Source organism: Vanellus vanellus, assembly GCF_965231255.1.
Source record: "Vanellus vanellus genome assembly, chromosome: 26".
Lineage (NCBI taxonomy): Eukaryota > Metazoa > Chordata > Aves > Charadriiformes > Charadriidae > Vanellus > Vanellus vanellus.
The window spans coordinates 239,913-376,027 of NC_138931.1; the positions used below are offsets into that span (position 1 = coordinate 239,913).

The 136,115-nt window shown below is 56.7% G+C and overlaps 8 protein-coding genes across 9 annotated transcripts; 4 read left to right on the forward strand and 4 right to left on the reverse strand.

The window, feature by feature from the left end:
* Nucleotides 1-288: 288 nt before the first annotated feature.
* ANK1 (ankyrin 1) lies at nucleotides 289-40,024 on the forward strand. The gene is made up of 43 exons (XM_082495629.1): nucleotides 289-551; nucleotides 9,703-9,804; nucleotides 14,862-14,960; nucleotides 16,045-16,143; nucleotides 16,855-16,953; nucleotides 17,057-17,242; nucleotides 17,381-17,479; nucleotides 17,995-18,093; nucleotides 18,455-18,553; nucleotides 18,978-19,175; nucleotides 19,259-19,357; nucleotides 19,732-19,830; nucleotides 20,085-20,183; nucleotides 20,374-20,571; nucleotides 20,761-20,859; nucleotides 20,949-21,047; nucleotides 22,154-22,351; nucleotides 22,580-22,678; nucleotides 23,073-23,171; nucleotides 23,490-23,588; nucleotides 23,691-23,783; nucleotides 23,978-24,050; nucleotides 24,445-24,468; nucleotides 25,371-25,458; nucleotides 25,747-25,894; nucleotides 26,113-26,210; nucleotides 26,299-26,523; nucleotides 26,933-27,087; nucleotides 27,266-27,477; nucleotides 27,634-27,838; nucleotides 28,025-28,121; nucleotides 28,299-28,527; nucleotides 28,697-28,822; nucleotides 28,914-29,033; nucleotides 29,256-29,340; nucleotides 29,479-29,553; nucleotides 30,154-30,285; nucleotides 30,461-30,607; nucleotides 32,249-32,801; nucleotides 33,467-33,725; nucleotides 35,033-35,116; nucleotides 35,380-35,547; nucleotides 37,771-40,024. Exons 1-43 carry the CDS (start codon nucleotides 528-530, stop codon nucleotides 37,795-37,797), a joined length of 5,715 nt encoding a protein of 1,904 aa, XP_082351755.1. The 5' UTR covers nucleotides 289-527; the 3' UTR covers nucleotides 37,798-40,024.
* LOC309681703 (uncharacterized protein) lies at nucleotides 33,938-35,016 on the forward strand. Its single transcript, XM_082495630.1, has one exon. The coding sequence runs from the start codon at nucleotides 34,649-34,651 to the stop codon at nucleotides 34,922-34,924; it is 276 nt and encodes a 91-aa protein (XP_082351756.1). The 5' UTR covers nucleotides 33,938-34,648; the 3' UTR covers nucleotides 34,925-35,016.
* Nucleotides 40,025-40,848: 824 nt separating the features above from the next.
* Nucleotides 40,849-42,758, forward strand: NKX6-3 (NK6 homeobox 3; the record flags this gene model as incomplete). The annotated part of the gene is made up of 3 exons (XM_082495786.1): nucleotides 40,849-41,230; nucleotides 42,282-42,451; nucleotides 42,528-42,758. The coding sequence occupies 3 exons, from the start codon at nucleotides 40,849-40,851 to the stop codon at nucleotides 42,756-42,758; spliced, it is 783 nt and encodes a 260-aa protein (XP_082351912.1).
* Nucleotides 42,759-47,985: 5,227 nt separating this feature from the next.
* Nucleotides 47,986-57,954, reverse strand: GPAT4 (glycerol-3-phosphate acyltransferase 4). Of its 2 annotated transcripts, XM_082495700.1 has the most exons (13): nucleotides 57,930-57,954; nucleotides 55,287-56,184; nucleotides 52,404-52,473; nucleotides 51,780-52,077; nucleotides 51,523-51,597; nucleotides 51,002-51,091; nucleotides 50,794-50,887; nucleotides 50,206-50,321; nucleotides 49,925-49,980; nucleotides 49,500-49,585; nucleotides 49,134-49,262; nucleotides 48,973-49,052; nucleotides 47,986-48,363 (listed from the first exon to the last, which is right to left on the reverse strand). In XM_082495700.1, the coding sequence occupies exons 2-13, from the start codon at nucleotides 55,449-55,451 to the stop codon at nucleotides 48,255-48,257; spliced, it is 1,368 nt and encodes a 455-aa protein (XP_082351826.1). In that variant the 5' UTR covers nucleotides 55,452-56,184; nucleotides 57,930-57,954; the 3' UTR covers nucleotides 47,986-48,254. The 2 variants fall into 2 exon arrangements, with proteins under 2 accessions (XP_082351826.1, XP_082351825.1); XM_082495699.1 differs by having other exon boundaries at nucleotides 48,973-49,262.
* Nucleotides 57,955-58,153: 199 nt separating this feature from the next.
* Nucleotides 58,154-65,368, reverse strand: LOC309681778 (protein phosphatase 1 regulatory subunit 3C-B-like). The gene is made up of 2 exons (XM_082495729.1): nucleotides 65,303-65,368; nucleotides 58,154-59,491 (listed from the first exon to the last, which is right to left on the reverse strand). Exon 2 carries the CDS (start codon nucleotides 59,456-59,458, stop codon nucleotides 58,592-58,594), a length of 867 nt encoding a protein of 288 aa, XP_082351855.1. The 5' UTR covers nucleotides 59,459-59,491; nucleotides 65,303-65,368; the 3' UTR covers nucleotides 58,154-58,591.
* On the reverse strand, nucleotides 65,313-67,810 carry GINS4 (GINS complex subunit 4; the record flags this gene model as incomplete). Its single annotated transcript, XM_082495730.1, has 7 exons — nucleotides 67,697-67,810; nucleotides 67,386-67,472; nucleotides 66,974-67,087; nucleotides 66,401-66,498; nucleotides 65,931-66,019; nucleotides 65,520-65,610; nucleotides 65,313-65,409 (listed from the first exon to the last, which is right to left on the reverse strand). The coding sequence occupies exons 1-7, from the start codon at nucleotides 67,793-67,795 to the stop codon at nucleotides 65,313-65,315; spliced, it is 675 nt and encodes a 224-aa protein (XP_082351856.1). The 5' UTR covers nucleotides 67,796-67,810.
* Nucleotides 67,811-68,428: 618 nt separating this feature from the next.
* GOLGA7 (golgin A7) lies at nucleotides 68,429-75,168 on the reverse strand. Its single transcript, XM_082495668.1, has 5 exons — nucleotides 75,008-75,168; nucleotides 73,546-73,698; nucleotides 73,093-73,194; nucleotides 71,190-71,251; nucleotides 68,429-69,634 (listed from the first exon to the last, which is right to left on the reverse strand). Exons 1-4 carry the CDS (start codon nucleotides 75,116-75,118, stop codon nucleotides 71,204-71,206), a joined length of 414 nt encoding a protein of 137 aa, XP_082351794.1. The 5' UTR covers nucleotides 75,119-75,168; the 3' UTR covers nucleotides 68,429-69,634; nucleotides 71,190-71,203.
* A 24,982-nt stretch (nucleotides 75,169-100,150) lies between these two features.
* SFRP1 (secreted frizzled related protein 1) lies at nucleotides 100,151-116,864 on the forward strand (the record flags this gene model as incomplete). The annotated part of the gene is made up of 3 exons (XM_082495862.1): nucleotides 100,151-100,685; nucleotides 106,705-106,782; nucleotides 116,542-116,864. 3 exons carry the CDS (start codon nucleotides 100,151-100,153, stop codon nucleotides 116,862-116,864), a joined length of 936 nt encoding a protein of 311 aa, XP_082351988.1.
* Between the last annotated feature and the right edge of the window lie 19,251 nt (nucleotides 116,865-136,115).

Consider the following 136,115-nt stretch of genomic DNA (forward strand, 5'->3'; position numbering starts at 1 on the left):
GGGACTGTGCCCAGCCAAGGTCTGTGGAGACCGATGAGCAATCTGGGGTCTTCTGCTGCCTGCCTCTGGCCCACCCTGCTTTGCGCAGCACAAGCCCGGAGACGGTGTGGTTCTGGCCACAGAGCTGTTTCATTTTGCTGTGTATTTCTGAAGTTCCATCTTCCCTTGTGCTGTCTGAAGAGCAGCGTTCACGCACGTGGGCTCCTCCCTGTTTACAGCTCACAGATATGTTTATGCAGTGTCCCTCAGGCGCGACACTCGCTAAACTCTTGGTGTCCAGCCTGGCAGCTCTCCCCGAGCCCCTGATGTGGGACAACCTGTAATCTCCGGACTCCAGGCAGGAGCCTCCCTGCTGCGCTGGCGTGCAGGCAGGCGAGTGTGCGTGGCGATAGGTGCGGTCCTGCTGCTGATAAACCTCTTCCAGAGGGGCTGCTCACACTTGGTTGGGCTGCGGCGTTCCGTGTGTGTGGGCCGATCAGCGCTGCAGACCCTGGCTGCCCAGGGTGAGCTGACGTTCTCCTGCAGCGATGCCATGCCTGCAGTACTTGAGGGTGAGTACTTGGCTGTGGTAAGGGGCTCGCTGGGCAGCACCAGGAGGAGAGGAATCAGGTCGGTTCTCAGGGTGTTGGCTTGCACGCGGAAGTTTAGGTATATCCTGGCCAGTAACACGGACTTAAGTCTGGTCCAGAGAAAACAGCCCTTGTCCCCAGAAGATTGCAGCTAAATGGACCATAGAATGGCAGGAAAGGTTTTCTGCCCTTCTTAGTTGGCTGGGAATTTGCCTGAGGTCACGCTGGGTGCCAGTGGCAGAGCCTGGCGTGGAATCGGGGATGGCTACGGGCCCATGGTGCTGCACTCACCTCGTCCTGCTCACTGCTTTGTTGGCAGAAGGGAGGTGCCCCCGTGTGTTGGTTTTTTGCGCTATTGTAATGGTAAATGTTGATTTCTGTGTTACCATCTTTCTTATTTTACCCACCGGAGCTCTGGGACAGGTGCGCAGGATGACGTTTCTCCCTGGGCACAGTGCGGCACTGGCTCTGCTGAGGAGCAGGTGGCTCTGCTGCGGCGGCTTTGCTCGCGTGTCCTCACCAGGGATCAGCTGGCAGAGACACAGGGCCAGGCCTGTGCTTCAGGTGCTTTCCTGTCAACGCTTTCCTCCCTGCATGGCTTCCGGAGGCTGCTCCCTGAGCGCAGGCCAGACCAGCCTGGCTGAACGCTGCTGGCAGTAAATGCGGCGCAGCCATGGCGCGGGGACTGTTCTGCCGTTCCTTGGGGCATGCGGATCCTAGCTGAAAGCCCCCTTCGCAGCGCTTCTGCTCGCGCAGGCAGGCAACGCAGGTGCGGAGGAGCCCCGCTGAAGCAGAGGCAGAGAGTGAGTCAGAACAGACTGCAGAGAGTCAGAGCAGTTCATAAGCGACACTAGAAAAGAGAAGGGAGTTCCTCCGCGGGGCACCGGGGCAGACCCTGATGGCCGTCTGGGCTCTGGTGCACCTCCTGCGCACAGGGGCACTGCCCATGCCCAGGACAGGCTGGCGGCTGCTCTGCAGTGGTTTGCATCAGGCGGGCTCAGACACGTCCCTGCTCTCCCCCTTGCACTGGCAGCCCGCTGGAGCCCTCTCAGCTCCCCCGTGTGCATCGCACACACCCACCTGAGCCGTGCCACAGTCCAGTGAAGGAAGCGCATTAGGAGAGCAGGAGATAAAACGCAGTTACAGTGCTGCTGCATCTCTCTCAGCAGCTGTAAACCCTGTTCTGTTGTTAGAAGAGGTGTAGTGCCTGAGCAAAAAGCTCTCATGTATTGTCTTCAGTCACAGTCTATATATTTTCTGGTGAGGTAAAAATAGCTTTTCTTTTTCAGGGTATGCAGAGAGCAGAGGCTCCTGCTAACATCAAAGGAGAGTGACAGCTTTCCCCTGGGTGTGTGTGGCCTCATCTGGCAGGAGCAGTGGATGTGTTAATTCCTGCCTTGCTTTGGCTCTGTGCGAAAGGAACAATGTCCTGGTCTCCAGCTCCCCGCTCAAACCTCTGGACCAGCCCCTGCTCCCCTCTCCACTCATTGCTGCTGGACCCAGCTCCATACTTCATTAGGGAGGTGGTGGTTTGCAAATGGGTGAACAAGATCTTGATGCTACTACTCAGAAAACCCATTAGCAGCAGTTGGGGACTGACAGAGGCAAGCTTTCATAGAGCTGTGGGCTGTAGCACCAAGGGATCCTTATCGGAAGGATCAGTCTGCTGCGTCGGGGCAGCTCCCAAGGCCTTGCTCAATGCAGATTAAGCTGTTTCTGATATCCACCCTCCTCACAGTCCTGAACCTGTTCCAGCTTGAGCAGCTAGCCAAGGGGACCTGTGAGGGGGGAAGGAAAGAGCCAAATGGCAACGCAGATGCTGTCTGTATCTGAATATGCTCAGCACGGGCCGAGTTAACCTTGGCTCTGAACTGCACCACCAGTGACAGTTCTGAGTGCACAAAAACGGGCTTTCGGAAAGCTAGTGACTCATGACTACGTAATGATGGAGGATTGTGCGTGACGGAGAGGCCAGTCTGCTGCCTGTGCCTGAAAGCTTGCCCCCTCCTCAGCACTTTCAAACCCCTAATTGGCAAGTTGCTTTTCCCACAAACCTGCTGGGGCCCTCCTTCTTTTGCTTTGGGATTTCTCTTCTGCCAGTTGTGCTGAGTTCTCTTCCAGCTCCAACAGCCCCTTGCTGCAGGAACACCAGCAGATCCTTCTTTTCCTGCATGCTCCGATTCACCTGCCTCAAGGTGGCTGGAATCCCCCTTCCATTCAGCTCTGGGTGTCTCTGCCGGCCATATAAACCATTGGACTCTGTGCCACGTGCCTTGGGGAGGCCTGGGGCTATTGGGAAATCTCCGCTCAGCAGAAAGGAGCACGGGCAAAGGGTTTGCTCAGGCTGGTGCCTGAAATGAGAACAAACTCATTTGGCAGATGCCTTCCAGAGATGACCTCTTGTGCCTTAACTCTCATCAGTCCTATTAAGATCCGCGGACCTGTCCTAAATCATGCGGCCAGAGGTGAGGATGATTAGAGAATAGAACTTGAGCATATGGATTTATCTGTGTTAAATCATGTGGGCAGGATGAGGATGATGAGAGAACAGAATTTGGGCACATGATTTTATCCTTTTATCTGATGAATTTTCCCAATGCTTTTGCTTTTCTCTTTCATCTGGGTTTGCAGGATGTGCCTGGTAGCCTGTCCCCGTGCTCCGCTGGCTGCCTGCCTGCCTGAGGCTTTGCTACTGTGGCCTCTCTGGAGATGCTGTGCTCTGCTGAGTGCTCTCTTCTAGTCAGAAGGCAGAGACTTGCCAGTGGGTTTTGTTTCCACTGCAGGGACCACTGAGAGTGTCAAGTTTCTGTGAATGCAGATAGGAGAGAAAGTTCCTGTAAGGCAGACAGGGTGATTTCTTTTTCTGGGAATTTTGAGTTAAATCTCCGATTCAAGTTTTCTGATCTTCCCTCATCATCTTAGAGAGACCCTAGGTGCCATGTTTGACTGCTCTTAATCTAGCAGCTGTTTTAGTGTGTTTCCAGGACTGAGATATTCTTCTTGTCTGATGAGAAAGGATCCAGGTTATCACCTGCAGACCTGGACACTTGATGTCTGCACGGCAGGGAGGTCCAAATGAGCTCTGGGTCCAGAGGAATCCCTAGGTTAGGCTTAAAAGTAAACCACTACACTGATGTTTTGCTGTCTCTGCTGGAAATAATGCCTCAAAGGTGAGGATCATGCCCACTACTGGACACAAGCTCATATGAGCAAAGGAATGTCAAAGCAAATGTCAAGGGCTGTTGCAAGGTTTATTACACTGCCTCCCCAGCTGGCACGCTGACTTTAGGTTCCAGTGCCCTGGAAATAGCAACTGGAAGCAACTGGATGACCTCCTAGATGTCAGTTGGACCTTTCCACACCATCTAAGTAGGATATCCGTAGCAATACACAGCTTTGGTGCCAGGATTCGGGTTTGCATCTCACTGCTGGTCCTGGGGCTCTTTGGTTGTTGGGGTGGCAGCGTGCTGCCCAGCTTCTTGTGCGGCAAAGCCTGCTGCTCCTCACTGTCAATGCTTTCCAGTAGCGAGGCCTGGAAGAAACAAACCAGAACAAGTGCCAGGGCTGGCAGGAGGGTGCTGCCCCAAGGTCGGGTCTGCAAGGTGTATGGGCCTGGTCTGCATCCCCCTGCCTCTGGCATGCAGGGACTGAGGCAAAACAGCTGCTCAGCTTCCCTCTCTTCCCGCGCAGGCGGCCACATGGCTTAGCAGCAGAGCAGACCCAAACTTCATGGCCACTGGGTCTGCCGTTTGGCAGAAAGTGTTTTACTCCCCGAGGCATGGGAAGTAATTTGTTATTTGAAGTCTGCATTGCAACTCCTCTTTTCTGGTGTAAGAGCAGCACTGTTCTTCAGTGAGAGCGGAGACTCTGATGATGTGCGGCAGAGACCAGGGAAGGGGACAGGCAGGGGCTGAACGGTCTGACGGAGAACCGAGACTCTGGGAATTCCCTGCAGCACTGCATGTTTCAGTTCCAGAGCCGCTCTGGCTGCGCGATACCTCTGGGTAGACAGTGAAGAAAATACAGCCCATTTCAAAGAAACTTGCAGTGCCCGCAAGCTCCCCAACTCTTCCCCCTCTGTAACTGGTCCTTGCAGCTCTTCCCATGGAGCAGGGAGTCAGCTGGTTTCAGGCATCAAAGTGCTTTGTCTGTGCAGGCAGTGAGAAGGTCCAGCAGATGCCGGCAGCCTCTGAGTGGGTGTGCTGCCCTCACTGCGGGCACTGCAGTCCGTGGCTGCGTGGCGCGGGCAGGGCTGCTCTCCAGGGACTGCTGGAGTTGGACACTTGTTGGAAAGGGCACCCAGCCCCTTTCTTTTGGCATCTTTGGCCCTGTCTGTAGCAGGACGTGTTCCCAGGGAGTCCCACAGACCCGTGTGCACATCCTTGCAGCGAAGGGGTCCCACCTCTGCAGTCTCTCAGCGAGGGGCCAGCTCAGCCCTTCCTCATGCCGGGCTGCCCGGTGGCTCCAGCAGAAGACCTGCAGATAGAAGAGACAAGTGGGCAGACAGGGTAAGGAGGGCAGCGTAGCAGGATGCACATGTGCCTTTTGCCAGTCTGGAACAGTGTGGCGACTTGCTTCTTGCCTGTCTTTGTGTCCCAGAAAACATTGTGAGATCAGCACAAGTCCCTGAGCTCATTTGCACTTGGGAATCGTCTACTTGCAGCATTTAGCAGCTTGTACAGAGTGGGCTCCTGACAAACGGGCCACCTTTCACAGCAGGAGGCGATGGTAAGACCCTCCCTGCCTTTATCAGCACCGAGCAGAAGGAGCTGGTGGGAGCTCCTCCCTGGGTGGGAGTGGGAGCAAGGCGCTGCCAGAAGAGATTAGAGCAGGACTCCAGCCACAGCCAAAGACAGAGCAGGATTACTGAACCTCTGACTTCTGTCACCCTCACTGTAAAGAGCACTGGCACAGGCTGCCCAGGGAGGGTGTGGAGTCCCCTTCCCTGGAGATTTTCAAGACCCGCCTGGATGCAGTCCTGAGTAATGTGCTCTAGGCAATCCTGCTTTAGCAGGGGAGTGGGACTAGATGATCTCTAGAGGTCCCTTCCAACTCTGAAAACTCTGTGATTCCGTGACTGCAGCCCTTGAAATCCAGCCTGAGCCTCTGGTTTGGCAGAACTTCCCCTTTGCTTATTGCCTTAGCCCACGACCGCAATGCAACGGGCTCAGTCAGGTCCAGGCTTCTCTGCTGGGGTGAAGGGGCTAGGACGCTCATCCAGGGGCAGTAATGCTTTGTGGGGCGATGCTGTGGGAGCAGGAACACACCTGTGAACAGGAACAGAGGAAGCCACTAACCAGGGCCAGGAGAGGGAAAGGGAAATATTTAGATTGTCAGCAGACAAGGGGAGCTTTTTCCTGAAAGAAAAGAAATGGAGGGAGAATAGAAGCACAGTCCGATGTGCTGTTCTATGTTTTTTACTTTAGAAGGTCTTGGAGCACTTTGCAAAGTCCAGATCTGAGGCTTCTCCCTTGGGGAACTGCTGGCAGCATCCTCCTGACAGTTCACAGCTTGGATGTCTGCAAGTCTGTGGAGCACAACACCTGTGTGTAGGATTTAGCAGCTGCGTAGGAGTACAAGAGGTACACAATGGCAAGTAAGGCAGTTTATTTTCTCCCCTGGAATAGCTCCTTCCTGGAAGGCAAAGGAGAATGGAAGGAAACACTGCAAACTCCAAAGAAAGGGAAACCTGTAGAGGCAGTCTCTGCATCTGGAAGCAGTTGCTGTGTATGTTGGGGCACATGGATGGCGAGTGACTGTGGGGTGTACAAACACCGGGGGGTGCATGTAGCATGCCTGTGCTACGCTTTGTGCTTGTTACTGGATGGTCACTGTGCGGTGTGTGTGCGCCTGTGTTTAGGTACACCGCTGTTGTGCTGAAGGGGGTGTGTGTGTCTTTTTGATATGCACATCTACTTGTGTCCATAGGGTCTCTGCGTTTCTTGATGTCACTGCTCCCTTTTGCTGAAACTCAGGAGATGGCAGTGACCCAAGCTGTACTTCAGTTCCCTGGGTTATCCAGTGTTGTCTCGATCCCTGTGACACCCCAAAGTAAAGCAAGCTGTCATGACTGAGTGCCCCCCGAGCTGTAGGTAGGCAGTCCCGACATGCATGCTGACATCAGGAGGGCACTATGACTGCAGATCTGTTTCCTCTGCTTTTACCATTTGGGCTGAGCTATCCCTTCTTCTGTGGCTGCACATGTTGTCTGATGTGCTGCATCTCTCTCTCTGCATCTCTGGACAGTGTGTGCTGAGCGTGGGGAGCAGAAGGGCAGTGCCTCTGAAGCACTGAAGCCTCAGCACGTCCTCCAAGGCCCTGTCCCCCATCACCCAGAGCACCGGGAGGGCACTGCGACCCCTCTGCTCGGTGGCAGATGTTACCTGTGAAATGCGCGGCTGCTGGGAATGTCTGCGGGGCTGCTCTTTCTCTGCTGTTCCCGAGGTGGTACCTGCAGCTCTGACCCGCTCCCTGCACTTGGCAGCAGTCATCTGCTTTCCGGAGGCGGCTTGGTATTAAATATCCTGTCTGACACAATAATGGAGAGAAAATGAACAAATTCCATTAGCGGCTGGCGATCCCTGCAGGGTCTGCGCTGGAGCGAGGAGGGAGCCTGTATTTTTAGATAGAATGCAATGTAACTTACTGGCTCTCTCAAAGCTGGGGAGTAGATAACCAAGGAGGGAGAGAGGGGACACCAGGCTCAGGTTTCAGCTGAAGTGCCGGACTATGGCAGCACGAAAGGGCAGGTCCGGTCCAGACGTGGCTGTGAGTATACAACGCGCTTCTCCTTCGTGCCCTCAGAGATCTCCGCTTTGCTTTTCTGCTTGCTTTCTGCCTGTGGTCTCTGCTGCTGGGCGTGCTGGGGCTTTGGGAGCCCCTTTGCTGCTGGAGCCTGTAGAGTTTTACCATTTTAATCTTCGCAGCTCCATGTGTGTCCCATGGGCGGGAGAGCCTGGCTGAGCTGTGCTGTGATTTTCCGAGGGGTTTGCTGTCGAAGGTCCGTGCTGTGGCTGGCATGCTGGCGGCGTAGCTAAAGTGCTGCCCTGACACTGATCCTGACCGAGATGCAGAGGCTTCTAGCAGGGTCTGGAGCTGGAAAAGCCCTTTGCATTCAATCCTGTTGCTTGAAGCTCTCCGTGTTTCCTCACCAGACCCCAGACAGCACGCAGGGCTCGGAGCACAAACGGGCACTGCTAAGCATGGCGCTGGTGCTGCCTTCTGCCTCTTGCAGTGGATCATCCTGTACAAGCAGAGCACCGAGGTGCCACGTCATGTCTCTGCTGTGCCCACAGCCCTCTGCAAAGCCGTCAGCTCTGCTGTGAGCCTAGGGGCTCTTCCCAGATGGACAGGGCTCTCCTCTGAGGTGGCAGCAAGTGGAGCCAGCTGGCAGAGGGGGTCATGCGATCGGCACGTGTTCCCCCCGCACGCGGAGGATGCACACCGGGACAGAGCATGGTGGTGCTGCCCTCCACCACCTGTCCCTCTGCCCCCGTGGGCTGCCCCAGGAGGGCCATGGCACCCAGCCACTACCGTGGGAGCCCGGGCTGAGCTCTGCAGGGTGTGCCCAGCACAGCGCATGCCAGGACAGCCTGCCCGTGGCACTGCCTTCCGCAGGGGGTAGCCGAGCGGTGGGCCCAGGACAGGGCTGTGCTTCTCTACAGTAGGAGGGTTGGGCAGAAAGGACGGGCTGGGGGAGGCAGATGGAGGAGAGCAGAAGGGAGCCGAGTTGTGCTGCTCCAAAGTCTAAATTCAAATAGCTGAGGCTGCAAAGAGAATGGAAGAGTGGAGCCCTGAACCCACGTGGTGCATCATCCTGCCTAGGTCTGCCTCCAGTGCTGTCCTCTGTGGCTGTGCTGCTTCCAGCTCCTGTCCAGGAGCTTCTTCATCCTGGGTGCTCCTTCGCAGCCAGGCTGTGGGCTCTGCAGGATGCCCTGGGATGGTAGGATATAGGCTCTCGCAGCACAGGAGGTCCCTTGGTCAGTCCAGGTAGATGAGAATAGTCTTTTTTCAGTGATGCTCAGTGATAGAACAAGAGGTAACAGGCACAAACTTGAACATAGGAAGTTCCATCTAAACATGAGGAGGGACTTCTTTCCTGTGAGGGTGGCAGAGCAGTGGCACAGGCTGCCCAGAGAGGTGTCCCCTCTGGGGACATTCCAAACCTGCCTGGATGCCGTCCTGTGCCACTGCTGTAGGTGCCTCTGCTCTGGCAGGGGGTGGGACTGGGGGAGCTCCAGAGGCCCCTTCCAACCCTGACCATTCTGGGATTCTGTCCCAATGCGAGTGGTACAAGAGGGGTTCTGATTTTCTGTTGGAGCTCAAGGCAGAGGATTGTGTCCTGCTCCCTTGCCATGCATGTCTCACGGCTCTTTGCTGCAGAGAGCCCTGTGGGCTGGTCCTAGCAGACAGGCACCATCTCGTAGTCACTGGTCCAAGGTCCCAGCCTCACCGAGCCACATCACTGCATTTCCACTTTTTGTTGTTCTCCAGCTTCTGGTGAGCCATCCCATAGTCTTCATTTGCTGCCTTACACTGCTAAATAGTGTTGCTTGAAGTATCGCTGTGCCATGCCTGTGGTGGCTATGTTCTAGTGGTGCGGGGAGGCACTGCCTTGTTTCTGTTGGAAACGAGAGTTGTGACTTTCCCGGCCGCAGTGTGCTCAGCTGAGGTCATTGTCGCTGGTGCTGGTACTCGAGCTCACCGCTGCGGCTACCCAGCGGTTTCTGGAGGACCACAATGGTGGGCTCACCGCAGCTGCAGTCTAAGCCTTGTCCATGGCTGCAGTCTCTCACCCAGGACATGGAGCTGTTTCCTGGGCCAAGGGGAGCTGCCATGGTTGGAGTCCCCTTAGAGCTTCCTCCCTACCCTGCCCGTAGTGCTGGGACAAGCTGCAGACCCGGCGTGGCTCTCCTGCCCCGTCATCTGGATGCTTGTCACTCTAAGTCCAGGTCCCAGCCTGCTTCCTCCCGTCTGATTTGGAACACCTCAGTCTGTCCCAGCAGTTCCCACCTTGACCTGCCTGGTCTCTGTAGTCATGTCCTCTGTAACTGAGTGAAGAACTGGCCCTGTGCTGGTGATGGGGGAGAACAGGGGGACTCTGAGTCTCATACTTTTTCTTTTTTCCCCCAAGGCCGATGCTGCAACCAGTTTTTTGAGAGCTGCAAGATCTGGGAATCTGGACAAAGCCTTGGATCACCTCAGGAATGGGGTAGATATTAACACCTGTAACCAGGTAGGTGAAACCCACGAGGCTTCTGGTAACACCTCTAGTTCACGTGAAGATGTGCCGTGCGGTGGCTGGGTGCCTGGCTGAGGGCTGGGTGGGCACCACGCTGGCAGAGCATGGAGCCGTGACTGCCAGCGCAATGGGGGATCCCCCGGGGTGTGGAGTTGAGTGTCCTGGCAGACCCCGTCCTGCTCTGACCTGCACCACCCCCTGCCAGACCCCAGGCAAGCCCTCGTCCGCGCTGTCCCAGGCAGCGACACAGGAGCTCCCGACCAGAGCTAAGCTGAGGGGAGAGGCTGCGCAGGGCAGACAGCAGCGTGAGAGCCATCCCTTGCTGGGGAGGCTTCCACAGCTGGGCTGGGTGGGAACAGGTTCTACGCTGGGGAGGAAAACGGCTGACCAGGAGGCAGATCTGGACCAGTTGTCTTTGGGGCAGGGAGGGCAGCAATGGCTATAACGTTCCGGGGAGCCTGGCAGTACTGGCTGGAGCATAGCAAAGGGCAGTGACCGGTAAGCAGAGAGGGAGGTCTGAGGCTCCTCAGGAGTGACAAGCAACTGGGACAGCTGGAAGGGGCTCAGCTGCTTATCAGAGGGCAAAGCAGATATGAAGCTGTGAGGAGTGTAGCGCAGTGGCTGGGCTGTCGCGGGAATCACTCTTGGGGATATTCCCCTTGCCTGCAATGCTCAGGCTTTGAGGTTCCCAGAAGCTGCGATTTTACACAATCAGGGGATGTTTGCAAAATTCCAGTCTTGGTGGCTTGGGAGGTGTTGGGCCGGTGGAGCCCCTCCTAGCCGGCAGCAGAGACGGGTCTGCCCCAGGAAAGGAGAGCTGTGGGCACAGAGGAATTGTTTGCACATAATCGACAGAACATTTTGTATCTGTGTAGCTGCCAAATGCAAGTGCGGAGCCTGAGTCAGTGTGGGTGCTGTCGGGAGGGACCCGGGGGCTTGGGCTGAGCAGGGGGGACGGGGACTGCACTGTCGGCTGCGTTCCAGAGCAGCAGTGGTGCTGGGGAGGCTGGCTCGGTGGGTAGCACAAATGCATGTTCACCTGGTTCAGTATCAAGTCCCCAAACCAAACGTAGCCCAGACCTACTGATTCATGCACTGCAGTGGCCAGTGCTGTTACTGCAGACAGGAAATGTCACCCCAGGAAATGTCACCATTTCCACTTTTCTGACTGATGGTACGGTGCAGGCATGTTGGGCATCTGCAGACCCCTGGGGCACACTGCAGCTTGCATTCTCCTCTCTGGGACACTAGATGGGGTTTGAGGAGAGCTCAGGAGATGCTCATTTTGTTCATGACTGTATTATCTGGATTATTAATTCATAATAAGCATCCAGATGCTCTTGAACGCTTCCATCCTGGGGCTGTGTGGAGACATATGGGACTTAGATCAGAGGGGTCTTGTAGGGAGAAGAGGTAGAAAATTTTCAGTTTCAGAATCCTTTGAAGATGAGCTTTTCCATGGGGTCCGAGTCCTTTGAAGATGAGCTTTTCCATGGGGTCCTGTTGGTGGGTTAGAGGCTCTGACCCCATAACTATTTTGTACGTGGTTTGAAACAAGGAGAGGCCATGCAACATGCTCTTAGCACTGGGCTGCAGGACTTGGCTTGCACTTAGCACTGGGCAGATCGCGTATTTGCCCCTGGCAGGATCTTCCAAGTTGCTGTGCTTCATTTCAGAATTTGGCCCAGTTGTTAAGCCCAACTGCTGCTTCCATAGTCTCTCCTGGGCGAGCAGAAGCCCCTGTAATTGAGCCACAGCAGCGGGCCAGTGGCTGGAAGGCCGTCACGCTGCTCTTGCTTCCAAATGCTTACCTACAAATGAGACAAATAGGTGTTTAATGCACCCACTGCTCCGTTACAGGCCTCTGGGAAAGCAAGTCAGAAGGAGCAGGGAGATCCTGCTGCTGGCCTCTGTGCCACTGTTCTCTGCAGGAAGGACCGGGGATGCTGCCATGTGTGGCACATTCGTGTGTGCCCTGTGTGTGCAGAGGCCGGAGCAGAGCCTGGTAGGGAAAATCATCTTTCTATGCCTGTCCACAAGCGGCTCAGAGAATTCCCTGCTGGCAGTTTCTGAGGGTGTCTGGATGAGAGGGGCAAGAGTCGGTGGAGGCTGTGTTTGGCCCCGCTGGCCCATGCCTTCTGACATGGAGACTCCACAAGCGGAGCGCGCCACAGATGTTCATTCATTTCCGATGCCAAGCCTAAAAGCAGAGGGAGGATTTCTATGTCCACCGCTCCTCTACCCACCTAGTGCAGAGGAATATGTGGTTCTGGAGAGGGCCCTGCAAAGAATTAAAACAGGGAGACCCAGTCACCAGCTAAAGACGATGGCTTTGAACTTCTTCCTCGCCCAGAGACATGGTCAGTCATCGGCTGTCTCCACTGATTGGCTGTGAGTCCTGTTCCCAGCCAGATTTCTGGTGCTGGTGAGGGGATTCAACACCTTGATTGGGAGCATGTGGCTACGACAGTATGAGGCACTTCTTTCAGTGACATCTTTGTGCTGGTTCCTGCCATCTCCCTGAGGTTAGATGGCACTTTGGGGTTTCCTTCTGAGGAATATCAGACCTGTGGGAAAGGTCCAACCTCACATGTCCTGTATAGAATAAAGAGGGATATATGTGGTCAGACCTATCCCACAGGCCCTGTATTCTTACTCGAGTGCAGAGACCTTGACATGCCATCTGATCTTCATCCCGCCAATTTCATCCCCTCCATTGCTGCCATCCGCATCAGCGTCTTCGTCATCCACCTCTCCCGTGTTTTGAATTCCTGCATGTTCCCATCTCATCCATGAGGAGTGGGAGGCCTGAGGATGAGTGCACCTTGCTGCCAGGACCCTTGCCAGCAGGGACCAGCGCTGCGCTAGCACACAGGCGCCAGGAGATGGACTTACTCTGCTTCGGTACAGGCTAAGCACAAAGTGCTGCCCTTTGTGGTTTTCCGTAGGGCCGCGTTTGTCGCATCAACAGCCAGTGACTGGGATTTCTGGGAAGCGTTTGTGGCACATAGTGAGGGGAATACAGCACCTTTCAAATTAAGCACATCCTGTGGCAGTTTGGGGTCAGAGGAGCTGTCAAGCCAAAGCAAATGCACAAAACAGCCTGTATTGTTCCTGGAGCAGAAATATCGATGGGCCGCTGGGAAGCGATCTTCTGCAAACATTTTGCTTATTGCTGCAAGGCCAGAGAATAATGATTCCTCACAGATTTTCAGCATTCCAAAGGTTATTTATGAAGCCTCTGTGTAAGAGGGCATATGTGCTGAGGAGAGCGACTGAGCATCTGTGGTCTTGCATTCCAGGAGTTTGTTGTGTGAGTGTAACCAAGAAAAAGCGTGTGTATCTGTGGCTATATGTCCAGCTTGGGAGCTCACGAAGGTAAGGTGTCAGTGACCATCTGTATGGAGCTGTGTAGGTGTGTCTTAGACAAAGAAGCCAGGCTTGACCGAGGCAATGGTCTCAGCGTAGCCAGGCCTGGTTGGGAGCGTCTCCTTTCGGTGGCTCTGTTCTGTGGGTGTTGCAGCATTCCCATTTCGTTTCCCTTGGAAGCAGGTCTTCTGTGCTTGAGGCTCTAGGGGACATTGCAGTTGGTGTCCTGAGGAAGCCTGTGGATTTTTAGGTTTTTGCTCTTTGTGCTGTAATCAGAGTTGAGCAAAAGAATCTGTGACTCTTCGACTATGATCCTGGATAGCTGGTGCTTTGAGTGAGAGAGGAGTGGAAACTTTTGTCCAGTATGATAACACTCTTGAAGCCATTCTAAGTTTAACCAGAGTGTTGAGGGCTGGAACTGGAGCCTTCCTGGGCATTTTCTGCTCCCTTACCTATATTCAGGTGGGGATGAAGCAATTCTGTGAAGTGGCCTTCCAGTACTCTACAGGAGCCGAAACAGATGGTTGGGAGGTGGAGTACTTGGGCAGGACTGTGTGCTCCCAGGGAGCTGGTGGCTCTGCCACGTGACATCATTGCGTAGGGGTGAGTAAACATAGTGCATCCACCTGGGAGAAGTGAGGGACAAGGGAATTTTGCCTTATGGGGGAAAAAGTGACATCTGAAATTGCCTGCAAGTATTTAACCTCTTTGCCAGCAAATATCCCAGCCCTTTTGTTCACATCTGGGAAGTGCAAGAGGGTGTCAGAAATAATGGAGCAGAAGCTGTCTTAGCAGCGCCTCTGGGGCGCTGACTGGCCTGATACCTCCTTCTGACAGCCCAGGGATGATAAAAGGGCTCCGGGCAGACCTTTGCTCCTGGTGCGCAGGTTCCATCTGTAGGAAGAAGATGAGCTAAACTGGGGCACACGCAGAGATGTTCCTGAGAAGTCACTTCAGTTGTTTGGGAGCTTCCTGGAGCTGGTACAGCTCAGCAGTGCTGCAGCCAACACTTTGTGCCCTTTGCTGCAGCTGAACTCTGAGGGAGCAAAGCAGACCTTCTGCTGAGCACGGGCTGTGGGATGGGGTTGTTGATGGCCACTTCTGTCTGTGTAAATGTTCAGGTTTAGTGTTTGTATGCTCACTTACACAGCAGCTCTGGTGCATCCTCGCTCTGGGCCATCCACAAAGCTCAGCTCTGTGTTTTAGGTTTGAAAAGCCCGACTGCGGGCAGGCGACCGCAGAGAGGGTCACCCCAAGGAAAGTCACCTGGGCAAAGGAAGGAGTTAACGTCGGGGATGTGCTATGAGCAGGGAGGACTAAAACAGTGCCTGTGGTGCCAAACACACACATCCTGAGCTGTAATGCCACCCATCCGTAGGAAACCGTCTACAGAGGCTGTGTGTTTTGCTCATGGAGAAACCTCCAGCATTAGTCAGCAGCTCAGCATCCAGCAGCTCACAGTCGCCCTGGCAGCATGGAGCTAACCATGGCTGTCGTTGCTGATGCCAGCACAGGGCTCGAGGGCAAGGCAAGGGCTCCTGCTCCCACCAACCAGCACTTTCTCTAGCTTGGGCTGAGTGCCCACCCTTGTGTCTGCTCAGGAGCCCAGAGCAGGGGGTTCCCCGGAGAGCCCCAGCCCCGGCAGGTCACTAATGCCCCTCTCCCATCTTTTCTCCCTCCAGAATGGGCTGAACGCCTTGCACCTGGCCTCCAAGGAGGGCCACGTGAAAATGGTGGTGGAGCTGCTGCACAAGGAGATCGTTTTGGAGACAACGACCAAGGTGAGGACAAGGGAGCCTGGTCACGTTAGTCACAGCTTCGCCCCTGCCGTTGCTGGCAGGCACACCAGTGTTGCTGAGCAGTGAATCGCACTGTTTGCTCTCAGCCCCTGGAGAGGCTGTGCTGGCGGCAGTGGTGCTGGGATGGGGCCTGGGGACCGGGCTCTGATTTCAGCCCAGTCCAAGCTGTGCTGGGCTCCTCTAGGTAGGTGGGAGGTTCCTTTGCACCCGTGCCTCCGCCCCGTGGGGACCACGGTGGCCACTGTGAGCTCAGGAGGGGAGTAACAGAAGCCACAACATGTGCTAGTGCTGTCTTCACTCACATCCCCTCCCGGCACCGGCTGCCAGTTCGGGTCAGCCCTTGCAGCCCCGGAGCAGCCCCTGCGTGCTGCAACCCTGAGATGGCCTCGGTACCATTGTCACCAGCCCAGAGAGCTCTGCTGCTCTGTAAATAACATACCATTCTCTCCTTGCATCGCCGCGCCGGGGTGCGGTTCTTGCTCGGTGAAAAGAGAGGCAACGTGCGTGCAAGCAGGGCTGACAAAGAAGCAGCCTCCAGCGCTGTCTGAAGGGCTGTGAGAGCGGGAGGGGGTCTGGCTCCCCACCTCCCAGCGCTCCGGCAGCGCTTGGGGCACGGAGTGGAGTCTGGCGTTCTGCCACACCGCCCAAAGGCACCAGTCGGAAGAGCCTGCGTCTGCATTTTCCAGCCTGCTTATCATCCCTCAGCTCTGCTGGGATGCCTTGGCTACCGGGGCACACACTGCAGTTTTGCCTGAAGACTGCCAGCTCAGCTCCCCCGTCCTTCCCCCCCTCGTCTCTCTGGAGATACACAGAGCCTGACAACGCGTACAGCTCTTGCTGCCAGTAACTTCAAGGGAAAGATGAAATCACTCTCTTCCCTGGCCAGCAAACGTGAGGGGTAGCTGCCTGCCCTGTAGCAGGGATGGGGCACGGAGCGAGGGCTGCACAGCCCCACAGGTTTCCCCGGCCAGCTGCTCTCTTCGCACGTGTGTTAGCATGTCAGGCCCATCTTTCCTCCATTCTGGGCTGCTCCAGCTCCCGAGCGCTGCCCTGTGGTGTCTTTCAGAAGGGAAACACAGCCCTGCACATCGCTGCCCTGGCTGGACAACAGGACGTGGTCCGGGAACTAGTGAACTACGGGGCCAACGTCAATGCGCAGTCACAGGTAGAGTGGCCTGGTCTGGGGTGGGAAAAGCACCCAGCATGCACGATGGTGGTGTCCTCATGGTGGGAGCTGTGCCCAGCATGGGCACTTCAGCAGCCATTTACAGTTTCTCTCTAGTGCTGTTCAGGGGCGAGGACTGCTCTGCCAGGCTCCTGAAAGAAGACACGTGTGTGAGTGGTGGGGAGGGAGTCTTGAGGGATATTGGGAGACCAGCATGGTCCCTCTGCTGAGGGAGTCCATGGCAGCACACACAAACATGCTGAACTCTTCCTGGGAGAACTCGTGGATGATGCCTCCCTGGCGCAGCCATGAGGTCTCCAGCAACCCCTGCAGCGCTGCGCACTCTGCATCCTTTCTTCTGTCTTTCTTGGGCCTGGTGGGGCTGCAACCTCTTCAGCTTTTGCCTGATGGGAGAAACGTCCCTGAAGCAAGGGGAGAGTAGTGGCAGTGAGTGGAAGGCAGTGTCTCCTGGGTAGACTGTTTTTGGGAAGCATTCTCCTGGTTCTTTCTGGATGTGGGGAGCCTGGGGCTCCAGCTCTCTATGATTGCTCCGCCACTGCCATTTTTTTTCCTTTTTCCCACCCACACTGTGTATGCTTTTGCCCCAGTTCAGTGAACTGGGGGTGTGGCTGTTGATGGGGTGCAGGTCTGCAAGGAGCCTGAGAAACTCGAAGAAGAGTTGTCTTGATGTGCATGGCCTTGTGTTTGCAGAAAGGCTTCACACCCCTCTACATGGCAGCGCAGGAAAACCACCTGGAAGTTGTCAAGTTCTTGCTGGAAAATGGAGCCAACCAGAATGTAGCCACAGAGGTGAGATCCCTGGGGAGGACCCCAGGGACCTGCTTGTTGGGGCTGCTGTTGGATGTGCCATGGCTCCTTGGCTCTCCCCATCTCACCTGCCTCTCCTTGGCAGGATGGCTTCACGCCACTAGCTGTGGCTCTGCAACAAGGGCATGAGAACGTGGTTGCTCACCTTATCAACTATGGGACAAAGGGTAAGGTCCGCCTGCCTGCCCTGCACATTGCAGCCCGCAATGATGACACTCGCACAGCTGCCGTGCTGCTGCAGAATGACCCCAATGCTGATGTCCTCTCCAAGGTGTGTGGCTTTCCCATCCTGTCTCTGGGAGCTTTCCCACATCCCCAGGGAGAACAGCAGCTTGGTATGCTGTATTTATCCATCCTTTCAGCACGGAGCATGTGTCTGGCTGGCCTGATCCCTCCTTCTTTCTCCTAGACTGGATTTACCCCCTTGCACATTGCAGCCCACTACGAGAATCTCAGTGTGGCCCAATTACTGCTGAACCGTGGAGCCAGTGTCAACTTCACACCCCAGGTAAGCGCCAAGTGGGAAGGCTGCTGCGACTGCAGCACCAGAGGAGGATGCTGTGCCTCCTTTCCATGTAGGAGCCATGCAGAAGATAGCACACCGATGCATGTCTGGGGAGTTGCCATTAATAACCAGCGTGGGCCTTTTCTACTATGTCTCCCTTCTGCTGGATGCAGCCATGCATCCCTGGAAGCTCTTGAGACCTTGTGTTCAGGCTGAGGAAAAGCCAGTGCTGTTGCTGCAGGGCTATAAAGCCCCTGCAGTTGGCATGCCTCTTCCAGTCCCGTGGGTGCAGCCAAGTCCGTGAGCTGGTGCTTTCCTGCGAGCTCTGTGCAGCTTCTGTCCACAGCCTTTAGCTGCACCCTCTCTCCCAGCCCTGTGAAACAAGCTGCTCCTGTGTGCCGTCCCTGGGCAGGGATTTAGCTTTCCTCTGCCCTTTGTTCACCCCATGGCTCCTTGCAGCCCCGCAGGTGAAAGAGAAGGGGTTGCTCCCTCTAACAGACTGCCATTCCTTCTCTCAGAATGGGATCACTCCCCTGCACATAGCCTCCCGCCGCGGCAACATCATCATGGTACGGCTGCTGCTGGACCGCGGGGCCCAGATAGAGACAAGGACCAAGGTGAGACCTCTTCTGAATCACCCACAAGTAAGCGTGTCAGCTCCCTCCCCAAGCTCCTTGTGTCCAGGGAGCACTGCCGTGCTGCTCTGCCCAGTGCTGTGAACACCATGCTGAGTGCGTGAGGGAAGGTCCCTGGTGCACTAAGGGGGTGGACTGGGTTTTTTGTTGGTGAGTGTACAGGTGAGGGGAGGCTGCATGGCTGCGGTGGGTGTACCCTGGGGGCTGAGGGCAGGTTCAGTTTTGCCTTATTTTGCAAAAAAAAAAAAAAAAAAAAGTCCAGAGTCCCTGTTACTCTCCTGCCTGAGGGGACCCCTGCCCTTTCTTGCCCATGATGAGCCCTTGAACCCTTCTGTCTCCCCAGGATGAGCTGACCCCTCTCCACTGTGCAGCTCGCAATGGACATGTGCGAATTGCAGAGATCCTGCTGGACCACGGGGCTCCCATTCAAGCCAAAACCAAGGTACCCATGTCCTTCTGTGGGGTTGTGCTTGGTGCCAGGTCCCAGGGCTGTGCACAGTTGCTGGATGCCACCCATGGCTGGGCTGGGGCTGAGTTTTTGCCCTGCCAAGGGGCAAGGAGCTTCCTGACCTCCTCCTTGGCCCCAGCTGGAGCCCTTTGCCTGAAGGCTGCACGCTTCAAGGGGACCAGCCCTGAGAGGGGATGGCCTGGGGACAGCCTGCCCCATGGCAGCAGCTCTTCAGGCCCTGCCCTCTGCTCAGCTGTAAGCCTCGGCGAGGGATTTCAGGGCTCCTCTCTGGTAGCACCCTAGGGAGCATGCTGTCTCTTCTGCCCTGGAGCTGTGGCCTGAGGAGTGAGGCAGGGGCTGGGTGGGATGCCTGGTCCCTCTCCTGGCTCAGCCCTGAGGCCCCCCTCTGCTGTTGCAGAATGGCTTGTCGCCAATCCACATGGCAGCGCAGGGCGACCACCTGGACTGCGTGCGCCTGCTTCTGCAGTACAGTGCTGAGATCGATGACATCACCCTGGACCACCTAACACCACTGCACGTGGCCGCACACTGCGGGCACCACCGGGTGGCCAAGCTGCTGGTGGAGAAGGGGGCCAAGCCCAACTCCCGAGCCCTGGTGGGTGAGGAAGGGGAGGCAGGGCTGTGGTGGGGGAGAGGGAGAGTGTTCTCGCAAATGACCGCTCATCTGTCTGTCTGCAGAATGGCTTCACACCCCTCCATATCGCCTGCAAGAAGAACCACATCCGGGTGATGGAGCTGCTGCTGAAGACAGGTGCCTCCATCGACGCTGTCACAGAGGTAGGTAGGCTGCAGCCCAGCCCCGGCTCTCCTGCTGCTGCCTGTGCGGAGCCAGCAGTGCTGCAGGAGATGATGGCCCCGGTGCCTCTGCTGGTCCCCAGGCACCTTCTTCATCGTGGCATAGAGCTTTGTGCAGCTCAGGAGCCTGGCAGCATCTCCCCACAGCCTGCTCCTTGAAGGGCAGAGGGACTGCAGGGGAGGCAGCAGCTCTCCACGTTCCCCTCAGCTCTCCTGCCAGGGTGCTGGGGACAAGCTGGGGACCCAGAGTTTGCCTCTGTTGGAGCGTGCCCCGGGGAGGGGGAGGAGGGAGCAGGAAGAGATGTAGCTGAGGCCATCAGCCCCCATCCTGGTTCCTGACCCTTTTCTCTCCACAGTCCGGCCTGACCCCCCTGCATGTGGCCGCCTTCATGGGGCATCTGCCCATCGTCAAGACCCTGCTGCAGCGTGGAGCCTCTCCGAATGTGTCCAATGTGGTGAGTCCCACCCTGGCCGGGGCTGTGGGAACTCAGCATGGCGGGGTCCAGCAGGAGGTGGGGATTGCCCATGTCCTGCGCTCTCTGCTCTCCTGAGCAATCCCTGGTGCCCCCTGCTTTGTGCTGGCAGGAGGAACTGGTAGGGGCCAGGAAAGATTGTGGGCACTGCTCTCCTGTGCTCAGACCAGAGGAACGGCTGCAGGAAGGCATATCCCCTCCTACGGTCTCACTGCTTTATCCTGTCCTTGGTGCAGAAAGTGGAGACGCCCCTACACATGGCAGCCAGAGCTGGGCACACGGATGTGGCAAAGTACCTGCTGCAGAACAAAGCCAAAGCCAACGCCAAGGCCAAGGTAAGTACAGAGAACCTGTGCGATAGTCCAGCTCTGGGAACAGCTGGTGCTGGTTTCTTCACTCTCGCCTGCCCAGAGGCTGTCCTGCCAGAGGTTGTGCAACAGCAGGAGCATGGCTGCGATCCCTTTGGCGTGGCAAACAAGGGACTGGTCCAGGTCTGCCAAAACAGCTTCTCTGCCTCCCTCGCAGGATGACCAGACTCCTCTGCACTGTGCTTCACGCATCGGCCACACTGGCATGGTCAAACTCCTGCTGGAGAGCAACGCCAACCCCAACCTGGCCACAACAGCAGGACACACGCCCCTGCACATCACTGCCAGAGAGGGGCATGTGGACACAGCCCTGGCGCTGCTGGAGAAGGGGGCCTCACAGACCTGCATGACCAAGGTAGGCTGCCGGGGCCACTGCCACTGAAGGCACGACCCGTCTGGGCCAAGGCCCGGCAGGCTGGCGGCTCAGTGTTCCTGTCACAGGAGGGGCAGCCTCCTCCTGTGCCGCAGCATGCCCTCCTGCACGTGCACCAGTGCTCTGCTCCTCATCCCTGTGCACCCTGTGATGGGCTGCCTTTCTCCTCAGAAAGGATTTACCCCTCTCCACGTTGCAGCCAAGTACGGGAAGGTGGATGTGGCAGAGCTGCTGCTGGCGCGTGACGCTCACCCCAATGCAGCAGGGAAGGTGAGTGCTGCTCCTGTGGCAGTGGGAAGAGTGGTGTGGTATGGGGAGAGGCTCTGTCTCACCTGTCTGTGCCCTCTCCCCCTCCCCAGAATGGCCTGACCCCGCTGCACGTGGCGGTGCACCACAACAACCTGGAGATCGTCAAGCTGCTGCTTCCCAAGGGGAGCTCCCCCCACAGCTCAGCCTGGGTAAGGCTAGACTGGGTGTCCCTGGGGGTGTGGGGACGTGTCCAGTGCATGCCAGCCTGGGGCCAGCATTGGCCCTCAACCCTGACACTTGGGGAGTGTACAAGGGATGGATCACCACCGGCCACTCTCCATGCTGGCTGCTCACACCTGTCTGTCCTTTGCGCCAGCACGTGGGGCAGGCAGGGATGCCGGGCGGTCATCCTGTCCCAGCAGACAGGCTGTGCCAGGGATGGCCCATGCTGGCAGCATTGTGGCTGTTGCTTGGGGATGTGTTTCCATGGCAAGCCCTGCTGAGCAGCGCTGCGGTCTGGCAGTTTGGGAAACCACACAGGAATGTTTGCATGCCGCTGGGAAACAGTGAGTCAGAAAACCCACGAGCTCGTGAGAGTCGCCTCACTCTGCCTGAGCGTGGGGAACATCCCCCCAGAGCGTGGACCAGCAGCCTTGGTTCCCCCGTTGTTTGCAAAAGCTGCACCCTCCGCACAGACAGGTGGCTGCTGGCGGGCACTGGTGGCCCTCCCCATCTGGCCGTCCCCTGCACGGGCTGCCGGCACACTCGCTGCGCAGGCATTGGGAGCAGCTGGTGCCGGCGCCAATCCCCGGTGTGTCTGCGTCACTGACAGCCCACGCGTCACACCGGGCAGAGGGTGTCTGCCAGCTGCTTTGCTCCTGCAGCAAAGCGACAAAGGCAGTGCTCAGGGCCCTGCAGTCTCTGCATGAATACTAATCCTGCTTATTGCGAGTTTTGCTCCACACCTCAGCCAGACACGTTCTCGGAGGTGTCTGTCTCCCCCGGGCTCTCACAGCTCCAGGTGGCTGAGTACTGCTGTAGAAATTAATGCATGGAAAACTCCAGGACAGTCGATACCAGTCGAACCTGAAGCGGGTGGTCTTTGAAACCCCCGTCTCGGCTAGAAGGTTGGGATTTGGCCTCAGCCTTGGGGCTAGTTGCTGTCAGGGAGAGGGTTCAGGTGTGAGCCTGCATCCCTGAGCTCTGGAGGCGACTGTGAAGGGCAGGACTGGCCTGGAGAGGCAAAGGGGCACCTTCTGTACCTGCTGGTGTGCTCGGCGGGGCTGAGCACTCCAATGAGCCTCTCTCCCTGCAGAACGGGTACACCCCCCTGCACATTGCTGCCAAGCAGAACCAGATGGAGGTGGCCAGCAGCTTGCTACAGTATGGGGCTTCTGCGAATGCAGAGTCTGTGCAGGGAGTCACCCCCCTACACCTGGCGTCCCAGGAGGGGCACGCAGACATGGTGGCACTGCTTTTCTCCAAACAAGCCAACGGCGACCTGGGCAATAAGGTAAGTTGTCCCGGTGCATTCTGCCAGGCTGTAAGCGAGTGCTACAGCAGGGAGTAGCAGACGGGGTGGCAGTCCAGGCCCCAACGCCTCCCTGCGTTCTGGCAGCAGTGCGCCAGCAAACAGCGCAGTGCCGGTCAGTCTGCCAGGTTGGAGACCTGACTTAGGGTCTCTGCCGGTAGAGCTGCAGTGGTGGCATTGCTGCTGTGCTGAGACCTCCTCTGTTTGCAGAGTGGCCTGACTCCTCTCCATCTCGTGGCCCAAGAGGGGCATGTGCTGGTTGCTGATGTTCTGGTGAAACATGGAGTCACAGTGGACGCAACAACCAGGGTAAAGTAGTGCATTGATCATGGCTGTGGTGAAAAACACGTGAGGGAGCTACCTCTAGACCTACGCCAGGAAGAGCATTGCTTTTCTTTTTCTTTGTGCAAGAGTCTCCCCTCTTACAAACCATCTTGTCTGTGTCTTGGGGACTCTTCCTCCTCTTCCCCTCATCTCCCTGGAGGGATGATTCTTGCCTGCTCCCACAGGTCACCCCTGTACCCCTGGGCACAACATGGTGTGGTCTGCAATGTGCCCTCTGCACTGGTCCTGGGCTCTCAGGCAGCACCCACATGTGCCCCATTGTTCATCTATGCGGGCTTGCCCATGGCATGAACACACCGACGCCAGAAGGGGAGGAAGCACTGCTGAGGGCAGGCTGAGACTTGATCTCCTCTTTCAGATGGGTTACACCCCGCTGCATGTGGCCAGCCACTATGGGAACATCAAGCTGGTGAAGTTTTTGCTGCAGCACCAGGCTGATGTCAATGCCAAGACTAAGGTATGGAGACGTCCTGTGCTCCAGGGACCCTTCTGCCCCGGGCAACAGCATGCAGGTTCTGTGGAAGGCTTAGCCTCCCTCCCCGCTTCCCCTTTCCTCCCCCCACGTTGCTCCGAGCCCTTCTGTCTCCATGGCTGGAAGCCCATGTCTAGCTACAGCCCTGGGCAAGTGCTGGGTCCTGCAGAGCCTTTTGCTTACCCCGGAAAGGAGGGAGCTGCCCTCGTGCTCCAGGCACGAAGCACGATGTGAGGCCCGGGGACATTTCTGGGGCAGCAGACTCCCAGAACCGATGGCAGCACCATCTGTCCTCCCCCGCAGCTGGGTTACACTCCTCTGCACCAAGCGGCGCAGCAGGGACACACGGATGTGGTGACACTGCTGCTGAAGCATGGTGCCTCTCCCAACGAGATCAGCACAGTGAGTATGGCGCTCGCCCACACCTCCTCGCCCCATGGCAAGCTCGGGCACCTGCCCTGGCTTCCCCATGGCTGCTGCTGACCCAGTCCTTCCCCTGCACAGAACGGCACCACTCCCCTGGCCATCGCAAAGCGGCTTGGCTACATTTCTGTCACAGATGTGCTCAAGATCGTCACAGAGGAAACTGACATCCCGGTGAGCCCCTGGGGACGGGGACCAGGACCCTATGTAGGAGGGCTGGGGCTGGGAGCAGCCGGATGAAGGTCCGCTGAGCACAGCAGCTGCGGCCTCGCTTGCGGCAGAGGCTGCCCGGGTGCAGCCGAGCCCCAGCATGAGGGGGGGCTGCCCAGCGAAGGGCTGGCTCCTCTGACTTTGCTCTGCTCCCGCAGTCAGTGGGTGACAAGCACCGCATGAGCTTCCCGGAGACTGTAGACGAGATTCTGGATGTGTCGGAGGATGAAGGTGAGGCACAAGAGCTGGGTCGCACCATCCCAGAGCTGCCGGCTGGGCCAGACCGGCAGGCAGCAGCCCCAGGGGTGGGCACTGGCGCGCCTGCCGGCTGGGTGGGGGGCTCTGTAGCCCCGCATGGTCTTGCAGAGAGGTCGAGGGGAGCCCACCAGACTCCTGGGGTGGCACCTCCTGGCTCGGGTGCTTCCCTGCGCTGTGCAGGAGGGATATACCTGAACCTCTGCATGGTCCCGTGCCCCAGGGACAGTGTTCAGAGAGCCCTCAGGCACGCAGAGCCCCTCACCGTGCCCTGCCCCACGGGGTGGTTCCAGCTCCCAGCCCGGCTGCAGCTGGTCTGCTCCTGCTCACTCCCACCAAGACCTCACCTTTGCCTCTTCTTACTTTGCAGGCACTGCTCATGTCACAGTAATGGGTATGAAATGTGTCCCCCTGCCCCAGCTCAATGGCCCATTTCACCCCATGGCCACTAACCATCCGCACGCCACATCCATCTGCTGACCCTTGCTGCTGGGCTGCTGCCGTGCAGCGCAGGCCCTGCCATCCCGCCCTGCCATCTGTGTCCGTGCTGCTTGCTGTGGTGTGACTGCATGAACGGGGCCGTCCCCGTATTGCGGGGGAGCTCTGGCTCCCTGTCCCTGGTAGGCGGAAGAGCCCAGTTCTGTGACAAACTGGTGCCCTGCCACAACCACCCCATGCCATCCTGGCCAGGGCAGGGATGAACCTGAGTTCTTGAGGGTCTCCGTGCTGCTGCAGTCCCCTCCCCATCACTGGGGCTCTCTCCCTGCAGTGGGAGGTGGTGGACTTCCACCCTTAGGGCATTGGCAAGAGCCAAACCCTGGTGAACCCCTTAGCAGGTGTTAATTGGGCCAGCGGGCAGCGCTGGATGGGCTTGTGCCTCCAAGGAGGGGTGCACAGACACACTTGGCAGTGTTAGGGCATTCTTCCCCTGTCTGCAGCCCTGTCCCCAGCATCCGATGGCAGGGTGTCTGTCCCTGGCAGGGTGTCCCCAGCAGGCTCTGCTCTGTGCTTGGTGCTGTGGGAAAGGGGTCGGCTAGCAGCCGAAGCTCCTGACAGCTACCACAGCTCCCATCCCACTGACCAGCAGCACCGGCTTTGCCCTGCCAGCAGACCCCATGTGGCAGAGGGCACAGCCGCCCCATGGCTGGCTGAGACAGGGATAAGTGTGTACGGCCAGCAGTGGGGGCAGAGGTGGGCCCTGGCTCCAGCCCTGAGGAGGGGAGGGGGCAAGGGCTGGCCGTCTGTGCTCCCTTGTCCTTCTGCCTCTCTGCGTGCTGAGCCGGATCTCGGTTTCAGAGGAGGAGCTGATCGCACCAAAGCCCAGGGACCAGGAGGGCAAGAGGGAGACGCTGGAGTTTGTGACCACAACGACACTGGAGCAAATGTAAGAGGTGCTGGATGGCGGGGAGGGAGCAGGTATGGGGCATGGGGCCAGCCTGGTGCTGGGCTGGGGTGCCAGCGGGGCAGGGACAACTCCAGGCAAGGAGTGGATTGCTGAGCCCCTGCCAGCTAGTGTGGCAGGCAAAGATAGTTGGTGGTGTTCCTGTACTGGGACATGGGTCTGCTGCCGAGTTTGCCTTCATCCAGTGGTCCCAGGACTCCCTGGGGGTGGCTGGGGACTGAGGGAGCCAGACCTGCCACTTCAGTGGCTGTCACTGTCCTCTCCTGCCAGGGTGGAGTCTCCAGCTGTCCTGCAGGTCCCCTGCGTCCCACCTGAGACTGTCGTGACCCGAGCGGAGGAGACTGAGCAGGTAGGACCTGTGGAGACAGAAGCTGAGCAAGTCAGCCTGCTGCATGCGCCCTCGGTGTCCCCACAGGAGGTGAGCATGAGACACAGCCTGACATGGCCCCCTGAGGCATCACCTGCCGGGGGAGTGCCCCCCATCACCACAGAGCCAAAACGTGGGGTGGATGGTGGGGATGGACCTGGTGGTATGGGGCTGCCCCAGGATGGTTGTGGGACTGTGGAGGAGTGGGCAGGCTCAGCACCCCCAAATAGCACCCTGGGTCCACGGCAGCTCTTCCCTGCCTTACACAGCCCTCCAAGGAGTTTGACGAGGACTCCCTGATCCCCAGCAGCCCCGCCACCGAGACATCGGATAACATCAGCCCAGTAGCCAGCCCCGTGCACACAGGGTGAGTGCCCAGCCCATGCGGCACATGCGCACTCTATGCGTGAGCCAGCTGCAAGGTGCCCACCTGCCCATGCCTCTGCCTGCTCCAGGTTCTTGGTCAGCTTCATGGTGGATGCCCGTGGTGGATCCATGCGGGGCAGTCGGCACCATGGACTGCGTGTGGTCATCCCACCCCGCGCCTGCGCAGCGCCAACCCGCATCACCTGCCGCCTGGTGAAGCCCCAAAAGCTGCCTGCACCCCCACCGCTGGCTGAGGAGGAGGGTCTGGCCAGCCGGATCATTGCCCTGGGGCCTGCTGGCGCCCAGTTCCTCAGGTGAGCATAGCTGGGAACAGAGCGGATGGGGCTGCCAGAACCATGGGTGTCCCTCAGGTCTGGGCTCCTTTGGAGCCTCTGCCAGCTGTGTCAAGACCTCTGCCCATCCCTGCTTCTGGGGGCTCTGGTGCAGGAGACATCCTTCCTCCGGCCAGGCGCAGCATGTTTCTGGGGTGGGTCATTCCAGCGTAATGGAGCACTGGCTGTGCTGTGATAGCAAAAGCCCTGACCAACATGGTCCTGCTGGGCACAGAGGCCCCTGTCCCGGAGAGAGAGGTGTGAGCAGTCCTGCCTTCCTCCTCTGGCAGCTGTACAGCATGGGCAGGCGTTCTACACAGGGCCACCATGCTGCCTGCGTGTCCCCGCAGCAGCACGTGGGTGGCAAGCACCCTTCCTCTGCTGTCTGCAGCCCCGTCATTGTGGAGATCCCACACTTTGCCTCATATGGGCGTGGAGACCGCGAGCTGGTGGTGTTGCGCAGCGAGAATGGCTCTGTCTGGAAGGAGCACCGCAACCGCTATGAGGAGAGCTACATGGATCAGCTGCTCAATGGCATGGATGAGGGTGAGCGTCCCAGGCAGGTCGGGGCTCGGTACCGTCTGGGTCCCTACGGGTAGGGCTGCGGCTGCCCTGGGTAGTGGGACGGGGCTGAGCGTGGTGTGGTCGGTGCTGCTTGGAGGGAGTGGTGGGTGACAGCCGTGGGCTTGGTGTGTGAGCGCTGATGGCCATACTGCCCTTGCAGAGCTGGAGAGCCTGGAGGAGCTGGAGAAGAAGAGGGTCTGCCGCATCATCACCACCGACTTCCCTCTCTACTTCGTGGTCATGTCCCGGATTTGCCAGGACTGTGATCTGATCGGCCCCGAGGGAGGGTGTTTGAAAAGCACACTGGTGCCCATGGTACAGGCCACCTTCCCGGATGCCGCCGTCACCAAGCGAGTGAGGCTGGCCCTGCAGGTGAGCCCTAGAGAGCCTGGCCCAGGCCCGGCTGGGCTCCTGCTGGCAGCGGTGGGCAGCAGGTTCTACAGGGCAGGCAGGGGTGGGCAGCAGGTCCAGGCTGTACCTGAGCCTGGGGGAAACTGGCCCTGATGCCCATGGTTGTGCTGCCCACAGGCACAACCTGTGCCCGACGAGTTGGTGACTAAGCTGCTGGGGAACCAGGCGACCTTCAGCCCCATCGTCACGGTGGAGCCACGCCGGAGGAAGTTCCACCGCCCCATTGGCCTCCGCATCCCACTGCCACCATCCTGGAAGGACAATCCCCGAGACAGCGGCGAGGGTGACACCACCAGCCTGCGCCTGCTCTGCAGTGTAATCGGTGAGGCTGCCGACCCTGCCACGCTAGAGAGTATGGTCTCCACTGGGGACGGGCTGGGCCACCTCAGTGGGATGCAGCTCCTGGGAGCTAAGGACAGGTCATGGCGGTGGAGAGAGCAAATGCCTGGGGGACGCAGACTCCAGGTGTGTGGAAAGGCAGCGTGCTCACCCTTGCTTTCTGCTGCAGGAGGGACAGACCAAGCCCAGTGGGAAGACATAACGGGCACCACGAAGCTGGTCTATGAAAACGAGTGTGCTAACTTTACCACCAACGTGTCTGCCAGGTGAGACCCGGGCGAGCATGTGCTCAGCTGGGGACGTCTGCTGCTCCTAGGGCCCTCTTGGGGTGCAGCCTGTGCCAAGAGGACCCTCCTGCCCCTGTGCGCGTTGCGGTGGGGGGCAGCTCTCCCAGTGCTGCCAGGGAACCTGCCCAGCAGAGCCCTGACACAGCCCTCCCGCAGATTCTGGCTGGCCGACTGCCCGCGCACCGCCGAGGCCGTGCACTTTGCCACCATGCTGTACAAGGAGCTGACGGCCGTGCCCTACATGGCCAAATTCGTGGTGTTTGCCAAGATGAATGATTCACGGGAAGGCCGGCTACGCTGCTACTGCATGACCGACGACAAGATTGACAAGACTTTAGAGCAGCATGAAAACTTCACTGAGGTGGCCCGCAGCAGGGACATTGAGGTTTGTCCCCAGCAGCTTGTGGGGGGGGGCAGCAGGGAGAGGGCTGCTCAAGCAGGGGAGACTGATACCAGTAGGGGGCCCTGGCCCGGGGAGGGAAGTTGGGGTGTCCCTGTCCATGGGCAGGGGCAGCTCTGCGTGGGGTCTGATCCTGCCTTCTGCTCCCTGCCAGGTGGCGGAGGGGATGCCTTTGCACGTTGAGCTCTCAGGGAATCTGGTGCCTGTCAAGAAGGCCACTCAGCCCCGCACCTTCCTCTTCCAGTCCTTCCGGGAGAATCGTCTCGCCATCCCCATCAAGGTACTGGCAGGGTAGGGTACAGGGCTGGGCTGCGGCTGGGCCCCCTGTCCACCCTGTGCCAGGCCACCCTAACTGGCCTCTCGCTGCTCAGGTTCGGGACAGCAGCCGGGAAGCCAGCGGCTCCCTGTCTTTCTTGCGCAAAGCCATGAAGTACGAGGACCTCCAGCATGTGCTCTGCCACCTGAACATCAGCATACCACCCTGCACTAAGGTCAGTGCTGTATCTCTGGCACCTCTGGAAGGGGGTAGCGGGGTCCTGTCCCATCCCTCCACCGGGTGCAGGAGGCAGCCCTCACTGCTGGCTTTTCTTCCTCAGCTGCTCTGCATGGCCATGCCATGCCACTCCAGGGCTGCAGGAGAAGCAGTGGTCCCAGGGCAGAGCTGCTGCACTCTTTTCAAGCAGTGACACTTTGGTTTGTCCCCACTCTCACAGGGAAGCGGCAGTGAGGAGCGGAGGAGGACACTGACACCATTGTCTCTGCGGGAGCGATACAGCATCCTAAGCGAGACCAGTTTCGGTATGCAGCCTGCCAGGACCGTTCAAGCCCAGTGCTGTGCCTATGGGGCCGCGAGACCTCCACAGCCAGTACCCCTTTCCCCGCACCACCCTGGTGCAGGGCCCCGCACAGCTGAAACTGTGACTCCCTCTTCTCCAGGCTCTCTGAGCAGCACGGACAAGGCAGACCAGAAGATGGTCGACATAGCAGAACAGCTGGGCCTCAGCTGGGCTGGTGAGTCCACAGCAGACAGCTCTGAGGATGCACAGCACTCCTCGGAAAGCTGACGCTAAGGAAGGCTGGAAACGTGCTGTGGGGTGGAGTGACGATGCTTCACACCGTGCAGGGAGCCGGGTGCTGGTGCAGTTGGTGTGCGCGCAGCCTGCACTATCTCCTCCGGCAGGCTGGCCCTGCCTCCTAGCCCCTCTGCTAAACTGTGAGCGTACTGTGGCACTGAAGTGAACCTTCTTACAGCTGTGCATGCATTCGCATGCACACGCACACATGCCAGGCTCGGGTTCTGTTCCCAGTTGTACATATTGCTGCTGTTTGTGGAAGCCCAGCCCTGTTGTGGCAGCCACACACCCAACGGCAGTACTCGTGCTTCTCCTGAGCACGAGACACTGCTACGCTGGTTACAGCCAGCCTGGGCAGAGGTGCTTCAACCTCTGCCCCGTCCCAGCTCCTGCTTGTCCTGCATGTTCAGTTGTATGTGGTGTGGGGGACTCTGTGCCCGGTCTGGCTGAACCCTCCGTGACATCCCGAGCCTTTTTGGCGTGGGAGCTGGTGGTGGGCACCAGGGGATGTGATGCTGAGATGTGGTGTCTCCCTCAGAGCTGGCTCGTGAGCTGCAGTTTGGGGTGGATGACATCAACAGGATACGTGTGGAGAACCCCAACTCCCTGCTGGAGCAGAGCATAGCCTTACTCAACCTCTGGGTCAGCCGCGAGGGAAAGAGTGTCAAGAGTGAGTACCTGCGGTACCCTGTTACAGGCATGGAGATGGCAAGGCTGGCTGTGCTCAGGGGACCCTGGCTGGCTTTATACCACCAGTTTATGCACACCTACCTGCCTGGAGGGTGCCTGGGGCATGGTTGTGTTCCCCCAGTGACCACTTTGCTGACACTGGCTTCCCCCTGCAGTTGAGAGTCTGTACACAGCACTGAGGAACATCGACCGCAGCGAGATTGTCAACACGCTGGAGGGCTCCGGCCGTCAGAGCCGCAGCCTGAAGGGCAGCTGGCGCTACACGGACAGAGACTACTCCCTCTCGCCATCCCAGATGAATGGTGAGTCCTGGCTTTTGGCAGGGACTGCAGGAGGGCCCTGGGGGCAGAGTCCATGCAGGCAGATCGAGGATGATATCTTGCCTGCCCAGGGTGCGCCGGTCGCCTGCTGGGAGCTCAGTGGGCACAAGGTGCTGCTGACAGACCGCAGCCCCCTCTTCACTGGGTCTTATGCTGCAGGAAGCTTGGCCCTGCCATACTGCCTTCTCAGAAGCTTTCCAGGTGGGGTGGACACACGTTCCTTATCCCGATGTGCCAGTGAGAGGTGCTTCTGGCTGTGCAAGCTGTGCGGTGGCTGGGGAGCTCACAGGGTCCTGGCTGTCCGGCTGTGGCCCCAGGCGGAGTGCGCCTGGGTGCGGGAACACAGCCGGGGCCAGCTGCAGCGTGTGCCCTCAGGGAGCCAGCACACTGGGCAGGGACAGGGACAGGGCTGTGTGCTGCTGCAGTCCTGCACTGTGGCTGCCCGAGCAGCTCTGGCTCATCGCTCTCTCCCTCTCTGTCTCTCCCTTGTTCTGCTCTCTCAAACATGCCACCTAGCGCCATCAGGTGCGGGCACTCCTGTGGGTCACTTCTTGCCACCTCTCTTCTCTGAGCTCATCCTGGCCTCTCCTTCTCTCATCTTCCTCCACTGCCTGTCTCCACTGTCTCCACCTCAGCTGAGCCCTCCAGGAGCCTCGTCCTGCTCCAGCAACTGCATGTCACCAGGGACGACCCCTCTCATGGCTGTTGTGCTTGCGGGTGGCCACCCCAGGCCTTCTCCTCCTGCACTGCCTGCACTCCTTCCCTCGCTGGCCCTGCACTGCTTACCCCCGGCCAGGCACCCACACAGGGGAGAAGTGCCCTTTCTGTACTGAAGTCCCAGCTGTCCCCCATGCCGTAGCTGTGGCTAGCAATCCCTGGCTGCCTGAGGAGCAGAACAGGTTCTCTGCTGATCTCCAGGCTAGAAAAGGGGCTAGTGGCTCAGAGCTGAAAAAGGCTGAGCAAAGCCATCTGGGTGATGAGAGTGCCTGGCTTGGCTGTAGTCCATGTTGGTGTGCTTGGGCTGTGCATGTGGCCCTGGGTGAGGAGAACATGACAACTGCTTGTAGCCCTGGGGACACCAACAGGGTTGTAGGGCTCTGGCTGCATCTTGCAGGGCCGTGAGATTGCATGACGTACCAGGGCCATCCTTTCCTGCTCACGGTGCTACTTCCAGCCTGCTCCTCTGTGCTGTGGAGAGGGATTGACTTTGGGAGTCAGTGCCTGCCAGACTTGGCCACTTGCACTCCAGGCTGACTGTCAGCCCGCTGACGCTGGATGGGGGCTGTGGGCAGGGACCCGGGACCTGATGGAGCAGGGTAGCAAAGAGGGCACTTGTGTCCTGCAGCGTGGATGGGGCACCACGTGGACCCCAGGCCAGTCCTCCCTGCAGGGAGCGGGCAGCCCCAGGGCTTGAAGGGAGGCATGGCAGCACCAGCAGGGACCGTGCAAAGGCAGCAGCTGCTGTGAGCGCAGCCCCGCTCAGCCCAGCCACTGGGGCTGTGGCATGACAATTGCTGTCTGTGGGGCAGGCACCCTCCTGGAGGCTGTTTCCCTTCTTGCCTTGCTGTGCTTGTGCGTGCGTGAGATGGCTGCTGGAGATGTCGCCTCTGTCTGCCCATATAGGTTACGCTTCGCTGCAGGACGAGCTGCTGTCCCCCGCCTCCCTGCATTACACGCTGCCATCCCCGCTGCGTGCCGACCAGTACTGGAATGAGGTGGCCATCATGGATGCTATCCCCATGGCTGCCACCGAGCAGGATGCCCTGATGGAGATGTCCGACATGCAGGTGTGGTCCTCGGGGCTCACCCCCTCTCTGGTGACTGCTGAGGACTCCTCTCTGGAGTGCAGCAAGGCCGAGGACTCGGACGCCACAAGCGAAGGCCGGTTCCCGGGGCAGCTTCTAGCAGATGCGCATGGCCCGGACCACATGGGCTCTATGGACCTGGTTGAGGATGACACAGTGGACTCAGATGCAATGAATGGCCTGATTGACCTTCTAGAGCAGGAGGAGGGGCAGAGGCCAGAGGGGAAGATGCCAGCCGGTGATCGCCAGCCAGGGACCGGGGAGCAGGACCTGGAGAGTGAAGTCTCTTTTGTTTCAGTTCAGCAGAAGGTGCAAGCCAGGATCACAGCATCACCCACCGTTAGCCACGTCGTGGAGAAGAGCACAGACAGGTACTGCGGCCAGGAGTGCCAGGGTGGCCGTGGGAGGGGAGCAGAACTGCTTCGCCGGCTATTGCCCTGTTGCTGGGCCAGCTGCAATGATCTCCCAGCTTTGCTTGCTTCTCTGCTGGTCTCCAGCTCTGGAGCCCGGGCATCCCCGGCAGACAGAGCAGTGGCTTGGGCCGCGTGCCTTGCACCCCTCTGGAGATGCTCTGGGGGGGTCCTTGCAGAGTACTTGGCAGGGACCCAGGCAGACAGCCATGCCCTGCATGTAGGTTGTACTTACCAGAGCCATCTCAGCCTGGGCTGTGTCCTCCCGTGTTCCCAGGGGTACCATTCCCATGAGGTCCCTGGCAGAGCCCAGCGATGCTCCACAGCGTTGCCCTGGGCTGCGTGGCTGTGGGTGGGCAGGGAGCGTGGCAGGGAGGAGGCCTGTGCCCTTAGTGCATCTGCATTTTGTGCTGCTTGTGCCGGGCGCCCAGCAGCGCCGTGAGCTGGGGAGCCGGGTGCCCAGCAGCGCCGTGAGCTGGGGAGCCCAGCGCCTGGCGGGGTGCAGGCTGCGCCGGTGTGCCTGCTGGAGGTAGGCTGGTGCTCAGGGTGCTGCACTCCATGGCAAAGCTGACTGCCTCTCTCTCTCTGTCTCTCTCTCCCTGTCCCTGTCCCTCTCCGGTGCCCAGGCTGAGGGACTGGAATGCAGAAGGCTCCTTTATCTCCTGCCTACAGGACCTGACAGAGGGCTCCTGGCAGGAGGGGGTCACCCGAAGGCTGCTCCCGATGCACACCACGGCCTCCGGGGCACAGGGCCAGGAGCAAGAGCAGGTCCTGGTGCCAACTGTGGAGCTGATGCGGGTCAGCTCCGCAGAGGACAGCAACTGGCAGCCCCAGCACCCCACGGGCGGCTGGCAGGAGGAGGCAGACAGCCGCTTCTTTGGCCAGGTGAGGGTGAGAGCAGGGGGACCTGGCCCTGCAGGAGGCAGAGACCCTATGGACAGCTCTTCCCTGAGCCTGCCGCAGGGCCAGCTGGGCAGACTGGGTGCTAGCTGAGGCACAACTCTCCTGGCACGCTTCCTGCCCTCTGGCACCCTGGGGGTGCCTCTCAGCCCAGAATAGCCTGCTGTGCTTGATACTTCAGCCCTTGCTCTCCTTTTATAACCCAGCTGGACTCCCTGCCTGCTCCCTTATTGAGTATGTGCCCTGGCCGCTGGCCCAACAGCCTGCCGGAGCCACAAATAGAGCTGGTCTGGGGGCCAGGCTGGGTGGTGGGCATCCTGCCGCGGCCACATGGAGCCGGCAGGTGAGGGCAAGCGCCTTTCCCCAGCCAGGGCATGCACAGCCGTCCCGGCAGCACGGGCACGCTCGGAGGTGGTTGTTCAGCTGTGCAGTGTGTGTGCCCTGAGTCACATGCGATTCCAAGTGACACCCCAAGCCCCTGGCTCCTGCCTGGGGCTTCATTTGTCCTGTGACAGAGGACTGCACGCTGCCCTCCCACTGCAGCCAGCAAGAGAGGTTGAAGTGGAGCTGACAGAGAAGGGGGACAGGGCTGTCCCATTTACTGCCTGGCTGGGGACGGGTGGTGCTGTCTCAGTCCAGTCCCCGTGACTTTGACAGCTGTGAGCGCAAAGGACACCCCATCTGCCCGCTCTCTTCTCACCGCCCACAGCCGGCTGAGCAGCGGCAGCTAGGGTTACAGTTACAGCAGTCCGCCCGCGAGCCGGGGCACCGCGCCGGGCAGGCTGCGGACCCGCAGGGCTGCTCCTGCCCCGGGGGCTTTGCCTGTCCCAGGCAGATAGCATGGTGGGGCTCTGAGCAGCGGGCTCGGACCCACGGGGCATACACGCAGCTGCGCGCACCGCGGCAGAATGTGGGCTTTCCTGGCCCAGTTGCTGATCGCCCTGGTGCTGCTGGCCTTCTTCCTGGTCAGCTGCCAGAACGTCATGCACATCGTCAGGGGCTCTGTCCGCTTCCTGCTCAAACACGCCCACCGCGAGCTGGACAAGGAGCTCGGGGAGAGCCAGGGGCTGGCGGATGACGAGGAGGTTCTTTCTGCCAGGGTCGTCCGCCGGCGCGTCCTTGTGAAGGTAATGAGCAGGGAGCTGAGAGACCAGCCCTGGGGCAGATGTGGAGGAGCGCAGTAAAGGGACGGGGCAAGGCAGGAGGCAGACGCTGTGGGGTGTGCTGTTCTGCCTGCAAAGGGGCTCCCCTCACCCCCCTGAAATGCCCTGCTGTCCCTCCTGTCACTGCAGGGAAACGAAGTCCTCCATCTCCCTGGAGAGCAGGTGACTGAGGAGCAGTTCACAGATGATCAAGGCAATATCATCACCAAGAAGGTGAGTGATCAAGGGCATGGTGTGGGCAGGGGCATGCCACAGCCTTTCTCCTCTCCCTCTGCCTGGCTGCCCTGCTCCTCCCTGCAGCCCGGGGCCGCATGCAGGGCACCCGTGTCCCGCTGTCTTCGGTTACGGTCACAGCACTTCTCTGGCCAGACCCCGCACATGGGACAGAGGCTGCACGGCGTGTGCAGTGCTGGGTGAGGAGGGAGGTGTGGTGCCTGGGGGCTAGCTGTGATGCCCGGCTCTGGACGTCTCCACAGGTCATCCGGAAGGTGGTGCGTCAGCTGGGCCCTGGTGACACGGATGACAGGCAGGAGCAGGAGGAGCTGATTCTGGAGGGCTCCCTGCAGGAGCCTCAAGACCTGGAGGCTGAGGACGATCACTTCATGAAATACTCCATCCTGCACCGGGACAGTCTGGGGGCCAAGGTAAGGTGTGGCTTACAGCCCTGCCTTGTGGGCACCCTGCCCAGGGCCAGCACCGCCTTTGCAGGACTCGCAGGCTCTGGGGCTCCGCTACCCTCTATCCTTTCTTCTGCCCTGCTCTCCTCTCCTGTTCCCCCTCTAAAGCTTCCAGGGGCAGCTCTTGCCCACTGCACCAATCTTCTCGCTCGGTGTCTTCTGCCAACTGACTCTGCTTTTCCCTCTCCTGTCCTCTTCTGTATGTCTGTCTCTTCACCTGGGTGATGTCCTGCTTCCTGCCCCTGCGGCTTCCTCAGGAGGAGGTGCGAGTGCGTGTCCCGAAACCGGAGGTCTCTGGGGGCAGGATGGGGGCTCAGATAGTGAAACGAGCCAGCCTGAAAAGGGGGAAGCAGTGACCCCTCAAATGGCCTCTTTTGAGGTAACCCCACCTTTGCTCTTCCTTCTATCCCAGCTCCCCGTGCTGCTGCCTGCACTGAGCTGCCGGTCATGCCCATCCTCCTGGGGAAAGTGTGACAGGGCTGTTCCCGGCTCTTGGCCTGCAGAGAGGGGTTGCAGTGCTGCAGCAAAGTGCTGAGGATGGATGGCGGTGTGCCCCTGCTGATGACCCGGCCCCAGGCTGAGGGCCTGGGCGCAATGGGCACGGGGTGCCCTGTTCTGCAGTGATGCTCTAGGTAGCTGCTGGCGCTGGGTCAGCCTCTGCGCTCAGCACTCCGCTGTGGCCACAGGGGGCTGCTACTGGGGTCACTGCATTCTGGGTACTCTGGGTGATGGTTCCCAGTGACAGAGCCACGGGGTCACTATTCCTGGTTATGCCGGGCTACAGCAGAGGGATGAGCTTTGTCCAAAACCGCTTCAGGGAATGGATAGCATTTGTGTGGGGTCTGAGCAGGACTGTCCCCTTCATCCACAGTTGTGCAGCCCTGTCACAGGTGAGCCCAGCCCTTGGAGCTTGGTGCCCCTGCCTCCCCTTCCCATGGGGTGCAGCCGAGCCGGGTACCGGCAGGACCGTGAGCCAGATGAGGTGTCAGTTCTGCTGGGCCATGTCCTGTGCCGCTGCTCGCGGCACTCCTGCAGGGAGGTGCCATCGACTGTCACTGCCAGCCACGCGTCGTGGCACAAGAGGGCGGCAGTGAGGTCTGCTGAAGCTCCTGTGGCCAGGAATGGGGTGCAGGCCATGGCAGGATGCTGCTGGCAGACATCAGGGATGTGGGAGTGGTGGGGTGCAGGAAGATGATGCTTATAGAGGCTGAGGACAGGGGAGCTTTCTTTGGCCCAGCACATTTCTGCCACTGAGCCCCAGTGTGAGCACTGGATCATTCCTCAAGTCTTCTGCGTGCCCTGCTCCCCCACCTTCCCTGCTGGGTGGGACAAGTCCAAGATCCAGGCAGGGTGCGTGGCACAGCACACTTGGACCCAGCTGCATCGCTGTTCTCTGCGTGCTTGCTGCTGGGCTGCCAGACCAGCGCTTGGGGGAAGGTGCTGCACGTGTGCTCCCCAGCTGCCAGGCACTGCCTGAGCCTGGGAGGAGGATGCCAAGCAGGGGTCCTCTGGCCTCCGCTGTATGTGCATGGCTCTGTCTGTCTGTCCTCCATCTCCCTCCTGTCTCCACTGTGTTAGCGAGCTCTCTGTGGGTGCGTCACAGTCAAGAGGCTTGTGCTTGTGGATGCACATTCATGCAGACCGTGTCCTTGCACCTACTCCCCAGACAGCCCCTGGGTCTGCCTCTTTCAGGGGCAGTGCTACTGCTGCTTGCTCTTGCTGTTTTCTGTAGCATGCTGAATTGGCCCAGGGTGTGTATTAGGAGTGCGTGGGGTCTTACCCACTGCTGTGAGAGTGAGGTGCAGTTGGTCACCCTAGCTGAGGATGGGGGCTCAGGGCTGGCTGCCTCTATCCCAGAGCCTACAGCAGCCCTCCCAGCTCTGTCTCAGTGCTGCCTTGCCTTTGGTGCTGCTCAGGTCCCCGTTGCTGCTCTCTGCAGCTTGGACAACACCACCAATATCATTGATGTTATTGCTGCTTGTTCCAGGCAGGGCGCTTATTGATGCTCTGTCGCTGTCTCTCTGACACCCCCAAAACTTGTCTTGTGGTAGCTGGGCAGGATGGGTGCCTGTGGGACAAGCACAGGGTGCAGAAGGGTTTGGGACTGCATGTACTGGGCTGCCCCCACCCTTTCTCCTGGCCACCATGAATGTCTGGTAACCCCATCTGTCTCTCTCTGTGTCTCTCCAGGATCTCACCTCAACACCAAACCACTGAACTCCACCCACGTTCTGACACATACCTGAGAAGAGAGGAGAGGAAAGCAGAGAGTGGAGGGGAGCAGGGCTGGCTGTACATGTTTCTATAGGCTAATGGCATGATTTCTGTATGAGACATACTTACCGTCCTATCCGCATGACTGACTGACTGCAAGACGCATGAGCTACAGTACTTAAAACTGACGGAGGGGCCTCCGTCCCTGCCCCGCTGCTGCCAGGAGCCCAGCGACAGCAGCATGCACCAGGGGCATCATCTCAGCTCCTCTGGGAGACCAGAGCTGGACTGGCAGAAAAGAAGAGGGAAGGAGACTGCACCCTCGCGCGTTTGCGTGTCTAAATGCATCCCCACGCCCCTGCTCCAGCTGCAAGAGGGAAGCTGGGGCAGCGCGGCACTGCTCACCATGGAAGGAGAGAGGCTTGGCCCCCCGTCGCCTGTGCTGCCTCTGCTGGACTCGTTTCTCATCCCTCTCAGTGAGTGTTGGGTTGTGGGGAGGGCCGCAGTTGCCAGGGGGTGTGCGAGGTGAGGGCTGCAGGGAGTGCAGCTGCCCTGGGCAGAGGGGCTGGCGTGGGGCTGCCCTCCCTCTCCCCAGCACGCGCAGTGTCTCCCGCCAGGGCAGGGCTCTGGGCCGAGCACTGAGCTCGTTGCTTGTGTTGGAAGTGTAAACTGTACAGCAATTAGCCTTGTGTATATGAACCAATAAATACTATGCAAACCCCTAGGGACACTCTAGCAGTATGTACGAAGCACTAACAGCTCTGCTCCCAAATACCTCTTCAGGCTGCAGGATGGGCAAAACCTTTGGAGTACATGCAAAGCTCTGGTGAACAGAGCTGGGAGGCTATAGGAGTAAAAGGGCAGCAGACTGCCCCTGCCCTGTGCCCCTCCGGCTGAGCCTGGTCCCTTCCTGGCCTGAAGAGAGGGGCCCACGGGTGCAGTCCCATGGGCCTGTCTGTGGTGCAAGCCCCGGGCTGTTTTACATCCAGCTGGGGTGAACTGTAGGCTTGCACTGAGGTGCTCAGTGCCCAGGGATGATGGGTAGCGAGACAGAGCAGGGGCTGCTTGTGCCACACGCGGGGCTGTGCCTAGGTCTACTCAGCACAATATTTGCTCAGGAGATGAGCCAGGAGCTGGCAGGAGCCAGCAGCCCTGCAGTACGCACCCCATCTAAGGGCTTTGCAGGGTCCCCTGGTTCCCCTCCAAGGGCACAAATGAGCATTGCCCATTGACCCCGTGGATGCTGACCCTCCCAGGACCAACCCCGGAGTCACAGGGGGCTGCTTCCCCGGTGGCTGCACTGTGGCCAGGTGAAACACCCTGCAGCAGCCTGGGCCAGGCAGTCACCCTGGGGCCGGGGCAGCCCGGGGCCGGCTGCTCCAGTGGGAGAGCCGCAATGGGCAGAGCTGCCCAGGCGGTTCCGAGGTGTGCAGGACTTGACCCCAGGAGGGCCAGAGGCAGGTAGCAGCAGTAGGTCCCATGTCCCCAACTCTGTCCTTTACTGAACCAACATGGGGGCCAGGTCTTTGTAGCACAGTGGTGTGGGAACCCCCTGCTCTTTCCCCTGGAGGTGGCCGTGGGCCTGTTTTGCAGGGCCTGAGTTTGATCTCTGTGGCCATGGGCAGAATGAGCCCACCTCCAGCTTCAGGCTGGCGGCCCTGGCAGGACATCCCTGTCTCGCAGCGGGTGTGCATCTGCCAGGAAAGCCCCTGGCTCCCCTGTGGCCGGGCAGAAGCCTGGCTGCAGTGAAGCAAATGACCCAGCTTAGCCTTGGAGAGCAAAGCAACCCCTTCTCCACCCCGAAGTTGAGCCATATAGGCACAGACTCTCCATCCATCGCCCGTGCTGTGTACAATAACCTCCCTAGACCCACTGCGACAGCTGACTCCGTAGCATCACCGTAGAGTTGTGTCTGGGTCCTGTGCTTTGGCCTTGTATACGCCTTAGGGAATATGCTGTGCTGCAACCGTGCCAGGCACCTGCAGTGACATTGCTTTGCGCTCGGATTGCTCGTAGGGCTGGTAGGGGGAGGCTGCACCCAACAATGAGCCTAGAGAATGCTGCAGTCTGCACACTAGAAGCTTTTTAGAGATTTTAAAAATTACTTTTATTTCCTTTTTTTAATTGTTATGGAAACAAGCCTTTTGGATCTCCCTGTCTTAGCCCCGATGTATAGATCATTCCCTGTACACCAGCTATCAGACTATGGATTAATAAAGAAACCTACACAGACCCTGTCTCATCTCTGCTTTTCTGAGGGTGCGGGGAGGGCTGAGGCTCGGGGGTGCGTGGCCGTGTGTGTGGGTGTCCCCTCTGCCGGGCGTGTGGAGGGCAGCGGCGGGAGGCCGACAGCCGCTTGTGCTGCCCCGTTCATGGGGGAGGCGGAGGGCGCGGGACGGGGCACACCCCCAGCGCGGGGCTCGGGGCTGATCCGGCCGCAGCCTCTCCCGGGACGGGGCGAGAGGGGCGAGCGGGAGCGGCCGCGCAGCCGGTGCCACCGGGGCGCTGCGGGGGACGTCGGCCGGGGGGGGGGGGGGGGCCTCAGCCGCCCCGGGGCCCCGCCCCGCCCCGCCCCGCCCCGCGCGGCGCTGTCCAGCGCCCGCCGCGTCCCCCCGCCGCCGGCGTTCAAAGCGCAATTTGTCTAGGCCGGGCCAATCCCGAGCTGGCCCCGCGGCGCAGCCAATGGCGGCTGAGGCCGCGGAGGGCCGGCCAATGGGAGCGCCACCTGCCGCCGCCCGGCCAATGGGGGCCCGGTATTCTAATGCGCCTCATCTTTATCAGAGAAATGTTGGCTCTCCCCAAGCCCAAGTTGGGGTCCGGTGCTGGAGCCACCTCGGTGGGGTCAGCGAGGGCTGCTCGCCCTGGCCCTGCCCGTGCCCGCCCTCCTGCCCAGGACGCGGCCCCCTGGCCAGCCTGACAGGCTCCCAAGGGCCACCCAGGTGCCTGCCAGCCGGGGCAGGTGTCAGGGCCCAGTAGCCCCCGGGCCAGCAGGGATGGGCTGGCCGTCGCGCCCCCGGGGAGCTGGGCTCTGAGGGCTGCCTCGACGCCACAGCCATGGACGCCAACCTGCCGGGCACCTTCCTGCTCAACGGCCCCTCGCTGGGCCCCTTCCCTGAGGCCAAGGCGCCTGTCTGCCAGTACTCGGTGCAGAGCTCCTTCTACAAGCTGGGCCCCCCCGGGCTTGGTGCCCAGCTGGCCGCCGGCACCCCCCACGGCATCTCCGACATCCTCAGCCGGCCTGCGGCGACGCCGAACAGCAGCCTTCTCCCCAGCTACTCTCACACGGGCGGATTTAATGGACTGAGCTCCCCGGGCGTCTATTATGGGCCGCAGGTGGGGGCCCTCCCCAAGGCCGGCAGCGAGTACCTGGCACGGGGCCGGAGCTGCTGGGCAGAGGCGGCCCCAGACTGGCGGGGCGGCCGGCAGTGCGGTGGCCGTAAGTACCGTGGGGCCAGGGCGGTTGGGTGGTGGGTGGGTGCCGCAGGCAGTAGGCACCCTGCAGAGCCCCGACCCATCGGCACCGGGGCAGGGACATGGGACAGCTGCCCAGGCTGTGTCTTCTCCACCAGCCTGCCCAAAGCATGGCCAGTTACCTGGCGCGCTCCCCCAGGAGGGTGGGAATGGCCCCGGCACCAGAGCTGCCAGACCTCAACCTGCTGCAGAGGTTTCGGCTCAAGAGCAGGGGCAGCTCCAATGGCAGATTAACTCTGCTTCGCCCCCAGGGAAGCGACAGCTGGCGAGGACAGGCAGAGCCCACTGCCCCGGAGATCCCCTGTCCCTCCGCAGCCTCACTGGGGTCGGTGCCCGGCCCAGCGCGGGGCAGAGACAGGCAGGATGGACGGCCCTGGGCTGGCAGTGGTGCCTGCCTGGTGGAGAGCTGGCAGGGGGATTGGCAGAGCATGTTGCTGCCGTGCCAGAGGGTGGGTGGGATGGGTGCATCCGCTGTCCCTTGGGGAGCCCCAGGAGGCTCCAGGCCAGGGTCTGGGCTGAGCTGCTCAGAGCCGGCAGCTGCAGTCCCCTTCCCCCCTCTCCAGGTGATGCTCTTGGAGCAGACAGGTTGGGCAGCGCAGCCCTTCACTCCTGGCATGGCTACGAGCCCACCAGCTCTGCCTGCCTTCCTGTCACGCGTCCTGCAAGGTGTGGGGCATGGTGATGCCAGCGCTGCATGGCTCTAGGGTCATGCACTGCTGCTAATGACCCTTCCCCTTCTCAGCACAACAAATTAGCGCTGTCCTGGAGCAGGAGGTGCATGGCCGGGCTCTGGCTCTATAGGGCTTGCACAGAGGGCAGCTCAACCCTCCTGGGATGGGGCTGAAACCTCGAACCCAGAATACGGTTTTAATTTGGAGGGGGCCAGCGTGGAGAGACTCTGGGCACTGAGGGCTGGCGGCTGTGCTGGTGCCGTGTTCTGGGAGGGAAGAGCTGCCCAGAGCCATGCACTGCAGACAGCCTGGGTGCTCACCTGCCTCCCTCCTCCTCTCCTGCAGCCCCGGCTCACCTGGCCGACACCATCCATAAGAAGAAACACACGCGCCCAACCTTCACGGGGCACCAGATCTTTGCTCTGGAGAAGACTTTTGAGCAGACCAAGTACCTGGCAGGTCCGGAGAGAGCACGACTGGCCTATTCCCTTGGCATGACTGAGTCCCAGGTGAAGGTGAGTGTGGGTCCCCGTGTGGCATGGGGCGCGTGGCGTGGTGGCTGCTAACCGAGCCGGTCCCGTGGGGCGGCAGGTCTGGTTCCAGAACCGACGGACCAAATGGAGGAAGAAGAGCGCCCTGGAGCCCTCCTCGTCCTCGCAGCGGGCGGGGGGCTCTGGTGGAGAGCGGGCGGCCTCTGAGACTGAGGACGACGAGTACAACAAGCCCCTGGACCCCGACTCGGATGACGAGAAGATCCGGCTGCTGCTGAGGAAGCACCGCGCGGCCTTCTCAGTGCTGGGCTTGGGCACGCACAGTGGCTGAGCACCCACAGCCCACCCCTCTGGACCATGGGGCGCTCGGCCTGGCCGCCTGCTTCCTGACCCCCAGCAGATGCCCAGCTGTGGGGATGGAGTGGCTGCCACCCCCCTCCTGGTGGCTCCTGCCCAGGGATCACGGCTCGCAGGGCTGGCAGCAGCACATGTGGGCAGCGTCAGGCGCGGCAGAGCTGTCGGCATTGATGAAATAAAGGTCCCAGCCAAGTCCCAGCGCTTGCTTCGCGGGCGCGCGGTCCTGGGTGCCCCCGTGAGGCTGGGCCGGAGAAGGGGCTGGGAGAGCACAGATGGGGCAGGGTCTGTGTGCCAGGTGGGGGAAGGGGCCGCGGCTGTGGTGCTGTGTGTGGGGCAGGAAGAGCCCACAGGAGCGGGGCAGTCCTGGGGACGTTTCCCAGGGTTTTCCCCGGTTTGGGCGTGCACCGGCAGCGAGAGGTGCTGGTTCAAAAGTCACTCGTTGGGGCCTCTTGTTGGAACCTATTAGCAGCAAATAAATATCATTTATCTTAACGGTGTGAGTGAGAGCCCATTCACCTGTCGGGGCTGCAGGATTGATGTGGCATCAATAGCCCTGTTGTGTTTGCTGCCAACCTGGTGGGCCTCCCCCCTCTCTGTGCTGCACCACGGAGCGGTGGGGGCTGTATGCACGCACACGTGTGTGCACATGGGGCTGCATGGGCCCTGCTCTGGCTCCCCGTGGCTCAGCCCTTGCGTGCCAAGGGTGGGTGCTGCACAGGGCCATCTGTCCCCAGCCGTTCAGGATGCCGAAGGGACTCCGGCAGGCGCAGGCACAGTGCTGGGGCCCTGGCAAGCTTGGCAGTTGTTCAGCCGAGAGCCAACTAAGTGCCAGCCAGGTGTGAGCAAACAGACTGGCCGTGTCCTGGGAGGAAATCGATAGGAGATAAGGTGCTGCCGGCCCATCATATACTGATTTAGCAGCGTGGCACCAGCACGGAGGAGGTGCTGGGGGCTGCAACCCAAGCTGCCCTCCCCTGCGGCTGCAGACAGCATCCGGGGACAGGCCGTTGGCCAAGTCCACCCCTGGAGATGGCCAAAGCCCCCAAAAGACTGGTGCTTTGCAGCAACCCCAAGCACCAGCCTTGTGGTGGGGGGTCTGTGGTGGGGGTCTGCAGACCATCACCGTGCGACCTGTCTGCCTAGGCCCCAAGACCCACATTTGGCTTCAAGTCCTCTCCAATTTATCACTTTCCGCCACGTGCTGGGCTGGGGGGGGACTTTGAAGGTGCTCTGATCACTTGGCAGCACTTTCCCAGGGCTTAGGGAAGACTGATCTCCCCTCATAGATCCTGTCCAGCCCCTGCAGCGAGCGTGGGGCTCTTCACGCTTCCCCCTTAGCCGTGCAGCCCCTCTGCTGCCTTGATGGGACAACTGCCGGCGAGTGGCAGAGCTGATGGACCCTTCGCAAGGACGTGGGAGGTCAGGTCCCATGGGCAGCGCGGTGCCCAGGGCTGGGGTGGAGGCTGCGTGCCCCATGCGCCCTGACCCGTGGCAGGTCTGGGAGAGCCACGTCACTGTGCGTGGGCAGAGCTGGTGCTTGGCAGGAGCAGGCTCCGCACAGCGGAAGAAGTGCGGGGCTGCTGTTGGGATATTTTTTTGACATTTTCTAAGCTGCCCAGCGTGGCTGACAATTTTTAATGTACTAACTGCCTGGTCCAGTGAGCTGATTAATTGGTGCTGTGGAGATCAATACAAAACAGAAAATTAAAACAATTTTAAAGTGATTAAGTAGTTTAACACCTGTCTGATGCCACGTCAGGACTGGGAGACAAATAAAGCAGGTGGCAAAGGGCCTGCTGCAGCCGGGGGGAGTGACAAATCGCAGCCGCAGCCTGGCTGCCCTGTGCATCCCCGCAGCTGGACGGGACCCCCACGCAGTGCTGCTCTGCGCAGGGCACTGGGGCCGTGGCCAGGACCACCCTCCTCTCCTGCCCACTCTGCCCACTGCCACTCCCGCCGTACCCCTTCCCGCGCAGACGGCACTGGCCACTTGCTGCTGCACCTTGCCGCCAGCGCGGGGTTCTGGACCACAGCCTGGCACATAGTGAGCACCAGCTCTGCCCTCCCCAGACCCGCCTTTGCCCCACGGCCGGGGCCGGACAGCCCTGGGGCATTCGGACTGGGCTCCACTGAGTGCGGCCGATCTCCGGGCTGACTGCTGCGGGGGCGTGTGGGTGCGAGCGCAGGCAGGGCGGCCTGGCAGGCAGATGGATAGCAGCTCCGCTTCAATTCTGCATCCCTTTTCTCCCAGACAAACCCCGTCGGATTTTCATAAATCAAAGCGCCACACTGTTTAATAAAAATTTATTGACTTACAAGTGATTATTTATCAAAAGGCCATTAATAGCGGCTCCGGGAATGATGTGCTACTGGGTGGTGCGTGGAGACTAATAGCAAATCAATGCCAGCATCCGGGCAGAATGCATATGAGGGCCCCCAGCCCCAGCGGGCTGCATGGCTGCTGCAGCCGGAGCCAGCAGCCCCTACCCTGTGGGCCGCCCAGTGCTCCCCCCGGTTATTTATCGCTTACAAATGAAATGATCGATACTTTTAATCTAGAGCTAAATTTATTAACTTTCCCATCGGAGAGAGACATATTGACTGGGGGCATGGGAGGGGGAACCGAGGAAAGATGGATGTGTGCCTCCTAACCTGTCCAGCCAGCTCCCTGCCTGCTGCGGAGCATCCCGGCGGCAGCGGGGCTGCTGGCGATGGCCCCCGAGCACGGCAGGGTGGTTGGAGGTCCTGCGGAGCCGGGGAGGTGGGCAGGCAGGCAGGGGAGCACTCCTGCACATCACCACGGCGTCTGTGACAACGGCCGGGGCCACAAACCACGAGCAGAAGACTGGTGGGCACCTGTGGCTGAGTCTGAGCGCCCGGGGGTGCTGCTGCAGGCACCAGAGTACAGCAATGCCCGTTGGGCAAGTGTGTGGTTCAAGCAGGAATGGAGTAAACACAGCTCGTAAAACATTATGATTAAATGGTAGAGACAAGTACCACAGGGTAACACACACCTGCTCGGGGACTGAAGCGTAACCACACTACAGGTTAATGCCTGTAAGGCATATGCTATACCCACAGCATTTCTTATACAACTTAAAGGTGATGGTCAAAACCTTTGTAACAACTGCCAAGGAGATAAGGGTTGTGTTTTTCTTTCCTTTTTCTTTTTTTTTTTAAGTAGCAAAGCAACAGCCCCATCAGTTAAGACATGGATGGAGGATTGGTGAACTGGTGTTAAGAGCTGTACTTAGTAAGTTGGGTAAAACAAGTAAACCAAAATGCTGATGAATAGACCCTTGATGCCATAACAAACTCTTAATGAGCAGGGATCCCAGCCTGGGTAACTGATATCTATTACTAACGAGCAGTTGTTTTGTCTTGTAGGGGTGAGCTTAAGCAATACACTTCAACCCTGTAGCTGCTGTTAACTATCTCCTGCTTGGCTTTAGCTGCTTTCTTTTTGTTATCTTAGGTGGACAGGAAAAGATACCAGGCTTTGCTGCTCCCTCCCTCCCCCCCCAATCAATTGCCATCCTGAAGTTGGGCAGAAGAGAATACAAAATTGGGGTAACAGTGAAAAGCACGAGGCCGGTAAGGGTGTCCCCATCACCAAACCAGAACTGCTCGGGTTCTCGTGGTGAGGCCGGATGTTAATGGTGATCGTGTAACAGATCACTGATAATGGAACACCATGTTTGTGTAGATAACATGTCCCTGTGTGTATATTTATAAAGGATCATATTTTGAGCACTACAAGAAGCAAAGGTAAATAAATCAATTTGGTATAGAAATATTTCCCATAACTGCATGTTAACAGATTCTATGCTATTAAGTGCAGCTTTACATCACTATGAGTAAGGAAGACTGTCCCCTCTCAGGTATTGTACTGGGAAGGTCAATTTATTTGAGCGCAAGCTGATGGTCCTGGGGTAGGTGGAAAATAGCACACTGCAAAATGGAGTTCCTCAGCCATGAGGACAAGTTGTGCTTACCCTGCTCGCACATGGTCTGTGCGCAGGTAGAGACGATCTGACTGACCCAAAAGAAGGGTTTTGGAGCCAGTGGCAACGCAAAGCAGGGAGGCCACCCAGAACCGAGTAACGTAAGTGAAGGACTGGGCATCATGTCCCTTGGGAAAGGTCAGGGGAGTTTCTGGACTCTCTCTCTCAGCTGCTTTCTTTTCTCTGTCTCTCTTGATATAATGGTGTTTTACCCCAATAAAACCAAGCAGGCAGTAAATTACCTTGAATCCATGTTGGTAGCTAGAGCAGGGAATTCAAATTTAAAGACACGTACACAGAAGAGCTGCCCTGACCTGTGGGGTAGCAGACACCCTCCCCCAACAAACACCACTTCAGGCACAAAGGAGGCACTTAAGCGTTGCCTTCTCCAGTGTTATAGTAAATGCAAACGCAAACCACTTCTGCAGGTAGCAGTGAAACAGCATTTGCTTACAAGAACAGGCAGAGGATCCAATGAAAGTGCTAAAGTTTGTAGGAACATAAGGAAAATTGGAAAGCACATGGGATGAATGCTCAAATGCAAATTGTTTTACTGAATAATACACTTGCAGAGCTGAAAGGGAAAGGGGTACCACCTCCAGCACAAGATTTCTGTTTCCTTGCAATGAGCTGAGATAATAGATGTGTGTGTTGGTGCGTAACAAGACCAGATCCCACTGTTGCCCTCAGGAGACATTTGAACAGGGATCTCCTACTCAGCCATGGAGTCTCAAGACTCTCCTTCCCCCCCGGGCTCCCACCACAGCACATATGGATTTCTCAAGAGCCCCATGTGCCACACCAGCGACAACCACATGGCAGCCTGCAGGACAGAGGGAGGCCTCCAAGGGGGATGATCCTCACTACCTGAGGAACCCCAGCTAAAAGGCTGTTACTCAGATGCTGGAGAAGGTCTGGGTCAGGCTATGACAGGGGCGTGGCAAAAGGAAAAGGAAAGGTTTCTCCTTCTGGAAATAAAGCTGGAAATGGCCAAAGACCACATACTGCTCTTAAGAGGTTTATGCTGCAGACGTGAGAGGCACAGGCTCATGAAGACTCCCTTGGTTGTCAATGCAGCTAATTTCAGTGCAGCTCACCAGTTTCTGTGCCGTGGGAGACTTGTGACTGACACACATGCACATCAACGCACCAGTCCTCCCCCTGGGCCTGTAAACACCATACGGAAGCATATGACACCATAAGTGTTTCATTTAATATTGCCCCTGCAAGGGGCTTCACCATAACAGTAACAAGAAGGCATCTTTGCCAAGGGCTGCTCAGGGCCTGAAGACTCTAGGCAGTAACAGTGCCTCCGGGAAACAACGGCCAGAGAATGAAGGAAGAAGTCCAAGCAGCTCTGGAGTAGCCAAAGTCCAAAGATTTGGAGCTGCTCCACACAAGCCCCGGCTCGCGCTGGAGGCAGAGGGCTCTGGCCAGGCCCAGTAACAGTGCTGGAGGCAGAGGGCTCAGGAGCGGCTCCGGTCTTCATGGTTGCCTACAATCATTTTGCTGTAGAGTTTCTGTTGCTCCTCCTTGAATGTATCTTTCACTTTCTCTCTCTTCAGTCCTCCATCCCTGTGGAGAGAGTCACATCATCAGAGGAGCTGCAGGCGTGCACTGTCTGAACCTGCAGCTGGGGTTGCTCAGAGCAGGTCAGAGCTCCCGCAACAGCTGGACAGCTACACCTGTACCATATGTTGCCAGGGCACACCGCAGACTAACTGTCCCCACGCGGAGTTACTTTCACACCTTGCTCTGCCAGGAGCTGCACCCATGGCCCTGCACTGCTCAACACGGCAGCTCTGTCAGAAGCATGAGCTGCTCAGATACCACTAACAGTAGACTGCCTGTAGAGTCCCCCTGTCTCCCAGGCTCTGAAGATCTCAGTGCCTGAAAAAGGAAGCTCCCAAGCTTGACCCACTTTGCTGAGCAGCATCAAGTCAGAATCAGGGCACCTCTGTTCAAGCTGGAATCACAGAATGAAGCCCTGGTGCCCAACACACAGCAGAAGTAAAGACTTTGGTCTCTGCTACAGAAGAGCAGTTTTGGAGGTAACAGGCAAGCTGCATCTCCATTTTTCCATAGGCCTACTCTGCCCAACACAAGACACAAACTTTGCTCTACAGCACACAAGCACATACCAGGACCCAGGCACCAGGAAGAGAAAAGCCTGCCTGGACTCACCAGAGCAGATCCACGAGGCCCCCCTGCCTGGCAATGGCTGACTTCACTCGATTGGCAAACTGGACAGCATCCTCTTCAGGCTGTGGCAAAACAACAGCGTTCAGCAGGAGCAAAGGGCCACACAGGCAGCAGATCGGACAGGCCAGGTTCACCTGACTTACCTGCCTGGTCATTGGGGGCAAGTACCAGACACTGCAGACAATGGCCCAGCTGGTCATCATCCTAAGGAGGTAGGTTACCATGCCATACTTGCTGCTGTTCCAGAAGGCATCTCCAAACTGCGGGTCATACTACAGAGGCAGAAGAGCTCATAAAAGCCAGGCAGTGGTTGCACCCTCCCTGAGGCTCCAAGTTCCACCCCAAGCCCAGCTACAGGCCAGCCCTCCCAGAGCACCACACGGAGTGACCTCAGCTTCCCCATGCCCTCAGACCAGGCTGTTGGCCCGGCAGTGCCAAGATTGGGCTGCCAAGACTGAGCTTGCATGCAGAGAACTCCTTGTGCTGGAGGAACGTTTGCCTTCTCATACCTTGATGGCTACAGGGTAAACCGTGGCTCCAATTTCAAAGCTCCCCTTCTTGAACATCATCACAGACGTGTTGTTGATGCAGGTTCCTGTAAGAGGCAAGCACATCTTCTCAACTTCCCTTTGCAAGTCAGTTCAACAGTCTAAGCTATGCCCCTAAGGACGAGGCCACAGGCACGCAGCATCTGCCCCCTGACACTCGCTCTGAACCCTGCTCTCTGTGCACACAGGAGGTGTCACTGGGACACCATGTATCTGACATATAACACATTCTGGGTTCAGTCAGCTCTAAAGATGCAATGTCCCCTTTGTCTTAGTGAAGGGTCTCAAGGCCCTTGGCTGCGTAAGAAGGGAAGGAGCAGAGATGCGATGCTGTCCCAATGTGGCCTCTCCACCAGGTGCCTGGCTGGCTTTGCTCCACAACTTACCTTCCGGGAAGATAAGAATAGGCAGTTTGCTCTTGTCCTGGACGTGCTCTGTGAGCCTAAAGAGAAGAATGTCACCCATTAGCACAGGGCACAGAAGCTGTCATTAGCAATCCACACAGCATACAGTCCTTGTCCTGCACTCACTGGGGACCATCTGGGTGCCAGCAACAGTGGCGCAGTCTCCCAACACCCAGGAGGCACAGCAGAGTCCTCACCCAAGGGAAGTGGGCAGACCCCCATACCAGCCTCCAGACCTCCCCTGCAGCTAACAACTGTCACACCTTTTGGCGACGAGATGACGATCTTTGACCTCAGAGCGTTCAAACCAGACGTGGGGGCAAGCTTTCACCATGGCTCTCTGTATCACGCCCATGAGCCCTCCGTGGATCTGACCCACCTGCACAGGGCAAGAAGACACAAGATACAAGACCTGGGGACACACGAAGGCCAAGGCAGTCCTGAGCTTCACAGCCCAGTTGAGGTTCATCTTTCTACCCCTGCCCTGGAAAGGCTGAGAGGGAAAGTCCCGGGCTGGAAGGACAGATGTAGCACACCCCGAGTGCTTCCCACATTGCAGGAGGTCCATCTGGGGAAGTGCGTTGCTCTTTCATGGGTAGAAAAGCCCAGAGCTCTACTTGCAAAGCAGTCCCGAGATCCCCAGTGCTCCGAGCCCCAGGCCAAGCTTGCTGGAAAGCCATGCGCAACAGGGAAACTGTGCACAGGTTCTGAGAGTGCCCTGCGATGTCATGCAGGGAAAAGTAGTTCTGCATGCTCAAAAGCCTCTTGTGCCACGCAATACCCTTGCTGCTCCCACCATGTGTGCGGCCAGGCCCTGGCAGGCAGAGCTGGGTCTGGGCTGCAGACCTTACCATCGCGTAGTAGCCATCACTGGCCAGGATGATCACATCAATGGGAGATGTGTGATTGGCCACGCAGATGCCTCCATTTCGGGGTCTGTTTTCTCTAAATGCAAAACAAAAGTACAGATGAGGACAGAGGAATGAAGCACGAGGCCTGCAAGAGGCACGGCATGGAGCAGCTTGCGGGAAGGAACAGCAGCAGACAGTGCCTCCTTACCGGTCATGGTAGGTGATGATGGCTGTCAGGGCACGTACACAGATCCGGTAACACATCAGGTGGACGTGCTTGCTCAGGAACTCCTTACACCTGCAGCCCACGACAGAAACCATCACCCCCCAGTCCCACAATCTCCCCTGTAACGGTGCCACTCAGCCCCGCTGCCCCAGGCCACGAGATCCAAGTGAGACTTCACCTCTCATAGAAACATGTCTCGTCCTGGCTTTTGCCATCAGCTTATGACCTCATGTGTAAATCATGAGGACCAAACTTTGGCCTTTGGTCTTTTCTCTTCTTATTCCTTTCAGAGCCCAGTGCTCTGCCACCTGCTTAGTGGTCACATCTAGGCCCTTTGTTTAAAATTACAGGGCGTCTGTTCCTGAGGGGCTACAGATGCCAGGACCACCCGCCTTGTCTGCAGCAGGCGGAACAGACAGGCCTTGCAGGAAAACTTCTGGATTATTGGGTCTCAAACTGCACAGGAGGCTCCCCATCCCCTCTTCCCCCAGAGAGGAACTCACCTTCCATTTGGCAAATATCCCACCACTGTAGTACCAGTCACCAACAAGCTGATGCCAGTAAACGCCAGAGCTATCCTGCAGAAAGAGGGAAGCTACATGCTAGCAAAACCAGGCCACAGGCCCTACTCATCAAGCAGCCTGTCTCTCCTGACCATGTTGAACAGGGCCTGTGGGGCTCGGAAACCAGCTGCACTTGCTGCAGTGGGAACAGGGCATCAGCAACGTCTCGGCAGGCAGGTTCCCGCAGCGGCACTCACCTGAGGGGCAGAAGGAAGCAGTAGCGGATGAGCACACCCAGTCCCCAGAGTACAGTGAGGCGCAGGCTGATATACTGGAAGTTGTAGTTGGTCCTGCTGAGTAGGTTCCAGGACTCCAGCTCTTCAGCAGAGAACCTCTTGGTCACTTCATCATCCATGATGGTCTCGATGCCTTTGCGGCAGAAATAGAAGATATCCGAGAGCTCAAACTCAGGGGCGTCCAGGGCTTTGCCGCTGCCACTCCGGCGGATCTGCTTGATCTCCTCTTCCAGTGATGTTGGCTCCTTCGCAATGATACCTGCAACATGCCACAGGCAGTGCTGAGCAAAGAGTGACTTGCCTGCTCAAAGACGGCTGACAGCCAGTGCCCTTACTCGCCTGCCCTCCACTGGGCCCCCTTCCTTTCTCCAGTCCAGACCCAGTCCTCCCAACTATCTAGAAATGAAGCCCTCCCTGGGTGCTTCCCTCCCCTTCCTTACGAAATGGACCTCTCCATAGCTCCCTCCATCCATCTACATGGAAAAGGCTTCCCAGCAACCTCAGCTGCTCAGAGACACCACATTTACCCTATCTCCCCAAAAGAATTTTTAACTTTATATATACCCATGCAGGGCAGGATCTTACCATTGACATAGGGCTTGTATAACGGATGGTTCTTCTCCTTGGCACCACGCTCTATTCTCAGTGTTGCCCACTGCAAGAGACACACATGAGGAGCAAGATTCGCCAAGCCTGTAGCTCCAGTTCATACTATCCCTGTTTTACAGTCAACTTCCAGGGAAGGCCATGATTAAGGGATGAAAATGGGACTAAAGCAGGAGGCATCTGTACAGAACCGAAAGAGTGATGAACACAGCTGAACTGAGGTGGAAGCAGAGACTGGTCTGGGAGGAACATTTTTACAGCGGAGACTTGTCTGCAACGGGACAAGAGGACAGATGGGGAGGTGACCAGCACAGGCACAGGACAGCCATGACGTGCAGACGTTTGTGTGCTATTCTGCACAGCAGAGCCCCAGCGGGAAGCAGGGAGTGCCAGCGGGAAGAAGAGTGCTCAGTGGTGAGATGGCACAGCAAGATTTTCTGTAGCCTCTGTGTCCTGTAGGCCCTGCTGCACCTGGCACGTGGTTGCCACCGCACCGCTGCTGGGTGGACAAAGCACCCTGCTGGGGTGGTCTGCATCACCGCGCAGGAAGCTGAGCATGCTATTTTTCAACCCTCATTTATTCTCAAAGAAATGCTCAAATCAGAGACTGTGCTTTCAAGCTGCTGCTAAAAACATCAGGCTGGTGATGGGATGGGATCCTTCCCTCCCCAGTCCAGCTAACAGCTGCTGCAGCTCACCAGTCAGTCCAAAACAGCAGCAGCAAGTGCCCTGAGACAGCTCTCCGGCAGCTGGCTGCCAAATCCCATGCCCAGACTACCTGTTATCCACAGAAATCTCTCTCAGCTAATTCTCAAGGACACCAGCAAAAACTGCAGGCTGGATTTCTGGCCAGTCTTCCTGCCTGCCCTCCAAGTAACCCTCTCAGCCTCACACTCTTGTGCATTATACAGGCCTGGGGGAACAGATTCTTGTGTCCAACATGCTTATTGCTCCAGGGTAGCTGCTCCATCAGGGATCTGTGAAGAAGGGGAAGCTGCTGGGAACTCTTGGCATCATGGTCTCAGCCTGTCCCAGTGCCAGATCAGGAGGCAGCGATGTGGGAATGCTAATTGCGTATGGAGTGTCCAGCTCATCTAGAAGCCTCCTCTGCCAGCAGAAGGAACTGCAGGATTGCAGATGATTGTCTAGACACTGTCATTCCAGGAGAAGTCAGAAGAGGAGCTCTGACCCAGCAGGATCTGGGCAGCTTATGGAGAAGGCGCTCCTCGCAAGCCCAGCGCGTCTCTATCCTGACTGCAGTAGCAGAAAACCCAAGACTCCCACCTGGGAGGCACCAGGCAGGTCTCCCTCCCCACCAACAGAGATGTGCAGTCGCCACCGCAGGGCTGCAGCTCTGGCTGTGTCCCACAAGTTGCCAGACTGGAGTGTGACCCCTCTGGGCTGGGTTGGCAACACTGGCCTCTAGAGCTGTGAAAATCTTTCGGGTAAATAACACTCCCCAAAAATACAATTCCGAATGACCAAACCTAGTGAGTGAATTTTCCACCAAATCTGTGAGCAGTTGTGCCAGAGTGCTCCTCTCTGCCACCGCAAAGATTATTTGATAAAAGCTGAAATAGACTTCAGAGTCTTTTCAGAAAAATGGTTTCAAAATTAAACACGAAAATAAATGTGGAGATTAAGCGTTCGTGAATTGAAGAAAGAAAAAAAAAATGAAAACAAGGTGAAAAGTTCAATTTCAATAAACCAAACTTCTTACTAATTTTTTCCCCCAGTTCAGTCACTAAATTTGAAGTCAGGTCTTCAGACATCTGTGTTAACGAAGCACCTCACAAAGCCCAGCATCTTCCCATTCAGAAGCCTTTGGGGAGGACTTGGAATTTAAAGAGCTGAACATTGCAAGCTCCAGGGCTGCCTTCCCAGGCCAGCCAGTACAGAGATGCTCTGGGGAAGCCCAGCCCTGTTCAAACAGCAGTAGCTGTACCAGAAATCCTTTTGCAGCTTGAACCCCACATTAAAGAGCCTAAACCCTCCCTATCAAGCACAGGGCACCCCTTTTTCTTTTGCTTGGGCTGCCAGGGTAGGGTGGTGTAGGCTTTATCTACCAGGAGTTTGGCAAAAGTTCTGGTCTTGCCAGGGACTTGCTTCAAGGAGAGGTGTTGGCTGTGAGACAGCCCATAAAATTAGTCTGCCAAAGGCAGGCAAGGGAACAGCATGACCCCAAATTGGAAAATTCCACTTGGCCTCCCTGTGCCAAAAGGGTCAGCGAGGGCTGCTGGTTGTCCTCGGAGGCTGCAGGTCCAGACATGGCCGCTGGGCTCAGCAGATAAGCAGGCGGCACTCCATCCAGGACAGAAGGGTGTTGAGAGTGCTGGGTTCTGGCCACAGACCACTCAGGGCTTGCAGTACAGACAGTCCTGCCTTACCTCCTGCTTTTGCTTCATCCAAACACGTGCTGGAGAGGAGGAGCCCGCTGACTGCAGCCTTGTCCCTCCCCATCACACCCTACACCCCTTTTGGCTTCTTTCCTCATCGAGCTGTAACAGCGCTCTGCCTTGCCTGGGACGTTAACCCATCCAAGCGCACACCTCCTCTAGGCACACCTACAGATCCTACCGTACTATTGCGTACTCACGGGCCACACTATCCTACCACTTTACCTGAAGACTTACTGGATTAATTACAGGGAAAAAACAGCCCACCAACAGAGGTCTAGTAAATGGCATTTGGCTGAGATGACCCAAACAGGTCACCTGGCACCAGCACGTGTCACCAACAAACCAACCTCCCATCCCAGTCATCTGCAATGCTGTGCTGAGGGGCAAAAGCCTCTCTTCCTAGCATGACCACGCTTGACAAGGCCCCTGTAAACACGCAGAAAATTCCGAAAACATGACTTACCTGAAAAATCTTTAATAACGTCTTCATGTAAACCTTGCGGATGCCAAAGGAGACTCCAAAAATTGCTGGCACAATGATGAAAACAAGAAGCAGAGTGAAGAGGACAGTTATGGAAATCCCCAAGAGATTAACAACCAGGCTGTCAAAGGGGAGCAGGAGGAACATGGTGAAGGGCCCAGGCAAGGCTGGTGCCCTGCAGCCAGACAGAAAGGCTGCCCGCAGCAGTTTAACCAGTCCTCCTGTTATTCAGCAACAGTCTCACACATGCACTGAGTCCGCAGCCTGCTCACAGACCCCATTCCAAAGTTCACATCATTTTTGGGCTCTGTGAGAGAGGGAATGCAACAGGATCAGGGAGAGCTGTTGGGAAAACAAGTAAACAGTCTGCCAGGAGCCCAGGTGAGTTCAGACAGCGTGGGCTGAAGAGCTCAAAGAAGACGGAACACGCACACAGGTTCCTCCATAGGCGAGCAGTGGGCACTGCAGTGACACAACTGCATGAACGGATACCCTCCCAAGGCGCCGCTGAGAAAGTCCTGCTGTGGGGCAGCCTGTGAAGAAGCTGGCAGCAGAATCCCCTTCTGGCTGCTGAGAGCATGCAGAGTCTCTTCACAGAGACAAGGTGGAGTCCATCCCTGAGCCTGCATTGGAGGAGATCGAGGGAGTTGGCACTTGCAGGAGCCTACCGTATGTGGAGCTATTATTGTTCTTTCCGTGAGGACACAGGCACTAGCACAGATCCTTGCATGACGCCTGGAACAAGTTTAATTCTGGAGACCCCTGGCATCCACTCATGCTGAAGGGTCGTTACAGACACGAATGAAGCCTATGTCCCTGGAAAGCTCTTCGAATAGCGCGTTGGCTTCTTGGCAGACGAGGCACTCACATGCCACCAGCACTAGAGGAGGAAAGAAAAACCGAAGTCAGGCAAGTCATGCAGCTCAGAGAGACGTCAACTCCGAGAGGGTGGCCGGAGGCCAGGGACAGTGGGCCCTGAAACCTGGAAGGCAGCGCTTGGGCTGAGTTCACATTACTCAGAGCAGCTCCTGAGACACAGCAGACTGAGTGGCACTCCAGCTACTGCCTGGCACTGTCACGGACTCAGGAATCACCCCTGCTGCCACTCGTCCTGTATGTTAATACCATCCACACCTCAGATTGAGCAGACTTGTCCAGAACCACGCCCAGAGCACAGGACAATGCAATCAGGTCCCAAGGACAGGAAAGGAGCCAGCGGAGTGACAAAAAACCCTTCCTCATGACAAAGATCTTATCGCCTCTCTCATTGCAGAGGCATCCAAAAGCACTGAGCCAGACAGGTACCCAGATTCCTGGGAAGGAATCATTTCCTCTCCTCCTGTACACACATCTCCCCCGTCACACAGGGCTGCCCTGCAGGGCAGGAAGCTAGCCCAAGGGGAGAATTACTGCCGATGATTAGCCAAAGTGGAACTTGCTGGGGCACGGGGAGCAGCCAAAGGTCAGACACACGGCACTACAGCCTTCTGGGGGTGGCCTGGATGCACAAGGCCAACTGAAGCTAGTAGAAAGAGCCGAGTCTGCTTGGGGGAGAATTCCCTCAGGATACCACCTTCACCTGGCTACAGAGCATCTGCCCGAGGACGGGATTTAACAGGAACCGGACAAGCACAGAGGAGGCCGGGAAGATCCTCTTGCTGCCGTGCACAGTGCGTTCCAGCTGCCGGCTTAGCACTGCTACACCAGTAACGCTACGAATATTGTCAGCGCTTCAAAGGAACGCGCACGCCTGCGTGACCCGTGTCCCGGGAGAGGCAGCTCTGCCGCCACACGCGCAACTGCCCATTACGCAGCGCTGTCACCCCTCAGGACCGGGACTGCGGCATCGTGTGGCCCAACCGGTCGGACCGGCCGCCCGAGGGGCTCGTTGGCTCCCGCCGTCACCCCGCGCGGCCCGGCGGGGCAGGGCAGGCCGCGCACCGGCCCGCGGCACGGCCGGCGCAGGCAGCCCCGGGGCCCGCGCCCGGAGCCCGCCCGGCCCCGCCGCCGCACCGCCCCGGGGCAGGGGCTGAGCGCGGCTGCCGGCGCCGCGATCGCAGCCCGCACGGGGGCGGGGGAGCCCCGTCCCCGCAGGCGCGCCCAGGGTTAGGCGCGGCCGGGGGCGGCGGCGAGCGCCGCGCTCCGCTTTATTCACCGGGAGCGCGGCGGGACACGGCCCGGCAGCGCAGCGAATCGCGGCAGGGCCGGGGCTCGGCCCGGCGACCTTCGGCCTCGGCCTGTGCGCTCCAGGCGGCGGCTGCCCCGCGGGGGTGCGGGCGGAGCTCCTGCCAGCGGCCCGCCGTGCCGGGGAGGCGCCCGCAGGGCCGGGCGGGGGCGGCCGCCTCTGCTCCTCCGCCCCGGGCCGGGAGCGCGGGGGGCCGGGCTCCGTCACAGACGGCGCGGGGGGGCGCTGCGGCGCGGCCCGCACCACGGCGGGGAGGCCGCGCTCCCCGAGGCGGGCGCCGGTTAACGGTCCGCGGCCGGGGCGGGCCCCGCTCGGTCGCCCCTATCCCGCCGGGCGCAGGGGGGGGCCGGTGGCCCGGGGCCCGCGCGGGGAGGCGGGGGAGGAAGGGGGGGGCCGGCGCCGGGCCTGGCCGGGCCGAACCGGGCCGGTCGCGCACTCACCTGCCACCACTGCCGCCGGGCCCCGGCTCCGCCCCCGCCACGTGCCGTGCGCGCGCCCGCCCCCCGCAGCGTGCGCTGACGTCACCGCGCCGCCCGCGGGGCCGCGCCCGCAGGAGGGCCCCCCGCGCCTCCCCCCTCCGCCACCGACAGGGGGCGCTCCCCGCTGCGGCGGCACCGGCCCAGGTCGCGGCGGAAGCAGAGGCGCACTCGCGAAGCGCCGTCACTTTATTCACTCCCCGTTACAGCACCAACGACCGGAGCCGCCCCCGCCGCCCCCCGCCCCAGGCCCGCGGGGGTGCGCGCGCCCGCCCCGGCAGCTCCGCACAAGGCACTTGGGCAGCACCGGGAGCCCGCGGCTCACAGGGCCGGCTCCCACCAGCAGACACGGACGTGTCCCGTGTCACCCCCTGCTCACGCAGCAGCGTTGCCTTGAGGCTCTGCGGGCCGGAGTGACACCAGGCAGCTGCTCCCGGCCGCTGTGGCAGGAGCCAGTGGTGAAGGAGCTCCCGTGGGGACCAGACAGCTCGTACAGCAGCCGGTCAGACAGACGGAGGAACTAACAAAACCGTGAGCAGCATCTTCTGCAGCTGACCCCTCCCCCAAAGACCCCCGTACAAAGTTGAGACGTGGAAGAGACCTACAGCTCTCCCCACACTGCCTTCCTACCAATACGGAGCCTGGCTCTCTGAGCGCCGCCAAGTCTGCAGGTGGGAAAGGACCAGGGCGGCTGCTCGAGAGGTGCCCAGATGCTCCCAGGCCCTGTTGGCACTCTTCACAGCATGAGAGGGAGGGTGGACCACGCCCACATGGCAGATCTTGTAGTTCTTCCCATGGTTGTTGTCCCAGTGGGTCTTCTGTCCGCACTGGAAGGAGATGCAGAACTCTGTGGCCCTGCGGGAGACGGATGGCTTGGGCAGGGCCAGCTCAAAAGAGAAGGTGTCTGTATCAGCTGAGCCGTATGTACTATGCATGTACTGGCAGGAGATGTCCCGAAAGCTCTTCCAGCCATCGAAGGTGATGCGGACCATCACTTTCTTCTCATACTCGATGTTTCTGACCTTCACTGTCCCTGACAGGGCACGGTCCTGGATCAGGCAGTTCTCCAGGCAGACAAGGTTGCTGTGTAGGCGGCTGCGGAAACTCACATAGTCCGCAGAGGGCTGTGGGAAGTCCAGCACATACCTGCACACTTCTGGGCGTGAGTCCCGCAGCCTAGGTCGGAAGCAGGCAAGGTCAGTCAGGGCATGCTGCAAGTCACAGAGGTCCTCCTCAATCTTTGAGAAGAAGCGGACAGCTGTCAGAGACAGCCCCTTCATGTCAGCAAACACGACTCTCTTCTTCTTCTGGCCCTTGGAACTCCTCGTGCTATCTCGCCACTCGGGCTCGGGTTCTGCGCTCAGCTTCTGGTTGAGACAGGATCGGAGGGGTTTGCACCCCCGGTTGCCCCGCAGCTCCTCATAGGAGTTCAGCAGCTTGCGGATGGGGGGCGAGTGGCTCAGGCAGAGCCGCACGGCCAAGTCCACGGGCATGGCTGCGGGGGCGAGGGCCCGCGCGCTGTACACCTGGAAGAGCCTAGAGGTGAAGAGGGGGTCAGGCGGCGTGCCCCCGGGTCCGGGCACCAGCACCGGCCCCGGCCCCCCCTTCCGCCCGCCCCCGCCCCGCGCTCACTTGCCGCAGCTCATCGCCTCCCGCCCGCTCCGCTCCTGCCGGCTCCGCGCTCTCAATGGAGCTGTGGGAGCGCCGGCGGCCGGGACACCCCGCGGCCGCGGCGACAGCCAATCAGCGCCGGAGACACGCCCCCGAGCGGCCAATAGGGGCGCGGCCCCGCCCCGCCCAGCGGCGGAGACTGGAGCGGCGGAGCCCCCCGAGAAGGGGCAGAGGCCGAACCAGCCCAGCGACCCGGTATCCGGTCGGGGCTGCGGCCTGCTCATCCCCGGGGCGAGGGGAAGGGAAGAGACCGGGTGTGAGGTGGGCTAACCGGAGGAGCAGCGCAGAAAAAGCTCCTAATGCCAGAAAAACGCGAGTGCTTTTGGAAGACTAACGTTTCCTGAGCCATCAACACCCCAAGGAGGCTACAGGAAGAAGAAGAGTGTGTTCCCCTCATGTTGTCTTTAGTGGTGGGAGGTTTGAACCGTTTTTACACATCCCTTTTCAGGTGCTTGCCAGAAGACAGCTAGTTGCAGGGTGTCTAAGCACAAAAAAAAATCCCAGACTCCAGACTCATCCTCTAACCAATAGTGAATCTAACTCAGAAGTTTCTTACCGCAGCTCCTGCCCTGAAAAAGAAATTCACTCACACCTGAGCAGGCAAGAGGCACTGTGGTATCCCTGATGTTTATATTCAAAATCACCTTCACTGTTCAGCTCACATGTGACTCCTTGACAGAAAGGACTGTCACCTAAATCAGATCACCCCTGCCCTGTACTACCTGCTAATCTCTCCAGAGCTGTCTGGCCATTTATGTTAAGCAGCCCTGAAGGTTCCTGCTGACAGCACAGATTTTCATCAGCTCATGACACAACCTACCTATCGGTATTTATACACGGCTTTCCATCACCACTGTGTCCGACTGTCTCCAGCACAATGCAAGACACCTCTCACAGGATGGCCATAAGTGAGCTTGAACTCAGCGCCTGGCTGGCAAAAAATCTGCAGTTCAGCCCTGCCCTCAGTCAGCAGAAACATCAGAAAAGGAAGCAAGAGAGTCAAAGCCACACCACTCTCTAGGAGGACGTGGCACTCGTGTCCCTGCTGGCCTGACACTCCTGCCTGGGGAGGAGCAGGACAGTGATCTCTGTGGGTGACCAGGAGCCAGATGCACTCGCCTGGCTGGGCCTGCAGGAGCCAGAGGTGTCTGCTGTTGGCCAGTGCTCCTGGCTACCATTCCCCCGCAACCTGGCCAGCATCAGAGCAGGTCCATCTGCTGGGCCCAGACCAGAGGTCCCGCTGTCTGCACATGGCCGACACGCTGCGGCAGAAGCCTCGAGCTGAAGCCCTGGTTGGTCACCATGCTCAGGCCCAAGCTGGAAGCAGCACTCCCCGTTTCTGAGGCCACATCCTTCCAGAGGTCAGCTGGAGGATCCGCTACAGCGTACTCACTCCTACAACGTCCAACTGTGGCTGCAACTGCCCAAGTTACAAACCCAAGTGACATCTCCTGAGGTCATGACAGCAAACTGCCCCCCTTTCTCTGAACTAAGGGCTCTTGCTCATGGTCTCACACGTTTACTGCTTTCAAACCTCTGAACACTTGGAACATTTTCTCGCAGAATTTCCAGTTGCTTCCCCACTGCGTAGGGAAGTTTGTGTAGGTAGTTATTGCTAGTAAGAAATAATTATCCTCACTGAATCACGTGTTATTTGAGATCATTTTCCTGTAGATATCCAGGAAAAAAGAAATAGAACAACCTTTGGATTACTTTTCCTAGACAGGACTTTCAACAACTCCCTTGATACCAGCTCTAACACAGATATTTTTCATCTCCGGAAAAGCTGCTGTCACCCAGAAGCACAACGACCTACAGCCAGGGTTAACCAGGGCAGCGGAAGAGAAAGCCCAGAGAAAAATACCAGGGACAGGTTTTCCACTTGCACTGGGGCCCAAGGGAAGACAGTCCCCCTGTGCACTGTTGTGACGGGTTGCATACTAGATGACTCCACAAGCCCAGATGCCCTCCAGCACACACAATGCCTGTGATTAGTCAATTTTCAGCAGTTGCTTTCTGAGAACCATCCTTTCATCACATCCTCTCAGGCTGACAGTGTGTTTCCCCCCCACTTCAGTGACATGGGGAGTCAGCACAGATGTGAAAGAGGCTTCCTAGCAATGAAACTGCTTGCCCCACCTTTCTCCTGTACTCAGAAGAGGAGATCCAGCTTAGGCTGGGAAATCACAGCTCACCATCAGTGCCCTCCTTGCGACCTCTTTCACCATCCACCTACTTTGCATTCAGAGCTAATCACTCAGTAAACCCGAGCTATCTCCACTGTGGAGGGAACAGAGAACAAGCCTTACAGCAGACCTCATGGAAGCTGGAAAAGCTTCTCTCACTCTGCATATTCTCTTCCAGAGGCACAGATTGAGGTGGATGGATTGCTGGGTCTTCTCCTCTATCTAAAAGAACAAGCCAAAAGCATCACTTCCTTGACAATGCTGCGGACACTTCCCTGTCCCCCAGCACAGACCGAACAGGGGCACAGCGTTGGCAATGAGGCAGCACCCAGTCCCAGAACTGTCCCAGTATTTAGTCATGGAAGGACATGAATCCAACCCAGTAAAGATTCAGCTGCTACAAGAGGACAGGCGCCCTTATGCTCACATTGCCGCAGCCACGTGAGATGCAGCGGTGAGGCAAGTACTAGCTGCCTGGACAACTGTTCAGTCAAAGTTAATAGGGCCAAGGAGAAAGTCTGCCAGACGTGCCACCTAGACATTCTCCAAGCAGCTCACCTATAGCACGCTTCTGCAGCAACGGATTAACGGTGACTTTGACTGGGAGCTTCAGTCACCTCTGCGAAGCTGCCTGGGCTGTAGATAGAGGCAAGCACAATCCACAGCCCTCCCTGGAGCGCTGTGCAGAGGTACGCGCTACTGATTCCTAAGGATTAAACCCAGCCTCCTCTTAACGTCTATACTTAAAAGAATCTTCTTTACCTAAATGGATTCATTAGGAACCCTATAAACTACACATGCAAAGCCACTCACACTACAAGATGTGCTGTCACCCCCTGCCTGGTAGAGGAAGGGGAGTGTAGAGGGGCACCGGGCTATTCCTCACACAAAGCTCCATACAGGGAAGACCCTGCCCTGAAGGAACATGAGCCACCATCTGTCCACGCACCTGACAGGCACTGAGCTAAGGTAGATCAGGACACCCTGGCTTCTCCTCCAGCTAGAAGAGGCACGCACAGGCCAACAGGGCCAGAGGAGCTTTTCCTCTGCGTGACTAGTACAGAGGAATCACTTGTCCCTCTTGTTCCAGCAGCTGTTTCAGCAGAAGGGAGTTTGACAGTTTCTGCCCTCACAACTGCAATCAGAAGCTGTACCAGAACCCCTCACTGTGCAGGGACGGTCTTCAGATCACGCACAGCAGAAAGCTGCTTTCTCCTGAGCCCATGATTATAGTTGTTCCATTTTAGTGAAACTGGCCAGTGCTGATCTTAAATATGGCGTCCCAGCAGCTACACACTGAAGCTTTCCAGAAAATGCCCTCTGGTTCGTCACTTTGCATTTGTTCTATTGATCCAAGTCTCCCTGCACAGGGAGCTGAACACTGCTGCAGAAATCAAATACACAACACTGGCCTGATAGGAAGCAGCACAAATAATACACAAACAGAAGGTGAGGCAAAAACAAGACTCCTATCCTCGTTCTGCAGCAAGAGACCGTTCTGGGAAAGCTCTGCCAGCCTCATGCTCCAATATCTTTCTAAACAACGTGAAGGCACCACAAGTCCCCACAAGCTTACAAAATTCCTCAGAGCTGTTCCACAGTCAGTGCTCAGCTGCTGATCATGCACACCATCCTGTACCAAAGGCCCTACTTGCTCTGGAGTTCACTGACCAAGACAGCTTGAGCCTGAGGATTAGCTGTAATAGTGGTGCAATCTCCCTGAAGTCAGCCAGTCCAAAGAAGCACGTTGGAAGAGACTGGAAAAGCAGCAAGGCCTCTCACCCGCATCGCTGAACTTGATCTACATACAGAATTTCAGGAGGTGAAATAGCAGCGCTTAAACCTTCTGTGCAGGATCTGCTGGATCTGCTCTGGTGCTGGCTTTACGCAAAGTCTGAGCATGTAGCAGAACAGCAGATCTAAACACAAATTTTATACGGGCAGTATGAAAACCCCATGGCTGTGGCACAAACACCCGAGTGTGAACCAGTTGCTCTGGTTAAGAAGAGGTTTGTGACAAACTTGCAAATGCTGTCTGACATTTCCAAAGCTCTGATCATGATTGCACCATTCACAACCTGATCAGAGAGAGCACAGCCACCCGTGGCTTCTGGAGGCACTCACTCCTTGGCCCAGGGGGAGAAATGCCATTATCAGCACAAGGCCCAGCTAGCAATTCCAAATCCAGGCCTACTCTACAGGCAAATCTCAGATACTTGTAATGGCAAGGGTGGATATTTTACAAGGACAGTGCTATTATTGCCAAAATGCCAAGAAAAAGCAGCACAGCTCCTCTCTGGCTGTATTAGAAGGGGCTGCACTGATACAACTGTATCCACACTGGGACACAGGCTGCACAAGCAGAACAGTGCAGCCTGCCTTTCCCAAAGGCAGAGCCTTTCCAAGGAAAGACTTGCTCTTTGGTCCACATAACAATGCTTCAAGGGAGAAACTCGAGGCAAGTAGAAATCCTGAATTCCTAAGCTCATGGCCACCTTCCAGCCAATATTGTCAGAAAGACAAAGGGAACAAACTTGAAAAATTCTTCACCCTCCCTTCCCGCTGCAGGTAACAAGCTGGTGCAAAGCACGGCACACAAGACCCTGTGGCTCTCCCCGGCTTGCCCATGACATTCCCTCTGAGCTGCAGTTTCCATCCTTAATGTGTTCCCAAACCCTCCTGCTTTCTGCAAGAACCCAGATTCGTTCTGCCAGCAAATATCTTTATGTATGGTGGGGTTTTTTTGCTCAATGGATCACGTGGCAAAGACGGTGCAGAGGGATCCCCCTGGTTCACCTCAGAGCAACTGGCCACTTGCACAACATGCAGGGTTGCACAGACTCTGTGATGAGATCAGAGATGATGGGGAAAGGTGGAGTTTACATATGTGGTCGCCACACCATTCCACCAGTCAGGTTCCAGCTGATAGCCTAATTTAAAGAACAGTGCTAAACTGGAATAGGAATGAACACACAGCTGCCAGTTTAAAAAGAAAGCACTCTGCTATTTACAAAGACCCTATTTGCCTTTGAGGATAGATGCGCTCTGTCCACATCTGCTGTCAAACCAGCCTGAGAACTGGAGAGGCCGTAGCTACACTCATCCCTTCCTCAGGACTGCAAGGGGACAGTGGCAAGGCTGCTGCAAAGCCTTGCTGGAGGGAGTGCTGTGGTACAGACTGCCCTTGTTCAGGAGCACCAGCAAAAGGAGTCTGGCTGTATTCCAGGCATGTCATAAGCGATCATGAGTCTGATGAACTTTGGGGGCAATGAGCCTCTCGGCATCAGCAGAGGGAAAGATGTCCTGCTGGTTTATATACATGCTTTTAAGGGTACCCCTTCCAACACTCTGCTGCCCTGCCCAGCAACGTCCGAAGGGGATACGGACCGGCCCCGCCAGCCCCGCCGCGCCGCCCCAGCGCCACCTGCCGGCCCCGCCGGGACACACCAGGGGAGGCCCCAGACCCGACCCCGCGCTTACCGCTCGCCCCTCAGATGAGCTGCACCGCTCCCGAGGCCACCAGCGGGGCAATGGTCTTGTAGCGGATCAGATGCTGCGAGCCCTCCTCCAGGTCGATGGTGTACTCCCTGCAGAGACGGGCCAGAGGTTACGCTGCCTCTCCTGTTTCACTGGAACCCACGCTGCTTTTGTGAAACTAACTTATTTACACACACTGCACGGGGAAGCACACACCTACCTCTGCTCATCCGTCTCTGGCTCGACCAGGATGTTCTCCTGCCGCTCCAACACCCTCAGAAACACAAAGGAGTCCAGGTTGGGCTTCGGAACTGCAGACAAGGGATTCAGAGCACAAGCTCAGCCAGCACTCACTTATGTTCCCCTGCAGCACACCAAGCTAACAGAGGGGTCCGAGGGATGGCAAACTCATGGCCAATAAAGGGAATGCTAGACAGTGGCACCAAGGGACAGCAGCATCATGCCACATACCACACAGCAAAGTAGTGCTGTGACACTGTCATCACATCATCTTTGCTTCTATTGAGCACCATCTGAAGGACCGGCCCTTAACATTTCATGCTCTCCAGAGCTTTCCTCACAACCCTGCTGCAATAATTTTCAGATTACCCTGGAGTCTAGATGTACTCACCTGATTTTAGGAGAGACACTTTCTGCAGGTTGGGCGGCATGTGTTTTAGGGCCACATTTTTCAGGTAAGTCTCTGTGTTTGCCATGTACCTGAAACAAATCACTGGAGCATTTACTGGTTTAATCAAATACAGATTTGTAGGGAGACCACTAACTGCCAGCAAGCGACATCTCCGGGTCCCACAGGCATGGCCAGAGACAAGCCTAATGGCTTGCCCTAGTAACTGGGTCAGAGTTACCAGAGTTATTTTACTTCAGCTCTTTCCTTATCCATAAGGAAACCTCCTGGTAAAACCCAGGATTCTTACTGCAAACCTGTCTAAGGCTAACAATCTCAAGAAATGTTCAGCATAGCAGAGTAACAATCTCAAGAAATGTTCAGCATAGCAGAGTAACAATCTCAAGAAATGTTCAGCATAACAGTTCTATAATCTATATGAAGGGAGGGAGACGCATCCAAAACCTACTCACTCTTTAGCAAACGCAAACTCTTCTGGTGATAGAATGGAAGGTTCCCCTTCAGCTCGAGACTTCTCCTTCTCCAGTACATGGGGGAAAAACTTTTCTATCTGGAACAAAAATTGGAACAAAATCCCAAAGACTGTAACAGATACCTCCCAGTAGTTCGGTGCCTACAATCCCCATGCCCTAGTGGCTTCCCCTGCAAGCTGTGGTCCACTGCTGTACAGGTGTATGCAGCAGCCACAGGCCTGACGAAGTACCTGCTCCTGAATTAAGAGCAATATGGTCAGCTGGGGTCTCCAAGCTGCACAACCATATGAATATGTGACAGGACCCAGGCAGAATGTGCGAGCATTCAATTGTGCCATCCTGGGCTTAGAAAACACTCATAGCAATGCTGTGATCCTCCTTCATCACAACAGGAAAGCATCTCCAAGGAATGAATTACTTTGGGTTGCACTTCAGAGAACACAAAGAGAGTGCTTTAACTAAGTGCCTTGCTGATGCAGGAGGCATTGTATGGGTAAAAATCACTCCTGAAATCAGCCTTTTTTGTCCCCTGAGCAGCACGGTGAGTATTACCTTCACAAGCCTACATCGTAAGTAGCTGCTGAGCACATAACGGATCCTTTCAATCTCCATGCGGTGAACGCTGACCTTTAAGTCTCCTCTCTTCACGCGTTTCAGGTTTGCCTCCTGCAAGGAAAGGCAAAGAGAAACTAAATGGCTGAAATGTAAAGCAACAAGAAACAGAGAGAAAGATGGATTTTGTACATAGAGCCCACAAAAACAGACTGCAGCTGCTTTTGGTGACACAAAGCAGTTTCCTTGTTTCTTCCAGTCCCATCTCCAAGACAAGCTTGAAGAAGGTACTCAGAACAGCCTTATCCCAGGGACAGAAGAGCAGACAGTGCTGGCAATACCCAAGCACGCATCTGACAGGCCAGGTAACCGCGGCCTGCCTGTACCACCGCCTCAGCCCAGCAGAACCTACCATGTGATCCAGCTGCTCCACAACACACTCAATGATCTCAGGTTTGCTCTCCAGCAGCTCTGGGGCAAACTTCTCATTCAGCCAGGCCTGAAAGAAGGCACACGATAAGCAGAAGCCAGGAATACACCTGCTACACGCCTCAGACCCCAGAGAGACCAAAACTTCAGCTTTCCCCACCTCCCCCGGCCGGCCCAAGGGCCCGGCCCCCGGCCGCCCCACCTCTCCGCCGGCGGGCCCAGGGCGCGACTCTCAGTCACGCCCCAGATTCCCCCAGGGCCCGGCCCTCGGACGCTCTCCCCAGCCCACACTACCTGCTCCAGGCTGCGGATGAGCTGCGCCGGGGTAAGCACCACTTCCTCGCTGCCCCCATCCGAGTCCGCCTCCGTCCCCTCAGCACTGGCCGCCGCCATCCCGCCACGGCCTCCCGCCAACAGCCGCGCACGCGCTAAACGCCCCCTGCGCAGGCGCCGGGGCTCCGCTCCCCCCCCCCGCGCAGGCGCCGGGGCTCCGCCCCCGGGAAGATGGCAATCGGTGGTGCGGGGGTAACCGGCTCAGCCCGTCCGGTCCGAGCCGTGAAAGGCGGCGGAAAAACAACGCTGAGTTAGAAGTGGACAGACCGGTTTCGGCTTAGAAAACCGCGTCTTTGGCCACGCAGGGACGTGACAGAGGAGAAAGGAAAGCACGGCCTGCAGGGCGCCGCTAATTAACGTGCTCGTTAACCAGCCCAGGGCAGGTGCTTCACAGAGCTCAGGTCGGTGGTTGTGAGCGGCCGAGGTGGAACGGGGAGAGCAGGACTACGAGCCTCTGCGTGTCACAGGTGTGCTTTTCCTATTCTCAGTCAAACACTCTTAAGTACATTGCGTTTCTAAGTACTGACTGTAAACACGAGTGTTACCCAAAGTAAACCTTATCGGATGAATTGGTCTTGAAATGATACTAGCTCTGTTCACAACCGAGACCCTGCTACTGCAGGAGGAAAAATCTCACCCTAGTGCAACTTTATGCAAAGCAGTGCTATCAAGTATGACACAGACACAGTTTAAGAAAAAATTTACTAATCCATTAGTACTTCTGCCAATATTGCAACAGATGTGAAAGGCAAACACTGTTACAATTTAGAAAAAAACAAGTTTTATACAATTAAAATATTAAACAAATCTCAAAATAAAAGAAAATCAGTGGCTGAGTAATAAGCCTGGAATTTCAGATCCAGTATTAGCACCTACAGTACCACCAAAGCCAAAACTCGATCTGTTCTGCATAAGTCTCCTTTTCTAAATTTTTGAATTCCTTCTACAATTGGACAATGAGAACCTTAACCAGGACATCCTTGCTTTGATAAGGGAAAAGGATACAAGAGAAAAATATTAAGCCAGCTTGGTTTGTAGGAACTTTACTTTTGCAAGTATTGCTGAGGAATGTCCATGCGTGGGGGATACTAAGTAATGCACAGTTCTACTTTTCAATAGTGTGCCAGCAGACAGAATTAAGAAACCATCTTATACAACATCTAACAGTTTGTCAAATCAATGTTTTCCTATAAATAATATATAATAAATCCATAAAGAAACAGTTTTACACTTCACATATTAATCAGAGCAGGGCAGGAATTGTTAGATTTATTGGTTCAGCATCCATTTTATTGTACTTACTGTTTCACGAATGAATAGACCCCCTCTTCTGGTGAGCATTGACAGATGCAATAACAGCACAGATACAGTAGTAGAAAAACCACCAGTATTAAAGTCCGGCTATTCCTCCCCACAGGAAGCATAAGAAGCTCGTTGCCTTGAGTCACTTCTTGCCAGGCAGAGGCACTGTGTGTCCCCTCACTCCAACACTGCACAGGAGGGAAGGCCTCATTTCTGGAAAATTCCCAACTCTGACTTGTAGCTTTCCAAAGCCCGACTGATGTACAGAAGGGTTTAAGAACTAGGGAGGAACAGCACTGCACTTATGTGACTAAAACTAGACTTCTGTTGGGCTAGGCGCCCCGTTTCTTTCAGAAGAGTACGTAGCTTTACCGCTTCTGCTTTTTCTTGAAAAAAAGAAAAAAAAAAACCAACCAAACCTAAAAAGTTTGCCACAAAATGGATGCTGACCAGCTAGGTCATCCCATGTGGAGCAGTTTTAGGAAGTTAGTCCTTGTAGTAGATGGCACTGTGGATCTGGCAGCAGAGAAAGGAATGATGCTCTAAAGTAGGAGGTAGGGGAACTTTGATACAGCAAGTCCACTGTTGAGCTATATGCTAGAAAAGAAGGTTCATATTATTAGAAACTATTACTAAATAAAACCAACAAAGCCCTACAGAAACCTCAACATAGCTATATTTTGTTATCTTAGGAAGTACGTAGCAGAAAAGGTACGGTTACCACATGGTCTAGCAAGTAGCAGGAACAGAAGCCAATGCTCTGGATTTCATTAGTCTAACAGGAAATAAAGACCTTTACTTCTTTGCTTCTTTCTGCATAATGGGCATAAATGTTTCCAATCTCTTTTCTGCACACATTGCCAACAACCTAGACTTAGACTGCCATCCCAGGATCTGCAGAGTACCTAAGACAAGGGAGCCAGTTCAAATTGAGCTTTTCAAAAGCAAAGCTTAATGAAAGTTCAATAGGTATTTTGGAAACCCAGGGACATTAATTCTGCAGCTTTATACTGTATGCAATTAGCATGATCCTAATGATTTTAGCATTTCACTTTCATGTATTTTAAGCACTCTTTTCACTTTGTGACTCTGCCTCACAGTATCATGAAAACTAAGTGCTTTTCAGCAACTTTTTCCAATTAAAGCCTTGAAAGCTAGATGTTGCTGGCCACTCTTTACTGAAAGCGTCACGAGTAAAGACACCCAAGTGAGACCTGGAACAGCACCCAGCTGAAAAACTGCAATATAAAAGGTTTTGTATGCTAGAATACACACAGGGACAGTCTCATACAAAGATTTTTCCACTAAAAACTATTGGGTAGGAAAAGATCTCAAAGACAGTAGCAGATATCAGAGTTCCTCTGAATTTACACAGATGTTGCAGAGACCATTAGAAGTCCTAATATAGGTCACTTATTTCTAGCCAGCGTTCTATCCTCTACCGCTATACAGGACAGAAAGACAGTCTGCATTTTGTAGAGCTCGTGTAGGCTGCATTCACAAACAGATCATCCAGGACAGTGTGCAGTCTCCAAATGATGAGGTGTCAGCTGAGGAGATGGGTACCTAATAAAGCTCCAGTTCCAGATCAGCCTTACTTGGGTACTCATACTGCTTTCAAAACAGATGTTTACTGACCATAAATATTTGCAATTCATCAAACTGTCCAGAATTCATGATACAAGTCTTTCTTCATTTTTGAAATTTCAGTTGTTTGAACACTGACAGACTAGCTTTTCTGTAACTGCTCAAAACCCACATCACCTACCAAAACATTCTGCAATAATTGCTGTGAAATGAGTCATGACAAATGGCTTATGCCAAATATATGCAGATGCAGCTGATAAAACACAAACTTATTCCAACAGCAGAGCACAAGTGCCATGCAATACAAGTGCTAATAACCAGATAAAGACCTGGATTTCTCTAAAGGTAAATCCCGTATCATCTGATCTGTATTAACATTTAGTGACATAAGACCAACTATTGATATTTCTGTTTTTTCAGAAAAGCCAGTCCACACAAGATTTATGTGTACAGCCTTTGATTACATACAGTGGTGGAATAAATATTCTGTCTCAGTATGACAGAATCTTCCCCTCTGAGCAAAGAAAAGAGGTTGAGATTGAACTAGTATAAGATTAACATGTACCTGAAACTCCAGTTTTATCTTCCGCTGGTCATACCTCTGTCTTCATAAATGGTAATTTCAATCTGCACAAAAAAATCTGTTACGGAAACATACTATATGAAGATTATGAAAAACAAAAAGAGATATTGGAACCTTTGATCTTTCTTCTTCATATCTGCTGTTTCAAGGCTAGTTTCAGAGCTACAAAGCAAATGGAACAGTACACGTAAAAGATGCCCTGTCTGGTCAGATCCAGCCCAGGGCTGTTCTGACAATAAGAGCATAAGATGCTGAGCGTGGAGGGTTTGTGAGCCTTGACACCTTCTGTTAGATCTCAGGAAAGGCTATGTACTAGACAAAAGTTAACACTTCTACAGTTCAGCTACTAAGTCACTAACCAAAGTGAAAATGCTTTTAATAAGTTGGTGGGTTTTTCTTTCAGGAGGTGTATGCATAAAAAAATGTGGAAAACATACTGAAAATAATCACAGAATCACAGAATTATCAGAGTTGGAAGGGACCTCTAGAGATCACCTAGTCCAACTCCCCTGCTAAAGCAGGATTGCCTAGAGCACATTACTCAGGACTGCATCCAGGCGGGTCTTGAAAATCTCCAGAGAAGGGGACTCCACACCCTCCCTGGGCAGCCTGTGCCAGTGCTCTGTCACCCTCACCGTAAAGAAGTGTTTCCGTGTATTTGAACGGAACTTCCTGTGTTCTAACTTGTGCCCATTGCCCCTCGTCCTGTTACTTGGAACCATTGAAAAGAGCCTGGCTCCATCCTCCTTCAACCCACCCTTTAGATACTTGTACGCCATAATAAGGTCTCCCCTCAGCCTTCTCTTCTCCAAGCTAAAGAGTCCCAGCTCTCTCAGCCTTTCCTCATAAGGCAGATGCTCCAAGCTCTTAATCATCTTAATCGCCCTTGGCTGGACTCGCTCCAGCAGTTCCCTGTCCCTCTTGTACTGGGGAGCCCAAAACTGGACACAGTATTCCAGTTGTGGCCTCACCAGTGCAGAGTAGAGGGGGAGAATGACCTCCCTCGACCTACTGGCCACACTCTTCCCTATGCAGCCCAGGATTCCATTGGCCTTTTTGGCGACAAGGTCACATTGCTGGTCCATGGATAATTTACTGTCTACATAATAAATAATGTCTACATAAAAATAATGAAGTCATGTAGGTGACAGCTCTAAGATATTTAGACAAATACACAGATGACCCAACTGCAAGGAATTAGCCTTAGCATACATTTAATTTGCATTCTGTGTTTCAAGTTGCTTCAGTTCCATTATTCTCAAAAAATAATACATGTTACTCATTCTACCCCTACATTTACTATGTGAGGTCTTTACAACTACCAAGGTAATAACCAGATAAAATGTCTACAGTGTGGTTCAAGAGTTGAATAAAAACAGTTGAACTAAGCCATGCTAGAACCAAGAGCAAGTGCTAGGCTGGTATCAACTTACAGTGACGTCATATGGCGAAATCTTCACCAGAACCTGAGCTGAGGGTTGCAAATTAAACAACAGCCATCTCTTGCTTTCACATCATGAATTTCTATCCTACCAAGTTGATCACTTTTTTCCCCCCCAGTTGAACAAACTGCATTTTTAGTCATTGCTGAAACAGAGGAAGCATCTGAAGTGTTGGAAGTGCTCTGTTTATACATACTGTGTTTTTCAAGGAAGTCTCAAAGGGCAGATTCCAATACTGCATTTTCATTGTCTTTCAGTGTGACAAATCTTAATGTACTAAAATCTGACCAGAGAACAGTACACAATGGAGAGTAACAAGACTAATCACATATTCTGCCGTATCACAGATCAAGCATGACCAGAGGGTGGCATACCGAGATAAACAGGTAGCACATCATAGATTGTCTCCTGGTTTGTCCACCTAAGAAACCACAGAAGGATACAACTCTTAGTCCTCTTTCAATGGGGTCTGTCAGAAGGAGGCCCTGAGGAGCATAGATCTTCTCGTTCTGTTCCTGAATGAACTTGGCAATTTTCTTTAGAACCTGGTAATAGAACAGCACAGAAGTCAGTTCCTTCATCAGGTTTCCCTATGTTAGAGTCAGAGCCCCAGCAATATCACAGATATAGCAACATTAGGATAGCCTAGCACACAACTAGAGACAGAACTTGTGTGATTCCTCTGAAGTACAAGCAATCATTCCATTACTCAGATTGACTAATATAGACAAGGCTGTCTGATCTATACATGAAATCACTCTGCGGTAAGATTCAGAGTCTATATGGAATTTGTACAATGGTGCAAGTCACAGAAAACTTATCAAGAAATAAGCCTTTGACTGAAGTCTGTAAGACGTACTGCCCTCCAGGTAACAAGGTAAACAAAATAAGTGCACCTTTTCATAATGTGTTTCCATGCACAAGAAGATGGTATACGCAGTCAGACAGGCGAGACACCCTTCAAGGTAAGATTGGCCCCCAAGTTTTTCAGCTTCTGCATAGAGGTTATTCAGTGTTCGGACAGTCTCCTCAAACTGCTGCCTATCAATCTGCAAGAGAATTCAAGTTTAGCTGTCATACCCCGCACATTTCAGAACTCACCGATATCTTCAGATATCTACCTTAATTTATTGCTTATTTGTACTTCCCCATTTTGCAGCCATTGTGTTTAGAGCAGAAGTCTGAAGGACACTGAGTTACAGACTTGTGGTTCTTCATTAAATATCTGCCAAGTGATTAGACCAAGTCTAAATTCCAATACAATGTGAAAACAAAACAATTAAAAGTAACATAACTAAACCAATGTGCAATTCAATTGGGGAAAAAGAGCTTATATCAAATGCAAAGAGATCTGCTAGTTTAAAAAGAGTCGTTAGGGAGTGGATTGACAGAGTTAACTCTTAATATCAATAATGCCTTGCTGCTGCTGCAGTTCTGGTCAAACAAGTTCTCAATAAAACAATACAAAACAAAACAAAGAAATGAGGAAGAGAAGAAAAGTACAGGGAGAAGAAGAAAAGGCGTTAGCAAGGAGTGTTTGTTTTGCTATCAGTTGAAGATATTGCATCTGGCAGCATTAAAGTACTTGAGACAGTACTTGTGAGGCTACTGAACAGGCTCAGCAGAACTGGCTGGTCTCCACAAGAGAGGACAGTGTTAATGCACCACCGTACAATGCGCGCTTTATTCTCACTGACATAATGAGCACATTCTATTTTACTGCTACAAAAGACAGCTGCTTTCCTCACAATTAAAGAAAGCACAAAATACCATCATTTCATAAACACTGAAGGGAATAATTTTTAACTATTTTTCATGCAGCTTTTCACTGCAAATTACAAGTATTTTCTTACTGCAATTGATCAGAAATGCCATTTAGACAACAAACAATGCTTTTATGCCAAAAAATAAACAACATACAAAGCAGGATATGCCTTTAAACTTTGAAATCATGCCTCTCACACTGTGCATAGGGCTGGAACAAAAAGAGAGGGCTGGGAAGTGCTAACCTCCTTGAGCGTCAAGACAGACATGAGACCTTAGCAACGCCCTCCCGGGGTGCGCCAGAGGGAGCACTGCTCCCCGGACGGGGACACGGGGGAGAACCCCCGCCTCCCTGCCGCCCCTGCCCCTCGCTCCTCCGAGAAAGGAGCGCGGGTTTGTCCGAGAGAGACGCAGAAGGAGCTTAGGGCCCCGCGAGCCTGCCCAGTCACTCGTGAAGACCACCCGGACGCCACCCGGTCCCTGTCCGCAGGCCCTTCCTGGGCCCAGCCCTTCCCCGCCGCCCACAGCGCCAGCTGCCGGCCCCCGCCCCCGCGGCCGGCCCGGAGGACTGGGAGCGGGCCCGTCCCGCCGTACCCTGTTCTCCAGCTCAGCCGGAAACTTGCTCTGGAACTGGCACCGCGTCCCGCCGCTGTAGTCGCGCTGTATGAACACCTTGCCCGACACGGGCGCCTGTTGCGGCCTCATCGCGCCGCCGCCACTCGCGGCCGCCGCCCACACCGCACCGCTCCGCTCCGCTCCGCTCCGCCGGGCGACCGCCGCTCACTTACGGCTGTCGCAAAAACGTCGGGACAACTCAGGACTGGGGAAAGGGCGGAAGTGCCGTCCGGCGCACGCGCCGCCCTCTCTCCGAACCGCAGAGAACGGCAGTGCGCAGACGCGGTTCCGCGAGGCAGAAAACGGCAGGGTTTGCGCATGCGTGCACATCGCCTTGCCTCCCATTGGCTGCGCAGCGACTCCTCCCTCCCATCACGGGCGTGATTACCCCACCTGAAGCCCGCGTGACACCCACTCCTCTCCCCGAACACATGGTACAGCCCTGACCCCCGTCCTGTCCTCCTGCGGAGATGGAACAGCCCGGCGGGGCCCGAGCGGGGCGGGACGGGCCTGAGGGGGCTCTGAGGGCGTCTGCCCCGGTGCTGCCCCCGCCGCTCGCCCGGGGCTTGCCTCCCGGTGCAGGGCCGGCCCAGGGCCGCACCAGTCCCGCCGTCTCCCCCGCGGCAGAAGCCGCCCCTCGGGGCGCCGGCTGCCTCGGCCCTCGCTGCCCCGGGTGTTAATTTCACGATGTTTTATTGGGAATTGGAGCCGGCGGGGGCGGAGCGGCCTTCAGGCCAGTTCCCCTCCCGGCTGGGATCATTTCCAGGCCCGTTAACCTTTGACCTCGGGAGCCCTGCTTCTGCAAGGCCAAAGATCACTTAGTTTAAGGAGGTTTAAGGAAAACCTGACAACCGTTCTTGCCAAAACCGGGTGAGCAGCAAGGGAAAGCATTGACAATCTCACAGCAGAGTTCTGCACCCTCTCTTCCCCTGCTCTGAGGTTTGTTGCTGTTGGGGCAGCTGCCTGGCCTGTGGTCCAGCGAGATGGACCCGTGGCTGGTCCCCAGCCCTGCTGCCCCCTGCCCAGGCCGTCCCCAGCCCTGCCGGCAATGGTCCTGGCTGGGGCTCAGGGAGGTTCCTGCAGGGCTGCACGGGAGCTGGCACCTTACCCCGGGCCTCCAGGCCAAACGCAGTTTTGGGGTGATGTCCTGCCTCTTGGGGCTCGCTGTGGGGTTTTGCCACCTCCTACTGTTTCTGTAACACTATATGAAGCTGCTTTGTCCTTTTGGGACGGCTACATGGGACAGGGTTGGATTTGTGGATCTGAGGTGTTGAGCAGCAAGACAGGGACTCCGCGAGCAGCACCCCTCTGCTGAGGTCTCCCCTTGTCTGTAGAGCATTGCATGGCTGAGCAGCTGCAGCAATGGGCTTGAAAGAGCACCACACGTTTTCCAGAGCCTTTGGGAGCCCAGCGGGGTGGGTTGTGGGCAACAGGACATTAGGTTTGCAAAGAGATAGCTTAATTTGAAAATTCTTCAGACAGTGGGAAAATTCACATGCTGCAGCTAAATGCCCCCTGGATCTAATGACATTGCTTAAAAACATTTTAAATGAACAAAACAAAGCGAAGGTGAGGCTCCTTGGGAGGTGGAATGCTGCGGTTCAGTATAACAAGTGCCGTGGCCTCCGCAAAACCTCTGAAAAATGACAGCACCTTTCCAGCTAATTCACAAACCACAGGGAACTGGAGAATGATACAACTAATTGAAGATTTCTGAGGTCTCTACGGCAAGCTGTGCCCATGGGATTAAAAAAAAAGCAGACACTAATTACAGGCACAATTAGTGAATTAGTGAATTGTTTAGTATATGTCTGTGTGAATTAATTAAGTATTTCCACAGAAGTACTGCAGGAGCTTGAGGTCCAGTGGCAGGAAAGTCTTACAGACACACCAGCAACCAGAATTAGGAAACATGTCTTGGTTGGATCCTTCCTGTATAATCCTTGTTCCTAATTCTGTGACTTGTGCAAATGAAGCTGATGTCTTGCCTTCAGCATTCCTGAGAGTCTTTCTCATCTGGAAGTTGTGAAATCATAGATGATCAGAAGATACTGCTCCAAGGTTCAGAAGCTAGCTAATCAGTGACATGTTTATTTAAACAATTATTGGAAACCACCACTTGGTGAACAAAAAGTGAAGGGAAGCAAAGCACTTGGGACATGCAGTTTCATTACTTGCTTACTGCAGCTGCTTCTTCTCAGTCTGCTGAAGCTTCCACTTAGAAGATGATATACAGGAGAAGGGTTCCCAGGCATCCCAAGGAGGAATGAACTCAAGTGCAGACACGCTGCCTTGGGCTGTGCTCCATCTCTGCCGGGTCAGTGTCAGAGCAGATCGGAGGGCCTGACCTGCTTCCCACCCACCTGGGCACGAGGCTGCTGTGCCGGATGGGGAAGTGTCCCCGGACCCCAGCAAGACTCATGGAGGGAGGACACGCTGCCAGGCTGTGTGGCACGGCTGCGTGGCACGGCTGCGCGGGACCTGCTGGGACACTGTGTGGGGAGGGAGGGGGTCCCCGGTGGGCTGCTCAGATGCTGCTCTGCCAGTGTTTGTCCACCTCTCCATGGAGGCAAACTCCCTTGCTGCCTTGGTAGGCATTCCCCGAAAACTGTCTTGCTTCAAATCATAGTGGAGCTTGCAGAGTGCTACAGGGTGTGAGAGTCCTGCTGTTCTGGAGCTGAAGCTGTAGGGGACAAAAGAGGTGTGCATCGTTGTCTTCCTTTGCCCAAGCATCAAAAGGGAACCAATGCCCACATTCTCCCTTGCTGAGCAGCACAGCGTTCACCCGTCACTCTGCGGTGAGGTCTGTGGGTCACAGGCTCATTGTCTGTGCCCTTCATGCCCTTGCTGCAGTTTGTACAGATTACTTCTCCCTAAACCTCTTTTCTCTTGCCAGGGAACGATGGAGTTCCCAGTCGTGGAGCACTAACCCTGAGTGAAGCGAGAAAGCTGCGAGCCCGGGGATCTCTCGGCTCCCGGGCCGTCTCAGTCCTCGCGCGGCATGGTCCCAGTGATACGCTCCTTTGGGGCTGGCACGTAAGGAAGAGGAGAGTCAAGGTCTCTCTGATGTCCGGGGCCATCAGCACTGCTCTGCCTGCTCCTTCTGACAGCAGCACTGCCGGCTGCTGGGAGAGACAGAGACAGGGACGGCCTGTGCCTGGTGACGGATGGGCAACACCTCCCAGAGAGCAAAGCTTTTGGGTAAAGCCTGGGAGAAAAGACATCATTTTACTGGTTAAATCAGTCTTATGTTTTACCTACGAATCTCTTATTGTCTCCGTAGATGGGAGCTCTGTTAATGACTCTCAGTGTGGGTTTCAAATTGTTACAAATTGGGTAATAAATAAAAAATGTTGGATGTTTTAAAACTTGCTTGTGAGCCCCTCAAGCACATGTGTGCGAGGTATGTGTTCAGAGGCAACCCCGCTTGTACAGGTCCTGCAGCAGAACAGGCATGGAGCATGTTCTGCCGTTCTGAACTGATGTGAGCCAAGATTTTATCAGGAATTGTTGGTGCACTTGTTGGCACATCTGCAAATGTACATGGAGCCCAGTGCCACAAATGCAAAAGTGAGTTGACCCACCTCTCTTGAGGAAATGCTTTGTCTTCATTAGTTCTTGGCATCATCCTGTTTAAAGCACTGTTTTTTCTGCATCTTTTTCATTCTCGCTGAGAAAAGGATTATGAAATTTTACAATGCAGTAATAAACTATTATTATTTATTAAATAAGAAGGCCCTGTACAAAAATAGAAGGAGAATTTAATCCAGATGCTATCTGTTGCAAGGGCACTTGAAATTCCAGATGTTGGTAGTAAAATGTGGTCTGTAATTCATGCTCTTAGAGACAGAAAATGCTCCTGGCTGGGTAACCTGGCCCTGCTTAGTGCGGTGGTGTGTTTTTCCGTGGGCCAGCCCATGTTTAGAAGTGGTTGCAGTATCTAACTGTAGGGTTCAACTTTATCCCTTTGCTGAACATACTTTTGTGTGTTTTTATGGCTAAGAGCGAGACTGTAAGCACATCAAATCAATGTTGTACTTGTTTTATGAAGGTAATAAACCAACGGCTTGCAGAAGTGGGCAGCCGCGTGCGCAGCAGAGCAAAGGGCTCGGGAGCCCTGCAGTGCCGGCACTTGTGCAGCTGTCAGTGGCCAGTGTCAGAAGAAGAATAATGGCAGCATGTTCAGGGCTCTTCTATCCCCCGCTATTCACCGCTCGTTCCCTTTGTGCGCCTCAAGCAAGCCTTTTTCTGGAGGTGCCATTTCATGTTTGATACTGCCCCCAGTGCTCTGGCAGCCGGAGGGATGCTAATGCCTTTTCAGTCCCAGACCAGCTGAAACGTCTCTCCCTCCACGGTGTGAGATGGCCTTTCCTGGCTCGGAGCCTCAGACCTCAATGCTGCTGCGAGAGGAAAATCGTCTGATCAGATTTACCTTCAGTGACGATGGCTTCTCAGCTCTGCACCTGGTTGGAAAAGCTTGACCTTGTCTTCGGCTTTATCTCTAGCTGTAGCTACTGTAAATCATCCCAAGGGTGAGGGCTGAACATCCCCAGAAAGCACGGACTTGCTAAAGCCAGGGGAAGACGGGTGCTGCGGTGCGGGTGGTTGCAGTGTGTGGCTGTTGTAGGCGGATGAGGAAAGATTAGTGCCGAACATCAGCAGTGCCAGATCAAGAGGTCAGAAGCATTTTGATGATGTGGGGAAACAATAGATAATAATAATAGGTCTCTCTGGGTGTGGAGGCTACGGAGATGCCAGACATCAGGCTTGGACTAACCAGGACTAACTTTATTTATTATTACCACAGATGGGTTTTGTCCTTCCTATGTGTCCCCTAGTGCCACCCGTGAATGGAGACTGCAGCCATTCCCTGAGGTGCTGACAGCTTCCCTGGACACCTTCTGTTTTTTCATACCTGCCGAAAAATGCTTTGTCTTCCCGAAGGATTTATGTAAACTGTTTACACATTCGGACACCTGTAGTAGTGGTAAATCTCAGGTTACGTGAGTTGAGCTTTTGCCTGCAGGACCATGGCACCTCGGCTTGAATTCATTGTTTAAAAATGCAACACAGCAGTGGGATAAAGTGTGTTGCAACACAAGGTGAGCGTGTGCCAGGCTTTCTTACGCTCATGGGGAGGCCGTTCTGTAAATGGCCTTGAGCCACCGTCCTCATCCCTTCTGGGAGGACAAACCCCTGAGCACCCCTACATGGGGGGGAGCAGGGGGGGATGGTGCTTTGGCCACGTGCTGTGAGCTGGCTTTGCAGTGCCAGGGTTTGGAGGGGAGAGCAGATGGTTCGGATGTTCCGTGGACATCCCTCTGGGAGCTTCATTCCCTTTAAACCCCCGAACACACAGATGCTGTTTCTGAACTTTGTGCTGGAAGTATCAGGGGAGCGGGATGCCGTAGCGCTTGCACATTGGGTGCATAATAGCTGTACAATTAGCAAGGTCTGGACCAGCACTCCCGAGGCCCGTGGGAGTTTTCCTGGGAGGTCCTGGCACTCCGAGACCCCCCGGGACACTCCAAGTGAGACATACTGAGCCCAGACCCAGCGGTGTGCATATCCAATTGCAGTGTGCCTCCCCTCCCACTGGCATCTCTCCGGGTATGGGCAGTGGCGGCTGATCTTGGGGCAGAGCTCCCACCGAGATGGACTTCTCCGCACAGTAATTGGAAAATGCTGATGCCTAATGCCCACCCTCCGGGGGACACCTCTTCAAAGCCCTCGTGGGGCTGCGGCACCGACTCCTCTGGGGAAGCTGCAGCTCCACAGGGGAATTGTGCTCCTAAGGATCACACAGAGTGTCTTTTAAGTGGAAATGACTGTTTTTTCACAATTAGTCAGAGCAGAAATAATTAAGCAGGGCCACAGCCATTGTTATCTTGTACCTGATTGCCAGAGTTCCCCCTGCCAGGGGTTACTTCATTGTGCTCTTCTGCTAGCTTCCATTTTCTTTCCCTAAAAAGCTGATAATGTGTGTTCCTCCCATCACAAGGGATATGGAAATCTCAGAGGAGCCGCTTTTGCACCCCAGGTTGGTCTGTGGAGTTTGTGGGCAAATAAATCCCAGGAGTAGCTGCTGGGCTAAACGGAGAATATACAGAGGGGTGGCAGACGGTGCCTGTGGGTGTCTGGGCGCATGTGGAGAGGGAGCAGCACAACACCATTTTAGAAATACCTTTTTCTGTTTGCATTTAACCTTTGTCTTTTTGCTCTTGAAGTGGAAACTGTGCTAATTCGTCTGGGATGCTGGGAGAGCTACTGGGAGGGGATGCGTCCATCAAGGGTGGATATCGCCATCCCTCTCCGGTCATATGCTGAGCACGGCTTGAGCGCTGGAGGGCCCAGCCTGGGCGTTTCTGAGACTTCCATGAACCCTACATTTTTAGCATTTGCAATTTCCCTTTGCACATTGGCCGAGCCGGGCTGCTTCATTCGCATCACACCAGAGTCTGGTGCAGCATTGTCCTTCCTTTGCAAGAGGAGTTTTGATGGCCAAGATTAATTCAATGCCAGTGGAGCAGCAAGAGGCATTAACCCTTCATCCTCAGCTCATGGGGCACCGAGCAGTGAGAGGACCCTGGCCAGGGTGGCAGGACTCCCCATTGCCAGGGACGGGTCCACAGCTTCCCCCTCAGCTGTCCATGTGTGAGGACTGGGACAGCCCGGGCTGCACGGGACACTTCCTCCAGCACCAGCTGCCTCAAAGAGATGCAAGGCGCAGCTGGTGATGGACTACCCCCGTTGTAAGCAAGGAGGAAGAACCCAGGCTCGTCCTTCTGGCAAAGCAATTCTGGGTTTGGATTTCTCTCCACTGTTGTGAGTGGATTTCAGCCTTCCCTGGGGAGCAGGGATGGATTCTGTCGTGCCTGGCTAAGAGTTGGCACAAAGGCTTGCAGGTGTCAGGACAGCGTGGCTGATTTGGATTTGGGAGGCTGCAAGTTACCCCCCTCCAACGGTCTGTGAGTATTTACAGAGGGAGCAGATTTCTGATAAAAACAGACACAAATGTAGGTATACCAAGGTCAGCTGGAAACAGAAGCTCGATGAACTCAGGCTTAAATGGAAGGGTATTTAACTGTCGAAACAACTTGCTGGTGGCCGTCAGGCATTCTCCATCACCCCTTGTCTCCCTGTTTCCAGGCTGAGAGGCCATACACGGTGGGTTGGCGCAGGAGCCCTGCGTGGGTTCTCTGGTCTGCCAGGGTTCAACATCCTTACATCCTGTCCAGTGTTGAGACTGATGAGCCATTGGTTGTCCCCTGTGCCACAATTCAACAAGGAAGAAATAAACACAAGAATGATTTATTTAGTTTAGTTTTTACAGGCTATAATAATCAGCCTCCATGTCATGCTCTGGACAAAAGCAGCAATTTTGCAATGCTGTATTACGATAAACAGTGCTGTCAGTGTCCCCGGACACACACCCCAGGGACACGTCTGTGCTGGCAGCTGCCTGGAAGGTCTCCCGGCCCTGTGTGCGGGCTGGTGGTGGCCAGGCTTCGCTGCAAGCCGGGGAAGGGACACTATTGAAGGATGCCCCGGTTGCTCAGGCAGCCCGGGCAACCTCCAGGAGAGGTACTTGCTATCCTCAAAGCTTGCCTGAAGTCAGTTGGCCACGGCCACGGCCACCTGGGCCTTGTGAGGCTTTCGGCAGCTGGAGCCAGGCTCGCGCCTGTAGCCTGGGCATGAACCCACACTGCCCACGCTGTCCTGGTGGGAGATGGAACCTGGTGGCCCCCCAGCCCCCTACCCCGGGCTTGGCAGAGGAGTGGGGCACCCCAGCCTGCTGTTGCCCAGCCACTCTTTCTGTCACTAAGCAGTTTGCAGATGTGATAACAAGACTCCTAATTTGCTTAGGGAAGAGATAAAGAGAGGAAAAAGAGAAAAGAAAGAATCCAGGCTGAGTGGATTCTAATCACAGAATCACAGAATCTCCTAGATTGGAAAAGACCTGTAAGATCATATAGTCCAATCCTTAACCTAACACTGACAACCCACCACTAAACCATGTCCCTGAGCACTATATCTACACGACACTTAAATACCTCCAGGGATGGGGACTCCACCACTGCCCTGGGTAACGCTTTCCAATGCCTGATGACCGTTCCAGTAAAGAAATTTTTCCTAATATCCAATCTAAACTTCCCTTGGCGCAACTGGATAAGAACCTGGATATCGGCTGCGCAGATCTTGCCTTGCCCTCCTGCCCCCCACCCCCTCCCACAGGAACAGCCTGAACTAATTAACCCTCTAGCACTCCATAATGAAGGCTAATAAACACCTAATGGGTTTGCTTGAACAAACAACCTCCGCACAGGCCTTAGGAAACCCCCAGTGCCATGGCGTGGGGTGGGGGAAGAGCAGGGACGGCGGGGCTGGGGCTGCCCTGCTCCCCCTGCATGCCCCAGCCGGAGCCCCAGCCCGGGCTGCTGGTGACCTGGCTTCCCATGCCTCCTCCTGATCCAGAGGGGTTCCTCCAGAGCCCCGTGGTGAGGGCTGCACCTCCCTCAGTTTACAGCCTGGGTCGCCCCGCTTGCTGCTGGCAGCCCCTGATGCCAAGCGTGGGGATAGTGAGCCCCTGGCGCAGGTTGCCCAGAGAAGCTGTGGCTGCCCCATCCCTGGAGGTGTTCAAGGCCAGGTTGGACAGAGCTGGAGCAACCTGGGCTGGGGGGAGGTGTCCCTGCCTGGGGCAGGGGTGTGGGACTGGAGGAGCTTTAAGGTTCCTTCTAACCCAAACCATTCTATCATCATTCCATCACACTGTCCGTGGAGAGCGCTGCCGGCCCTGCCGACCTGCGCGGGCTCCTCTCGCCAGCCCTGCCTGGCCAGGCTTTCCCTTCCTTGCCTCCCTAGTGCCTGTGGCTTTCTCCTGACCTCGGCCATCCCGTACCCTCTCACCCTCGTGGTGGGGACACCTCTGCTCCGCGGGGCGCTGCCAGACAGCTTTTCTCCAGGAGCCACATGGCATTCTTGGCAGGGCACTGCGCTTCCAGCAGGACTCCTGCTCCCGGCGCGAGCGGGGCTCTGCACCGTGCTGACCTTCCCTGCTCTGCCCTGGACCGGAGCTGTGGGGCACGAGCTCCTGGCGGGCTGTGGGCTGCGGGCTCCAGCGAGTGCGGTGTAGTGCAACGCCGTCTGGTGTTGTCCCTTCTTTGGCGACCCGGGGTATAAGTGTGGTGGAAACAAATTGGGCTCGTTCTTCCTGCGAACGCGGTGATCTGCACCTTGGCCTGTGCATCGCAGTCTGTCGTAGCTGGGCTGGTACAGAGCTATGAACCCAGGCTCTGAGGAAATGCACTCAGAAATATTCTGCTTAAAATACTGGACCAGATGGACTGTGTTTTCCTAACCTTTAGCTGGTTCCAATGTGCAAACAGTTAAGATCATAACATTAACATTTTCTCAGATGTTTTATGTGCATATAAAATATTCTCAAAGAATGTGCTTTTGAATGCAAGGTTTTATCCAATTACAATTTTACTAGAGTTTACAAAAACATAAAAAATATGTTCTCAGAGTGTCTGAGATGCTGCTGGCCTTCATGGTAAACTCTGAAGCCCTTGCAGTGGAACATAATTGCTACTACATGGGAGATGTTTCTGCAATTATTATGATTAGGCTAATGTGCTAATTCTTCAGTCCTGTATCTGCCCACCTCTGAAAATGGTTGACATAGGGGCAGTTAAGAATAAACATGTTCCATCTCTGCACCAAAACCTTCTTTTGCTTTCTGTTGGGGGCTAAAGGCTTGGCTTCTGCAGACAACAATGTTTTTGAAACAGAGACTAAAAATACACTTAAAAGCTCAGAGCAACTCTTCAATGGACTGAGTTGCTTAGCTTATCTCCCAGCAAGTGTAAGAATAGCTCTCTCTCATCCTGCGTGGTGACTGCAGCCTCTTGTAGGCAGGCTTCCGGAGATGGTAAATGAGGGTGAATTTCTCCCCTGGCTTAACTGAAAACCTGAATCAAGAGAGGAGATAAATGGAATTTAAGGGACATTCATGTAAAGACATCTACTGTTGTGCTTTTGGAACAGAAAAGATGGCAAACGCTGTAATCACTGGGAATCTTCTTGGTTTGCCATGTGAATGTGAAGGCTGAGCATGGAAATGTTGATCATGTAATCTGTCTGTTTCTGAAAGATCCACGTATTGCATTACGGCATTTTATGATTCCATGCGTAAGTAGTTCATAATTTTAACAGTCTTATTCCTATTCAAAGATGCTGAATTAGAATAAGCCTGTTAAAATTATATAGCAAGCGTGCATGAAATCATAAAAGAAGGTGGTAAATGACTGCGTTAACGAGCGACAAGCAGGCACTGTCTCCACGCTGCGCACCGTCAGCCAACCTGAAGTGGCTCAGCCCCTTCCAACACAACCGCGGTGCTTTCGAGGGCTGCACCGTCGGGCACCCATCCCTGCCCCGCGTGTGCACTGAGCCCAGGCCATCCAGCCCAGACACCCCGTGTTTGCAAGTTGGGGAACTTAAACAGTTGGGTTAGCTTGATGCAGTTGCACCGTTTCATGGAAGCTCACACACCCCCAAGGCAAACAGAGGTGCATAAAGTCAGTGGGTCTGGATAGCCCACCCGCCCATACCTCTGGCTCGAGGTGGTGTTCTTCAGGGACGCCCACCCCCAGCCCCCAGTGCCTCCGTGACGGCGTCAAGGTCACTGAAACAGGGCGGCAGCTTATTCCCTGTGCTGGGGAGATGCTCAGGGAGATGGTGGAGGCAGAGCGCCTTGGGGGAGCGCACAGGGGTCAGCAGAGCAAACCCAGCAGCCCCCCCCCAGACCTCTGCACGTCCCGGGGGCCGTCCCCGACCCCGCTGGCAGGAGCCCCTGGCCCCACTCCGGGGGGTTTCCCATGGGACTGGCCACACGGGCAGCGAGGCCCCTGCCGTGGCGCTGCTTGGGGAAGGTAATTTGAACCTGTACCGGTGGGTATCTCGTGCAGTGTTTGCAAAGAAAAAACAAGCGCAAAGAACAGGATTGCATTTGGTGTTTGCAAAGTCAAACCAGCCGCTATCCGAAGGCTGCAGGTCCTGCCTCTGAGAAACACTGAACATCACCGCTGCCTGCAGCCCCTTTTCTCCTTGTGTCACCGTGGGCTGTGTTTCCCTGGCTGTAACCCTCAGGTGTCCGTTTGCCGGGTACAGCCAGACCTGGAGGGAGTGTGGGGAACCGGTGCGAGTGCGGGGAGCCCCTGGCACCTGCCCGGAGCATCTCGGAGAAAGAGAAGGCTGCCAAACGAGCTGGGACCCTGAAAGCCCAAGGCTCAGGAGAGCCCATCTGGCTCTTGGGTGCTGCCTCTAACCCTGCTCCGGCAGGGATCTCTCTGGGAAAAGCCCGCAATTTGTGCTGGTTCCTTGGCCAAGAGCGCCTGGGTGCTCCCAGGCACCCTCTGCAGCTGCTTGGACGCGTGCGGTGCTTGCGTGCTGCGTGCCATGGGGCTGCACAGTCCTGCTCCTCTCCTGCCGAGACCCATGGGCGAAGCTGAGATGCCGGAGGGTCACCGAGTCCTCGCGGTTAATGACTGTGCAGTTTTCCAGCCTGACGTGACCAAACGCAGAAACTTGGGGCTCGTGGAGGAGACAGGAGGACTCTGAAACAAAGAGTCTTTCAGGCCACCTAATGCAGTATAGATCCAAGAGGACAAATCGAATTTACAGGCATAGCTTAGATTGGGAGATATGCTTGCAAAGCCAATTTGTTTCATTTTATAGGCTTGAAAGATTCTAAGTCAGGGCTCCCTGTATGGTTTGAATTAGGTTTGGATAGTGGTATTCGGGAAAGCTAGATCTGGAGAGATTTTCACTCAGGGCGATTGTAATCGAGTAGGGGCCATCTAGCATTTCTGCAATGATTTTGAATAAAGTATTCCATATCTACCCAAAACCGAAGCTTCCGCATGGTTAAGAAAATGATGAATAGCTGAAAATGGAGGTATCTCAGAGTGCTGCTTTAAAAGGAAAAAAAAAAAGAAGGAAGCTCTAAGCAGCACCAAAAAATCAGGGTTTTTTTCTTTACCAGTTTGCGTCTGTGCTATTAACAAGCTTATCAGTTTTATTGTCTGTGACTGTGCAAAACATAAAAGCGGTGGGGAGCTGTCGTGTGAAACTTCAGCAGTGAAAAAGGCTCCCTCAGAGCCTAGGGAGGGCACAGCCACTTTATTCTGCAGTTTCCGAGGGACTCTACTTTGACTGCTCCCATGTCGGTGCAGTGCAGCCAACTGCCCCAGAACCAGACCCTCTACCAGTTCACACAGCAAAAGTACGGCGTGGCAGTGTGATGCATCGCACGCTTTTCGGTTTCGGCCCTCCTCCCTTACGTTCCTCGTGTGTCAGGGTGACTCCACTGCCATTGCGGTTCCGGCATTTCACTGCTCCTGGGGAGGGGGGCCGCTGCTCTGCCCGTGCCGCCGGGGGATCCCCAGCACGCTCTGTCCCGCGGGACCCGCAGCATCCGATGCATCGGCAGGAGCCGCATGCAGACCTGGTGGCGGCTCGCAGTCCTTCAGTTTCCACCATCTCCCCCGACTGCCCCTGAGCCGCAGCAGCCTTCTCTCCTCCCGTCACCTGTGAGGCAGGAGAGCCCCGGAGCATTCGCCAGGAGCCACAGTGTTTTGGTGGTGGTCTGAACAGGGGCTCAAGCGCAGGGCTTGGAGCCAGCGGGTCCGTGTCCTGATGGCGTCAGTCCTGGCTCAGGTGTACCCGCTGAGGTTCTCCCAGCGCCCTTCCCTGAGGCAGGACCATCTCACGCTGCTCGGCCGCCTGACGCGAGTGACCAGCATCTTCCTCCTGGGCTGGTGGGAATCCATTTCACCCTTTCCCCAGGGCAAGGAGCCACGATGTCTCCCGAGCCCATGAGCTCTGGGATGTGTTTTGTGCCCGGCAAGCCCAAAGCAGCCAGAAGATCGTTTCAGCAGGGGGATAAGCCCCTGGCTCCCACCACCGAGCTCAGCTGCCAGAAAAGTTCCCCGGGAAGTAGCACAATCTTTGTTTGGTCATTAAAGCAGAAAAAGAGAGAGGGAATCTTAGGAAATGCTTGAAACGATTAGGTGATCTTAACTCTAAGGAACTAAACAAATGCAAAGCAATTCCCCCCCCAGCCCCTCGTGCTGCTGTAGAATGTAATCTCATTTCTAAACACACAATTACAGAAAATAAAAAGAAAAGAAAAGAATAATTAATTTCTGCTTCCTCATGCAAATCCTCTGACCAATCATTTAGGGATCAGGGGCAATTCAGCTTCTTGTGCAAATTCCAAACTGAAGGCCTGAAAAAAGCAAGTGAATGGATTTACTTTTCTAAGAACCAGAATTAACAAAGGTTCCATTTTCCATGGTTATGTGCCTGGCCAGACAGCCCTTGCTGACAAGCTCTCAAAAAACATGTGTTGGCCTGTTGAAAAGGCCCCAGTGTTGACTGACAGACAATTGAAGTGACAAATTGTTTCATTGTACTTGGCAGGGAGAGCGCTGTATTAGATAATTATGGCGAGGAGGGAAGCGACAGGTCACAGGTCAGAAGACACGTCTGACCCTGTTTTCTGAAAGCCCTGAAAGGAACCCGCGCCCGGGAGAGCAGCGTGACGCTGCCAGCGGTTTCTCTGTCCGTTGTGATGATTAAGAGCTAACGAAGATGGAGCGGCGACGGGCTGGCTCCCCGCTTGCCCCGGTCCTGGCTCCCCGGAAGCGGGTGCTGGGGCTCGGTGGCAGCCCAGTGCCCCGTGCTGGCACGCGGTGCCACGAGGAAGAGCTCTCCTGCGGCGCCCGCTGCCCCTCGCTGGCTCCGGCAGTGCCCAATGCGTCGCCTGGCTGCGGCACGATGGCTCCGTCTGACCGTGGTGCAGGCGTGCGGTGTTCCCGACACAGCGCCGGCCATGCTTCGGCATCGGCGCAGGTGGAAAGGCGAGGATCCCGCGGGAAAACAGAAAGCAAAGTATAAATGGCTGAAGCAGGCTGAGGAACGTGGTTCTCGGCTATGTGGTCTCACCGCTGCACCTCAGCCGCTTTGCTTTGGGCCAGTGGTTTCGGCATTTTGAGGTGCGGCATCTCCCCAGGCAGGCAGCACTGTGGTCAGCTGAAGCGCCATTAACACCCCTTTAAACGGGGTGGACAGACAGCTCAGTCCATGCAGGGCAGATCAGGCCCTGGTGCTGCTGGGCTCCGCCGGCGCCAGTGCAAACCCAGTGGCTGCACAAGCGCCTCTCGGGCAGCACTGGACCCATTCGCACCGGGCAACCCCCGAGCATCTCGGCAGGTCCATGTCTTGAAGCGGCAGCAGAATGCGCAGTGTCCAGCCCCGCATCCAGCCGCAGGCAGGTCTCGCTTGGGCACGGATACCTTCCTCCTCCAGCTCCTACGGCTCAGCCGCACTCACTGGTCCGTTTCTTTTGCTGCAGCAGAGTACAACTAATAATTATTGAAGCCTCTCTCCCACCATAGAAATAAAATATGGCATGGAATCACAGCACAGCTACTCCATTGAGAGCGCTGCTCAACTGAGTAATGCCAATAATTCAAAACAGATGAGCCAAAGGCTGGAGCACTGTAGACTTAGTATCCCGGTCTGCCCTGACCCCTGGAACTCGCTGAAAGTTACCTTGAGACTCGCCAGAGCTCTTTGTAACTTCTGTGAGGGTTATTTATTGCAAAGTCATAAATATTTGTTATGGATTTTCTCCATCAATCTACAAAATGAATTAGGTTAGAAAAAATTTATGTATTTGGATTTTGGGCATGTGTTTCTCAGGCAGGCGAGAAAAAGTGGGATCTCCATTGTGCAGAGGACGGGCTGCTGCAGAGCTTTGGGCTCTGCTGCCTGCGTTAATTAATTCCCTTCCACAAACAGCTTAAAATGCACGGTACAGTTGAGAAGGGGGGGAGGGAGGGAAGAGGTTCTTCTTTAAATGTCTCTTAAAATCTTCCATAAAATTATTTATGGGGGAAGGAAAAGTCTATTTCCCTCTCCTCCCTCCCGGATGCCCTGCCAGCCCATTAAAAACCTGAAATTCAGGGGCTGTTGTACCCCAGGAAATCAACCTCGAGCCAACATCTCCCAGTCTCCCTCAGAAGCCGTCACCGGCACCCGCTGGGTGCGAGTGCTCAGCCTCCTCCCTGCCCGCCCTGAGGCACCGCTGCCCCGCGGCAAAGCCACCGCATTTCCCACCCCTTGAGGAGAGGACGGGAGCAGTGCTGTTCCTGCCCTGCAGGCACTTTTCTGGCGAATTAAAAAGTTTTTATTCAGGAAAGCGCTTAAGCAAGACCATAACCAAGGATGCTCCGAAGCTCCCTGGTGCGGGAGGGTTCAGGCACCGGTGGATGTTGCACTCGGGTGGCGGAGTGGGGTCCCGGCAGGACACGGGGTCCCCTGGCCTTGCCCCGGGGAAGCTGGGGGCAGCAGGGTGGGGGGAGAGGATGGGTGCGGGGGGCCCTTCGTGCTCCTGCTCCTGCCGGGCTGCTTCCTCCACCTCCAGGGCCTGGCGTGGTCTCCGGCGCTGCAGCATCCTCCGCACCAGCTTCCAGCGGCACAAAGCGTCTGCCCTTTTGGGGGGTCTGTGGTGCTTCTGCACGGCCGCCCCCGCAGCCCCGGAGATCCTGGGTTTAGCGACAAAATGGCAGCTGCCACGTACCAGGGCTGCTTTTTCACGTGCTAATGTGAAGCAAAATACTTTTTTTTTTTTTTTCTCTTCGGGACTCAGGGGCTGTGTTTCTTCTTTGCATTAGTTTTACAGGAACCCCAGAAAATCCCAGAAGACCCCACAGGATCCCACAAATCATGCCAACACTTTTAAGCTGTTTGCACTCGGGCTAATGAGCTGCTATTTTAAGAGGTTATTGCTAACAATTAAATCTGACTGCTTTTTTTTGTTGTTGTTGTTTTAAAATTGTTTGTAGCAGCTGTGCCTGTCCCCTGTGCAATTTCAACAAGCCCAGGACAGGACCTGTCCCAGTTCCCTGTGCTGGCTTTTCCCTGTCCCCATGTCACCCAGTGTCCATGAACACGGACTATGATGGGGAATGGGTACTTCGCCTGCAGGAGTGACCCTGGGGAGGATGGAAGTTGGCTAAATGCTTCTGCCGGCTGCATTCTTTCGGGGCACGGCTCGCAGAGGGATGACAATGGGGAACGCGCCCCTGCTTGCCTTATGGGTCGCCTTTTCCAAACTGCCCTCACTGTCTCTCCTGCCCTCCTTTTGCCGTTGCTCTGTGGTGGTTCACAGAATCAGAGTGGTCGGGGTTGGAAGAGACCTCTGGAGCTCCCCCAGTGCCATCCCCCCCGCCAGAGCAGGGGCACCTCCAGCAGTGGCACAGGACACGTCCAGGCGGGTTTGGAATGGCTCCGGAGTGGGAGACTCCCCCCCCCTCTGGGCAGCTGTGCCAGTGCTCTGCCGCCCGCACAGGAGAGAAGTCCCTCCTCATGTTCAGACAGAATTTCCCATGTTCCAGTTTGTGCCCATTGCCCCTTGTCCTGTCTCTGGGCACCACTGGAAAGAGTCTGGCCCCATCCTCTCGCCATCCGCCCTGTAGATATTGCTCAGCACTGATGAGATCCCCTCTCAGCCTTCTCCTCTCTGGCTGAACAGCCCCGGGGCTCTCAGCCTTCCCTCCCAAGGGAGATGCTCCAGTCCCTGAGCATCTTCGTAGCCTCTGCTGGACCCTCTCCAGCAGTTCCCTGTCTTTCCTGAGCTGGGGGGCCCACACCTGGACACAGTGCTCCAGATGTGGCCTCACCAGCGGGCCACATGGGGCAGAGCAGAGGGGGATGATCACAGCCTCGACCTGCTGGCCACAGTCTTTATAACGCACCCCCGGAGACCATTGGCCTTCTTGGCCACAGGGGCACACTGCTGGCTCATGGGCAACTTCTTGTCCACCAGGGCTCCCAGATCTCTCTCTGCAGAGATGCTTTCCCGCAGGTCAGCCCTTCGCTCACGTGGTTTCCCCCGTCTGTAGCTCCCGAGCCCTGGCAGATGCCCCGCTGGCCCTGCAGACACGGACCTGGGCTGCGTCGGGGGGGACTGGGCTGTCCTCACAGCAGATTGCGGGAGCTGCCCCGCGGGTGTGCAGGAACGGGACTGGATGAGGTGCCTTTCCCCCCAGAGAGCCACACTGTTCCCCCTGCTTTTCTGAACTCTGTCCCTGGCTGGCAGCAGTCCCTGCACCCTCCCTTTGATTAAAAGTCCGCTGGGAGTGCAGCATCCTGCACCTCCTTTCAACTGCGGCAAAGGGGCTGCGCAGGACCTGGCAGCCTGTGTGTCCCTACGGTGATTCACATGGACGGCAGGTCCTGCTCTCCCATGTCTGTCCGTCCAGCCACCCAAAAGCTCTTGAAAAGGTTTGCATGAATGAGCTGATCAAGCTTTGTTTCTGCTCCCGTGGTTTGCCCTTTACCCTTTGGCCTTTGCCCAGCTCCGTGGCCAGGGGAGCGAGGGTTTGGCCACAGATCACTGCACAGCTGGCCAGATGCTCTCACAGAGGCACAATGAGCTGTGGCGGGGGCTCGCAGTTCCCCCTGCTCCCCGCTCCCGGGCACCGGCATGCTTGGTGAAACCCAACACAGCATTTTTCTCCCACTGCAAAGATATCTTCCGTGTGGGTCCTGTGCATGGGCGGCGCGCAATGCCGCCCCAGCGCCAGGGGAGATGGACGCTGCTTCCCACCGCATTCCTGGCGCTGCTCCCCATCTCTGTCCTGCTTTCCTTCCACTGTGCCTGTGCTGATGCAGCACCCTCGTGGCCGTGCCAGCCCTGGCCTTCACTCCTCGGTGTGAGCCCTTGGTGCCAGGATGGATCCGGCGGCTCTCCGCCAAGTGCGGGGACACGGTGCCTGTGCTGCTGGTGCAGCCTGGCCCTGATGGGACATTTGCGTGTGTCACTCAGCTCACGCGCGGCTGCAGGCAGAGAAGAGCTGTCCTCTTAGGTTGGGCTTCATCTAGGACCTTTATATTGCTGGCTGGTGAGGCTCCGGGGTCTCGGTCTGCCTGCAGTGTCTCCAGTTGCAGGATCACTCTCTCTATGCTTTTCCCGTGCCCCTCGCGCCGCTGAGCCATGCCCGGCTAGGGCACTGGCCAGTGCCGAGGAGCTGGGCACGTCCTGCGGGCGGGCGCCGGCAAACGCCCGCCGACTGTCCAGCTTGTGGAAAGGTGGCCAGCAGGCTGCGAAGGCGCTCCTGAGCGCCCTCTCCGCTCTCACACGCGTCCCGAAGCAGAAACAGCCTCCTCTCCCATTTCTTGCCCGTTGTGTAGCCAGCTGGGACTCCGTCCCGTGCAGGTGATGCCGCTTTCCCGGCTCGTGGGTAAGGCACGGATCAGCTGGGTGAGCCAGAGACCGCTGTGTAGTGTCCAACGGCATCTAGGTCGCAGTGACAGCCTGGGCGACACGTGCAAATCTGGGTATGTGCATGGCAGCTTGCTCATGCCCGCGCGCGCACGCCTGCCTGCGGGCTGCAGCACCGCCGACAGCAGGGTCTGGAGCAGACGATTCTGCGCTGAGTAACGTAGTAGTGGAAAAAGTTGACAGAGGGAGCATGACACCAGGAGCTATTTGTTCAATCAATGATTTACCAGATGTGTACACTGTACTAAAGGCTTGTAAACATACTTTAATGGCCAGCTGTAAATCCAGGCAGTAGCAGTGCCAGCTTCATCTCCATCGGACGTGTTTTAGGAACAGCCGTGTAAAGGCTCTGAATCACTGTGTTATGGGCTCTGTCAGCTCTGCAATTGTGCGTGTAAATCAAAGAACCAATGTCCTCAGGTCAAAATTATTTGAATGTCAGGACAGATTTTATGACCAGCAGCTTTTCCTTTTCTGGGTTCCCCTGCAGTTTCTCGTCGTCCACAAACGGCATCTCCAGAACACTGGATTTCCGTCCCAGTGCCCCAAGTGCGTGGCTGTGTTTTCACTGACTATGTTGGAAGTCTCTTTTGTTAATCACTGAAGCAAAGCGTCATTAGTGAGAAGTGCAGAGTGTACACAAAGAGGAACTTGCCAAATTACTAATAAGCAGAAACTCCATCCATCTTAATGAGACAGGGTTAAGAAAATAGCAACCTAGAATATACACAATGGAGCCTTTCCACGCTGTTTATTCACGTTAGGAAGTTGGTCAGAACTCCATCTCTGGTGCTGCTTGGAGATTGTTGCGTGGTTTCCAAACCACAGGCTGCTTATGCTCTTGCAAATCATTAAGCATGAGAAAGATAAATAAATAAGTGGATGGATGGCTGGCTCAAAAAGTTATTAGAGGGAAGATAAATGTCTGGCCTCCAAACAAATGAAACAACCACACAACTAAATACTGGTTCCAGGCTCTCTTCACCGCTAAGCAAGTCAGGTTTGCGCCAGGCAGCAGGTGAAGAGGACGTTCGTGGCAGCGCCAGGAAACCTCCCTGCGGGCTGGGGACGGGATGCCGCACGGTGCTGGTGGCACGGTGCCGGTCAGGCGGTGCCTGACTTGAGCAGCCGGTGCTCCTGCGGTGCTGCCGTGCCACCAGGTCCGGGGTTGAGCTCTGGACACCTGCACCAGAGCCACCCGCACTGGGGAGAAGCCTTCATTTGGGGAAAGTCAGGGAAAAAATACAAGCCCCTTTGTTTTCTGGGTTTTGTTATGGAGGGTACAAGGAAGAACTCTGAGAAGCCCCAGCCAAGGGCTCAGCTTTCCTTCGAGGCCAAGAGACCTGGAGAGCTCCCAGACCCCCTGGATAATTCACATACTCACCCGGTGACCAACGCGAGTGCCTGTTAAGGAGCCTGCGGTCCCCCTGGGGTTTGGTGTGCCAGGTCTGCAGGACTGAAGGAAGAGCTGCCATGGGCTGGTCCCTCTGCGATTGCTGCTGGTGTTGCAGGTTTGGGTGCTGGAGAGGACCCTTCTGCGCAGAACTGTGAGGAGCTGCTGCCCAACCGCCGTGTGCAGAGCAGATCTGGGGGATCTCTGGTGATCTCGGGGTGCGGCAGGTTGGTTCCTTGGACAGAGGGTTGCTGCAGAGCGAGAAGCGCGAGGAGATGTTTCCTCGTGGTGGGCAAGTCTCCAGCTCCCTTCCTTCAGGGTCCTCGCCAAAGCAGCCAAGGGTCCCTGCGTGCTCCATCCCCGCGGGGCTGCTCCTGGGCTGAGGCCCCCGTTGCATCGGCCTGGCAGTGTGATTTATAGCTTCCCGGTGACTTGCAGCCCTTCCCCAGGTTGCTCCGGCAGCACAGAAGGGGTTTGCACCCACTCGGAGGTGCCTGCACACCTGTGCTCCACAGCCACGTTTTTCTTTGTTGGGTAAGAAATGACTTGCAGCACATTTCACGCAAGCAGCTCAGCCCCTGGCGATTTTATTGAACGCCAGTGCTCGCTGTATGTTATTCAGACGAACTTTATATATGCTACAGACCCTCTCAGCAGCCTGCACCTGGTCCAGGGCAAAGCTGAGCCTCACAGAGAAGAATGTGCTGTAATGCAGCAAGTTATTACAGGATAAATATTTATAAGCCCCTGTAAATATTTGCCATCAGTTCCCTCCTGGGACTAGGGGCAGACGGTCAGAGTTTCAGCAGTGCTGAAGGCATTAGCTGTTGTAGTTCTTTATGTGTTATCTCAGCTAGTAAACCCTTTGTTGATTGTGTTTAGTTATAGCATTTAATGGTGCTAATTTCACACTAACGGGAGATATTGGCCAGAATTGTTGCATGCCTTGGTCCTGCCCCGGGACAGCTCTTGGTGTCAGCATCCTCTGCAGCCCGGGCAGTGCCGGGCACCAGGCTGGGGCGGCCAAGGGGGTCCCCGTGCCTGCAATCCCCCCCCCCCCGTGCAGATTCCTGTGACACGGGGTGAGGGAGCGTTCCTGGCTGCATCCGTGTTACTGGAACCTGGGAGCTCTCTGCTGAGAAAACCAGAAAACAAACATGGCAAAACTAACATCCTCCTGGGCAGGCTGACCCCGGCAGGGGCTATCGCCTCTCAGCTGCCCGAGGGGGTGTCTAATCTAAAGCAAATATTCCCTGGGGGTGTCCAGGGGCTGTCCTGCTGCAGGAGGTGGCGCGGGAGCTGCGCGCCACTGCAGGGCTGGCACGGTGGGCACGGTGCAGGGATGTGGTGGGTGGGCTGCCCCCGCCAGCCCTTTCCATCCCCTCCTCAGCAGGGACACGGGCACTGCGGGGCAGCACGAGCCCTGGCGCCGAGCAGCTGCGGGTGGTTTTCGTGTGGCCCCGCTCGGGGCAGGGACGGCGGATGCCTGTGGCCAGGCTCAGCTCCCCCATCGCTGCCGCCTCTGTTGGGGCTGAGACGGGGCTCGCGCAGCGGTGGGAAACCGGGGAAGAAATGCCAGGGCAGGCGAGGCCATGACTCCTCCATGCCCTCAAACGCAGCAGTAAAACAATGGGCCCTGGGCAATAGCGCTTGCCGGATTGTTGCATGGGACTATTTGGGGGCTCCACTTTGCTGCTCATGCACGAAAGCCAGTCATTTGGCAAAAATCAGCTCAGTTAGCAGCCATTGTTCATAAAGAGCCCGGGGCTGAATGGGCTCAGGGCTAATATATTCTATTATCCCACGCCTGCCTGTTTCCCCAGGGTGGCGTGGAGGGAAACGCACATTCCAGTGCCGGCAGCTGGGGCAGAGCGTGCCCCGCGGCACTGCCCGGTGGGCAACGCGGCTGGGGAGGCCGGGATGGGGTGGGAGGGCACTGCTCTGAACCGGCGAGGTGGGTGTCAAGGGCACGGGGGCACATCAGCCTCCGGCCGTCCCTTTGACGCCGAGTGCCCGCCACCGGTGGACGTGGAGGAGAGCAGCCACGGCGAGCAGAGGAAGCTGCGGTGGGGGCAGAACGCATGGTCCTGCAGGCTGCCGGGGTGGACAATGGAGCCAGAAACAAGCGCGGTTAATTGGGCTGAGCTTTTCAGAGGGTAGGAGAGGACAGCAGATAGCCGAAATTGTGCATGTTGCAAAGCATCTCATTATTCAGTAAGAATATGTCAGCTCCTGTGGGAGAGGCAGCAATAAATGGCTATAAAGCAAAGTTAAATGATGACATTAGAGACTAAGCTGAGATTTAAGAAGCAGTGGGGTACATAATTATGAATGGAAATGGCTGCACAGGCTTTGCTCAGAAAAGTTAATGCCCAATTTGGAAGAGGTTTGTTGGAAGAGCAGCCCTTCTTGGGCAGCTGCTATTTAAGAGGTCTTATACTGTGTATTAATCAATTTAGTGGTCTAGACCAGAGCTGTTGGCTTTTTGGCTTTTTTCTTTTTTTTTTTTCTCCTTTTTTTTTGAATAAAATAAGTTTTTCTGGGCAATTCTATGTCAGTTTACAATTCACTCTTGGATCCCCGTACAGGTGCTGCTGCTGTGAACATGGGTATCAGATCCAGAAGAGAAGGGAGGCAGCAAAGACCTTCCTTGGGCTGAATTCAAGAACTGTCCATGCTTTGAGTGGGGATGGATTTAACAGCCAAGGCATGCCGCCTTGTAGCTTTTCCGCTTGGACCACGGTCACTGAACCGTGGCATGCAGCCCTTCGACCTCAGCAACTACTGTATGGGGTGTCAGGGCTGCTGCCAGCCCCGTAATCAGTGTGGGATGCTCTGGGCGCGTGGTGGCACACATCTCTGGAGTGACCATGCCAGGACATTCACCTTGCTCCACGTGGTATTTGCTGAGCTGGGGGTAACCAGAACCCTGACTGTAGTTTTAGCACAGTGTTACTGCTGTTGCCTTTGGAGGGCTCCCCAACTTTCCAACAAGAGTTTCCGAACCCCTGTCCTGCCTGCCTCGCTATGATGCTTCCATCACACTGCTCGGCCTGGAGTAGAAAGATTACAGCAATGCTGAGTAAAGCCTGCCCATTGCTGCTGCAAGAACAGAGAAGTTCTGAGACTTTCTTATGATCTTGCAATTGAAAATGGAGAGTTAGTTGCACAATTTGCTTCTCAGTGCTGCAGATGAGCAGGGGTCACATTCCGGGCCAGAGACTCGTACCTGAGGATGTTACACTTGGGTGCAAATAAAGATTCTCGAGAGAAATTCATCCCAATAGCCCTGGAGCAGACCAGTGCCCTGGTTGTGTACCGCACTATAGCATGCCTCTGGGACACTGCGGTATTTTCTACATTCTCAAAACTGAGATGTTTTAGTGTTTCTAAACTGATGTTGGTAAGAGCAAATCCTAGGCTGCCAGAGTTTCCCAAGAGATGAGAAACCCATTTTGTAGCTGTTTCTTGGTGCAAACAGTGATCTGCGCTTTGCTACCATTTCCTGAGCCCAAGCAGCAGGAGAGGCCCTGCTCCATCCAACTGCCCCTTTCATTCAGCTCCTGGCACCTTATGGTGAGGATTTCTCTTGTTTACTGCTGAATTCTCCACCCCATTAGCGGTGCTAACTGGCTTCTCTCTCCTGTTGGCCCTCAGGTGAAAGTGGCTCTTTCACGCTTCCAGGCTGCAGAGCCTCTTCCATTTACCTCTCAATGAGGTGTAGTTCCTGTATGAAACAGCACGAGCTGTTTATGCAGAGGGCAGCAGCAGTAACGGGAGCTTTGTATGAGTCTGGAGGAGAGCTCAGGAGAGCTGCCTCAGATGCGGCCGCACGGGCACATGAGGGGCAGAGCTGCTCAATGGCCAAATCTTGTGCACATGGGGACTGAGACAGCTCCTTCTGCCTGGCTGGCGCCGAGGGGCACCCTGCTCTGCCCGCCGAGCGGCCGTAGGACAGCACGTCTGCGCTGCCCACCACCCTCAACGTGTCCCGCTCCCTGCTTTGGAGGGCAGCGAGTCTCTGCAGGCCCTCGGGAGCGCAGCAGCTGGTGCCTGTGCCCGTGCCCATGCCTGTGCCCGCTGCAGGGAATAGGGCTGGCCTGTGCTCCCGCCCTGTCTCCCAAGCACAGCCGTGCTGTGCCAAGCGTCCCACACTGGTCTCTGAGCGGGGTGCATAGCAGCGGCTGCAAGCCCTCTGCCTTGCTGTGGCCGAGCTCCTGCTCCGAGGAGCTGCGGGGAGCAGTCCCTCCGTGGAGCGCTGGAGCCACAGCAGGCAGCACTGTGGGTCTGCTCTACACGTGCCCTTTCCTTGGGAGGGGAGGCGAGGCACCAGCTCTGCTGCGGGGGGAACAGCAGATGCTGCTGTCGCAGGGCCTCTGCTTCCCTGGCAGGGCTGGAGCCGCGTTTCCCAGGCGCAATACCTCTTTAAGAAACAGACCGACTTTTTCTCTCTCCTGCGTGTTTTTTTTTTTTTTTGTGTTTTTTTTTTTTTTATTTATTTATTTTTTTTGCAAATACCATAGTTTTTGTTGGAATTTGTCCACAGGGAAGTGAGGTTAGCAGGGTCCCGTCCAGGTTCTAAAAAACATCTGCACCCTGGGAACGGCGGCTCAGGAGCTGCCCCGGGCGCTGCCGGCACCGCCGCCGCACGGCTCGGGCCGCCCTCGGGGGAGGCAGCCGCGGGGGGCTATGGGGTGAGCAGCCCGGGGGTCTCCCGGTGTCCCCGAGCCCCCGCCGGCCGCCCACGGCACCTTCCCGGCCCCCCCTCGTCGGCCCGGGGTTCCGCCGCCCTCGCTGCAGGTGGCGCGGGGAAGCGCCCGCTCCGGCGCCGGGGCGAACCGGGCTGCACAGCGCCGCCGGGGTCGCGCCGGGCGCCGTCCCGCAGTCCGCGGAGCCGCCGCGGGGGACGAGCACCCAACTCGGGCCGCCCCCGGCCGCGGGGCTGCGGAGCGGCAGCGGAGGCGCGGCGCCGTCGGGGCCCGCCCGGGCGGAGCGGGGGGCGGGGCGGGGCGGGCCGGGGCGGAGCGGGATTGGCTGCCGGGCTCGCTGACTGACACCGGCGGGCGAGCGCGCGGCGGGCGGCGCCGCTCTGATTGGCTGCGGGGGGCTCACAAACCCGCGGCGCGGCGCGGCGGGGCCAGAGCGGGGTCGGGGCGGCGGCGGGAGCGGGAGCGGGAGCGGCGGGGCGGCGCGGCCTCCGGCGGGGCGGCTGCCGGCACCGGGCGGGCGGCGCCTCCGGCAGCACTGGGGGCCCCAGGCAGGGCGCAGCCGAAGGGGCCGTCGGCGGGGGCGCGGGGAGGGTGCCCGGGGGCGGCCACCGGCAGCAGGCGAGCGGCGGGGAGCGCCGTCGGGGCCGCCGTCGGCGAGCGCGGCGATGGGCGGCGTGCGGGGCCCCCGCGGGGCCGGCCTGCGGGCGCTGGTGTCGCTGGCCGCGGGGCTGCTGGCGTGCGGCGGGGCCAGCGAGTACGACTACGTCAGCTACCAGTCCGACCTGGGCCCGTACCCGGGCGGGCGCTTCTACGCCAAACCCCACCAGTGCGTGGCCATCCCCGCTGACCTGCGGCTTTGCCACAGCGTGGGCTACGACAAGATGGTGCTGCCCAACCTGCTGGACCACGAGACGATGGCCGAGGTGAAGCACCAGGCGAGCAGCTGGGTGCCGCTGCTCAACAAGAACTGCCACATGGGCACCCAGGTCTTCCTCTGCTCCCTCTTTGCCCCTGTCTGCCTGGACCGGCCGGTCTACCCGTGCCGCTGGCTCTGTGAGGCCGTGCGCGACTCCTGCGAGCCCGTCATGCAGTTCTTTGGCTTCTTCTGGCCCGAGATGCTCAAGTGTGACCAGTTTCCCCAGGATGACGTCTGCATTGCCATGACGGCTCCCAACGCCACCGAGGTCTCCAGGCCCAAAGGTAAGGGGTGACCAGTGCTCCAGCGCTGCTTCTGGCGCCGTCCCCTGAGCAGACAGGGCAGGCGTTAGCCTGGGAGGGCTGTGTGGGACTGAAGGGGGTCTTGCGGCAGGAGGAGGCTCACCTGAACTCTCCTTCTCGGCAGCAAACCTCCTCCAGCCCCCGAGCGCTCCTGTCCTGAGGAAGACAGGACACCCTGCTAGCTCCTGGCTCCCTCGCAGAGCCGAGGAGCGCGGGGGCATGGTGGGTGCGTGGCTGCTTTGATCCCCGTGCAGTCACTGGGGCCGCGCTCTGACCCCTGATGGGCCAGGGCTCCTCCGACCCTCCATCCTCCGGGTGCTGCACTGCCCCGGCAGCGGTTTCTCTGCCAAACCCAACTCCTGCGGGGCTGTTCTTGGCGGCAGTGGGACATGTGGTCCCCATGGCAGACAGTGCTGCCTGACTGGAGTAAACAGTGGCAGCAATCTTGGCGGGTTACCTCGCTTCCCGAGCACTCCTGGGGTGCGGCACTGGGCATCCGTCAGCTGCACGTGTGGGCGAAATCCATCCCTGCCCTCCCAGGTGCCAGCGATGGGGTGAGAGACTGACCAAGGAACAACTGGGGAGAGCAGATGTGGTTCCTGTTCGTTTTCATGATGTTGGGCAGGTCTGTTTTGTGCCAGCCTGGCTTGTTTGTGCCAGTTGCGATGAGTCTTGCTTGTTGCGGAAAACTTAAATAAATATCCCGGTGTCACTTCAGCATTCTCCATCGGAGCTCTTTGAAGGGCTGGCAGGAGGGATGTTTGCAGAGGGAGAAGGCAGGGGACTGTAAAAGTGCAATGCTTTCCTGTCCGGAGCTTCACTTCAGGACGGACGCTCCTGATTTCATGGGGATAGCGCAGGAAGGCGCTTGGGGACGGGGGAGCTGCGCGTGGGGCTGAGCGATTGCCATGGCTTCTGTGCTGCACTGGAGCTCATCCGGAGGGGAGGTCACCCTTCGCAGCGGCTGCTCACGTGCGGTTACCTTTACAGACAAAGGCTTTACATTGTGCTCGGCTGGGAGCCCTCACCCAGGACCGCGCAGCGTTGTCCCGCTCCTCCTGGTGGGACTCGTGCTTCAGGGAGCCCTTCAGTTACGGGGCAGGAAGGGAGCACATCCCGCAGCGGAGCGGTGACACTCTGGGGGTGTCCCCAGGAACCGGTGTGGGGGCACATGGAGAGTGGCGCCTTGTTGGGACGGGGCAGTGGCTGTGGGCAGGGAGGGACACCTGAGCTCGACACCCGCTGGGGCTGTGCAGGGAGCGTCTCGCGTCCCGGCAGTGGCATCCAGAGGCAGGTGGGGTGCAAAGCACGTGCCCCCGCCGGGGGGTGAGGTTTGGCTGCTCTTGCCGATGGCAGCACAGCCACTCTGGCTACTTCGCCGTGGCTTGCGCTTGCTAATGCGATTGCTGGAGGAAGCTCTTTGTTTTCCAGGAGGGCTCTAAAATCATCTGTCCTGTGTGAACCTAGACCCTTGGTCAAGACCGCAGCTGCGTCCTGTGTTGTGGGTACAAAGGTGGCTTTTATTCCCCAGGGACTTGCAGCCAAGTGTGCTCCTGGGGCGGATGGGGCTGAGCTGCTCGCTGTAGAGCTGCCCCTTCCAAGGACCAAAACGGAGTTTGAGCTCTGTGCAGGTCATTCATTTTGGAGACATTAATGACCACCTGGTAACAGTCTTCTAGATGAGCAGCATCTGCTGTTTTCCCTTGTGTGATTTAATAACTAACTTTTTGATCACCTTTCAGACCTGTCCTGACAGCAGCACTGAGGTGGGACATTACCGTTTTCTTTCAGTGCTGCTAATGTGCTCATCAGCACAGTATTTGGTCACCGTGCTGTTGTTCACAGGCATTGCTAAAGTGACTTTAGTACAAGGAATTGCTTCAGCTCAGGTTTGAGTCCTTTGTGGGTCTATTGCTGGTCCTGTTTGGGGTGCGGAGAGCCCGCATTCTGCACAACCTTTAGGGTGTGTGAACTCGCTCTTGAGTGAACGGTAAATCGGAGCTGGGTGAGTATTGCACAGAAGCATTGCAGCCACTCAGATAAATCACTGTCTGCTAAATAGCTTTGCATAACTTATGTCCCAAGCACTTTCACATGAGCAATTTGTTTGCAAGGATGTTTACAGAAAATAAGTCTTTAAAATTGTTGTGCAAATGTGAACTCTCTTCAGCATTCAGCGGAAGAGTGGGAAAGCGTAAGGTTGTTCACATCCCCTGGCTGCTTGAGAGTGTTTCAGGAGGAAACCCCTGCACGTGCTGTAGCTGAGCCCCAGCAGCTCCCGAGGGGTCAGGCTGAGCTCCCTGTGCCCATTGCACCCGCTGCAGCCCTTCTCTGTGAGGGGACGAGCAATCTTGCCAGAAGATGCTTCTTCCCGGTGGGAAGGTCAGCCCCCTACCCCCCTCCCGCAGCCTGCTGTGCTGCACCCGCTGCCCTTGGGCCGGCGTTCACGGCGTTCACTCTGGTTTGTGGCAGAGGCGTCTGCATGTGTTCTGCAAGTAGCCCTCGGTGGATGCAGCTGCACGTGCTGCATATGCCCCATAGAGCTCAGAGTGAGCAGAGCAAACTTAATTGCAGCCACCGCTGTAATGTACACCGGCACAGACGTGTCTCTGCACTGCTGCTCCCGTGTTCCACAGGAGATCCACGCGTGGCTGCGGTGACGGCGGGGCCGGACCCGGCGAGGTGCCCGGTGCTTGGCCCTCGTGCAGACGAGGGGTGGCACTGAGCGTGCCTGTGCTGCTGCGGTTCAGCCCTCATCCCGGTGCGTGCCGGCTCCTTCCCCTGGCCCGGGGCTCCGCTGCCGGAGACCAGCACACAGTTCCTGTGTGTCTTCATGAGTGCCGGCTCCTGGAGCCCCTTCGGTCCCAGGAACGGGGGTGTGTTTCCTCTTGATTCGGAGAGGGTCAGAACCCACCAGTCTCCCCCCTTTTCTCTGGGCACTAATAAGAATGAGCCCTTTCAGTGTTTTTCCCCATTAACACCTCAGAATTGGAATTTGTTTCTGCCTCTCAAAGAGCTGACCCGCGGAATTCCTTTCTCCTTAAGCACGGGGCGGTGAAGCCTGCGGGCCCGCAGGATGCATCGGGGGAGTTGCAGATTAATACAGCATTACACATTCCTTCTCCTGCCCCTGCAGTAATCCGGCGCTGAGGCCGGGCGTTAGAAAACGGTCAGCAGGGAAGAAGTGAGCTGGAGGCAGGCGGAGGTTGCGCTTGGAGTGGAGATGTCAACTGCAGGGGATGGTCCCCAGCCGACCTGCAGTAGGCGAGGAGGCAGGCGGCTGTGCCCGGTGCCGTGAGTGGTGCCGCGGGGCGCAGTGCGGCCGGGCGCGTGCTGGCATGGCCACCTCTGGGCCACTGCAGTGGGGACTGCCTGAGGCGGGAGGACCGGAATCATGGTGGGGCTTCTTGTTGGTTCTGCAGCCTGGGATCGTGCGGGAAGGCGAAGGTGAGGTGCTGGGCAGCGCTGTGGGCTGGAGGACGTTGGCCATGATGCCTCGGGAGCACTGGGAGACAGTTCTAGGACAGCTGTGGCTCCACAGAACAGCAGTTTTCCTGGGACACAGAGCGGTGCCAGAGCTGGTTGGGGCCCTGATGTTTGTGTTCCTAACCTCGGTGTGATGGGGTGTCCCATAGGAGAGGAGCATTTCCCTTGCCCTCGGCATGGGACAGTGTCCCCTGGCAGCCCTGCAGGCACGTCCGTGCTGCAGCGGGGCACGGGAGGCAGGGATGGAGGATGCTCCCCGCATGCAGAGCCACCTGGCGTGCAGCTGGGGTGACCACCGGGGTGCCTGCTGACACTCTCCAGGCCATGGGAGTCCTCCTGGCACGGGGGAGCATGCTGGGGGCTTCACCCTGGTGCAGGGCTGCGGCAGTTGGGCAGTGGGGTGCGTGGGTGAGTCCCTGCCACCCTGCGTGTGACAGAGCGTTCCCAGGGGCTGCTGTGGCACAGCTAAAACAAAGCCCGTGTTTTCACCAGGGAACGATGAGTCTTATTTTCTAATTTTTTTTTTTTTTTTTTTCCCCTCTTTTGTTGCCTGGAAAGCTCATGGGGTGAACGTGGCAGTGGCTTCCATGTTGTTTGTCTGGCCCGTGTAGGCTCGGCCAGTGGTGCTTTGGCTGCTGAGGCACATCGAAGGCTTTGCACACTGGGATGTGCGGAGATGAGCTAATGGATTGCAGGTACCCCGTCTTGTTCCTACAGGTGGTCCCCAGCACCATAACTACCTCTTGGCACTGCAGCAGAGACAGAGCGCCGGGGCAGTCACCCTCCTGTGAGCATCCCCTCTCCCTCTGCGTGAGCTCCTTACGTGCACAGCCTGCACGGAAATATTCTGACTGCTGATTTTAAAAATAAAGCGTTGGGAATGTCATCACGTCCCCTCTCCAAGGCTGGCTTCTGCCAGCGTCGCTCTAAGTTAAGACGGTAAAAGTGGCAATTGAGATGGTAAAAGTGGCGATTGCACATTAAGGGTTTTGGAAGTGGAAGTTATGCAGGCGATGGGCAGCTTTCGCAGGTACCGGGAGTGGGACTGTGGAGTCTTCTGTTGGGTGCTGCGAAGGTTGCCTTGTGGCTCGCACATTGGGGCGATGGGAGGGCCAATTGCTATGCATGTGTGATTAATAAAGACGTGGTCTGTGACCCCAGGAGTTCGCGTTTGGCACAGAAAAGATTTGGGGGGGGAGAGGGGAAGAACAAGCCACAGAAAACAAATGTCTCGCCTGAAACCCCGTAGGGCATCTGTGACTGAGGAGACTCGACTCTGCGGTTGGCACGGGTCGTGGCTGTGCCTCCCTCGCCAGCCCTTCTGGCTCTGCTCCCCTATTTTTTCTGCAACACCTCTCTGTTTTTCCTGTCCAGCCATGCTGCGGGTTTTGCTGGCCTGGCTGCGGGCTGGAAGGGGGCGAATGCTCTGTCTGCAGGCAGGGACCGGCAGATGTTTCGCTGCAGCGCCGTCCCTGAGAATAACTCCCTTGTGTGGGAAAGAGCCCTCCGTCCTGCTGGACCCGGAACAGAAGCAGTATCTCCAGCTCAATAAATTCACCCGCCAGTAGCACAAATCTGCGTCTGTGCTGCTGGGTGGTCTCTGCTCCGGCTGGAGACGGGAACCTGGAAACAGATTTTTATTCTCTGGGTGAAGCGAGCTTTCCTCCCAGGATGGATCCCAATGAAAAGTTCTGGGCTGGCGTTTCCCGAGAGGAGGATGTTGGCCTCCACCAGTGGAGCAGAGATGGCTCTCCCTGCTGGAGCCACGCGGCTGCCCTGCAGGGGTGTAGCTGGGCCGAAAACAAAAAAGAGAAGATGTCCGCTCTCAGACATCTGCTGTGGGGGCTTCTGGAGGGGGGCGGTGCGTGTGAGAAGTCCATCACTAACCAGTGCGGCTCTGGGCAGGGCAGGCGGGAGGCAGGCGAGGGGCTTGCCCCGCAGTGCCCGGGCAGACTGCGGGGTGGTCCCCGGCACCGAGGGAGACCCTGCGCTGGGCTGTGCTATGCCAGCCCTGACACCCCCCCCCCCCCACCCAGCTCCGGGGAGCCCCTCAGCGCGTGAGCTGTCCCTGGGCACCGTCCTCCCGCTGTGCCGGGGTTTGGGCACCGTGTGCCCGCCTTGGCACGCCACGGGGAGGGAACATCGGTGGGCTGTGGGCCATGCCCTGCGGCAAGCGGCTCCCCTCAGCTGAGTGCCTGGCGCTGAAAACCCCTCTCCTTGCCAGCGCCGTCCTCCTGCTCTTGGCAGCTCCCTGCCCGTGCCCGGCCCTGGGGCCACCGGCAGCGCTGGAGTGGCGGTGGCAGGAGGCTGCCCGTGGCCAGCGCTGCCCCCTCAGCTGGCGGACGGCTCCTGACCCGCGACAGGGTGTCCTCCCACGGCACTGGGACCTGGGACTCCATGGCAGGGTGCCTGGACACGTGTCCCCTTCGAGGGCAGCGGTCTGACTGCAGGGGCAGCCCGGCCCTGCGGTGCTCCTTGAGCTGGCTCCTCACCACCTCTTCTCTCCTCTTGCCAGGAACAACCGTGTGTCCGCCTTGCGACAACGAGATGAAGTCGGAAGCCATCGTGGAGCACCTGTGTGCCAGCGAGTTTGGTAAGGAGGAGCGCTGGGGGCATGGGGAGGCTGTCCTGGGGGGTGCAGGGCAGCGTGGCTCCTGTGTGGGCCGGATCCCCGACCACTGCCTTTCCCTGCCACCCTGAGAGTGGAGCGGCCAGCGGTGTGGCTGGTGTGGCCGCGTTGCCTGTGGGCCTTCCCCGAGGCCAGGCAAGCGGGCCTCTAGGTGTCAGTGTCGGCGCGCAGAGGCGGGTGGTGGGACGGGGACGGGATGTGTCCGGCTCCTGCAGCCGAGCGTGACCGGGGACCAGGGTGGCGGGGTCCCGGCGGCAGTGCCTGCGCTCCTGCATCGCCCCGGCTGCAGTGCTGCAGCATCTCTCCTGCCCCGCATGGAGAAATGCTGCGGGGATGAGGCCCCCAGGCATGGCATCACCCGCCGAAGCGGCGGCACTGCAGGCTACGAGGCGTCACTGCCCTCGGTCCGGGGATGGGGCAGAAGTGGCAGCGCCTGTTCTTTGGTGATTTCAGGGGGGGTTGTAACTTAACCCTGGTGTTCCCGAGCTCTTGTGTTGCGTGGGTCCCTCCACGGGGTGCAGTCCTTCAGGAACAGACCGCTCCAGCGTGGCTCCCCCGTGGGGTGACGGATCCTGCCAGGAGCCTGCTCCAGCGCGGGGTGCCCTCCACGGGGTCACAGCTTCCTTCAGGCACAACCATCTGCTCCGGCCTGGGGTCCTCCACGGGCTGCAGGGGAACCTCTGCTCCGGCGCCTGGAGCACATTCTCCCCTCCTTCACTGCCCTGGGTGTCTGTGGGGCTGTTTCTCTCACATACTCTCACTTTTCTCTCCGCCTGCATTTGCTGTTTGCAACTGCTGTTTGCAGTTGCAGGAATGATGCGTAGGATGGACCCTTATTCCAATTGCAGTCATGAAGGAGCAAACCAGCTGCTTCCTTCCCCCAGGTTGCTTGTACCGCTGGGTTTCTTTTCAGCAAAGTTTTGCTGCACTTGTCAAGTCTGGGTGTAAAAACCCAAAGCCAGTCCTTGTCTAGCCAGGGCCAAGCAGTGAGCTTAAAAAATGCAAAGCTACTTGAAAGCTGTGTCCTGAAAGTATTATGACTGAGTGAGTGAGTCAGACAATCATAGGTAAACAGAACTCAGAACTTCATTTTAAAGAAAGAGTATCACAGGGAAAAATATTAGCTTTCTCAGATCAAACCCAGAATTAACTGGTTTTGACATCCTTGCTGGTGTATGTAACTTTCCCGGAAGGTTATTAAAGGCATATTGAACAAGGTGTGCATTCCTCGGGGATTAGCACTTGAATGTGCCCTGTGCCAGAGCGCGCTATGCAAACCCAAACCTGCTCTGCATGCCGGCGTATTACCCTTTCTGCTGGAAATGAATTCTCAACTCTCCTGCAGATTTGGTATGCCAAAAGTCCTAAGTTCAGCACAGACTTTTTATAACAGGGAAAAGCACCAACGGGAACGCCCATGTAATAGTTTCCCAGGAATGCGCGTGCCTGTAGCTGGGTCCGATAACAGACGCACCAGTTTGTGGGGGCAGAGGGCTGGGGAGTGGGACGCGCTGGTCACCCGGCTGATGGGCTGAGCGCTCGGAGGCGGCTGAGCTGGAGCACCGAGCTCTGCCCTGGGCAGGCAGGAAGGACGTGAGATGTAGGAGCAGGCGGGAGATGAGGCGTAGGAGCTGCCCCTGCCCCACTGCATCCGTGGGGAGAGACTGGAGGGATCTTCCCAGCCGGTGGTGAGGGAGCGAGCGGCTCTGGGACCAGCACAGCTGGTTTGGGGCAGGGGCTGTGTGCCTGGGTCTGCGGTGATGCAGAGGCATCGCCCTGGTTCAGGGGATCTGGGCTTGGGGACCTCTATCCCGGAGGAGGAGCGAGGGGCACTGGCCGGGTGGCAGTGGCGGCTCTGTTGCCAGCAGGTCACTGCAATACCTGTCGCCTCTCCAGAGGTGCGTGAGGAGCAGGTCGAGGTGGGGCCCTGCGGGTGGGCAAGCACTGGGAAGGGAAATACGAGTTTAGTCCCTGCCACTAAACATCCTCCCCGTGCCTTGGGACAGTTACACAATGGGGAGCAGAGGCCAAGCCAGAAGTATTCACAGCCTCGGTGGAGTGGCTTGAGATGTTGACTTGCCCACAGAGTAAGTTGGTTATTGAGAAATTTTGTGGTGACAGCGTTCAGAGGATGGAAATATTTCTTGGCAGGCAGCTCCCTGGGTAGGGCTGCGGTGAGTGGCCAGATATAGTGTTACCGGGCTCCGCGAGAGCAGAGGAGCAGCAAGGAGAGGAGACCTCAGCCCCCGTGCCTACCCCTAGTCAATCCAAAACGGCTGTGAAGGTTTTCACAGGAGCCTTTGGGGTGGTGGGTATCGGTGCCTGTTCCCAGGACAGCCATGTCGGGTCCCCGCACGGAGCGGGAGGAACGTGAGCCAGCTCAGCAGGCGCAGCTCGCCGGGAGGAGCTCTGCTCTTGGCCATGTCGGGGAGCTCAGTGATGTCACCGAGTGCTCTATGCCCACATCCAGGTGACAACAGCTTGTGCAGACAAACACGGCTATATTTGAACCAGCTCCCGTGAGACCTTGGCATAGCTTTAGTCGTAATGTCGGGTGTCACAACTGTGTCGCTGCACCCACCTGACTCGCCCAGATCACCACGTTTCTCCAGCTCTGTATAAAGTCATTTGTTTTCTCTGCCAAAGCAGAGTCTGATGATTTTTCTGACCATTGCAAGGAATTTGGGTTCATTCTTTGTTCTGTGGATCAGCACAGCTTCAACACGTAACTTCATTTTTTAAACATCAGCTCCTGCTAATGCTGAGGTTGGTCTCATTCCTCCTCCTTCCCACTCCTACTTTCTCTTTTTGTCTCAGAAAGAGGTTTTTCATCTGAAAACAAGATGCCGTCCCTACTGCAGAGAAGTCCAAAGGCAGCTGAGCAGGACACAGCTGGTGTGTGCTGCGTGTGAACCCTCACTGCCTTCACAATGGAAAGTTGGTTGTGTCTCGGGTATACTTTTTTCCCCTTCTCCTCCCTGTCCCCAGACTCAGCCGCGGTGGGAAGCTCATTTGTACGGGATTTTAGTGGTGTAGGTTTCATGCAGCTGCATTTGGCGTTTTCTTCCTTCTGTCACTTTTTCCTCCCATCCAGGAGGGTCCTGTGTGCACGTGGCACTGCCTCCACACGTGCCCAGTCTGTAGCCCGCAGGGGAGCGGGAGCAGGGGGAGCGATGCGGTGCAGCCCTTACCTGTGCCCCGCAAGGGAGAGCAGTGCAGAGAGCTCCCGGGGTGTCCCAGCTGCGGGGAGGAGACAGCGGAGGAGGTGTCGACCTTGGGAAGTTTTCTCAAAGCACAGTGCGTGGTCCTCTGTTTAGTCTTGGGGGGTTACTGTCACGGGGTGACTTCTCAAGGAGAGCTGTTTATCTGGCACTAAAATACATTCCTGGCCCTTCAGACTGAGATTTCTCAAACACATCCACCAAGGTAAACACCAGCAGCTGACAGGTTACAGATCCTCATCAAAGCCAGACACGTACAGTAAATGTTTAAACTATCGTGTGCTGCATGGAGCAGCTGTTGGTGGGTCCTGCACGGATTCCCGCGGTAATGTTACTGTGGGTTTCACTCACTACACACAAGACATGAGGAGCACTTTGCCCGCCGCTGGCGTGCGGCCGTGCCAGGGTGGGAGGTGGCTGCGCAACAGTGCCGGGAGCGATGTCGGTCTTGAGGGTTGTGAAGGAAGAGAGCTGCATCCAGCCGTGAGCACAGGGAGACTGTAAAGAAAACGGACCTTTCTTCCCTGGGCCAGGAGAGGGCCTTGGACAAGATGCTGGGGCTCGGAGGGGTGCCAGGAGACCGCCAGCCTTGTGCGCCAGTGGGGCTCTGGGTTGGCGTTCGTTTGAGCAGCGGTGGCCGTGGGCTACCGGGGGCTGGTTTGAGGCAGCTCCTCTCTCCGCTGGGCTGCCGGCAGCATGGCGGCTGCCCGAGGCGCAGGATGGCTCTGGGGTGGCAGCGCATCTCGCCGTCCCTGTGGCGGTGGCTGGGGCTCGCCATGCGGTACGCAGAGAGGTCCTGTTGCCCCCCCGGCTGCGTGTGAGTGCTGCTGCGCGTCTGGGCGCCGAGGTGGGGGGCAGCAGGAGCGTCGCCCGGGGCTCGGAGTGGGGCTGCGGCAGCGCAGCGCAGGGGGTGTCCGCGAGCGGTGCAGGGACCCTCGCCCGGGGCACACACCAGCTCGGGGGGCCGGGCCGGGCCGGGTGTGCGTGGGCTGACTGCAGTGTGGATTTTGGCGCAGCTCTGGTGTGCGGGGGGGATCGGTGTACGCGTGGTGAAGGGTGAGATCACCCCTCTGTACCCCACAGCCCCCCGGGGCGGCAGCCGGGGCTTGTTTCCCGCTCCTCGTGCAGGCTGGGCTGGCCCTGCAGTTCATTCCTCTCTCTGTTTCTCTTGGTGATTTTATTTATTGTTTCTGCCCTTTCTCCGGGGTCTGGGGGGATCCTGCTGAACGGCTCTCGCTGCACTGGAGACTGCAGTGCAATCAATACGCGCTGTTTATTTTTTCCCGTGACTGACAGCTCTGCGCCTGCAGCTTTCTCCTCTTACAGCCCTAATGTGTCTTCTGGCAGGTTTCCTCCTCCTGAGTGATTTCTAGGGGAAGGAGCAATGAGGCCGAAGGAACAGCAGAGCTTTCCCTTCTCTCACGTTCCCTTCGCTGCCCCTGAGGTGCTGGAGGGGGCCCGGCCCGTGCAGGCAGGAGAGCGGCGGAGGCGGCGTCTCGGTCGCGGGCTCCTGTGTGCTGGGAGCGAGGGGTTGGAGGTGCCCGTGGGGCACGTCCGCGGCGGTGGCATGGCACGCAGGGTGCGGGGGCTCGCGCATCCCAGCCTGTGGCAGCCCCTGGCACTGCATGGTTCCTGGGGACGCGGAGAGGGTGCCCGAGCCCCGGTGCTGGGGTCGGGGAAGGAGCACGTGTTGCTCTCGGGAGGCACCAACGCAGTGCTCCCAGTTTGCCCGGGAGACTGGGTTTCCTCTTTCCCCACGCTGGGGGTGGGAGTGGGAAGCTGGGGCTGTAGGGACACGGGTAAGATACGTTTTGAGTTGTGCTTTGTCAGGCTGGACCCCAACCAGCTCTGTGGCGCCTTTGCTGCTCTTGGAGCTGCTGCTGCCAAGAGTAATTTCACTCTGAGTGAGCAAACACTTTCATAAACCCTGTTTCGTATTAGCAGAAATAAAAAAAGACTTTTTTATATCTCCAGCGCTCCTGACTCTGTCTGCATCCAAGATAACAGAGCTGTGCTGCCATCTGATAGGAGCCGTTTGCAGCTGGGGCCAAATTCCTGGCTTGCTCTGACAGGGGTGCATCTCCCCGTGCTGGAGTCTGGCCCTGTGCTGATGGGAGCTGCGGCTGGTGACGGGGCAGTCGCGCATCCGGAGCCACCGCTGCCCTTCTCATGTGTCCGCCCTGTGCATCCTGTAGTTGCAGCAATCCAGAGGGAAGCGCGAGGCAGCTTGGGGCCACAGGGGAGGAGGACCTCGGAGGGGATGTGGCTGCCCATGCTGGCCTTCTCTTCCCTGCTGCGATGGTCGCTGGTGGCGTGGTCCTGCTGGATGGTGCCCTGGGAGAAGGAAGGGCTGGTTGGTGCTGTGTTGGGAACAAGGACGCCGGGGGAATTCTGGTGCACACAGGCTCTTTGTGGGAGTCTCCACACTGTTCACGGGTCGTGCAGCAACATCTAATTCTCGTGCCAGCAGCTCCCGTGGCAGCAGGCAAGGTGTGGTGAGAGGGTCAGTGCCTGCGCTGGGCTTTTGGTGCCGGCTCTCCTGGCTGTGACAAAGCGCTGGCGAGTGGCTCGTGCCTGGGCAGACTCCGGCTCCTTGGCGCTGGGGCTGAGCAAGGGCAAGTGTGGGTTTAGTGCCCCGGGAGGATTTCTGCTGTTGTAAACACAGCATGGCTGAGAGCTGTAGCGTCCCAAATTAAATCCCGAAATCTGCCTTTCTTGTGTTTCCCCCCCCCCCCCAGCCTGACTAATGCTTTCACTTCTGTGTTTTCTGGGAAGAGCCTTTGAAGTGGGTGGCTGGATGCTGCCTTGTGCCAGAGGTCTCCTGCCATGACTTGCCTGCAAGCAGACGTACCGGCAGCGCTCACAGGGAAGGTGTTTTGGGACCATGTATGGCACAAAAGTAAAACCTGTCCCTGTGCCGTGCAGGAGTGCCCCTCTGCCCTGAGCACCATCAGCTGCACGACCCCAGGGCGCTGCCAGTCCCTGTCCCTGCGGGCATGGGTGTCCTGGAGGGGTGTGCAGTATCCCTGGAGATGCTGCTCGCCCCCGCCCCCAGGGGCTGCAGTCCTGGTACCGTGCTGTGCTGGATCCCGCACTGTGTCTCTGCAGCGCTGGTGATGTTGCAAGCAGAGCTGAGACAATGCCTGGCTGGAAAGGGCTTTCCTGGTTTTATGTGTGGTCCTGGCTGCAGCTGGCCACCAGTGCTGCTGGGACGGTGGAGAATGGGGCTCCTCTGCCATCACCTTTTCGTGGTGAGGCCGGGAGTCAGCCCCTGGTCCCATCTGTGCTCCCCACTTTTACAGGAAAGTTGGTGGTCCCTCCGCAGCCCCCGAGGCTGCCGTCTGTCCACATGTGCTCGCAGCGAAGGGAGTGAGGACTTTTCTGTGTGAGCCCATCAGCCAGCATCTTCGGGAGCAGGGGGGATGCTTCGATTAACAGGAGCTTGGGTGAAAGCGGAAGGTGTTGGGTGCGCTAGGTGAGGAGGTGTGATTGCAATTTAGTGAGGGACCTCAGGTTTGATAAGAGGTTGTGCTGGAACATGTGTGTATCGTCTGAGAGCTGGGATCTGCCGTGCTTCCCCTGCAGCGACGCAGAGCCGCGGCAGCACGTGGGATGGTGTGGGGCGATGCCATGGGCGATGCCGGGGCAGTGCCACCATGGTGTGGGCAGGCTGCAGGGGCTGGGCTGGGCAGAGGCTGCTGCGAATAACCCCCCCGGTCTCTTCCTGGGTCAGCTCCCTCCTGGCAGTGATGGCACAAGATTTAGTCTGCGCAAGCACGCGTGTCCTGGGGTCTGGGAGGCAATTTCATCTCTTCTCCCACTCGGCGCTGAGACGGATTTGGTGTGTCCCAGCGGGGTGGAAAGGCCAGGGCTCCCAGGGAGGGAGCTGTTTGCTTTGGCAGCCCGGCTGGGTCCTGGAGCCAAGACTCGATCCGTCCCGCTCCAGCCGTTCCCCCGCTGCCGGGGCGGAGGTGTTCCTGGGGCCGGGGGGATGCCAGGAGAGCTGCAGCAGCGGCAAGTCGCTCGGTGGTGGCCCCTGCCAAACCCTTTCTGTTTCAGGAAAGCCACAAGCCAAGGGGCTGCCTCCCGCTGCGGCGGGGTGCTCTCGGAGCTGGCAGTGCAGCCGGGAACGAACGTGCCCTCAGGCGCCGCTTTTGTGATGTGCATGGAAGACGCCAGAGCTGAGCTGTGTGTCGACCCCGCTGCTGCGGAACGCGCCGCTCGTGCCCGGGAGTCTCGCCCGGAAAGCAGGTCTGGGCTGAAGGAACGCGGCCCGAGTAGGGGAGCAAGGGGACCGCGAGGACCAGGTCACTGGCAGATGGGTGAAAACTGGGCGGTGATTATAATGCCTTTTTTTTTTGCCCTTTGCTCGTGTGGCTGCTCAGCCACAGCATGGCAGCCGACACTCCATAGTCCTTGAGCCAGGCTGGATTTTACCTGGGCAGCACTGCAGACTCCCTCTGCTGATGACAAGAAGCGGATCGTTGCTGTGAAGAGCAGAGTCCTACACAAATTATTTGCACCCCTGGTCAGCTGCCTCATTAGTCCTCCTGGTGATGTCTGATCTTGGCTCTGTGCACTGCTTTGCGAGGTTTTGTGAGGTTCGTGTGAGATTTTAGTTCATGCCTGGATTTTTGTCTCCCCTGGGCAGCTCCCACGCTCCCTCAGCCCGCACACGGAGCGCTGCTGCTGCGCAGGGACGGCAGAGGCTGCGAGCTCCCTCGGCACAGCATTGCCCAACCCTCCTCGTCGTCCGTCGACTGTGATGCTTGAAGCAGGACAGCACCTCTGTGAGCTGCCAGGGTGTTTTCTTCCTCTAGCAACAAGGATCTAAACTTGCAGCGATCACAGCAAAGCGATTTGCAAACAAACCATTTTGAAAAAGTCTCTTATTACTGGTATTATACCATTCCTCCTGCAGTGACAACCGCTGGGTTTAGTGCAAGAGTTCAAAGTCAGAACGGATAAAGAAATTGAGGTTCATATTGAGGGATGCTGCTGCTGCCCAACTAATGTCACGGAGCTTAGAGCTGCCTGAAAACCACTTGCTCCATTTTCCAGATTTGTTGCAAATTGATCTGGTTCAGCGTCTTTAGCTCCTTAAAGCTTGCGTCTCTTAGACTTCTTAAACATCTTGAATTTGGAAAACAGAGGGAATGAAAATTTCACTTAGGTTTCCAGTCCTGGATTACTTTCTTGTACAGTAACAGTATAACACGACACAGCCCTTGGCAAACACAGCAGGCCTTTTTGGCACATGGGCAGATAAATACCATCACTCCCGCTGCCAGCGCAGTGGCTGGGAGCAGGGGGGTGGCACAGAGGCTCTGCTGCCTCCTCACATTGTCATCGGGCTGTCCTGCTGCCATTCGTGTCTGGAACGGTGAGCAGAGCTGCTGTCCAGAAAGCGACGTGTGTTCATTGCTACAAGTTCCAGCAGAGCAAGACTTCAAGGCACGATGCTGCGGGGACCCGTCTCCCTGCCAGAGCCAGAGGCTTCTGCATGCCGTCTGCTGCACGCGCTCTGAGACCCAAATGAGAAGGGACAGCACGTAATTAATCACCTATCCGAGCACTATTTATCTGCAGCTCTGAAGTAAACTCCCAAATGATGGAAATATGTTAGTAATTTTTGGCCATATGGGCTTTTCCCCAAAAATGGGGCAGAGCCAAATGGCACAGAAGTGATACTTTAATGTACAACACATTTCCATCTTTTTTCCCATGTATACTAAATTCCTCTTCATGGTTGTGGCAAAGGAACGTTAATTTTTTTTTTTTTATTCGGGTTGCGATTAACTCTGGAAAATGCTGAACCCAAAAAGGAAAATATTTTCCATGGAAGTCGTATAGGATTAAGTCCCCTTCTCCTGGGGAAGGTGCAGGCGCGTGGCCACTCCGTCCGGCTCTGCCTCCTGCGCACATCCCGGCCACGCGGCTGTTTGCCGGGGGCATTGCTGCTCCAACGCTCGGTGCTTGGAAACGTCTTCCAGAGGCACCTGAGGGCCGGGAGTGACTGCAAACAAATGCTTGAGGAGCCAAGTTGGCCTTTCAGATGTCCCTTTCAAGAGTCTCTCTGTGCGCTAGAGCGGGGAAATCACCTTGTTTGCTCAGCTAGGGGTTTGCTAGCACAGAGCGTATCGCCGGCTCTCAAATAAAAAGCCCCCGGCGTGCTGTGCTGGGGGGAGGGAAACAGGGCCGTCAGTGTTGTACCTCGATGCTCTCCGGGGCGCGGGGGTGGCTCTGCTTCAGGCGGGAGGGTTTTGGTGTCGCGGTGAGCAGGCCACGTCATTGCAGGGGCGATGGCGCCGAGGGGGGAGCGGGGGGTCAGGAGTGGTGCGGAGCGGGTCGGTGGGTGTCTGCGGCTGGGCAGGGGGCTGCTGCTGGCCCGGGGCGGCGGTGCCAGTGCCCCCTCGCCCCCGGCCTCGTGTAGCAAAGGCTTTGTACCAGCGAAGGCTGCTCAGGAAGCGTTTTTTTCCCCTCTCTCTGGCTTGTCTTTCAGCTCTTAAGATGACCATAAAGGAAGTGAAGAAGGAGAACGGGGACAAGATGATCGTCCCGCGGAAGAGGAAGGCGCTGAAGCTGGGGCCCATCCGGAAGAAGAACCTGAAGAAGCTGGTGCTGTTCCTGAAGAACGGGGCCGACTGCCCCTGCCATCAGCTGGACAACCTCGGCCACTACTTCCTCATCATGGGCCGCCAGGTGAAGAGCCAGTACCTGCTGACGGCCATCTACAAGTGGGACAAGAAGAACAAGGAGTTCAAGAAGTTCATGAAGAAGATGAAGTCTCCCGACTGCCCGACGTTTCCGTCCGTCTTCAAGTGATGCGGTGGGCGGCGGGAGAGCCGCCGCCTGGACCTCGCGCAGCCCGGCACGGCAGCTCAGCCTCGCTCCTCGCAGCGGGGGTGCTGGAGCCGAGCCCCTCTGCGCCTCCCTCGTGCTCCTCGGAGCTTCCCTCGCCGACCCCAGCCCTCCTGCCTCCCCGCTGCTGACATTTTCCTGGTCGCCCGAGTGTGCACGTGTGATGCATATGCACCAAATGGTCGCTGAGGTCACACACGATTTATGTTTGCAATATCCAAAGACCTGTTGCTGTTCGGATATGAACATTCATTTACATAGCAGCTGTCGGGTAAAGAGGGCAAGCGGAGGGGTGTGAAGTTATGTCAAGAGATCCCGCGATTGCAGAAAGGACCCTTGTGACCATGTTACTCCTGTCTTTGTGGCTGCAGGATCACCCTAAATTAGCTCCTGTTTGAACCGGAGCCGGCCAGTTAGAAAAACATCCCATCCTCACAATAAAAGTTAATAAACAAGTAGTGGAGAACCCATTACATCCTCTGATAAAACCTCCTAATAGCTAATTGCCCTCACTGTAAAAGAACCCCATTGTAGTCTAAACCTGCTTAGTTTAAGCCTTAACCCGGGAGTCCTTGTGACGCCTTGATCGGCTGCTTCGGGGAGCTCTCCCTTACCCGCACCTCCTGTAAGGTGTCACCGGGACACCTGCGCTGGCCGCTGCGAGCCGAGCTGGCCGAGCCCTCGAGCCCAGCGCCGTGCTGCTTCTCCTCCAGCCTTCCAGTCCCCGCGGCCCGGGTGGATGGTGCGGCAGCCCCGCCGCGGCTGCGGGGCCGGTGGCAGAGCGGGGACACCTCCACCCGTGTCTCCGGCCCTGTGCTGCCCTGCGGCCGCAGCGCCGTCCAGCTGAGCGTCCCCCACCTCCGCCTCCTGCGGCGGCGTTCCCCTGCGCCTGGGGCCGGTGCTGCTTCTGCCCAGATGCCGCATTCGGTTTTGGCCACGGGAAACGCGTCCCGCTTGCTGGCCAGCCCCGCAGCCCGGGACTCCCCGCTGGGGAGAGCTCGCCGCCAGCGCCGCTGGCTTGTGTCACTCCCTGACTTTACCAGGGATATTTTTTGTAGTTTCTTCAGGCTGCTGGCAAAATACCAGACTGCAGAAGGCCAAGAATTGGTCCCTATGGAGCGCCACGGGAAGTGCATCGTCTCCATCTTTCCCTCTTTGCAGTCACTGCGGGACCTATCAGTTTCTAGGTTTTTCTCTGTTTGATGTGTGACAGCTTGGCTTTGTATCATTCTGATTTTTTTTTTTTTCCTTAATTAAAATGTGATGTTAGTGTGAAGTCAAATAGTTTATGAAAGACAAAGAATATTGCATCCAAATGATTACATTTATTGACCAAGCTGAAATTCATTATTCCATTAATTGGACAAGTTCTCTTTTCCATAGACCCATATTGCTCCACATTAATTATACTATCCTGCTTCCATTCAGTGTTCTCATCAATCACGATTACTCTGAGAGAATTAATATCTTGTGATCTGAGATAATCCTGTTGTGTTGCAGTTAAGTGAAATAACAAATCCTCATTTTTGAGGTTTAAACCAACCCCACTCAAAGCTGGTAAATTAATTATTCTTTAGCTCGGGAGTGCTGTTTATTCCCCACGTGGGGACAGAGCCACGGCCTTGATTGTAGAAGAACTGTGTGAAGAAGCCAAGCGCACTGAGGAGTGATGTTTCACAGCTCACAGAGAGATGGATTTAGGACGTGAACTCTGTAGAAGGTCCCCATAGTTTGCCTTAGACCACCATTGGTAGTAGTGTTGTTTCTTTGATGCAAAATTAATCATTGTAGATAATGTGCTCTTTCAGTGAATTAAAGAATAATAAATAAACCATAGGCTTTCACGTCACAGATTGATGAGGTGAAGCGATGGGGAAGGCTGACAAGCTCGGCCCTGTCAGAAACAGCCCGTGGCCCGGAGTGCAAACTTTTTGGCATGTTCTCTTGAATTCAGCTCAGTTGCCTTTTCAGTATAATATTATTGACACAAGGAAAACTTTGGCCGTTCGGCCTTTCTCGTTATTGCCTTCTTCTCTTTGACTTCACCCCAGTGAGAAGTATTGGGGCTTCACTCTGCCCGTGCTAAAATTTCAGTTTATTGAAGGAAGACTGCCATAGCGTTTCAATAATAAGATATTGGGACAAAACCTGGCAGTTATTGAGTTCACAAGAGCCCGTAGACCCGGTGGTGATGGACAGTGCCGGTGGGTACCCTCCCTGTCCGCAGACGCTGCCTGAGCGCCCCCGTGGTGCTGAGCCCAAACGGCATCGTGCCATATAGCGGTGTGTCTGTACAGCTGTAACCTTCTGGGCGCGGGGAGGGGAAGATGCTTTTCACGGGCCAACCCTCAAACTCCCCAGTGATCCGTCCTTGCTGCGGGAGCCAAGAGCGCGGACTGTCCTGCGGTGCAGCCTGCCGCCCGCCGGGTTCCGCGGCGGTTTGGGGGGTGCGAGGGCTGCGCAGGGTGGGTTGTGCGGGGCTGGGGTCAGGGGGAGCCCCCCATTGAGAGCTGTGCTGTCGTGCGGAGCGCTGGGACGTGCCGGCTCTCAGCGCGCTGCTGTCGAGCGTGGGGTCGGGGTGCGCGGGGCTGCGGTGGCTTTGCTGCTCTGCGTGCCGGGTAATTCCGGGGGAGCAGCCGGGAGGGGGGGAAGGACTGGGGCTGCTGGGCGAGTCGGGGGGAGGCAGGTGCCCCTCTCGCCCGGGCTCTGTGCCCTGCACGACGTAGGTAAGAGGGAGCTGCGCGTCCTCACCCGAAGGCTCCTTCCAGAGACAACGGGGGCAGCCTGGGCGGCGAGAGGAGGGCAGCTGTGTTCCTGAATGCTTTGGGGCTTGTCAGTTTGCTTTACTTTTTGGGGAAGCAGCTCCTGGGATTCCGGGGAGGTGCTGCCAACAGGACCGACGCGGGGGAGGAGATCAGCGGAGGCAGGGGCGCGGGGCACAGCCCTGCCTCCCCCAACACATCCCGTCCGGACAAATGCACCGGTGGATACCGGGAGTAAAAGGGGAAGGGGGCTGTGACGTGCGTGGCAGAGCTCTGCTCTAATGCCAGGGCTTTGCTTACCTCATTTACCTCGCAGATGTGAGGAGAAGAGCTCAAGCTACTTGCAGTCTATTGCTTGAAGGGCAAATACTCGAAACATAATCGCGATGGAGCGCGTAGAAGCACACAGCCCTGGGGAGGAGGTGATGTGCAAGTGCCTCCACACAGGCACAAGCGCGCGAGCAGAGCAAGACGGCCTCGCCGTCTGTGGGAACCTCTCGCATGAGCACAGCGCCGGTTAGAGCGGAGCACTGCTTGCTTTTCTCACAGTGTATTTTGATGAAGAAACCTGTACTTGATTGTTTTACTTTGTTTTAAACTTGTGGTTGATATAAACACATTATGGCTTCTGTTTTCTCTCTTCTATGATTGGAACAAGAAACCCCTCAATAAAATGCCTTTTTTCTTTGAAAGTTGTTTTTATTATTGCCTTTTCCATATCAATGGCATTACTCATTCCATGTGCTGCTGACATCCCAGGGCCCCAGCGCATTGTCTCCTTGTGGGACACAGCATCTTGCCACTGCTGCCTAGCAAGGGCTGATGTAAAAGTTTAAATCTTAGATCCACAGTGTCGGAGGCAGAAAACTCTGCTGTCAGGTTACTACTGCTGGATTACAGTACTTTATCTCTACAGTTGTTCCCCACTAAATATCAGTGTTGTACACGCAGTAGCTGAAGCTCATTTTAGGTTACGCCGAAGCAAAGACGGGGAAGCAGCGAACCCCTCGCAGCAAACAGTATTTCCTGCAGGAATGGCCCCGCCGTTACCTCCCGGAGAGAGCTGGCCGGTGCTGTGGGTGGTTGCGGGGAGAGCAGTCGCTCTGCCCGGGAAGCGCCAGCGCGTCCCGGCTCCGGCTCTCAGGTTATTTTGATCAAAGTGATTTACCCCCATCAGGTGAGGGATGGCCCAGTGGTGTGAACGGGTCCCAGCTGCACCAGGGAGGTTTGATAGCCCGGGGGAACCCACGGGCTCTGTGTCTGCGGTGCTTTCGGCCAGAGACGTGGGCTGCAGCAGCGTTGTCCCCATGAGAACTGGTAAGGTCAGTGCCTCGGGTCTCTGCCTGGGGTCTCCTTCTTCCAGTTCAGAGCTGGTGGTGGGGTGGTACGGAGGTTGGGGTGAGGGCTGGCTCTTTGATTTGTGCTTTCCTGCTGCTGGCGTTTTACTGCTGGCTCTTCCATAGTACGAACCAAAGCATGAGCATCAGGGAGGTTTGAAGAGAAGCTAGGCAATGTGTTTACTGAAAACTTACAAAGTGGGTTCCTTTTCTGGTAACGTCTGTCTAGAAAGGGAACTGGCAATTCTTGCAGTATTTTTAGGTCATGTAAAAAGTGAAACTCGTGGTCAACCATTGCATGTGGGTGTATTTGCTGTCCTTATATCAGTTGTCTACTGAAAAGTCTACTCAAACCTGAAATGTGGTACATGTAAATTCTGGGGAAAGCACCTGGGAGACTGGAGTCCTGCGTGTGCAGGGTCGCATGGAGGGGCAAACACACCTTTACTGAAATATGAAAGCACGAGAGGCTGCTTAATTCAGAAACTGGGTGTCCGCTGACTTAGTGTTCCCTGGGAGCAGAAAGACTTAATTTTGTGCAGTTCATGGGTACATTTTACGTTATGAATAGTTCAAACGCTGATTGTTGAAATTAATTCTAGTTTAAGTTACAGGTATCTGCTTAAGCGCTCAGTCTAAACTAAGACGTGTCTCGTTTTGCCGGGAGACAACCTCCAATTTTGCCTTGCTGGGGGCTGCAGGGTGTTCTGAGAGACGGGGATGTGCTGTGTGTGGCATGCGACACTCCGACTGTATCGTCCTGGATGTACCTGCTGCTTTTTGAAGCTTTGTGGTGTAATAGATGGGGGCTGAATTTAATGCATAGGTTACGTACCCCCGTCTGTGTGAATGCTTTCAGGGACGTTATTATGGCTGTGCGGAGCACCGTGTGTGCTCGGACCCTGCTGAACTCCCGGGAGTGCAAAGAAATGCCGAAAGGGAGGGAAGAGCTTCAGCGCTTTGCGGCTCTGCGGCTGCACCCTGCACGCGCTTTGTGTTAGTCCCCCCCGCTCAGCGGGAGCTGGGCCTGACTCTGAAACAAGTTTTGGTGTTCAAGGAGGCCGAGAGCAAGACTCGGTGATGCCTGGCTGTTGCTGGGCCACCTCGCAGGGCGCTGGGACCACCGGCAGCGGTTGTCGTGTCTCTGGGCTGTCCCCCACGGAAAACTGCTTCTGGCGTGTGGGGTTTGCAGCAGCTGATCCGGGCGGACACGGATGCTCAGGTCTGCTGGCAGCCTGGGCTTGTCTGAAGGATGAATCTTGCATAAAATAAAATATCATCCTCTTCTGACTCAATTTATCCTCCCAATAATGTTTATCTTGTTTGCTCCAGCATTCCTTCTATGGAGTACAGCCTGTTAATTGAGTTTCTGGCCTCCAGTTTGTAGTGAAGTTATAAACAAATACGGTTTTCTTTCATGCTACGCAAAAGTCGTCTTCCATCCCTTAATTAACTTTTTACGTTGCTGGCAGTCTGCGTTCTGCTTTGAGCCCTGCTGGGAAATGCATGGCTGGAAAAGAGCAGTTGAGCAATCTGGGAGGATTTCTCCTCCTGGGGAAGGGCAGATACCAGTCTGGTGTGTCTGGTGTGGAGTTCTTCTAACATTGCGCAGGACAAGGGGGTGACGCGCCCCAGCTGCCCGGTGACAGTGTCTGGAAGGGAAAGCGACTCCTGTTGACCCGCTCCGCTGTGGGCAGAGGCCGGTGCCCTCTCAGTGGGGCTGAGCGCCGGTTCACAGCGAAGCCCTCCTCCCTGTTGGAGGCGCCCAGCCTGTGCGGGGGCACGCGCTGGTGGTGCAGCGTGGCACTGCCGACTGCCCCTTTCACGCTCCTGACTGAGGCTCTGATGACCTCCAGGAGTGGCAGAGAGCTCTGTAGATCGTCTTCACAAACGGGGGAGATGTCTATGCTCTAATATGGAGATAAACCCCTGCAAAGCAGGGGGTGTCTGTCTGCGTGTGGCCATGCGAAGTGTAGACCAGGAGAGACGTGCAGAGCACGAGCAGGGAGCTCGTAACGTCCCGAGATGATGAACAGAGCAGGAAGTGGGAGAGAAATGGTTCCTTTCCTTTCAGACACTTTTGTGGAAAAAAGATCCGTCAAGAATAGATGGATGGAAAGGTCCCACCTCTGGGTAAGCGATCCCCGAGCTCAGGAGGGCATGTGGACGTGGGAAGTGGTGCTCCCAACGCTCCCCTGCCACCCGCTGCTGCCTGGCCAGGGACAGGAGGGGGACGAGGGGCCTCTGTCCCGACCCGCGCAGCTGTCCCTGCCCGTGTCTTGGCCACCGCTGGTCCCTCCGAGAAGCCGGGAGGAACGCTCTGCCGCGGGGGTAGCAGCCGCGCGGCGGATACGTTGCACTTGTGCAGTGGAGGGTTTGCGGGTTGTGAGTGCGTCTGCGGGTCAGTCTGCGGCAGTATCAGCTGAGCCATGGCAGGAGCCGGCAGCGGGGGTACCGTGGGGTCCTCCAGACAAATCTGGGACTGGAGTTGGCTCATCATCGGCTCAGGGGCAGCTGATCTGGGCTCATCAGCCGGACACCCGCCATTCTGCGCAAGTTCTCTGTTTAATCAGCTTTTCCGCAAACGGATAACCTGGATCCTGCAATAATAATAGCAGAAATAACAGAAGAATAACAGAAACAGAAATAACAAGCCCTTTCCTTCTGCTGGCAGATGGAGCTGCATTTACAGCGATCGCTGCTCTGGGGGGGGGTGTCTCCTGAGCCCCCCAGGGCTGAAGAGACGGGCCAGGCAGTGAAGGGCTGCTGCGTGAACGGGAGGTCTCTTCTGAAATGTTCTCCAAAGCCACAGCGAAACACTCCTTTCCCTCCCCAACCCCGGAAGCACTGCAGAGAAAACGCTCTGCTGTGTTTCAGTGGCTGCTCCTGGTTTCTCACTGAATCGTGTTGGGTGACCCTCAAAAAGGACGCGCACACACATGTCATTAAAGCCAACCTCCACCCCAAGGCCGGAGCTGTGTTTGGAAACCGCCGTTCCCTGACGCAGAGGCTCTTTTTTCCGTTCCAGCCAAGCAGTGCCCAGCCAAGCCCCGTGCATGCCACAAAGGCCTCCATTAGATCAAGTGGGGGAAAAAATCTTCCAGCACCTTTAGCAAGTGCTTTGAAAATCTGTTTTGCAAAGGAACAGACTTTTTTTTTATTTTATTTATTACTGTTTCTTCCCTGGCTAATCCCATCTGAGCCTCTGAGCATGCTACCCGTTGGCGAAGCTGCTCCCATTTGATAGCCTGTAGGTGTCCAAGTCATGCTGGAATGTCCTTCTTGGAAGGGGAGCGGGGCGAGCTGGCTGGCTCCTCTGCTCTCGCGCAGCTTCTCGCCCATGCCGCAGACAGACCCGCGTGCGGGGGCCCGGGGCTCCGCAGCACGTGGCTTCCCTGAGCAAAGCTGCATCCCGGGGAGCCGCGTGGGAGGGAGCGTGGATCAACCTGTCAGGGTGGCCGGCTGCTCCGTGGAAGCCTCCCAGCCTCTGGAAAATGAGGGCTTTGTTTCAAGACCTTCCCAGCAGAGGCTGGAATCTCCGCTGGACCGGCAGCCTGCCGCAAGAATGCTGCCCGCATGGCGGGAGTGGGGTCCGCTGCGCCCCTGCCACCGGGCGCAGGACGTGCCAGGGACCGCGAGCGCCAGGGGGGCTGGCCCCTGCTCCTCTCGGCGCGTCGGAGTGATGGATATGTCTCCGCTCGCCGGCGCGGGGGCATCAGCGCTCTGCCGCACAGCGGGCTCCGCTCACAGCCTGCCAAGAGCCCGAGAGCCGCCAGCGATCGGCGCGCAGTCCCGCTTTTCTGCAGAAATGTGCTCAGCCTGGAAATTTGCTGCTGTCTGTAACGCTTTTCCTTTAGAGACAAAGAGGAGGTGTTTGCCAAGCCGTTGCTCCAGGAAGGAGGGGGAAGAAAGCCAGGACATGGCTGGAAGGAGCCATACCTGATAGCAGCCAGCGCTGGGGCTGCCTCCGGTCCTCGGGATCCAGCTCTCCGCTCCCATCCTTGAGGTGCAGGGAACGGCTCTATTTGGGAGCCCGTGCGACTGCTTTGCGCACGTTAGACCTAATTTACAGAAGAAAGGTCTGTTGGGGACAATAGAAAGTGGCCTTTGATGATATGGCGGGTGGCACGATGCACAAGCGATGTTTGCCTTGATCCAGCGCTTGCCTGGAAAGGTGTCCTGACCCGCCTGTCCCGGCTGCGTTTGTGAGATCTCGTGGTTGTGTGAGGGTATTGTTCCCTGCAACACGGGCAAAACGTGAAGTGGCCATATTGTGACCTGCTTCCAAGGGGATAACCTGTGCCCTGATGCGGTGCTGGGGCTGAGGCAGGGAGCACATCTCCGACTGCGGGCAGGCGTCACTGCCGAGACAGTGTCACTCCCGCGGCCGTTCTCGGCGCCAGGTTCTGCTTTGCGGGACGTAACTGCTGACTTTTTCTCTGGGCTCTGATCCGTACAAATCCAAGTTTATGCATTTTCATGGTCAGGATGGGCTGCTCCGAGACTGCAGCCTGTGTCTGGGTGGGCGCGTGTGCCGCAGAGCAGACACTGAAGGGGTGTGCCACAGCGCGCGGTGTTTCATGGTCAGTAACAGGAGAGATGACAAAACCAGCGGTGACGGTCTGGGTGCCTGAGTGCGTGTTTGGGTCCGATGCTGCTGGCGAGCGGGTGCTCCCCGTGCCGCTCCGCAGCCTTTGCCGGGAACTCCAAGCGTGAAGGCACCTCGGTACAGTCGCTAAAGCTGTTCTGCTTTTTCCTTTGCTCAGTTCCGCGTGGGGCACGTTACGCTATCGGCAACCTCTGCTTTTGCAGTTTGCTCCCTCAATCTGACTTTCTCCAAACTCTTGAGTTATTAATGTGGCTGAGAGATTAATTTACTGGGAGGTGTAGTGTTCTGTATAAATAAATTATAGCCCCAGAAGGACAGTGGAGAGTGAGTATCTCTGCTGTCACTTGAAATGAAGAGATGAGGGCATTTGTCTTTGGCAGGCTCACGAGCACGTGCACCCCACTTCTCCACAAAGGGGGGCATTTCCTCAGCCCCCCGGAGACCGCCGAGCCCTCCCGGGGCTGCTGCGAGGGTGAGCGGCTGGGACGGGAACGGCTGACCCACACGTGGGCTGCCGGGGCCGAGCACGGGTTAACGACCGCCCAGACCGTGGCGAGAGGCCGATGCCGGCGTGAGGCTGCCGGTGACCCGGGCTCTGCCGAGCTGGCACGCTGTGGCTGCAGGCAGGCCGCGACGGCGTGTTTGAAGTTGTGTGTTAAATGGTCTTAATAAAATGTTAATATCAGGCTAAATGTTTATAAAAGTCCCTCCCCTCGAATTAATGCTTGCCGGAGAGCTGAGGCATAATTATGGGTGATACTACTTTAATTATTCAACATTGCGCTGCCCGGTTGAATTAGTGTAGCCCCCAACCGCCTGCTCCAGAGTGTTTACAATTTCTTCACCATTTCATAGTCTTTCCTCTCGCTCACCCTAAATGTTTATTTAATAATCCTGAAAGACCTTTTAAGCTTCCTGGGTTTAATGTTTGCTAAACACCCTGTCGCTTCCACTCCTATTGATAACTCCGGGCTGCTGCGGAGCAGCCGGGCTCTGCTCTGCCCGAAAGCGGGACGGGGCAGCCCCGGGAGCGGAACTATCGGGGATGCGCGGAGCAGCCAGACCCAGCGGGGTCAGCGGCTGGGAGTCGCTGCCGGGGTCCGTGACCGCCTGGGACAAAGGGACGCGCGGGTGCACGCTGGGGCTGGGCGTCCTGGGGTGCGGGGGGGGTCCCGGGGACACGGGGAGCCGCGGCTGTGCCATCCTCGGGGTTGCGTTTCTTTTCCCGCCTGGTTTTACACGCACTAATATAGACATCCGAAAGCCAACACTGCGCAGAGGGCGAATGTGGGGAGCGAACGTGAGGACTTGTCAGCTGGATAATCTCGTCTTCGCGGCGCATTACCTCAGTCTCCGGGCTCTCCGTGGGCTCTGGCAGTATTAGTTTCAGCAAATTCATTTTCCTTCACAAAAGCTTTTGGTTACTTTGGGATTAGGGACTGTTTAGAGTTCATTGTTTCCCCGAGCTGCCTTGTTTTGCTGCAATGCTCAGGGGCCCGGTCTGCAGGAACCTAATCTCCCTTCTCCTCCAGCAGTCTCGTTCTGCGAAAATCTGTTCTCTGCTTTAGTGCAAATTGTTGATGGGAGATAGCAGCGGGTCTTTCTGCTTCTATTTAACGTGTCAGCAGAGAAAGACATCTGCTTGCAATTACGGGCATGGCCTTGCTGAAGGATTGGCGCGGTAGATTTTATAAGATAGCGGGAAATCTTTATCAATTCGTAATTCCTTGTGTCACACAAAGGAATATATTTAATTTAAAATATTCATTTTTTTTTTATTTTACAAAACTAAAGGATAAGCCAGGAGATGGGTATCAGGGGAACAGCACCTCTCCCGGGGCGGCCCCTGCGGCACCACGGCATGACCTCGGTGGCTGTGGGAACAGCCGTGGGGCTGAAATACTCCATTCTTGCTTTCCCTGAGCCCAGAGTAACCGGTGCTGGTGGCAGCGATGGATGCGAGGGGCTCCCACGCCGCCTGCGTGGTGCGTGTGCCCGGGGAGGGTGGCTCAGGGCACCCGGGATGTGGGGACAGCTTTGTGGCCGTAGCACGGGCAGCCCAGCACCGCTGGAGGGGGGACCCGCGCCCGCCGCCTTCTGTCCTCCCCGTGGCGCAGAGGGAGCCGGGGGGGCCTCCTGCGTGGGGCGCGGGGAAGGGGCTGCTCCGCTCCCCCCAGTCCCTCCTCTCCCCTCGGGGGCTGCTCCTGGCAGCCGCTCTCAGTGCAGCTATTCTTGGCCTTCCTCAGCCCATTCCTCAGCCCTCCGGGAGTCTGCTGTAATCTCCTCTGTGATTAAGGGTCTCGGAGCATGTTCAACATCATTAAAGAAACAAGAAAATAATAATAATAATGATCTGTGCTCAGGAATGCTCCCGAGCGGAGTCAGAATTGCATTCGATGCCTTTCGGCTAAGAAAGCTGTTCGTGCTTCAGCCTTAGCAGATTAACAGGGGCCGCATCCCCTGGCTCCGAGCGCTTTCTGTGCTCTCTCCTCTGACCAGCACCAAATCCTGTTCCCACTGTACACTCCTCGGCTTGGACGTGGACCTTCATCTCTGGGGAGAGGTGGAGGGGTGCCCCGCAGAGGCGGTGGGTCCTTTCTGTGACTGTAAGAGAGACACAGATGCCTGTTGTTGAGAAGGTTGCAAGGTCCAGGTCCTTGCAGCCGGTCTCCTCGCTGGTATAGAGATGCTGTCCTTGTTCACAGCGAGGTAACTCACACCGGGCTGAGACCCTGCGCTGGGGCAGCTTTTGTGCCCAAAGGGTGAGACTCTTCAGTGGGAAACTTTGGAGCAAGCGCAAGAGGCCAAAGTGCATGGTAGGTCTAGAGCAGAGGGGATGTGACCGTGCCGTAGCGGGGATGCGAGGCGCGCTGTGCGTGGCTGCTGCGCTGCGTCTCGTTGTTGGAAGCCTCTCCTTTCCCACCTCCTGGCTGGTACCAAAGCGTCGCTCTGCAGTGCGTGGGCTGGCGTGACAAAAGGTGTGCTGCAGCGTGCAAGGATTACCGTGCAAGGATGAACAGCTCTCCGCTAGAAGCGGTGGGTACTGTGTGCTGCTGTCAGGTTGGATTTTTCTATATCCAAAACAAAAGGTCTGGTGGGAACCTGACTGCAGGAACCTTTGAGTGCCCTGCGCAGGCAAACGTGTGCAGCTCCGCAGTACTGGGCAAAAGCACAGTATGACCGGGTTTAAAAGCTTGGAGAGGCTGGCTGCTCTTCGCAGGCGGCTGTTTCTCTGAGTGCGCTGCAGAGATCAGTCGTGCCCGTCCCTGCGGTGTGCAGGGGTGTCCTTCCTGCTGTCCTGGTTGCAGGGCTGGTGAGGGGCTGCGGCACGTTCCGGTCGATGGGAAGGACACCAGACGCACGTGTGGGCTGGAGGGAGATGGCTGTCGGGCTCGAGGGGTTCCTCACGGTCCCTTCTCTCACCCTCCGAGGGCGGGAGAGGCCGCTCAGCACGGCGGGGTCTGCCTGCTGCACCGTGTCCAGAGATGCCCTGAAAAAGCTCTCGGGGATGGGGGCGGGTTGGGGTTTCGTGGAGCTGGGTCTGGCTGAGCTGGGGGGGGTGGGATTGTTCTGCCACAGCACCTTGTCTGCTCCGGGGATGTGAGACGTATCCTGGGCTCTTCAGCTAACGGCACTACCAGCGCGCACGTGTGTGAGCACGCACACGCTGTCGCTGGCTCCTGACTATCGCCCAGCCCAGGAGAAACCAGCGAAGCTGCGTGTGATTCAGACAGACTTGAGAACAAAACAAAGAAATGAGAAGGGTGGAAAATCCTGGGCTTAATTTCTAAAATGCCGTGAATTTCTGGGTGCTGCTGAAGCAGCCAAATCCTCACTAAGGCCGGGAGAAAATGCATGGCAGGGGATGCAGGCGGAGTCCAGGTCTGTCCCACGACAGGACAGCAGCCGTTCAGTCCGGGGCTCCCGTCGTCGGTGCACCAGCCGTGTGTGACGGGGACCGGGCTCCCCGGGCTGAGGGTGGGTTTGCTCCTTGCAGAGGGGGTACAGTCTGGTTTCATTTTAAGCTCCCAGATGTTGGTTGTGTTACCAACGCTTCTTTTTTCACTGAAGCAACTTCAAAACATCTATTTTTCTTTAAGTTCTCAGACATGAGACACGGGGAAGTTTGTTCCTGCACAGTTCCTGCACAACCCAGAACGCAGGCGGGCCCTGACGGGGATGTGCTGCGGTGCCCCGCTCTGGGGCAGACCCTCTGCCCATGCGCGGGGTCTGGGGGTCCTGGAGCCTCTGGGGCGGGGGGGCAGCCCGGGATGCACCCAACATCTCTGCTGTGGCGGGCTGGCTGGCTCCCGCCTCTGCAGCCATCTGTGGAGGACAGATGGACGTGTCCCCAGCAGTCCCCTCTGCAGCTCCCCAAATCCCTATGGGACTGCAAACCTGACCCTGCAGCTTGGAGCCTGGCTTGTGAGTGGGGGCCCGGCTGTATCTGGGGGTGCTCCCACGCTGCCGGGTCTCCCTGTTGTCCCCGTCCCCCAGCTGCCCCCCGGGAGCGGGGTGAGATGCTCTGTGCGGTGGCACGGCTGTGCCATCAACGGAGTCCACCGTCACCTGCGGTGCCACTTCTGTGGGTGTTCAGCCTGGTCTCGGTTGTACGGAGAGGGAAACAGTGCTGAGAGCTCTGAGCTTTGTATCTTTTTGCGGTGCTGGGGTGTTGGTGGCTGTACGGGCGCAGGAGAAGCTTTCGGAGCCCCTCTGCAGCGGGGCTGACCCCCCCGGGCTGCCCCCGCCCTGGGCTGGCAGTCGCTGCTGGGGCGAACGTCCTCCTTAATCACTTCAGACTTGGGGGTGTGAGAAGCAACTTCTACATTGTAGCGCGAGGTGTGATTTTTTTGCTTAACTGAGGCGTCCTGAGCCGTTTGATCTCGATACCACCAACACAGCGCCGGAGCACGCCGGTTTCTTGCTGCTAAGCTGAAATGTCCCTGAAAAGCAGCGCAGGTTCAATGTTTAAAGGGGGGGTGAGCTCCCTCGTGCGCCGCTGACACCAAGTGTGCGGCTGCAGGGCGTCCTTTGGCGCAAGAAGTGGCCAGGTTTGGGCAGACTTCCATTTTTTTATCATTTAAAAGACAGGAGGACTGTCAGCAGCAGCAGACATCACCTCGCAAAGCTCAGCCCTCGCCTGCTCCGGGGCGGTTTGCTGGGGCCATGCGTGTCCCGTGCAGGAGCCGGTCTGCAGCTCCAGTGGGACGTGGCTCTAGATTGGGTCTGTTTGCCCTGAAAAGGTGACAAAATGGAGCTGCGTGGTCTGGGGTGCCCGGTCCCCGCCAAGCCTCCCTGGCAGAGTGGGGCTGGGGTGTCCGTCTGTCCGATGGGGACGAGTGAGAGGTGGGAGGACGCTCCCGGGAAGGTGCGGGCTCGCTGGCGGTCTCCTGCTGGTTCGAAGCATTAGATTATGCAGGGTTGAGTTTGATTTCTTCCCCTCTCCTCGGATTTTTAGTAGCTGACAGTTGTTACCAGCGTGAGGCACTAACTTTTTATTTTGAACGCATGAGTTCAGGCTCGTTAATCACTTCCAAATGCCCTCGTCTAAAGGCTATATTGTTTCAGCATTCAGCCACTAATTTTTTGAAATCTCTGAAATAAGACTCTGCTCTCTGCTCTTGAACATGTGCTGGAGAGTTGTTCCTTTCCGCTGTGTTTTAAAAATATACATGTGGTTTAATTCAACAAGAGGGCTGGAGGGGACATTTTTCCACCAGTTTCCCCCCCCCCCCCCTCTTTTTTCTTTAGAGGTGGATCTGCCAAACCACCCGGCGCTGTGCCAACAGCAGCCCCTTGGATGATCCCACATGCTTCTGGGGGTAAAAAGGTGTGTTTCTGAGGAAGCCCATCATTGCTGCCCTGCGATACAGACCTTGAGGTGCTGCTCACGCTCAGCCGCTGAGGACCACCGCCACCAGCTCTGGGGTGCGGGTACCGAGAGGAACAAGGAGCGGGGTCTTTGGACAGGGGTGGGTTTCCAGCAGCTCAGGAGCACGTGCCACCTGTAGAGGTTGTTTGGCTGAAACAGAAACAGCGGGACCGGACCTGGAGCTGTGCTCCGTACGCGTCCCTCGGGGAGGAGGGTCGTCTGCTCCCTCCGTCGCTCCGCCAGTGCTGTTGTGCAGAGCCAAAGCCGACGCGAAGAAAGACCGAACTCGAGGGCTTTGTGGTGTGGGTGCAGGCTGCTGGTTTTGGGAAGGCAGCAACTTCTGCTAAACTAGAGGAGAAAAGGCAGTGCCTTTCTGTGAATGCTCATGGCTCCGGCAGACACTGGAAATCCACTGACGTATCAAAGCAATGGGGTATTATGATTCAAAAATGTGAAATGCGGGAAAGAGTTCTGCCAGGCCTAAAACCCTCAAGGAACTCGGTTGTGTCTGGGCACAGGGATCCCAAGGAAACATTTATTTCCATGACTAAGCTCGCATGTATGTGCCCTAGCTTTGGTGGGACTCTTGAATGGATCTGGGCGCTCTCTGGGGTCTGGCAGATACAGGAGCTGCTTTAGGCTCCACCATCACTCGGACACCTCTGGCTCCAGGCAGAAAAAGACATTTTTAAATTATTACTGCTTGATTTGTAAAGAAGAATGGGGTAGGGAAGGGGAGATGGGGAAAAGCTGTTGGTGCAGGATCCGGTGGGAGCAGAGCAGGGGAGGGGGGCGAGCATGATGGTGATGCTCGGGGGGACCGAGCTGGGGCTGTGCTCTGGCCGGGCAGGTGGAGGCGGTGGCGGTGGCTCGGCAGTGCTCCAGCAGGGCAGCCCGGCTCCCTCCAGTGTGGCCACTGCCCACAGACACCGGAGCCGCATCCCCACGATGGGGCCATGGCCTGTGCAGCACAGCTGGGGCCACCGTGGCATCTGGGCTGAGCCGGGTCTCCTGCACCGCCATCCACAGCCCAAACCACAAAACCCTCTCTCCTCTGCCGGGGAATTGCTGCTGGTGGAAACCCTCTCTGTCTGAAGCTCTTGGAAGCTCTTGAGCTGTTATGTCCTGTGGTTTTGTTAATATTATAAATAGATGTTGTAAGTGAACATGAAAGAATTTGTGCTGACCAAGGATTGTTCATATTAGAGGAGATGAATGAGGAGGGGCTAATTCCCGCCAGTCCCCGTCCCTTACGTCATGTTGTCCTCCGATGGCCCTCATGCCCCGCAGCATCCCGAGCTCCCTGCAGATTCTGGGATGCTCCCCATGGATGGCTGCAGCCATTGTGGTGGGACCCTCTCCCTGCCTGCCTCGAGGCCCCCGGGCTTCCCCCGGACACTGCTAGCACCACCTGCAGATGTGGGTCCCATGGAGGAACCCACTCCCTGCCGAGCAGGAGGGTGGGGACAGGGCTGTCACCCCGCCGGGCACCACGAATGGGTCTGGACTGCAGAAAGCGATGTCTGGGAGTGTGCAGAGGCTTTCAGCTTGTCCTGGCTGCCTGAGCCCAAACCAGTGCTGCCCCGCTGCCTCTGCTGGGCCTCATCAGATGGGAATGGTGATGGGACCCGTTGCTGGAGAGCACTTGCACCCAAATGAGCGGGAGCGAGGGGTGGGAAGCGGCCATGTGGCAGGTCTTCCTTCAGGAGGAGAGGACAGCTCGGCAGCATGTTTGTAGCACTTCTGTATTAAGACAAAGATGGTTTTCTAAGAAGGAGACTTGTGGTGGAGCCTTTCTATAAAAGCTTCTGAAGTGAATTGTTGCCCAGAGCCTGTGTGGCCTCCCTGTCCTTCCCCCTTCCCACAGAAACACAATCTGTGGCCAAAAAAACGCCTTGCGTCCAGCAGGGCTGCGTGAGCCAACCTGCTCCGGGGCACCCGTCTGGCCGGGCAGCGGCACGGCCGTGAGGAGCGGCTCAGCCATCGCTAACCACGAGCAGAGATGGGCGTTATCGGACCCCACTGCCCAGTTCTCTTGAGCCTGGGGAAGGCTCTGGAGACATCATCCCGCAGGCACGAGACTGACTGTGTATGGGAAGAGCGCCGAGGCAGGCTCCGCTCCTCCCGCCCGTCTGTGACCTTTGCAAATCGCCCAGGTCGGAGGCGACGTGGCGGTAAGCCGGTGAGGAGACTGTCCAGCAGCAGCACTGACAACTCTCAACTGAGGTCCCAAAGGAATGTGTTATTTGTGTTTTCAGCGTCATAAATCCCCCAGGACTCAGGTGAGAGCAGAAGCATTAGGATCCTGGGCTGGCTTGTGTGTAATAACTGCACTACATCGATTTGTGATTCACTGGCCATAATTATTTCTGTTCAGCATCACTGACCTGTTCACCAAAAAAAATATTCTAATGCTTTTTTTTTAAAACAAGATACAAAGGGAGAAGGTGGAGAGCATGCATGAGCGCCAGCCAGCCAGCTTCCTACAGTGCCCAAAAGCAACAAATCTAGTTGGTTCATATTGATCTTTTCACTGGTAATTTCACACAAAATTTTCTGCAATAATTAGCTGGTGACTGGTAGTTCTCCTGTTGTTTGCTCTAAGCAATGTGTGTTCGATGTTTTCTTTCTCCCTGGTTTGATCTTGCCCAACTTTGGGCCCCAAAGTCAAGGATCGGTGTTATAAATTGCTTTTACTCCTAGCAGGTTATGGTTCGAAACACCTACTCTAGCGACGACATTTCCTACTACGCATGGAGTTGAACAATCCTTTAGTCATTTCTAAAATGCAATGACCCTGTGCTTCACACCTGATTATATTTTTTTTCTTATATCATCTGCAGCACTTTCTGCTCACGTGTTGAGTGTTTCTGATGACTGTTGGGTTTTGGGGAGGGAGGGTGGTGCTCCCTGTGGTTTGCGCCAGGTCCTTGCAGTAATTTCGTGGTGTTTTGGGGCGCAGCAGAAGGGTGAAGGAGCTGCGTGGTCCCTGGCAGTATCCGCGGATCAACGGAGCGGGAACCGTTCCAGAGGAGCTGCAGGCTGGAGAAGGGAACGGTGCAGGACCGGGGGTCAGGGTCATGGGCAGCAAGGCCAGGCTGGTCTGGGGACAGATGGGCGAGATTAGGCTGCGGGGTGTCGGTGAGATGGTGACAAGATGCAGAGGGGACGGGGCTGAAGGCCCCGACAAACCCAGAGGAGTCGCCGCAGAGCCCAGCGGGGCGGACGGGCGCCATGGGGGTGTGCGGGTGCAGCAGGTCAGGGCAGCGCGTGCCGCCCCTCTCTCAATGAGGCTGTTCACAGCCAGTAGAAGTATTTCCCAGTTTTTAATTCCCTTGTTCCTCATCTGCTCAGAAACTGCCTGGCCCAGGGCATCCCACCGAGCACTGTCTCCCGGGGGGCTCAGTGCTGGTGGTGGGGCTGCCCGGAGATGTGGGGCCACGCGGGCCGTGGTGGGGAGTGTGGTGCGGTGTCCGGGGCGAAGCGAGCTGTCCCGCCAGCTGCAGAAACGAGCACATCGAAGCTGAACGCTGTCCTGACTTGTTCAACGGAGACAGTGCTGTGTGGGGATTGAAAGCGCCTATCGGCAAATGTGCGCAGTAGCTCACAGGGCAGCGTGAAGCAGCGACTCTGCGGCTCGCGGGGCCGGTCCTGTGCGACGGGAGACCTGTGCCCCACGCCACGCGTACCTGCGGAGCAGAGCACAGAGGATGGCACTGACTGATGGGCGAGATGGTGGCCGGCACAGCCAGCACTGCTTTCTGCATGGCCTCTGGCTGCCTGTCGGCTCTCGAGGTGGGTGTTAGTGCCGGTGCGCAGGTACACGCACAGGGAAACACCTTATTCCTCCCGAACCACAGAGGGTTTCAGCTGCACAGGGCAAAATCTGCTACAGAGGGTGGAGTGCTTCCTCTGCCTTCCTGCAGCAGTGCGGGAACATTACGGGGAATGGGGAGGCATTCAATGGGCAGTTGGGTTCGTACACGCTGATGTGAGTCTGAGGAGCAGCGGAAGCCCCGGCACTGAGCGGGGCACGCGGCTCAGCACGGCCTCGTGTGGTACAGCCACCTGAAGACCCATTACTCGCCACTGCTGAGAGCCTGACGGGCTGTTTGCACAGACCGTTAAACAGCCTAAGGGCTGGGACCCAGATAGTGTGTTATCATCCTGTTGGAAACGTGCAGTGTCTTTCCAAAACGCCCAGTTTTTGTTTCGCTGTAAATTGCCTTCTGGACTTATTCATCTCAGTCCCTCTGTACAGACAAGTTTCGTGCAGATTCCTACAAGCTCTCTGCCATCAGCATAGGCGGAAAGGCTTCCCTTCCCGCATCAAGCGTGTCCTCATGAGCAGCCCTTTCCCGGTCCCTCGGGAACACGCACAGCTTTGTACAGGCTGAAAGGAAAGTCAGGAGGGAGTCAGCCCTGACCCAAAATACAGCCGGGCCCTTCCAATCCTCCTGCTTTCCCAGCAGAGTCTCTGGCTTTGCCTGGCTTGTGGTGGATGCAAATGGCATTGTTTATCTCAACGGGAGGTTAAGCACGAAAGAACTGGTTTAATGTGTGTCGCTGTGGCTGTCTGGGCCGGTGTGTTGAGCAGAAAACTCATCGTTCCCAAGTCAGCACCTCAGCCCGCGG

Excerpts from the sequence above, each read along its gene's own strand:
- ANK1 (XM_082495629.1), top strand. The coding sequence starts at position 528 with ATGCCATGCCTGCAGTACTTGAGG. Across the intron at positions 16,144-16,854 it reads ACGTCAATGCGCAGTCACAG|AAAGGCTTCACACCCCTCTA; the intron begins GTAGAGTGGCCT and ends TTGTGTTTGCAG. Across the intron at positions 29,554-30,153 it reads GCTGGGCCTCAGCTGGGCTG|AGCTGGCTCGTGAGCTGCAG; the intron begins GTGAGTCCACAG and ends TGTCTCCCTCAG.
- LOC309681703 (XM_082495630.1), top strand. The coding sequence starts at position 34,649 with ATGTGGGCTTTCCTGGCCCAGTTGCTGATCGCCCTGGTGCTGCTGGCC.
- GPAT4 (XM_082495699.1), bottom strand. The coding sequence starts at position 55,451 with ATGTTCCTCCTGCTCCCCTTTGACAGCCTGGTTGTTAATCTCTTGGGG. Across the intron at positions 52,474-55,286 it reads CGTTATTAAAGATTTTTCAG|TGGGCAACACTGAGAATAGA; the intron begins GTAAGTCATGTT and ends TGTCTCTTGCAG. Across the intron at positions 49,263-49,499 it reads TTTACCCTGTAGCCATCAAG|TATGACCCGCAGTTTGGAGA; the intron begins GTATGAGAAGGC and ends CTGCCTCTGTAG.
- LOC309681778 (XM_082495729.1), bottom strand. The coding sequence starts at position 59,458 with ATGCCCGTGGACTTGGCCGTGCGGCTCTGCCTGAGCCACTCGCCCCCC.
- GOLGA7 (XM_082495668.1), bottom strand. The coding sequence starts at position 75,118 with ATGAGGCCGCAACAGGCGCCCGTGTCGGGCAAGGTGTTCATACAGCGC. Across the intron at positions 73,699-75,007 it reads CGGCTGAGCTGGAGAACAGG|ATTGATAGGCAGCAGTTTGA; the intron begins GTACGGCGGGAC and ends ATTCTCTTGCAG. Across the intron at positions 73,195-73,545 it reads TGGAAACACATTATGAAAAG|GTTCTAAAGAAAATTGCCAA; the intron begins GTGCACTTATTT and ends TTCTATTACCAG.